Source organism: Orcinus orca, chromosome 7, assembly GCF_937001465.1.
Source record: "Orcinus orca chromosome 7, mOrcOrc1.1, whole genome shotgun sequence".
NCBI lineage: Eukaryota > Metazoa > Chordata > Mammalia > Artiodactyla > Delphinidae > Orcinus > Orcinus orca.
The window spans coordinates 27,779,108-27,923,286 of NC_064565.1; the positions used below are offsets into that span (position 1 = coordinate 27,779,108).

General features: G+C 43.1%; 1 long non-coding RNA gene across 1 annotated transcript; it reads left to right on the forward strand.

Moving 5' to 3' along the window:
• Positions 1-14,321: 14,321 nt before the first annotated feature.
• Positions 14,322-112,553, forward strand: LOC117199756 (uncharacterized). The gene is made up of 4 exons (XR_004481077.1): positions 14,322-14,357; positions 79,854-79,950; positions 97,821-97,909; positions 112,464-112,553. It is a non-coding gene; the product is annotated as an uncharacterized LOC117199756 (long non-coding RNA).
• Positions 112,554-144,179: the final 31,626 nt, after the last annotated feature.

The window sequence follows — 144,179 nt, forward strand, 5'->3', positions numbered from 1 at the left end:
TAAGGCCCCAGTTGGCCCTTAACAGAATGTGTAGAACCGGGAGAGACCAGCAGCCCTGCCCGGTGCCTCGCTCTGACATCTGACCCTCTCCCTTTATTTAGGGCCTGAGCCGAGGACCACCTGGGTCAAGTCGCATGGGAAGACTCAGGCCAGGTGAGAGGGCTGAGGTCTGTAGTGAGCCTTGGGTGCCCAGAGGCAGGGAGGTGGCAGAGGGGGACCAACAGGTTGGCAAGAAGCTTCTACTGTAGACCGTGGCCATAGTGGAGATGTGAGTGGGAAATCTGGACTTGGATTGCCTTCAAATTATTGATGGTTGTGGTTACCCTGGGGAGGTTTCTAGTCCCTCCGGGGTGGACGTTCCCCCCCGCCCCCCCCACGCATGGAGCCTGCTGGGCTAGCCAACTAGCTTTGCTGGAGTCTGGGTTGAGGATGAAGTGGGGGAAAGGGGGATAGGAATAGAGGGGGACCAGTGAATGTCCCTGCTGGTCCTGGGTGCCCCAGGCTGTGGTCTCCTGACTCAGCTCTGAATGACTCAGGGAAGCCCTAGGATCCCACCCTCCACTAAGGAAAAGCTTTTGACTCTTCTACTTTCTTGGGAAACTGTCAACATTTTTTAACCATTTTTTTTTCCAGTTCTGTTGAGATATAATTGACACACAGCACTGTTTCAATTTAAGGTATGATTTGAGTTACATATCTTGTGAAATGATTGCAACAATAAGTTTAGGTAACACCCATCATCTTACATACATACAAAAAAAAAAGAAAAAAAAATTTTTTTTTCCCTGTGCTGAGAACTCTTAGGATTGTCTATAACAGCTTTTACATGTCACATTCAGCAGTGTTAACTACAGTCATCATGTGGTATATTACATCCTTAATACTTATTTACCTATAACTAGAAGTTTGTAACTTTTGACCACCTTCATCTGATTCCCCCTTCCCCCAATCCCTCACCTCTGGTAACCACAAATCTGATCTCTTTTTCTAGAAGTTCATGGTTTTGTTTTTTAAAAAATAAGATGCCACATATAAGTGAGATCATACAGTATTTGTCTTTCTCTTATTTATTTTACTTAGCATTATGCCCTCAAGGTCCATGTTGTCACAAATGGCAAGATTTCCTTCCTTTATGGCTGAGTAATTTTATATATATATATATATATATATATATATATATATATATATACACATATATAATAACTTCTGTTGTGAATAATGTTGCTATGAACATGGGGGTACAGATATGTCTCTTTGACATAGTGGTTTCATTTCCTTTGGTTATATTTTCAGAACTGGAAAGCTACCTCATATGGCAGTTCTATTTTTAGTTTTTTGAGGAACCTCCATATTATTTTCCATAGTGGTTGCACCAATTTACATTCTCACCAACAGTGCACAAAGGTTCCCTTTTCTCCACACCCTCTCTGACACTTGTTATCTGTCATCTTTTGGATGACAGTCATTCTGACAGGTGTGAAGCGATCTGTCATTATGGTTTTGATTTGCATTTCCCTGATGATTAATGATATTGGGTACCTTTTCATGAACCCGTTGGCCATTTGTGTGTCTGGAAGAGTGTTCATGTCCTTTGCCCACTTTTAATTGGAGTATTTGTTTTTGCTTTTTGTTTTTTTTTGCTGTTGAGTTGTGTGTTTTTTTATATTTTGGATATTAACCCCTTATCAGACATATGGTTTGCAGATCTTTTTTTCCCATTCCATAGGTTGTCTTTTCATTTTATTGATTGTTTCTTCTGCTGTGCAGAAGCTTTTCAGTTCAATGTAGTCCCACTTATTTATTTTTCATTTTGTTGCTTATGCTTTAGGTGTCATATCTAAAAACATCATTGCTAAGACTCATGTCAAGGGCTATAGTCTATGTGTTCTTCTAGGAGTATCATGGTTTCAGATCTTCTGTGTCTTTAATCAAACCATTAACCTTTAATCAAGACTCGGCCAAGGCCATGGGGACAGAGTGGTTTTCACAGAATGCATATTGAGGAACCTCTTGAGTTTCTTCCTTCTGTGAGGGAGACTTTCTAATACATTTGGGGAACTTCTGGCGTGCAATGATCTATTCTGAACCTCCCTGAACCAGTTCTTCAATGAATCTCTTGGTTTCTTAGACTAGGTAAAAGCCAGCCGTCTGTTCCTCTCTCTCAGATCTGCAGTGACACACAGAGCAAAAGGAGGAACTCTTCTGATGTGCCCCTTCTCCCCTTCCCCTCCATTCCTGTCACTTTCCAGTTTGGGTCAAGGAGAGGTCCCAAACCGGTATAATTTGAACAGTTTGCTCCGTTTGAACAGTACACTCATGATTCAATTAAATTTTTTTCCTCATCTGTAGAAATCAGTAGATTTTACTTTTCATCCCCAAATTCCAATTTCAGGTTTTTCTTAAAAAAATCAAAATACAAACAGCATTGTCACATGGCAGTGATTGGTTTGTGCTAAGTAATGCTGTCCTTTTTAGGTGGTAGCATGAGATTTCAGGTTTGCCATAGTCCCTAGCTGACCCTTGACACTTCCTGCCTGTTTCCTGTAGAAATTTGGATTTGTGATCTCTAGATGAAGGTTTATTGTGGTAGTTTGCTCATTTTGCCAATAAATATTAATTGAATACCTATGACGGCTATCCAGACTCACAAAATCCCTGACTGCACGGAGCTTACATTCTAGTGTGGGAAGACAGACCATAAGCAAATAAGTAAATTATAGAAATATGTTGGAAGGTGATTGTTCTATGAAGAAAATACAACGGGAAAGTGGATAGCAAGTGTGGATGGGTGCAATTTTAAAATAGAATGGGCAGGGCAGGGCTCACCAAGACATTTAAATCAAGACTTGAAGGAGGTGAAGGAATACTCCATGCAAATACGGTTTGGGAAGAGCATTCCAGGCAGAGGGAACAGTAAGTGCAAAGGCCCTGAGGCAGTGGGATGTTGTAGAAAGAGCCATGGCTGGGGACGTGGACACTGCTCTGTGCTCTAGGTGATCACTAGCCCCCTCTGAGCATCACTTCTTCATATGAAAATGAAGGTTTGAGTGAGGAGATTTCCAGGGGCGCAATCAGCTCTAACATTTGATGATTTTACAACAAAGCCCTTCCCTTAGGAAAAACAGGAGGCCGTTTGCCAATGCGGATGCGCTTATGGAAATAAACAGTCTTTTATTGATTCTCTGAGGGGAATGGAGTTTGAGAAAGGTGGCTTTCACCCTGGACTTCTCTCACAGGGGAAAGAAAGGTCATGCCGGGGTTTGATGGCTGAAACATGCACCTTCTTGCTCTCTGAGGGCTGAATTTCCAGCATACATGGGGCGCAGATGGGTTGGAAATGAATGGAATTGGCAGAGTTGATCACTATCGTTTTTATTACTGTTCAGTGTTTGACTTCTGCTGTAGCCCAGGCAGACGACAACAGATTGCTGAGCATGACCAAAAGTAGATTATTTCTTATCTGATCATTGTTTGTGTGTATTTGGGGTGACCAAAGGTTTTTAACATTGGAAAGTCAAACAGCATGGACCGTTTCAGCCACCATCAGCTGAGCCTATTATTTAAAGTCCTATTCCCTTAACTGTCCAGTTCTTAAAAAAGAAAAAAAAAAAAAATCAGCCATCAGCAGCTCAGTTTGATAATGTTGGAGGATGAAGGCTGGAGAGAAATACACATCCTTCACAGCTCTTGGGTCCCTTCTGGGAAACTTTGGGTTTAACACACAGTTGCTTTCTTGTGACTTACGTGGTTGAATCCCACAGGAAATGTCCATCATTATGGTTAACTATTCTTTAACCGTATACCGAGGGTTTGGCCACAGCAGGGAGCTAAGTGCCTGGAGGGATTATTTCTGCAACTAGAAAGTTCTTAAAAATACACGGAGAATTATTCTGAGGTTTCTATGATTTGGTTAAAAGTGTTAAAATATTTATATTTTCTGGGGGACGATTGGAAGCTGAGGACCCCATGTTTACATTTGGGAGGTAGGTTAGGGAAGGTAGGTGGGGAGGTGATGAAGAGGAAAGGAAAGTTAAGAAGGGTCTGGGATTTTACTCTACTTGCAAGCCACTCAGTTAGCCCACCACAGTGTTGTGGACGCTGATGGACTCCTGGTTCAGAGACAAAGAACCTTATTACTTCCTACAGTAGCAGTAGCCACAGTATCAGCATTTGGGGCAGTGCCCTGACCCCATTCTCACAGGGTGATATGAAGCAAGTCAGGTGACACCTAGACATGTAGCGGGTTGTGTTACAGGAGGGGCGCCCTGAGCTTAGGGAACTGGAATCTTTTATAATGGGCAGTAAGCATGCCTGCTCTTAGCTCCAGAGGAAGACGTCGCTATTATATGGGCAGACTGGCCCTTTGCTCTGGAGAGAGATAGTGTCTCTACCTTCCAAGATTGTTCTCTATACATCATCCTGAAGCAGATAGGCTGGAATGAAAGCAGTCAGTACCTCTGCTTTCAGTGTGTGCAGAGATGCATGGAGCATTGTCTTCCAGAGATACATTTCTGCTCCAAAGTTGCAATTTCCCCCCTTGCTCCCCAGCTGCCTCAGGTGAGTTCACTCCTGGTTTTGCGTCCTCGTAGTTTTCGCTTTCTAATTTCTAAGGAAATTCAGGCAGATGGATTTCTGCCTGAGCTTAAGGCACAATTCAAGCCTCTTCCTGGGGGTAAAGGCTGAGAAGAATTTTAAAAGTCTTATTCACGTTATGACCAGTGTCTCTCTTTTGCTTTGGTGTTCTTGGCAGGGCTGTTGGACACTCCAACTAGTGGAAAAGTTAATTTCTCATCATCTTTGAACTAGATGGGACTGTGGGTTGTTATCTAGGCCAGTCTTCCTTGACTGAGGCAGGCTTTACATTTGAGGCAACTAAACTCCTAAAGAATCAACTCTCTTGTTCAAAGTCACTCAGCAAAGATGTGTGGGAATCAGGATTCCAAGACCGATCTATGGAAATGAAGTTTCCTGTAGTTTTCCTCATAACCAGAGTTTAGACTAGGGGATCTTTTCAGACAGGCTTGACCAAGGAAGAAAGATGAATGGGGGTCCTCAGCAGCTTCAGCAATTCTCAAGAAAGCAGGATGGGACTTCCCTGGTGGTCCAGTGGTTACGACTCTGCACTTCCACTGCACGGGGCACAGTTTCCATCCCTGGTTGGGGAACTAAGATCCCACATGCCGTGCAGCACAGTGCCCCTGAAAAAAAATTAAATTAAAAAAAAATTTTTTTTAACAACAAAAAAAAGAAAGCAGGGTGTGAAAGAGATTACTACTTGACTACTCACTATCCATCCTCTCCTTTTTAAGGATAGAGTTCTATAAATTTGAGAGTGGCAATTTGCCCAATTAAAAAAACACAAACCATTTGGTAACTTTCCTTGAGGTTGGGGCAGTCAATGAGGTGTGGGTAGAAGTTACTTCCAGCAGTTCTTTCAAGGGGACTCACTCAGCTGGCAGGAGGCTCTTACCTTTTCCCTGTACCTCCTTCCTGCCCGGAACATGGCTGGGATGACTAGAGCCACAGTGATCGTCTATTAAGGAAACCTTGTAGATGGAAGCATGAGTTAAAGATGGTGGAGAAGAAACAGAGAAGCCTGGTCCAACGTGAACATCATGGAGCCACCATACTAGCCCTGGAGTACCTACCTCTGCACTTCGGTGTGAAAGAAAAAGAATTCCCCCACCTTTTCTCGTCATTGTATTTCCGCATAGCAGAGGCATGTAACTCTTTGCAGATTTTAGGTGCTTGTTGATACCTAATTTTGATCCTTGAATGTTCGTTGTTGAACCCACTGGTTGGGTTTTTTTTAATTGCAAACAACAGAAGCATTGGCTAACTTTAGAATAAAGGGACTAAGTATCCTTTGAGAACTTTATGGGGTTGTTCATAAGCTTCAAGTGAGGGCTGAAGACCTAGGCCTGGAGCAGATGGGCACCAGGTTGCCCTGGAAGGTCCTGGTAAGCAGGCTTTGCTCATTGATCTTATCAGTGGACCCAAATTTCTTGCCACCTTCCTTGTGTCCTTCTGTCAAGATTCAACATCTAAGAGAAGCAAGGATTTGATTGGCTGAGCCAAGGTCACGTGACTGCTCTAAGCTAACATGGCCAACCTGTACCAAGTTGGTAGGAGGAAGGACAGAGCAGAAGGAGCTTCCTGGGAACACTCCAGCTCCCTCTCTGGGAGGGCAGGCACCTGGATTTATTGTACTATAAGGATGGCATCCCAGTGGGGGTCAAAGGCAAGTTCCCACAAGGAAAGCAGAGTGCTGTGCGGAAGGGATACTGCACTGAGTGCCCTACCTCAAAACAAACAAGACAAAACAAAACTGTTCAGGATAGCAGAGGATTTAGACCTTTCTTTGATGAAGTGAATTGGTCAAGATAAAAGGCAGAGATTGTTAGGCCACGAAGGCTTCAGGGATGAGCAGTTCCTGACAAGTCCACCCACCTTGGGAACAAAGGCTTATAAAAATGGCATCATGTAAAAGAGCTCTTTTAATCTTCTGAGTTTATGTAGATGTAAGTGAGATCTCATGGTAAAAATACTAACACTTCTATTTCTTTGGCTGGCTCTTCTTCCCTTAACGGGTTGCAGTTTCTAATTCCCACTCATTTGCCCACCGTAGCAATTATGGGTCTTGCCTGAGTGCGGGCAAGTCATCTCGTCCCTCACAGTGAAAAGTCAGAACTCCAGAAAAATCAAATACTATTCCTCAGACGTTCGAAGTGCGCACATATTATTAGTGAAACATGGCTAGAGACTTGGACCTTCAGGGTTCTCACCAGCCTTTGGTTTCTTGTTGCGACCATATTGAATATACATCACTGAAGAAGACTTTCAGTAGGAAGGCAAAAGCTCAAGTCTCTCCCTTTCTGGTAACTCTTTAGTGGCATCCCGGGGTCAGGAGAATACAATCCAGCCTCCTCATTCCAGCCAATGAGATCTTTTATGATCTGACCTTGCCTTCCTGCGCGCTCTCCTCTTTTCCTCTGACTCCACATGTTGCTTCAGCCACTTTGGCCTTCTTTCAGTTTCTGGAGGCTGGTTCCTGCCCATTTGCATTTGCTGCCTGGGAATGCTCGTCCCAGAACTATGCTTGCCTGACTTCTCCTCTGGTCTCAGCTCAGATGTTGCCAGCCCTTAGTGGGGTCTCCAGAGCCCAACTGCCTGGCTTCAGGTCTTGGTTCTATCACGTGCTGGCTGTGTAATATTCAGCAAGCTCTGTGCCTCATTTTGCTCAGCTGTAAGTGGGGATTATGCTATCCTTATATCATAAGGTTGTTTGTGCAGTTGATAGAATTTAGTGTAAGTAAAGCCCTTAGGACAGTGCCTGGGCGCAGTCAGTGCCACATAAGTTATAGCAGCCCCCCACTCCAAGTCACGAACCCTGCTCTGTTTGCTTTACAGCAGTAATCACTGTTTGAAGTTACTTTATTTGCTTCTTTACTCTCTGTCTTCCAGGCTATATGCAGGTTGAGTAACTGGAACTACACAGAACTCAAAGTTTCTTCCTTAGATAGGGGAGGATGGAGCAAAACTTCCTCAATAGCATCCTCATGTGTCCCATCCCCCCTCTCCCTCCCCACCCCCCAACCCCGACCCAGAGCCCTGGTTTCCTACCCTGTGTGGTGAAGGGCTGGGACCACATCTGTGGTTCTGTTGTGTATCCAAATCCCCAGGGAGCCTGTGAAAACTAGAGGTGCCCTGTAGAAATCCCATATGATCCCCAAATCTCACTTCTAGGTTTGTATCAAAAAGAATTGAAAGCAGGGTCTTGAAAAGATACTCGCACACTCATGTCAACAGCAGCATTATTCATAATAGCCAAAAGGCAGAAGCAACCTAAATGTCCAGGGACAGATGAATGGATAAACAAAATGTAGTCTACCCATACAATGGAATGTGAGTCAGTCTTAAAAGGGAAGAAAATCCTGTCAAATGCTACAACGTGGATGAGCCTTGAGGACATTATGCTAAATGAAATAAGCCGGTCATGATAGGAAAAATACTACATTGATTCCATTTATGTGAGGTATCTAAAGTTTACTTCACAGGAACAGAAAGAATAGTGATTACCAGGGGCTGGTTGGGGAGAATGAGGAATTGTTGTTTAGAGTACAGTTTTAGTTTCACAAGATAAAAAAGTTCTGGAGATCTGTTTCATAACAGTGTGGACATATTTAAGACTACAGAACTGTATACTTAAATATGGTTAAAGTGGAAATTTTATGTTATATTTTTTGACCACAATAAAAATAAATAAACCATGCCGGACCTAGATTCCAAGTAAATAGGTCGGAGCGGGCAGGGCATTTACATTTTAAAACTCTCCCTGGGAGATTCTGACACTCACCAAACTTTAAGAAACACTAGACCGGTTTTTAAGGATGCATCTGTGGTTTGCACTTAGAGCATTTAAACCTTGCACCATCCCTCATATAAAGGCTTAATTAAATGGAGGAAAAAATGATCCCTAAACCCTCCTCATGGGTTCTCTTTCATTTTGACACGTTAATCTGCTTCTCATCTGTATTTCCATCTCTCTGCCCTCTCTGTCCCAGTGGAGAGGGATACCCCGGGAGCCCGCCCACCAGGGTGTTTTCCTAGAAGTGTCCACAAGGTGGCAGGCCAGGCACTTGGATTTGGGCCGCCGAGGGTGCGCGCAGCCCACAGCCCGGAGCGCCCAGCAGTTCGCCGAAGGGGTGAGGGACCCCAGGACTCTGCACGGTTTGGGGGTGCCTGGAGGAGGTTGTGGGGTTCCCGCTGATGCCCAGCCTAGAACTGAAGCCGGCAGGTCAGTTTCCCGGGAGCAGGCGTGGGTTCGCTGTCAGGGGAAGGCGAGCACTTCCTGTGCCCTCCCCGCAATGAGCGCCGCGCCGCAGCGGGGTGGTGGGGGGTGGTGTCGGAGCGTCTCTGCCGGGGAGGCGGGCGTTCGAGTGGGTGCACGTGCGGAGAAGGAATAATGTTCACAAGCTGCTCTGCTTCTTCGGAGGGAGAGCAATGTTTTTGTGATATTTTCTTTACAATAATTAAAAGGCCGGAGGCGGAATAGATGCTCTGTGTTGTTTGAAAACTCTTATGTGATGGGGGAGGGTGACGCCCGTTAACGCGCGCCAGCTGTTGGATATTTAATAGGCATCCTAAAAATATTGATTTGCTGACCCACTTCAGGCCTTGACCCAGCAAGGGGTCACAGGCCACAGCAGAAATAACTCGGTGAGTGATTTGGTGACACGTTGAGCCGAAAAGTGGAGGACTTTTGACATGATTTTAACGTGCTGTTTGTCTCTCAAGCCAAGACTGTGGCTTTCAGTAGGTACAGAATGTTGGCACGCGAGGAGAAAAATGACATGGAGAAAGCGGTGGGTGCAGCCCAAAGAGCACAGGTTTGGGTTTGGGCAGATGTGGTGGGAACTGGGGTTCTGGGCAAGTTCTTTGTCCCGTCTAAGGCTCAGTTTCCTCATCTGTGTGACGGGGATAAGAACACCAGCATCATGGGCTGGTAATGAGGAGTAACTGAAATGTGGATTCATTCATTCATCCACTCATGCAACAAACATACATACATTCAAGACCTATATGCCAGGCACGGGCTGGGCACTGAGGGTGCCCAGACAATGAGCCCTGGTCCCTTGCAGTCAGGTGGGGAGACCAACATGTCCATGGAAGTTTTCCATGCAGTAGGAGAAGCACCCCTACCAGAAGTTCACTTGGGGTGCCCTGGGGACCAGGGGACTGGCTAAGGGGTATTTGGGGAAGGAGTAGAGAGAGATTGACATACAAACAGAGGCAGCAGATTTCAATCCAGAGGGGTCCAGCCCAAACACACCTGTAGTTTGGAATGTACAGGGTTAGCCACCATGTTTTTTCTAAAAATGGAATTCTTTACCATCATTTAAAAATGGAGAGATTGCACTCACTTGGAATTCTAGGTTTCCAGCTCCTCTGACAAAAATAGATTTGGCTACATGAAGCCAATATTTCTGCAGGAAACTGTGGTCTGACACTAAGTCGTGGCTGCCTTGAAACAGAGTGTGCACCCCAGTCCCCACCATGCCCAAGTGCTCGCCCAAGTCAACTTGCTTCCCGTGTTCTGACCCTATGGACATTGGAGGTGCAACCTCCACTGTAAGTGTCTAGAACAGTGGCACTCAACGGGTTCTTCATACCTGCTATTTCCTTTCCCTTTTGAGGGCTGAGAGGGCCTCAGAGGCTGCTTCCCCAACAATGACAGACATCTATGAAGAGCTTAACTAAAGAAGAATGAAGGAAAGAAAACACTCTTTAGTCCGCTGGGTTTTCTGTTTCATTTTGGGGGTCCTCTCACATTCTGGCCATAGCCAGGGGTCTGGTGAATGTCTGGAGGCTGGCTGGAGTTATGGTTGTGTGGAGGCCTTTGATTGTCAGCCAGGCTTGGCTCATTTTAGAGAACCACATGCAAATCCTTCTCCAAAGTACCATTCCCCCACAAATAATAGTGAACTATTGTAGGGAGGGTGGTGAGCCTAGGGTTCTATAATAACAGCATTTTTATGAAAGAAAAATCACATGCCCACCGTGAGCACAGCTGAGAACATGAAACCTACTATTGAGACATTCTGGTTAAAAGAGAGCATTATCCCATCAGATGGGCCTGTCCGTGGGGGTCTGTGGGAAGCCACGTGAGAGGGCTTTGCAGGTCCTGCTGGAAATGAGTGGGTAAAAAGCATCCATCCACCCAAGGATGATTAATCTCAGTCATGGGGCTGTTAGGAAGCCCTGGCCTTCCCTTCCCGGCAGGAGGTGAAAGTGGATAATTCACTGTCACAAAAGGAGCCCAGGGAGTGTGGGATGGGGGGTGGCTAAGTGGAAGAGGGAGGGGGGCAGGAGGCTGCATCATGAGGTCCAGACTCCACACTCAGGTTTCTTCCTTTTGGGGCTTGAGGGTGGAGCCATCTAGAGGTGTCAGTGGGTTCCTGTGGTGGCACCATGCTCTGCATGTTCCCACCCTGCTTCAAGAACCAAGAGGTGGGAAGTCAGCTGCAGGTGGAAGGGGGCTGGGATTAAAGAACAGAGAGGGGGCTTCCCTGGTGGCGCAGTGGTTGAGAGTCCGCCTGCCGATGCAGGGGACGCGGGTTCGTGCCCCGGTCCGGAGCCTGTGCTCCGCAACAGGAGAGGCCACAACAGTGAGAGGCCCGCGTACCGCAAAAAAAAAAAAAAAAAAAAGAACAGAGAGAGGGACCAGCAAGTCCTCTATCCTCAGATAAGGGGGAGCAGGCCTGCCTCTTGCCCTTCCTCATATGCTTAACTACCTTTTGTTCTCATTGCATTATCAAACTAAACAAACAAACCAACCTACCAAAAACCAAAAAAACCACTTTTGCTCTGCAAATAATCACACATACACAGAAGTATAGAGAATAGCATAAACCAAATGGTTCCTGCACATTAGAATCGCTTGGGGATCTTTGAAAAATCCCAATGCTGAGGTAACCTCCCAGACCATTTAACTCACCATCTCTGGGGTTGGAACAGAGGCATCAGTATTTTTGAAGCTCTCTGGCTGGTTTCCATGTACAGACATGTCTGTGACCTCGTCATCCAGCTTCTACAATTATCAGTAAGTGGCCAGTCTTGCTCATCTTGTAGCTCTTGTATCCTAGGACCCGAATTTTCCATTGCCCCCCAGATTATTTGAAAGTGAACAGCAGACTTATATCCTCCTTAAATGCTTCAGAATACATTGAGAACCTGAAAACAAAACATAAGCACAATAACATTGTCACTCCAAAAAAATTGTGATTCCCTAGTACCATCTAATATCCTATCTTTGGTACACACTTTAGCTTTTGAGACATTCCTGTGTCTCCTTTATCTTTGATTTTAATTTGATTCCAAAGGGATGAATAATGTCCCCTTCTCTCCATTTTGGAAGTAGTAGAGTTGGTGAAAAGGGCATGAAGTTGACTCACCCCTGGTTACTTGCCCCTTTTCCTCAGTGTGACTCTGTGTTCTCATTCTCTTTGGAGCCAGCCCTGCCCACGTCTGTGGGCAAGAGGACAGCCAGAGGGGCAGAGTGCTCATATGTTCAATGACTGTTGATGACTGTTGATCGGGAGCTCCTGTCTGTCCAGGCACCGTGTTAGGTGCTGGATCACTGGGCCTGTCTTTGTCACCATAATATTCTGTGTAGCACAGAGTCTGGCATATGGTGGGGACTCAAGAAATGTTTAGTTCAGTGATGAAAGTGTGTGTTTTTGTTACCAGGACAGTCAGATGCCCATTGCTGATGGGTTGGGTCCGATTATGCAATATCCCTTTATAAATCACATAGGTGCGAAACTTACACATCGTCCTTCTTTACTTGAGGATCTGAGAACTTTGTTTTCTTTTAAGTAATTTTCATGAGAACATAATATGGATTCTCCAAATGAGATGAAACAGCTTGGCAGAGTGAAATCTTAGTAGCAGGGAGCAAGGGCAGCCTGAACAGTGGAAATGCAAACCCGCTGGCTAAGCCTCATTTCAGCTGTGAGGTTTCAGCCTTCTCTTTCCAGCGAAGCCTTTTAAAGGGACGCAAACATGCCACAGAAATTGACTGATTTGAAGTTGACCTTCTTTTATTTTCTTTGCCCAACCTCTAAGTGAAATGCTTAGGAACAGAACGATAAAACGTTCAGAAGGCAGCTAGTGTCGCCAAGGAAGGTAGTGAGATCTCACTGACCCACACATTTTTTAAAGAAGATTTTTCTGCTTATCACACTTTCATTGTAGAAAATTTGAAAAATATAGGATAAAAGTATGAAGAAATGAAAATCACCTGTATCTTACCATCTGGAAATAACTACCATTATCTACTGGAGATAACTGACCATTTTGGTGTATTTCCTTCTTGTCTTTATTTTTTTTTTCTATGCCTAAATATAGACTATTTTCTTATTTAATTAGAGTTATTGTTAATTTCTTTAATTTACATGTACATAGGACTTTATGCTTTTATAAGCCATAAAAAATCTGTTTCCTCCTTTGTTGCTCATTATAATTCAATAAAGGATGTGGGAAGGATCTTATTCTCATATTACAAGTGAGAAATCAAGGTCCAAAAGGTTAAGTGATTTTTCTCGAGGTCACACAAGTGGTCCAGGTCATTTGTCATCAAGGGGTCTTTCTGTCCTCTCCCAGTCCTCACTGTGTATAGAGGCCTGTCCCATCAGTGGGATAGCCCTGGGATTATTTATGGCTGTGAGACTGACTGTTATTTCTTTCCCCGTCTCCAGAAGGTTTGATTCAGAGGGTAAGGACCCACACACCTCTTGGTACAGTCTAATTATGGATGCTGAGAGGGACGGTGTAGAAGATAAAGTACCATCATTTATGGGGTAATCCAACCTGCATTCCAGATGACGTACTGTGTTAAGCACCTGTGGACTCTACCTGTCTTTCGACCTCTGACCTCCAAATCCTTACCCACCCATCCCCTCTTCCAAGGGAAGCTGTCCAGCCATTGCCTCTGCTGCCTCACCTGCCAGGCTTAGTGCCAAGGTGCCTGGGCCTTAGCCTCATCGGTGTCCCAGGGCTGGATTATGATTACAGTCTGGTATAAAAAGATGTTCGAGGGCAATCAGATGTTCTTCCTCAGGAACTACTAAACATGGGGAAGATTTACCAGTGATTTACTGAGGCAGAGGGTCAGGACAGAGTCACGGCCAAAGCCAAGTGTAAAATGAGATTATGATGGAGCAGGAGATTTGAATATGTTGGCAGAGAGAAAAGAACTGTGTGAATCACAGAGAGAATCAGAACCATGGAGGGAGGGATCAAGAGACCAACCCCACGTTGCTTGTTCCTGGGGTTCCCATGTTCATGTCCAGCCCCTGTGTATCTGACAAGAACTATCTTCACCCACCACCTCCCTGGAGGTAACTTGCTTGTCTTTGCAACCAAGCAAGGCAGCCTGCCTGAATGGTCACGAATCCGCAGCCCTATAGACTGGAAGAGACCTTCCAGAAGGCCTTGCTTGCCCTCCCAGTTTTGCAGATGAGAGAGCTTAGGCTGCAGAGGGGAGAGGACTTGCCCACGGTCAGCAGGTCTCCTAAGTCTAATCCAGGTTCCCTACTGTCTCCAGGCCACGTGCTTTCTTGATTTCTTGCATCTCAGCCTCGGCTTCCTGCCATGTCGTTAAACTTGACGGTTGGGCTCATGCTTTCGACATCCATTTCTTCCACTTCCTTTTGCTGTGTATATTGCTAAACACTGAGTAGGTGCTCAATAAGTACTTGTTAACTTGGAGGGGAAGATGCTTTTGGTCAGAGGCAGTGATGGAGGTGGCCATTGATGAAAAGCTCCCTTGACTGATGGCCAGGCTGGCATTTTGGGTGAGTGTGAGACAGGACCCCTTGGCTCCTGTACAGTCACTAGTCTTTGAGGTTGGAGGTGACTCTTCATACTGTGGATTTGCCACAGCACAACTGAACAAAGAGGATGGTTTTTGCTGTGTCTGACAAGGCAGAATCTATCACCAGCAGTGTATAGCCAAGAGAAAGGAGGTTCAGAAAATGTGTGCACATCTGATTAGACTGTATATCTCCTGGGCAAAATTGAATATGGTGCATTATATTTATTGCTTGTTCGGATTCTCCAAATCTTTTTTTAAACAATATAACCAGAATTTAGCTTGACCAGAGTAAGAGGGAGGGAAAATGTAGTTCAGAAATGGTATTTTAGACTGATGTCATCTAAGTCTTCATTCTTTCTCTTTTTTCTAACAAATATTTATTGAGTGCCAATTCTACGCCAGGCATCATTTTAGACACTGGGAATACAGCAGTGATCCAGGCTTTGAAAAATTCGTGGCTCCCTGGAGCTTACATTCTATTGGGGTTGCAAAGGTAATTAAAGGAAATGTGACATGTGCTAGTTTGCTAGGGCTGCAAAAATAAAGTATCACAGGATGGCTTAAACAACAGAAATTTATTGTCTCAAAGTCCTGTAGGCTAGAAGTCTGAGACTGTTGGCAGATTTGGTTCCTTCTGGGGCCTCTCTCCTTGGCTTGTGGATGGCCATCTTCTCCCTGTGTCTTAACATTGTCTCCCCTCTGTCTGTGTCTGTGTCCAACTTTCCTCTTCTTAGAAGGACACTAATTATGTTGGATTAGGGCCTACCCCACTTTTAACTTAATTAGCTCTTAAAGACCCTATCAGTGGTTAGGACTCTGCATTTCCATTGCAGGGGGGCCTGGGTTCGATCCCTGGTCGGGGAACTAAGATCCCGCAAGCTGTGTGGCGTGGCCAAAAAAAAGACCCTATCTCCAAATGCAGTCACATTCTGAGGTACTGGGCATTAGGGCTTCAACGTATGAATTATAGGAAGGATACAATTCAGCCCATAGTATGGCATAAATAAAAAAGTGATATTGATGCATGATGACTCAGCAATTTAAAGCATAAAGGTTTTGATGCTTTTCCAAACTGGAGAAGGATCGCCTGTCCACCCATGATGCCTATGGTCAGTGCTGGCTTAGAGCGAAGGCTGACCTCTGGCAGCAAAGTGATCTGGAGTGATGCATTGAGTTATCCTCAGTGAAACTAAGCAGGCCATGTGAGAATTAAACTACTGATCTGGACTTAATTAATATGAAAGTCTAAACAACTGAGAAAGAGGCCCAGACCCCCTATCCCCACACACATATATTTAACATATCTTGCTGGAAATAAGTAAATTTCTTTTCATAAACAATGACTCAGGGAGAAACTGCAGCCATTCCCCATGGAAGCATTAAAGCTGTTTATTTTTTCCCTTTAATTGCCTCCTGTTTTCTTAATGGGATTGGTGTGTGTGGTTCCTGTTGCTTTATGTACTTTGTTGCCGTGTGGCTCATCGGTTTCTCTTTTCTTTTATGCTTTTGTGGTTTTACTAAACAAATGACCTTCTGTGTCACAGTGAGCTCCTGGATCTCCACATGCCGATGAGCATAAATCCACCCAATCTGGAGCTCTTTGCTATGGAAGATTCAGTTTGGCTTTTGAAATAAGATAAAAGTGCTGAAATCGTGGGTCAAACACATAGGAGAAGGGCTCGTGGTTCTCCCGGGGCTTCGATGCAACAGATGCCTGCTTGAGCAGTGGAGTGTGGGTTTGGTCAGTCTGTCAAATTGGAAAACCCATCCATCTGCTAGTCTGAGAACGGAGACTTCTCTCATGGGCACACTGGGACTAATTTGTTAGTAAAGAGCTCTGCAGGCCACTGAGTCCCAGGGAGAGTTGGTGAAGCAATAAGAAGGGCGCAAAAGCTGTGTTAATTTTTTCCCAGAGGGACCAGTTGAAAAAGGAAGGATTCAGATAAACAGGGGAAACAGTTGGGTTGACCTGAGGCCTGATTAGGAAGAGAGGGTTTTCTTTGTGATTTCTTTGCTCTTCTTTTTTATTGCCTTAAGAAATCTTGGTAGGAACTTCTATGTCCATCGACTGATTCCCTTGTTTCTGTATTTGTTAATTTACTGAATACCCACTAGGTAACAGGGCCTGGGATAACATATGATACTTTCCTTCAAAAAGCCTGTGGTAGGGAGGTGGCAAGATGGCAGAATAGAAGACCCCAGCCAACATCCCTCAAAAAGATCAATAATTAGGCAGCTATCCAAGAACAGAAACAGCTTGGGAGAGCTCTGGAGTCCACGTAAGAAACTCCAGCAATATAGTAGAGCAAAAAACCCAGAGAATAACCACAGAAAAAGTGAAGGAACAATAGTTTCATTTTGCCTGCATCATCCCATCCCCCAGGCTGGCCCTGCTCCCCTTTTAGAAAGAGTTCCCCTTGCCAGGAAAGGGAGAGTGGGATGAGTGACCAGATGTCAGGATACTACACAAAGGACGGACCTCGATTTCACTCCACCCAGAAACTGGCAAAGCTGAGATGTATAAAGATGGCTCGGGGCAAGGAAGAAGAACCGTGGCTGCCAACATCGACCACACAGCAGGAGTGACTGTGGTTCCCAGTGACTCGCTCTGCGGAGGACCCCGACGGCTTTCACCACTGAAGAAGCCAGCACGCCCCCTGCAGATGTCCTGGTTTTCACCCCACAGGTATTGGCATTCACTAGCCTGAGTCCCTCGCTGTTCATTACCTCTCCCCCATCCCCTGGTCGCCTCTGGTGCCTGGGACCTGCACTGGCAGCTAGTCCCAGCCTCTGTGTTGCACACATGCGAGACAGCAGCCTGGGTCCCCGTGGCTGGCCTAGGTCCCCGTGGCTGACCTCACTGACGTGTGTGTGCTCGGTGCTGGCTTCTCCAATGTGCGCTTGCACACCACTGGCCTGACTCCCATTGCTGGCCTCCACTGCTGTGTGCATCTGTGGCGAGACCCTGCAGCCATGAAAGTGCACATTGACAGCCAAGGCTCCCACAGCTGCTGTGGGCCCAGATCCAGCCCTGTCTCCTGTCACTAGCCTGCACCACAGGGTTCACCCGCCGCTAGCCCCTTCAGCTGTGCACGTGTACCCTGCTGGCCTGACTCTCATTACCAGCCTCCACTGCTGTGCTCGTGCCTGTGGTGAGACCCTGCAGCCACAGGAGTGCACACTGACAGTCAGGGCCCCTGCAGCTGCTAGTGCACACGCAGCTGGCCCTGATCCTTGCTGCTGGCCAAGGCCCTTGCCGCTGTGTGTGTGTGCATCAGCTCCTGACATTACACTGGCACCTGCAGCTGGGTCCTGCAGCTGAGGGTATGCACACCACCTGCTCTAGCCACTACTGCTGCCGGCCCTGGTCCCCAACTGCTGGACCTGGAGGTGCTGCTGAGGACCCCAACAGCCCTTGCAGCCACTGTGGACCACCACAGAGCTCACCAGACACCACACAGTTGTAAATGTTGTGGACCTCAGTGGCTGAGCCACTGAGACATCATGCCCTTCTGTATCTGAAGATGCCACGCGGCCCACCACTTGATGCCCTGCACCACTTGACCTAGGATCACAGCACACTCCAGTGTGTCCCCATCTGCAGAGGAAGTGCTTTCCTTACTGAAGTCAGTCCATAAAGGCTGGAATTTTTCTGGATTACTTCAGATGTGCAGACAGCTACACCAGACTGTGAAGAATCAGGGAGACACATCTCCACCAAAGGAATATGGTAAACCTCCAGTCATTGGCCTCAAAGAATGGAGATCCAGGAATTGCCCAACAAAGTTATCAAAATAATTGTTCCAAAGATGCTCTTTGAGAACACAGGTGAACAATTTAAGGAAATCAGGAAAACAATGCAAGGACAAAATGAGACGTTCGACAAAGAGATAGAAAACAAAAAAGAACCAAACAGAAATCTGGAGCTGAAGAATACAATGATAGTTCAATAGAATTGAACTATCTATTGAAGAATTCAGTCGAAATCTTTAACAGAAGACTGGACCAAGCAGAGGAAAAACATCAGTGAACTTGAAGACAGAGCATTTGAAATTATCCAGTCAGAGGAGCTAAAAGAAACAAGAGTGAAAAAAAGAAGGCTACAGAATTTATGAGACGCCATTAAAAGAAACAATCTAAGCATCTTTGGAGTCCCAAAGGGGAGGAGAGTGAGAAAGGGGCAAAAAGCTTACTTAAAGAAATAATGGCTGAGAACATAGCAAACTTGGGAAGAGAAATGTACATCCAAGTTCATAAAGCTAATATGTTATCCCAGAATTTCAATCCAAAATGATCTTTCTCTAAGACACATTGTAGTAAAACTGTCTAAAATCAAAGACAAAGAGGGAATTTTAAAATCAGCAATAGAAAAAATATTCCTCTCATACAAAGGAAACCCCATAAAGATATCAGTGAATTTCCCAGCAGAAACCTTGCAGACTAGGAGAGAGTGGGATGATATATTCAAAGTACTGAAATAAGAAAACTGCCAACTGAAATACTTTATCCAGCAAAGTTGCCCATCAGAAATGAAGGCAAGATGAAGACTTTGCCAAACAACAAAAACTGAGGGAGTACATCACCATTATATAATATCTACCTCACAAGAAATGCTGAAAAGAGTTCTTCAAACTGAAACAAAAACATGCCAATTAGTAACATAAAAACTTATGAAAATATACAACATACTGGTAAATATAAGATCAGATTTAAAGTACTCTAAAGTGATAAATATATAGTCAGATTTAAAATACTCTAATACTGTCATAAGATGGTGTGTTACCACTTAACTCTTGTATAAGCTTAAAGGACAAAATTATTAAAAATAGCTATAGCTATGAAATTGTTCATGGATACACAATATAAAAAGATGTAAATTGTGACAACAAAAATATAAAAAAAAATAAAAATTATTAAAAATAGCTATAGCTACGAAATTGTTCATGGATACACAATATAAAAAGATGTAAATTGTGACAACAAAAATATAAAATAAATTGTGACCCCCAAAATAATGTTGGGGGTTAGTGAAAGGGTAAGGTTTTATTTTTATTATAATTGAAGTTAAGTTTTATCAGCTTAAAATAGACTGTAATATCTATAAAATGTTTCAAATAAGCCTCAGGGTAACCACAAAAGAAAAACCTGTAGTAGATACACACAAAATAAAGACAAGGGAATCAAAGTATGCCACTATGGAAAATCATCAATTCATAAAGAAAGAAAGCAAGAGAGGAAGAAAGGAAGAAAGGAGCTATAAAACAACCAGAGCATAATTAACAAGATGGCAATAGTAAGTACTTACCTATCAATAATTACTTTAAAAGTAAATGGATTAAATTCTCTAATAAAAAGAAATAGAGTGGCTGAATGGATAAAAATCAGGACACAACTATATGCTGCTTACAGGACACTCACTTTAGCTTCAAGGACACACATAGGCTGAAAGGGAAGGGATGGAAAAAGATATTCCATGCAAATAGAAACCAAAAAGGAGAAGAGGTGGCTATACTTATATGAGACAAAATAGACTTTAGATCAAAAGCTGTAACAAGAAAAGAAGATGGTAATTATAGATAAAAATAAAGGAAGGGGTCAATTCATCAAGAGGCTCGAGCCTCAGCGAGCCACAGCTCCTAGTCAGCCATGCGATCACAAGGGTAAACAACTGTTATACTTACAACCATTCTGTACCCATACAATCATTCTGTTTTTCATTGTCAGTACAGTATTCAATAAAGTACATGAGATATTCAATAGTGTATTATAAATTAGGCTTTATGTTAGATGATTTTGCTCAACTGTAGGCTAATGTAAGTGTTCTGAGTGTGTTTAATATAGGCTAGACTAAGCTATGATGTTTGGTAGGGCAGGTGTTTTAAATGCATTTTAGACTTATGATATTTTCAGTTTATGATGGGTTTATCAAGATGTAACCCCATCATAACTTGAGGAATATCTGTATCTTATAAGGGGTCAATATAATATATATAAAGAAACTCTTGCAACTCAATAGCAAAAAACCAAATAACCGAGTAAAAAATGGGCAGGGGACCTGAACAGACATTTTTCCAGAGAAGGCATCCAAATGGCCAAGAGCTACATGAAAAGATGCTCAACATCACTAATTATCAGGGATACACAAATCAAAACCACAATGCGAAATCACCTCACACCTGTTAGAATGGCTATTATCAAAAAGATAGGAGATAAATGCTGGCAAGTATTTTTGAGAAAAGAACCCTGGTGCACTGTTGGTGAGAATATAAATTGGTGGAACCACTATGGAAAACAGTATGGAGGGTCCTCAAAAAATTAAAACTAGAACTGCCACAGGATCCATTGATCCCACTTCTGGGTATTTATCCAAAGGAAATGAAATTAATATCTTGAAGAGATATCTGCTTTCTCAGGTTCATTGCATTATTCACAATAGCGAACACATGGAAATCACCCATGTGTGTATTGACACATGAATGGATAAAGAAAAAGAAAACATATGTGTATATAACTTGCCTGCATGGTTATAGTAGCTTCATAACTGGTTTTTCCACCTCTAATACCTTGCCTCTTAAGTTGGCCTCCACAACCAGGCTTATCTTTCCCAACTATAGGTAAGACCATACTTCTACCCTCTTAGAGTCTTATCAGTGGCTCCCCATTGGCTAGAGTTTGGATTCCTCAGCTTGGCAATTCTGTTATTCCCCCAGCTGGCCCTGCCCCGTCTTCCATCAGACTCTGCTGTCGTCAGCTAGAGCATGTGTACCCTTTCACATCTCTATGCCTTGGCTCGTATGATTTCTTCATCTTGAAAATCTTTTCCCTGCCTCATCTGTCTCTTGAAATATTTTTTTATCCTTTAAGCCTCAGTTCAAGTTCCACCATCTTTATGAAATCTTTGTTGATATCTAGTCAGAATTAACTGTTCTTCCTTACTGTAATTTATAGCTCTGCTTTAGGTTCTGCTGTAGAGTTGGTGCTTATATTCTAACTCTCTCCAGATTGCAAGCTTTTGAGTTCAGCAGGTATCGTATCTTATTTTTCTCTGTATGTAGCCTAGTGATTAGCATGGATTAGTATGTAATTCTACACACAAATTAAGTGTTCAGTAAGGGCTTACTGGGTGAACAACTGTCATCAGGCTATTGGATTGTTCCCCTGGGAGGTCCCTTCATCAACCTTAACCTCCTCATGTCCAAATCTGAGATCGTGAGTTCTAGCCACCCCCAAATTGGCTCTCCTTCGCAGCTTTCCTAGTTCTGTCAGTTGCCACTTAGTATCTGGGGCCCCAAAACTCAGCCATCCTTGATATTTCTCTCCATTCTCCCATAATACCTGTTAATCTCTAGGCCTTGCAGACTTTACACAAGATATGATAAATATGTGTGCTTTTCTCTCTGATAAACCTGGCCCTTCTCACTTCATGCTCAGTTTATCTTAGTAGAATTTTAGCTGGTCTCTCTTGGGGTCCATCTTCATAGAAGTGGTTGAGCGTAGCTGTGTGCTGAGCCAGCCATAGAACAAAAAACATAGGCAAAGCGCTTTAAGGACCATGAAACATGTCTACATTTCAGTGATCACAGTCAGGGCTTCACTATCAAAAAGTAGTTTTTATAAAGTTTTTGTCTTCTCACAAAAGCAATACAAAAGCACTGTAGAAAAAATTTTAAATATCAACAGGAAAAAAGGAAGAAAAGAATGATATAAAATACTACCATTGTACATTTTTTTTTTTTTTTTTTTTTTTTTTGCGGTACATGGGCCTCTCACTGTCGTGGCCTCTCCCGTTGCGGAGCACAGGCTCCGGACGCGCAGGCCCAGCGGCCATGGCTCACAGGCCCAGCCGCTCCGCGGCATGTGGGATCTTCCCAGACCGGGGCACGAACCCGCGTCCCCTGCATCGGCAGGCGGACTCTCAACCACTGCGCCACCAGGGAAGCCCTACCATTGTACATTTTGATGTATCTCCCACTGTTTGTTTTTGGCGTGCATGTATGTGTTGTGGGTACATGTGTGCCTGTGTATGTGCGTGTCCTTCAGGTTAGGGTTACATTTGGCTTTAAGTGACAGAAAACCCAACTGAAAATGTCTTAAACAAATAGACATTTATTTGTCTCTCGCAAGAGATCTGTAGAGAGCAGGTATTTGGCAGGTTCTGGGGCTCGTGACGTAGTGCTGGATTCTCTGCAATTCCCTTGGCCGTTTGCTCACGAATTGAAGCCGGTGGCTGCAGTTGTAGCCGCGTCAGCTGCATTTACTGCAGGAGTGAAGCAGAAGGGGAAAGGCAGCACTTGCAGACATTTGGATGTGTTTCATGGGTCAGAACTCTGTCACGTGACCGTTCCAAGCTCCAGGTCAGGCTGTGAAAATGAACACTTGGCTTTTTTACCTTCCCTGTACAGCAGGCAAGAGTGAGAGGCCTAACGTTGGTGTTGGGTGGATTGAACTGCGGTATCTACCACATAGACAATGAAATTTATGGCTCCAAAGGTATATCACCTAAAGAAAGCTTTGTAGAATTAAAGCTTTGTTGCTCTGTCGATAGCAGCAATGATACACGGCTTTTATTACATGGAACAAACCTGACTTTGGGATATAATCCAATGTAGCTTCATTTTGACCTCTCATTGCCCCTTTAAGTTTTATTGGGTGGACTGAGGGATGAATTTCCCTTGCCTGTGATAAAAATTTGGGCAGGTCCATGGCTCTTCTGTTCTCTCTTAGGCAGCAGACCATCCGATGGTTATGTTAGTTGCAAACAAATTTCAGAAATTAGAATATCCAGACCCCAGCAATAATCAAATCTCTGAATTTAATTGATGTGATTGTGGGCTTCCTGCATCTGGGCCCTCACTGTGGCTGACCCCTTGGTAGAGCAGATGCATATCCTTCTGTCTGCCCCTATAACTGCTGTTACTAACCACTGGGTGGAGGGGGTGGGGGGAAGGAGGGACAGGAGAGCTCTTCCTTGAACTGCCATTTGCTCCACACATCCCAGGCCTGGCAGATATTTTTAGCTGACTCTTTCTTTGATGCGCTGGTGGGCTGCTTGGAAACGCCTCTGCCTGGGAATCCCCCTGCAGCTCTCTAGGTGCAGACTGTGCAATTCCCCCCTTCCTTGCTGCTCTCATCCTGATTTTCTGATGTTGTCCACACACTGTCTCACTGTTGGAGGCCTCATGCCCCACCCCCAGGAGGACTTTTGGCAGGTTTTATAATGGACCCAGGCTGGCTTTCTTTCATGGTCTGCATCTCATTCCTGTAAACCCTGAGGGTTCAGGCCCGTCCCAGCTGTACGCCCTTCTCCTACTGCCATGTGCTGACTAGATTTCTCTACAGTGTACAATGTCCCTTAAGTATGGGGACCATCTCCATAATCCTTCAATGGCCCAATGGCAGCCCCCTCCCTAGGCTTGAGGTGACAGAAAGCACATCCTTCCCCTTACATGGCAGTGTAGGGTGGGACTCACAGCATCTCAAAAATTCTCTTCAAAGCAGTCGATTCACAAATTCCCCCTTCATCCACTCTCTTAAAATTTTATATTCCCAAAGCAGATAAAGGCCTCTGGGTGAGGGACTCAAGAGTTAGGAAACTAGTTCCTAACCATTTCCTATAAAGTCTGCATTGGAGGTTTGTCTTAGTCTGGGCTGCTATCACAGAATGCCATTGTTTGGGGGGCATGTAAACAACACAGATTTATATCTCACACTTAGATGGATGGGAAGTCCCACAATCAAGGTGCTGACAGATTTAGTGTCTGGTGAGGACCTGCCTTCTGGTTTACAGATGGTTGTTCTCTCTGTGTCCTCACATGGCAGAGGGAGATGGGAACTCTCTGGGGTCTCTTTTACGAGGGCACTAATCCCATTTGTGAGGTCTGTGCCTTCATGACCTAATCACCTCCCAAAGACCCCACCTTCAAACACCATCATGTTGTGGGTTAGGATTTCAACATACATGAATTTGAGGGGACTTAAACATTCAGTCCTTAGCAAGCCTGTTCTGTGCTCACACTGCTGTCTGGTATCTGTGGTATTGGCATCTCAGTTGGAGCGGACAGAATTGCAGGCTTGCCTCTTCTTCCAGGTGAATGCAAGAGCTGTATATCTGGTGAACCTCCCCTCAAGGCTTCTCTAAAGTCTAGACAAAGACGATTCCTGCTCTCTCTGGAGCTGAAAAAATAAAAAGCCAGCAATTGTCCTAGTAGAAATAAGTATGTATAATGATTTATGTAATCCTCATGGCTGTGAGAGCTGAAAATTGGCTTGTATAAGAGGTTAGGCAAATTCTTGCTAAGGAGTCTAGTGCTGTGAACTGTCGCCATCTATTTAAACTTCACAGGGACAGGGAGTGCCTTGTGGAGGGGCAGCTGGACTTGCTCTGTTTTTCAGAGAACAGAGCCTGATGGCTTCTCACACTTAGGGCTGTCCAAAAGCAAATGCAGGGGCTGCTCGTGATAGCCAGGTGTCGGACGATGTGCTGAAAGCCCAGTAGCTGGTCTCTGCATCCCGAAGAAAGATGTGATCTGGTTACAAGATCAGTGGCCCTGCCTTATGGCAACTCCTGCAAAGTTGCTACTGTTGAGTTTGGGGAACGTCCTCCACACTGGACAAAATGCTGCCTCTAGGACCTGGCGGCTGGCTTCCTGCCAGGGACACGGCGGGTGGGGAAAGACAACCTTTGTGGTGGAGGGCTGAAATTGTCTGTGTGTATGTTAGCTCATATCCTGTTCACTTTCCAGAAATCCTGCCTTATTCTCCCTCCATCCATGCAGCTTAACCATCTTCGGAGCCTTAGCTCAAATGCACCTCTTCCACGAAGCCTGGAAACCATCTCTCCTTGAGGTTGTGCAGCAGTGCTGCTATCTCCATGCTTGCAATCCTGCTGTGGTTCCTGTGTGGTGACATCTCTGCTGTTACCTTATACGCCTTTTGGGAAGGGCTGATGATGCCCACATGAAAGAGAAGAGCCCCAGAGAATTCTAATGAGAGACAAGCCATAAGAAGCTACATGGGGCCAAGACTCTCCGCTGTAGAATTCATCTTTGTTGAATAATTGAGCCCTGTCCATCTGAGATTACTGGTTATTCCTTTCATTTCTTTACTTTCAACACAGGTTAACTGAGCACTGACAGTGTGTCAGGCCCATGCCTAGGCCCCAGGGCACTTTAGGAAGGGCTATGGTCCTTGTCTCTCCAAGAACCCAGTCTCGGGGGAAGCCTGGCCCGTGTGTGCATGTAATAAGGTGGAGAATGCCATTCATTCAGGTCTAGGGGGAGGCTTCTGGCAAGATGAGCACTCAGAAGCTCAAGATGGGCAGCCCTTCCCCAGGGGATGGGTGTGGCAAGGAGGCTCTCCCATCATAAGCAAGGGTGCTGGAGCAGAGGAGGCTGGCGTGCAGGGGAATGGATAATACAGCAGGGAGGGCAGTGAGAGGAGAGATTTTTGGCAACTGCTGTGAGTGGGAAGCTTTGAGGAGAGGGACAGATGTCTAAACAGGATGTTTTTCTGTGGATTGTGTCATGTAATCCTCACCTCCCACCAGCAGTGTCCTTTAAGGAAAATATGGCAGATTTGGGGAATGACAAGTACTCTTCACAGTGGCGAAGGGAGGTGAGGTTGACCAGATGGCCTGGCAGCTCACCTATGTTTTGACGTCCATACCACAACCCCTATTTCTCCTTTTACCCTTTGGTTAGAATACGCTTTTAGCAAAATTTATGCATTCTAAATAATTTTTATTTAACTATTTAATCTGTTTAGTATGTTCCATTAGCTAATATTACTTACTTTTGTCTTTTTAAAAAATAATATTTATTGTATTATCTGTTTTTTATGATGTAATCTTACTGTTTATTTTATTTTGGCCACCTTTTCTAGTTCTAATGTTTTACGTGTGCACTGTTCAACTTATCGCATTTATATTCCAGCGTGTTTTGATTTTGCTGGTATTTACTCCAGCATGTTTTAAGCTAACGTTTACTTACGGTTTTTACTTTTCCAAAACTGTTTCAGATAAATAAGCTAAAAGCTTCTTTTACCTTATTACTATCACGGGTAGCAGTGCTGATGTCTGGCCTCCTGTTCTACCTGCCTTTTCTCCCTCCCACAGTCCCTGGCAGAGTGGGTGGCCTTAAATCTTTACCAGGAAAATGATTGAATGCATGATTCACTCATGTCAGGTCAATCACTGGGTCCTGGCCATACTACTTCCTGAACATTTAAAATCCATCCCTTCATCCCCTCTGCTACTCTCTTGTACAGGCCACCACCATCTTTCAGCTGGGTCCCCACACAACCTCCTCCTGTCTTTTCTTTTCTTCTCTCCAATTTACTCTCCATCCTGCAGCACTGTGATATTTTTAAAATGGAGAAAAAGAGTATAGAAACGTGCTCCCACTTATTTTTGGCTAATGAGTTAGGATATATAGCCTTTTTTTAAATTGCAAGAATCAAATATACATGCTTCCGATGTTTAAAAATAATTCATGTTAGTTTTAAAAAGGTATTTCTACCATGGAAAATTTCAAACCCAGATGAAAGTAGAGTGAATAGTATAATGAACCTCCATGTACCCATCACCTGCCTTCAAGAGTTATTAACACTTTCCATTACCAACAGTTCACCGTTTTCTCACCAATCCCTCTTTTTGTTTTTATTTGTTTTTTTTTTTTTTTTTTGCGGTACGCGGGCCTCTCACTGTTGTGGCCTCTCCTGTTGCGGAGCACAGGCTCCGGATGCGCAGGCTCAGCGGCCATGGCTCACAGGCCCAGCCGCTCCGCGACATGTGGGATCTTCCTGGACGGGGGCACGAACCTGCGTCGCCTGCATCGGCAGGCGGACTCTCAACCACTGCGCCACCAGGGAAGCCCTCTTCGTATATTTTAGATCTGGTTTCAAGGTCCCAAACTCTGGTCCTGACTCCCCTTCTTTGGCTCCTCTTCCTACTGCCTTTCCCACCTATAACACACCATACTCTCTTGCCATAGAATTAATTACATTCTTTTGTAATTGCCTTGTTTACATATTTATTTTCCTCCTAGACTCTGAGTTCCTTGCAGATAGGATATTTATGCCCCCCCTTTACTTTTAATTATGGCAAATATAGAATGAATAGGTAGTTGACCTCATCCTCGGGGACATTCTGGCTGCCGGGAATTGGGATGCTTCTGACACCCCTCTCTCACCCATTCTTTGTGCATGTCACCATTCATTGTCCTTCACATGTCACCATTTACTGCACTCAGCCTGGGACACCTTTGGTGAGAAGTGAGGGCAAGCCAGAGCATCCATGGATCTACCCTCCCTGCTTTTCTGTCGAGCTGGGGACTTTCTGAGGCATGAGAAGCCTGTGGGGTCCCCACGGCGTGGGCTGCTCTGTGCCAGTGCCCCATCCTTGTCCTGGGACCTGGGGACTGGGGAGCACAGGCTGGGTCTGCAGGTGGAGAAGGTGACAGGCAGAGTTACGGGCTGGCTCCTCACATGAATGTCCAAGGCTGCCCTCTGGAAGTTGGTCAGCAAGTCTGACAAACAGCTCATCAGTCTCCATGGAACGGCTTTTTGTTAGAGGCATAAACGTACTGTTTGCCACATTGGCCTTTGTGTAAGAACAGAGCGTGTTCTTCAGTAGGGCTGTATCTTATTCATTTGCCTTGCACACATTCATATGGGGATGGATTAGCCCAGTAAATGGTCTCTCTGCTTCTCCAAGGTAGGGCAGACATTTTCCACCTGCACGTAATCTCTTTTCTGAGAATATTGTCCAAAAACTAGGTCATCTATTGTAAAGGAAATTAGGCAGTAATTAAATTTAACTGGAAGTTACAGTATTGGTGTTTCATTTTAGAGGGAGTGTGCCTCCCTAATGACTTTATTGCTACAGTTATGTGGGCTATTTATTTATTTATTTTTTTTGACAAGGTGTAGTGGAAAAGGTTGTATTTAATAAGTTAGATGATAGTTTCTGGACTTGAATTTTTTAAAAAAATTTTTATTGAAGTATAGTTGATCTACAATGTTGTGTTAATTTTCTGTACAGCAAAGTGATTCAGTTATACATATATATATACATTCTTTTTTATATTATTTTCCATTATGGTTTATCACAGGATATTGAATATAGTTCTGTGTGCTCTACAGAAGGACCTTGTTGTTTATCCATTTTATACACAATAGTTTACATCTGCTGATCCCAAACTCCCAGTCCTTCCCTCCCCAACACACCCCACCGCCAGCAACCACAAGTCTGTCCTCTATGTCTCTGAGTCTGTTTCTGTTTCGTAGATACGTTGATTTGTGTCATAGTTGAGATTCCACTTATAGGTGATATCGTATGGTATTTGTCTTTCTCTTTCTGGACTTGAATTTTTAATGGGCAGAGTCTCACCTTCAAAGGTGAGTTCTGTTTCTTTGTCCCCTTTTCAGGTCAACCTGACAGAAGCCAACTCAGTTCCCCTGCACGGTCATTTGGTTCAGCTGCTTCAGGATGGGATATCTTTTGGCAAATGAGCCATGTAGACAGATGAGACCAGGCTTAGAAAAAACAGCTGTTTTGGGTGGGTTCTTTTCACGTATGCAGTCAATTGTCACAGCTGGCTGGGGTAGTAGTGACCTCCTACTATCTCCCCTCATTATTTTCCGATTGGAAAGGGCTCAGAGAGGTGAGTCCTGCAGAAGGCCAGCCTGCTAGGTGGGTGGCAGAGCTGGTGGGAGGACCCAGCTTCTGCTACTCTATGTTCAAGCACTTGCCACCTTCCCATGGTGGGGCCTGAGGTCAGGGCAGCCGGGGAGGGTTGGGCACCATCATGCCCGTAGGAAATGCTGCGTGAGTGCTTGCTGAGTGAAAGGACCACCTTGGAACAGCCTGGCTGCATCCTCCACATGTGGATTATGTGGCCTCCTCACACTTCCTTTAGACCTAAGGTCCACTTAGATCACCCATAATGACCATCCGTTAGCTCGTCCATTAGGTCATCCGTTACATCGCCTGGGCAGCAGTCCCAAAGTGCTCGGGGCTCACAACTTGCTTTCCACCCTGTCCTTCCTCCAGAATTCTTTGATCCCAGGCCTCCTCTTCTAGCTTCCTCTGCTCAAACACTCTAGACAAATCAACCACATAAAGACCACTGGGTACCCAAAGGTACCCAATCCCATTTTCCTGCGGTTTCTTCACTGGAGGCCATTATCATTAGTGTTTGTGAGGAAAAACTATCATTAAAAACTTGCTATGCTCCTTAAAAAAGTAATTTATTTTTTCGGAAGGCGCGCAAACATGGTGCAATGCCCCTTTCCTAATAAATACTTTTCTTGCTGACTACCGCTTCTTCAACTAGACAGTGGAGGGGACTGGGCAGCCCACCCAGTGAGTTGTTCTGTGTCTTTGTGTGGAAGTTGCCAGCTTCATATGGGGACCTCACCAAGGAGGATGACACAGGGATTGTGTCTCAAAGCCCCATCTTGCTCTGTACACGTGAGGTTCTGGTAGAGCTGGACAGTTTTCATAAACAAGGGGAAAACCATAAGTAGCAAAGTAATACCTCAGCTCCAGAGATTCCTTAAAGAGCAAAGAAGTGGTTAATAAGGAAGCCAAGTACAATGGATCCGTATATAACCTGCTCCCACATTCTGTCAATATATAATGACCACACATTTTCCAATCTGCCCCTGGGAGACATGCTAGGTAAAATAGATTGAGAAGAAAATAAAGATGCTTGCTGTACAATATATTAGGTTGATACCTGTTAATGCTTGAGCAGACTCCTTGCAGGATGATTGGAAGGCCCCGGATGCTCTCAGTACAGACAAAGCAAAGTGACTGTTTAAGCTCTTTGTTCTTTTAAATACATACAGGCCTGTGCAGTGTGCAGACCATGTGAAACTATTAAGACTCCCTGTCTTAGGGGTTGGAGGTCTTGCTAGACTTGACCAAGGGAAGCCCTAGTTATGTGGAAAAATGGTTTGTCTCCATCTGCCCCCAATGCCAGGGGCAGCAATTGACCATTTTTCTCCCATGTTGAGTTTGGCGGGGGCCTTGGGAGGGGCCCTGTGGTGCTGGAATTAGTGTCATGCAGGTTACACCAGCCTAAACTGTCTCCAAATTCTGTTTTCCCCTCTTTCTTCTTCCTTACTGGGAAAGAAAAAGAATATTTGGAAAATGGAAATAGAATACAAATATAGTCACCTAGAATCCCACTATTATACTTTTTTTCTTCTTTTCACTTTTTGCATATTATGTTTTAGCTTTGTTCTCATAAAAAATAATATACATATGTTTTTATAGTTACAATTAGTGTCCATATACTTTTTGGAATTCTGATCTTTTTTTCCCCACATAATCACATTTCCCCCATGTTTTACCCAGATTTCACACTAGTCATCATAAAGTTAGGCTGCCTGTCATTTCATCATGATGGTATATCAGAATTTAAGTAAGCACGGATATGTCTATGAGGTGCCCAGCACAGTGACTCTTGTTTATGTATTAATTAATTTGTTTGTTAATTCATTCATTGAACAACACTTATCAAAAATCTATTGCATGCCAGCATTGGAGAGAAGGAGATAAATAAGACATAGTCATTGCCTTTAAGGAATTCCCGGCAGGTGACATGGAAACTAAGGATGACCATTAAAAGAAAAACAGTGTTTTCTACTCATAATACTTCCAACACCAAATATATGGGAGGTTTTCCTACACCAACCAATTTCCAACTCTTCAGACACCAACTGGGTTTCCTACAACTCAATTTTGACACTACCTGGAGTTAGCACAGACCCCACAAGTTCAGGGCTCAGTCCCGCAAGATTCCTCCCACTTTGGATGCAGATCACAAGAACAGGCCTCCCACACTTCTCACTGACCTACTATAAACTGGGGGTTCTCATAACCCCCTCCTCAGGCTTGATAGTTTGCTATAATGGCTCACAGAACTCAGGGAAACACTTATGATTATGAGTTGATTATAAACAATACAACACAGGAATGTTACCGAACTCAGGTTTGGCACCTTGCTGCTCAGAAGCCAATATTTGAGAGGCAAATGTTGGTAGAAAGGAAAGTTGCTTTAATCAGAAAAGCTGGTAATCTGGGGAGAAGGTGGACTCATGTCCTGAGACCCACTCTGAAGATTCTGCTCAGCCATGACGATTTTTAAAGGGAAAAAGGGGAAAGAATCTCAGTGAATCATCAAGGCAGGAGGTCACACTCTTTGTCATTCTCCATTGCTTGCAGGCTGGCTGTTTCCTCATGGTCTCTCTTCAGATGTTATCTTGTCTCTTTGTGGTCTGCCTGCAGGATTGCTAAGGGGGCTGCTGGGGGTAGAGAGCTAGCCATTCTTTAACTACTTCATTCTTGCTTCTTTTAATCTAGGAAAAGGATCAAGGTATGGTGTGCATTCAGGAGAGAATAAATCAGGAGTTAGGTTAAATTGCCTAGTGACCTCATTCCCATAATTACGTTCTTTTAAGGTTGGAGGGGAACAGAAATGAGCAAACAGGGAAAGGGCAAAAGGGCTGCTTCCGGGAACAGCCAGGTGGAAGAGATGCGTAGGGCAAGGTATGTGGGAAGGACCCAGGAGCTTCTATGCCCTCGCCGGGCCATCACCTTCCCAGCACCTCGAGGCATTCACCAACCAGGAAGCTCTTGGAACCTTGTGGTTTAAAGTTTTTATGGAGTTCCATTACATAGGCAGGATCGATTAAATCATTGGCCACTGGCTCAATTCCTGGCCTTTCTCCCCTCCCTAGGGGTTGGTGGTGGGGCTGACAGTTCTAACCCTCTAATCCCATGCATGGTTGGTTCCTCTGGCAACCAGCCTCCATCCTCCAAGAGTCACCTCATTAGCAGAAACTCAGGTGGGGTTGAAAGGGGCTTAGTATAAATAGCAAAAGACACTCCTCTCACTGCTATCACTAAGGAAATTTCAAGGGTTTTAGGAGTTTAGTGCCAGGAACTCGGGACAGCGACCAAATATACTGCTCCTTATTATATCACGATATCAAAGCCACCCAGGCAGATACACTTGAGGACACCACTATGTGCTGCCTGTGACTGTGGGTCCATGGTTTAAAGGGTGGAGGAATTCTCTCACCTGGAGTCATCGGAGAAGGCCTAGGGGGTGCTTGAGCTGGGCCTTGGCAGACAAGTGGCGGTTCAGCACATGCAAGTGGGAGCAGCATGTGAGGAGTGGGCACAGCTCACTCTGACTTGGATGACTACATACTTTGTTGCCAAACTGGGACATGCATGAGAGTGAAGGAAGACTTCACTCTGTTAAGATTTACAAGGGATGCCGCGTAATTGGTCATTCTCAGTGGAATCCTCTTATCAGAACCACAGGGGCGTTAGAGCTTGGGGTAGGGTGGGGGGTGCTTGTTAAAGTACAGCTCCAAGGCCACTGCCTTCCTGCCAACGGGTCAAAGAAGGCTTGGGATCTGCATTTTAACAAGCACCAGGCAATTCTGATGAAGAGAGTTCACAGACTGTATTTTTAAAAATTAGAAGCCCATTTAAATTTAGTTTTAAAACTTTTTACTATGGAAATCTTCGAAAATACATAAAAAAGAGCAGAATAAAGCATCCTACATATAGTCATTCAGTTCCAACAATTAGCAACATGTTTCCCTAATGTTGTTTTATCTGCCTATCCCTCTTTTTTTTTTTTAGGCTGGAGTATTTTAAAGCAATTTTGAGACATTATTTCACCCACCTGTAACATGGACTTTTTAAAAATGTAACCACGATACCATTATCACACCTAAAAATATTAATGGTAATCTTTAACATCCTCTAATACTCCATCATTGTTCAAATTTCCCTAATTGTCTCAAAAATGTCTCTTTAGAGTTCTTTTTTTTAGGAGCCAGAAAAGACTCGCATAGTGTTTTTGGTTGTTTTATTTCTTAAATCTGAGATCTTTTTTTAAAAAAAAACCTGTCTATATATTTATTGCAGAAACAGGTCATATGTCCTGCACGATTTCATGGATCACATCTTGAATAACACTGATCTAGTCTTTCTTATTGAAGTTATTAACCATCTTTCTTTCTAGAGATTTCTACTCTGGACTTGGTTAGCCCCAGGACAGACTCACAGCCATCAGTTTTCCCATACTCGGGTTCGGCTGATCACTGCTTAAAAGCCAATACTCAAGAGACAGGTGTTGGTTGTAAAGGAAAGGTTGCTTTATTCAGGAGGCTGGCAACCTGGGGAGAAGGCAGACTCATGTCCAAAAGCCAACTTGCAACTGCCAATCAGGGGACAACAGCTTTTAAAGGGCGGTTTCAGGGGTGTATAGGCGGAAGGAGGGTGCTACGTGCAGAACAGCACTGTCAGCTCCCACAGTCATCTTGAAGTTAGTCATGTGGTGGTCTGGTCTGCATCATCTTGATTGTTTTAAGTACAGTTAATCTTCAGTCCCAGGGTTGGTTTGTTCCCATTTCCTTGAGGCCAGTTCTCGGAATTGTGTAAGATGGAGAAGCTTATGTCATAGCTACAATCTGTTCATCATGTGGTTAACTTCTTCCACCTTATGGGGGTTTTGGTATCTACAGAACAGCTCAAAGGATATGGCTCAGAATATCGTCTATAGGCTTTGAGGAGGAACTAAAAGTCCTCAACTTTAATGACTAAACTTATTATTTTGTCCTGTTTGACCACTTTTCTTTGCTTCTGCATCTTTTTCATGTCTCTGATTAACTTTATTCTTTGGCTAAAGTTTTTCTACAAACAAGAGGCAGGCTGAGGACATGGGGGGTTTTGTCCTGAGAAGGCCCCATGGGGTCCTGCTCGTTATATCACAGGTGAGGATATTGGCCATGTGGTGAACAAAATTCCTAGGGAGACTTTGTTCACTCACATTCATTCCATCGTTTATTCATTTTTTCCCAATAGACTGGCATTAATATGTGGCAGTCACCATCAGACTCAATGATGTGAAAGAAAGTTCCTGTCTTCAAGGAGTGTAAACATGACATCTAACCGGGCCAGTGGGAGTGCAGTGAATTCTGGGTGCTGGGTCCACATAGCTGTGGAGGGAGGAGTATGTGGAATTAGATATCATTTTCCCCATCTTTATATGTTTGTTACGTTTGGACTTTATCATGACTGTTAAGACCATGATAAATCATTATGGTAAGTAAAACAATACAGAGATGAATAATAATAAAGGGTCGACAATTTCCCTCCTACCTCCTTATAACGTCAACTTTGGAAATCGTCAATATCAATAATTTGGCGTGTGCTCTCCATGTCCTTGAGCCAAATCCTCTGAGCTGAGAGGCCTTCTCTGGGAGCCTGAGGCGGACGGGAGAGGTTTCTTGCTGCACGGGACTCCCCCGGTCCTGGTGCTGTGGGAGCCCTGCCAGACTTGGAGCTGGACAGCGGCATACTCACTCACTGTGCTGGGACTTGTGTGGCCACGGTGTGGCCCAGGGGAGATGAGGGGTACCTGAGCTAGGCCACTAGCTGTGGGACTGGAGAGAGGGACGCATGTGACAAAGGGGGTGAGGAGTGTCCTTTTCTCACTGGGGGAGTCTTGTCCCCACTACTAGAAAAGTGGCGCTTGCTGGCCATCCCCCCCTTGCCATATTGTACTAACCAAGGGCTGCCACTTGGTATGCTCACGCTATCCTCGGGTAGGCTGGCAGCAGCTGCTCTCAGGCATCCTTTCAGCATGGTTCTGTGTCAGAGTCCAGGCCCAGGAGGACCCACGATCATTAATTAGTGGCAAGTGGGCCTGGGAGGGGAGTGGCAGCGTGCTTGCATTTCCTGGTTCAGCTGCCTTGGAGGGTGGTGGCAGTGAGCTTCCAGGCAGCTTCTGATACCGCAAGAGCCGAGGCAGCAGCGTCAGAGATAAAAGCATAAGCTTTGGAGTTGGGAATATCCGGGTTCAAACTCTGGCTTTACCACCTGTGTGATCTTGGACCAGTGACGAAACTGTTCTGACCCTGGTTTCTGCATGTGTGAAGTGGGATGGATGATACCTGCCTTATCCACCCCCTGGGCTAATGAAATATACCCAGAGCACCTAGCACAGTGCCTGGCACGTGGTCAGGTGGTTCTTGTTACATCATGACATCATCTCATGGGTCCATCCCAAGGCTGTGAAGCAGGATGGTTTTGAGACCCGACGGCCCTTGGGGAGAAGGCTGCTGAATTGTTGCAGGCTTGACAGCCAGCGGGCAGCTGGGAATGGTTCCTGGCTAATGTCAAGTCCCCTCCTGTCCTCCTCTCTTATCTCCCAGGCTGGCTATTGCTCTGTATTTTACTCTTCACCCCTGCCGTGGGATCTTTGATGTGCGTTTTAATGAGATCTCACCCAGGGTACGGCCTGGCTTCGAGGCTTGCATTTCATATTTATCTGCCTGTCAATCCATCAGGCTTGACAGTGATGGGCACCCACCATGTGCCCGTGTAGCCCTTGGCTTGTTATGGTCCATGCTGTGGTGCCCAAAGGGACACCGTATTTATAGCATCATGTCTGTTTGTCTCCTGCTTTAACCTTGAAAGGGTGGCTTTATTTTGTTAACCTTGCCTGGGGAACAGCCAGCTGATTCTTTGCCTCCTTTTCCAACCGTGTTCCATTTCTCTGCAAATGATACCTCTTCCTCCAGGGCAGGACTCTACCGTCTCCACTCGCTCACACCCTGATTGGAATGCAGGGGTGGCAGGCTATCTGGGAGTAGAATATGCCCGGGGTTCTTGGTCTCTTTTACCTGAGCAATTATTTGTGCGTGGAATTGGGGACAGGAGGAACTACTAAATAGCCATCTTTTTCCTTGGGAAGGAGAGATGTCGGCCTTGTTAATATTAAACCATTTGCTGCAGCTTCTTGCTCAGTGTTTTCTGGAGTTCGCCAGCTCTTTCTGGTTCCTGAATTCTGGGTTATTATTGATAAATCAGGCTTGCTGTTAGACTTGCCCACTTATATGCTAGGGACAATGTGTCGTGGCCCAGATGTAGCTGAGGGGGGAGGTGGACAGCACATTCTCTAGTTGCCTCTTTCCTATAATTGTTTACTTATTTTTTTTCAGTACGCGGGCCTCTCACTGTTGTGGCCTCTCCCGTTGCGGAGCACAGGCTCCGGATGCGCAGGCTCAGCGGCCATGGCTCACGGGCCCAGCCGCTCCGCGGCATGTGGGATCCTCCCGGACCGGGGCACGAACCCACGTCCCCTGCATCGGCAGGCGGACTCTCAACCACTGCGCCACCAGGGAAGCCCCCATAATTGTTTTTAAGATAGTGTGTTGGCATGATGGTGGTTAAGACTATGTTGGAAACGCCTTTGGGAAGCAGTGTGAAATAAGCAATTGAAACATCAATGGGTAGATGGTCAGATGAGGGAAAAGGTAGCCCATGAGGGACACCATTTTTCTGTGCTTGTTCATCCCACCAACAAAGGGTGCAGGCGCAACTCACCCCTGGCTCACGCTCTCCACACCTTTGCAGGAACCTGGGTTTCATGGTCGTTCTTTATCCATCTGTTTTTCTAAGCTTTGAGACACAGTAAGGCTTTTTTTTTTTTCTTTTCTTTAACAGCAACTTGACTTACACCTAATGTTTTGTGTAATCCACACATTGGAGAGTATAAATTCAATAGAGAAGGAGAGGAAGGGCATGGGAGCTGGGAGAGGACAGAGAGCCAGCTTTGACTGTTGACAGTATGGGGTGGTGTTCTGTGCATGTGGGCCACTAAGTTTTGGGATAGTTTGTTACGCAGCAGCAGATAACTATTACAATGTCTGTTGAGTAAGAAGAGTGTTTTCAGACTCAGCCACACGCTGTGCTCAGAAACAGCACCCATTAGCACCCACCCTAGCCCAAGTCAACGATTCAAATTCCCTCCTCCTTCAAGGTGACCCCCCTTGGCAGTGAGATGGGTGGTAGTTGTATTTGCTCAGTCAGGATAGGGTAGGTTATGCTGTGGTAACAACTCCTAAATTTCAGTGGCGTAAAAGAAAAAAGGTTAATTTCTGTTCTTGTTCATGCTGCATGACCTTTGTGGGTCACAAAGGTGGCTCTGCTTTAATTGTAAGTACTCAGTGCCCCAAGCTGACTGAGCAGCCACCATCTACAAAGTTGCTGGTCACTATGTCAGAGGGAAAGAGGTCTAGAGGGTCTTGCACTGTTAATTAAATGCTTCAGCTTAGAAGTGAAGGGGATAGGGATATGCCACCCCGAATTTGCTACTTTGGCATAAGGAGTATTTTGAGCTGAAGGGAATTGAGAAACAGCAAACAGAGGAGGAACTCTCTGCCCTTCCCTCTTTCTGCCTAAAAGCAGGGCATATGCTTCCCTTTGTGAAGGTATTCCCCTCCCCCTTCTCTTGTACCATGAAGAGAATGACTTTTAAGCACTGGAGATGACTCTTATCACTAGAGGCAGCACTGACTTGAGTTTTCATAACCACTTTACTAAAAAACCTTATCTACATCAGTTTCTTGCATATATTTACCTTTCCATGACTTCTCACCCCTAGAAGACCAGATGCCTTTTCCGTTGTCTGGTCACATCTCCATGATTTATCAGCCTTTGTTAAAATGGTATATAAGCTCTCAAGCTAACTGCTTGTGTTTGCACTTCTTTTCCGTGAAGCTCCCATGAGCATGCAAAATAAACTTTTTCTTTTGTTAATCTGTCTTTTGTCAGTTTAATTTGCAGGCCCTGGGAACTAAACATAAGAGGACAGGGGAAAAGTATTTTTCCTCCCCTACAGAAGTTATACACATTATGTCACTGACTAGAGCTAGTCACAAGGCCACACCTTGTGCCCAGAAGTTTTACCAAGTGTTTACTATGTCAAGCACTGTGACAACTGCTTGATTTAAATTGTCTCCTTTGTCTTTACAACAGCCTTATGAGGTAGATACTATTGCTGTCTCTTCCATTTTACAGAGGGAAATTGAGGTACATAGAGGTTAAATAACTTGCTGAAGGTGAGACAATAAGTGGTGGAGCCTATATTCAAACTTCAGATTCTTATCTTCAGAGCCCAAGCTCCCACTACTGCAGCATGTTGCCTCTCTGATATGAGTTGGAGCCATGAGAACAACCAAAGATGGTCTAAAAACACTGAATCTCAAGAGAAACGTGGGTCAGCATCTCTCCCAGGAAGCTTCTTGGTTGCTATGCAAATTTGCTGGATTTCTACCCAGAGGCCTTGAAGCTTCACATATCAAATAGTAAGGGAAGTGTGGTGGGTGCTGGGTGCTGGAATGGCTATTATCAAATCCAAAGAATATTTTATGTTTCAGAAATGAGACAACAATAGCATATTACATTTATCACAGGCTTACTATGGACCAGGCTCATTTTATTTTCACATCTTTATTGGAATATAAATGCTTTACAATGTTGTGTTAGTTTCTACTCTACAACAGAGTGAATCAGCTATATGTATACATATATCCCCATATCCCCTCCCTCTTGAGCCTCCTTCCCACCTTCGCTATCCCACCCCTCTAGGTGGTCACAAAGCATTGAGTTGATCTCCCTGTGCTATGCAGCAGCTTCCGACAAGCCATCCATTTTACATTTGGTAGTGTATATATGTCAGTGCTACTCTCTCACTCCATCCCAGCTTCCACTTACCCGCAGTGTCCTCAAGTTGGTTCTCTACATCTGCGACTTTATTCCTGCCCTGCCACTAGGTTCATCAGTACCGCTTTTGTAAATTCCACATATATGCATTGGCATACGGTATTTGTTTTTCCTCTTTCTGACTTACTTCACTCTGTATGACAGATTCTAGGTCCATTCCTCCTCACTACAAATAACTCAGTTTTGTTCCTTTTTATGGCTGAGTAGTACTCCATTGTATATATGGGCCACATCTTCTTTATCCATTCATCTGTTGCTGGACATTTAGGTTGCTTCCATGTCCTGGCTACTGTAAATAGTGCTGCAGTGAACATTGTGGTACATGTATCTTTTTGAATTATGGTTTTCTCAGGGTATATGCCCAGTAGTGGGATTGCTGGGTCACATTGTAGTTCTATTTTTAATTTTTAAAGGAACCTCCATACTGTTCTCCATAGTGGCTGTATCAATTTATATTCCCACCAGCAGTGCAGGAGGTTCCCTTTTCTCCACACCCTCTCCAGCATTTATTGTTTGTAGATTTTTTGATGATGGCCATTCTGACTGGTGTGAGGTGGACCTCATTGTGGTTTTGATTTGCATCTCTCTAATGATTAGTGATGCTGAGCATCTTTTCATGTATTTGTTGGCAATCTGTATGTCTTCTTTGGAGAAATGTCTATTTAGGTCTTCTGCCCATTTTTGGATTGGGTTGTTTGTTTTTGTGATATTGAGCTGCATGAACTGCTTGTATATTTTGGAGCTTAATCCTCTGTCAGTTGCTTCATTTGCAAATACACAGAGTGTTCTGCCTACGTTTTCCTCTAATAGTTTTATAGTGTCTGGCCTTACATTTAGGTCTTTAATCCATTTTGAGTTTATTTTTGTGTATGGTGTTAGGATGTGTTCTAATTTCATTCTTTTACACACAGCTGTCCATTTTTCCCAGCACCACTTATTGAACAGGCTGTCTTTTCTCCATTGTATATTCTTGCCTCCTTTGCCAAAGATAAGGTGATCATAGGTGCGTGGGTTTATCTCTGGGCTTTCTATCCTGTTCCATTGATCTATATTTCTGTTTTTGTGCCAGTACCATACTGTCTGGACTACTGTAGCTTTGTAGTATAGTCTGAAGTCAGGAAGCCTGATTCCTCCAGCTCCGTTTCTCTTTCTTAAGATTGCTTTGGCTATTCAGGGTCTTTTGTGTTTTCATACAAATTGTAAAATTTCTTGTTCTAGTTCTGTGAAAAATGCCATTGGTAATTTGATAGGGATTGCATTGAAACTGTAGATTGCTTTGGGTAGTATAGTCATTTTCATAATATTGATTCTTCCAATCCAGGAGCATGGTATATGTCTCCATCTGTTTATGTTATCCTTGATTTCTTTCATCAGTGTTTTATAGTTATCTGAGTACAGGTCTCGCCTCCTTAGGTAGGTTTATTCCTAGGTATTTTATTCTTCTTGTTGTGCTAGTAAATGGGATTGTTTCCTTAATTTCTCTTTCTGATCTTTCATTGTTAGCATATAGGAATGCTAGAGGTTTCTATGCATTAATTTTGTATCCTGCAACCTTACCAAATTCATTGATTAGTTCTAGTAGTTTTCTGGTGGCGTCTTTAGGATTTTCTATGTATAGTATCAGGCCATCTGCAAACAGTGACAGTTTTACTTCTTCTTTTCCAATTTGTATTGCTGTTATTTCTTTTTCTTCTCTGATTGCTGTGGCTGGGACTTCCAAAACTATGTTGAATAATAGTGGCGAGAGTGGACATCCTTGTCTTGTTCCTGATATTAGAGGAAATGCTTTCAGTTTTTCACCATTGAGAATGATGTTTGCTGTGGGTTTGTTGTATACAGCTTTTTTTTTTTTTTTTTTCAGTACATGGCCACTCACTGTTGTGGCCTCTCCCGTTGCAGAGCACAGGCTCCGGATGCGCAGGCTCAGCGGCCACGGCTCATGGGCCCAGCCGCTCGGTGGCATGTGGGATCTTTCCGGACCAGGGCACGAACCCGTGTCCCCTGCATTGGCAGGCGGACTCTCAACCACTGCGCCACTGGGGAAGCCCTGTGGGAAGATTGTTAATTACAGTTTCAGTTTCATTACCTGTGATTGGTCTGTTTATATTTTCTAATTCTTCCTCTTCAGTCTTGGAAGCTTGTACTTTTCCAAGAATTTGTCCATTTCTTCCAGGTTTTCCATTTTATTGGTATATAATTGCTTGTAGTAGTCTCTTATGATCTTTTGTATTCTGTGATGTCTGTTGTAATCTCTTCTTTTTCATTTCTAATTTTATTGTTTTGAGTCCTGTCCCTTTTTTCTTTTTCTTTCTTTTTTTTTTTTTTTTTGGGGTATGCGGGCCTCTCCCTGTTGTGGCCTCTCCCTTTGCGGAGCACAGGCTCCGGACGTGCAGGCTCAGCGGCCATGGCTCATGGGCCCAGCTGCTCCGCAGCATGTGGGACCTTCCCAGACTGGGGCATGAACCTGTGTCCCCTGCATCAGCAGGCGGACTCTCAACCACTGCGCCACCAGGGAAGCCCCCTTTTTTTCTTGATGTGTCTGGCTAAAGGTTTATCAATATTATTTATCTTCTCAAAGAACCAGCTTTTAGTTTTATTGATCTTTGCTATTGTTTTCTTTGTTTCTATTTCATTTATTTCTGCTGTGATCTTTATGATTTCTTTCCTTCTACTAACTTTGGGTTTTCTTTGTTCTTATTTTTCTAGTTGCTTTAGGTGTAAGGTTAGATTATTTGAGATTTTTCTTGTTTCTTGAGGTGAGCTTGAATTGCTATGAACTTTCCTCTTAGAACTGCTTTTGCTGTGTCCCATAGGTTTTGGATCATCGTGTTTTCGTTGTCATTTGTTTCTAGGCTTTTTAAAAATTTTCTCTTTGATTTCTTCAGTGATCTCTTGATTAGTTAGCAGCGCACTGTTTAGCCTCCATGTAGTTGTGTTTTTTACTGCGTTTTTCCTGTAATCGATTTCTAATCTCATAGCATTGTGGTTGGAAAAGATGCTAGATACCATTTCAATTTTCTTAAATTTTCCAAGGCTTGATTTGTGACCCAAGGTGTGATCTATTCTGGAGAATGTTCCATGTGCACTTGAGAAGTAAGTGCACATGGTGGAATGTCCTATAAATATTTTTATTTATAATATAAATAATAATTTATAGGACATTCCACCTATGCTTTTAATAATTTATAGGACATTCCACCTATGCTTTTAGGTGGAATGTCCTATAAATATCAATTAAGTCTATCTGGTCTATTGTGTCATTTAAAGCTTATGTTTCCTTATTTATTTTCTGTCTGGATGATCTGTCTGTTGGTGTAAGTTGGGTGTTAAAGTCCCCCACTATTATTGTGTTACTGTTGATTTCTCCTTTTATGGCTATTAGCATCTGCATTATGTATTGAGGTGCTCTTATGTTGGGTGCATAAATATTTATAATTGTTATGTTTTCTTCTTGGATTGATCCCTTGATCATTATGTAGTGTCCTTCCTTATCTCTTATAACTGTTTTAATTTTAAAGTCTATTTTATCTGACATGAGTACTGCTACTCCAGCTTTCTTGTGATTTTCATTTGCATGGAATATCTTTTTCCGTCCCTTCACTTTCAGTCTGTATGTGTCCCTAGGCCTAGGGTGGGTTTCTTGTAGATAGCATATATAAGGGTCTTGCTTTTGTATCCATTCAGCCAGTCTGTGTCTTTAGGTTGGAGCATTGAATCCATTTACATTCAATGTGATTATTGATATGTATGTTCCTATTACCATTTTCTTAATTGATTTGGGTTTGCTTTTGTGGGTCTTTTTCTTCTCTTGTATTTCCTGCCTAGAGAACTTCCTTTAGCATGTGTTTATTTATTTATTTTTTTTTTACTGTACTTGGGCCTCTCACTGTTGTGGCCTCTCCCGTTGCGGGGCACAAGCTCCGGACGCGCAGGCTCAGCGGCCATGGCTCACAGGCCCAGCCGCTCCACGGCATGTGGGATCTTCCCGGACCGGGGCACGAACCTGTGTCCCCTGCATCGGCAGGCGGACTCTCAACCACTGCACCACCAGGGAAGCCCCTAGCATGTGTTTTAAAGCTGGTTTGGTGCTGCTGAATTCTCATAGCTTTTGCTTGTCTGTAAAGCTTTTGATTTCTCCATTGAATCTGAATGAGATCCTTGCTGGGTAGAGTAATCTTGCTTGTAGGTTTTTCCCTTTCATCATTTTAAATATGTCCTGCTACTCCCTTCTGGCTTGCAGAGTTTCTGCTGAAAGATCAGCTGTTAACCTTATGGGGATTCCCTTGTATGTTATTTGTTGCTTTTCCCTTGCTGTTTTTAATATTGTTTCTTTGTATTTAGTTTTTGATAGTTTAATTAGTATGTGTCTCGGCATGTTTCTCTTTGTGTTTATCCTGTATGGGACTCTCTGTGCTTCCTGGACTTGATTGGCTATTTCCTTCTCCATGTTAGGGAAGTTTTTGACTATAATCTCTTCAAATATTTTCTCAGTCCCTTTCTTTTTCTCTTCTTCTTCTGGGACCCCTATAATTCGAATGTTGGTGCATTTAATGTTGTCCCAGAGGTCTCTGAGACTGGCCTCAATTCTTTTCATTCTTTTTTCTTTATTCTGCTCTGTGATGGTTATCACTATTTTATCTTTCAGGTCATTTTTCCATTCTTCTGCCTCCGTTCTTCTGTTATTGATTCCTTCTAGAGTATTTTTAATTTCAGTTATTGTGTTGTCCATCACCGTTTGTTTATTCTTTAGTTCTTCTAGATCCTTGTTAAATGTTTCTTGTATTTTCTCTATTCTGTTTCCGAGATTTTGGATCATCTTTACTATCATCACTCTGAATTCTTTTTCAGGTAGGTTGCCTATTTCATCTTCATTTATTTGGTCTTTTAGGTTTTTACCTTGCTCCTTCATCTGTAACATCTTTTTTTATCGTTTCATTTTTTTTTTTTTGATGGGTGGGGCTGTATTCGTTTCTTACTGGTTGTTTCACCTGAGGCATCCAGCACTGGAGTTTGCAGGCAGTTGGATAGAGCTGGGTCTTGGTACCGAGATGAGGACCTCTGGGAGGCTGTACCCTGATTAATATTCCCAGGGGTCTGAGGTTCTCTTTTAGTCCAGCGGTTTGGACTCAGAGCTCCCACCACAGGAGTTCAGGCCTGACCTCCAGCCTGGGAACCAAGATCCTGCAAGCCATATGGTGAGGCCAAGAAAAAAAAAAGGAGAAGTACAATAACAAAGAATAAAAAGGAAAAGAAAATTAGAAAGATTAAAAATATATTAGTAAAAATAAAACTATAATTGAAACAACTGCAGTAAGGTAAAACAAAACCACAGCAGAAAAATGGAAAAAAAAAAGTTGGGGGGGTGTGGAACAAGCCAAAAGGAGCAGAACAATAACAAAGTATAAAGAATAAAATAAAATTAGAAAAATAAAAGATTTATTAGAAAAAATAAAAATATAAATGTATCAACAACAAGGTAAAAAAAGAACCCCAATCAATCTAAAAGGGGAAAAAAGAAAAAAAAAAACAAACCTTGGCTGTGGGGGGCGGAGTTTAGGCAGAGGTGGAACTTATGCAGGGGCGAGATTTAGGGTGGATTAGGGTTAGGGGCGGGACATAAGCAGGGGGTGTGACATTTGAGCGTGGTGCGGAGCCTAGGCTCAGGACCCGGAAAAGGCGTTGGGGGAAGGGCCTCTGCTTAGGACCCGACAGGGAGCGGAGAAGCAGCACGTCCAAGGGGCTGCCTGCAGAGTGTGGGGCTCTGGAGTTTGGTGGTAAGGTCCTGGGTGAGGGTGTGTGGGTGGGGTTTAGGCCCAGCGCAGTTGGAGGGGGTCTCAGAGGGGGTCTCCAGAGTGTACAGGTGGGGCCCTGGGTGGGGGTCTAGGGGTGGGGCTTGGGCTCTGCATGGCAGGAGGGATACTCTGAGTGCAGAAGATTAGGCCTGGGAGCCCAAGCAGCTCCCAGGTGCCTAAGTGGATAGGGAAAGCGCTGGCCGTGTTCTCTTCCATTCCTCCATGTCCGCCATGTCTCCCCCTGGGTCTCCCCCATTCCCGCTGGACCCCTAACCGTGGGTGGGTCCCACTGGGTGTAGGAACTCCTCCCTCCTCCAGCCACCCCTCAGGGGTGCCAGTCGTATAGGTCCGGCCTTTATTTTTGCTCCCCCTTCCCTCCCTCCCAGTCCCTCAGGATCCGCTTGGCTGGAGGGCGCCTAGGTGAGCAGAGGATCAGGCCTGGGATCTCAGCAGGCTCCCGGGGGCCCAAGAGGGCAGGGGAAACCTGGTCACTCTCCCTTTTGATCCTCTGCCCTCCCAATGGTCGTCCAATTTCCCCCTTCAGACATGGGATCCCTTCCCCTCCCCCAGCCACCCCTCAGTGGCGACAGTCCCGTCCTGCCTCCACTTCTCCTCCCCTCCTCACTCCTCCCCACGCCCCATATCCTACCTGGTCGATGGGGGTTCCTTCCATCCCCTTAGGTGTCCGTGGTCCCCCACCAGTGCCTGGTAGGTGCCCTAGTTGTGCGGAGACGCGAATTCCTCATCCTCCTAGTCCGCCATCTTGACTCCTCTCCGCCAGGCTCATTCTAAGTCCATTACATTTATTTAGTCCTTATAGCACTCTTATAAGGTATGGGTATTATTATTATCCTTATTTTATAAATGAGGAAATGGAGGCACAGAGAGGTTAGGCAAGTTGCCTAGCATCACGTGACTGGCCTGTGGAGGAGCCAGCAAACGTTTTGGAGAGGTATGGTATTGAAGATTGGATTTTATTTTCTTGCCCAACTCTGTAACATAGTATCAGATGATTTTAGGAAAGGTACCAGCTCTTTCATTCAATGTATTTCCTAATCTTTGAATTTAGAGCTCAAAGCAACAGTAAAATGGAAAAGGGAAAATTTGGTGATAACGGAGGGAAATGGCCGCAGAAAACTCAAAGATGTCTTAAAGGACATCTATTTTAGTGTTTAGAGATGGAGTGTTTTGCATATCAGTTGCCAGCGAATGTTTTTAAGAACTTGAAAACATTTGGTTCTCCTAGGTGTCCCCGATGGCCCCTTTCTTGTCCTGTTTATTTTATATTTCACTACCCATTAAGAAAGTGTATGTTGGGCACTGTTCCACCACAGCTGCCTCACTGCCCAGTTATCTTAAATTCTGATCTAGTGGTTTTGGAATCAATGAAGTTGTTTGTTTATTGAAACGTTTCAAAATTAAAGAAAACTTGTAAGAACTTTACAAAGTACTTTTCTTCTCCTGGACCATTGAGGGGAAGTCCCATTGCCCCTGAATACTTTTTTTTTTTCTATAAACAAGGATATTCTCCTCATCAGCGGCTCTCAATGTGGAGTCTCTAAATTAGTAGCATCAGCCACTCCTAATAACTGGTTAGTGATGCAAATTCTTGAGCCCCACCCCAGACCTCCTGAATCAGAAACTCTGAGGTGGAGTCCAGATATCTGGATCTTAACAAGTCTTTAAGATGGTTCTGATGAACACTCAAGATTACATGTCAGGTATTCTGTAGAGTATCCTATATTACCTCACCACAACCATACAAATCAGGTACAGGAAATTAATACTGATACATTACTACCATTTACTCCTCACAATCCATTTACATTCTGCCAATTTCCCTAATTTTCACATTCGTTACAGCAAAAGAATGACACCCCGATGCTCCCATTGCATTTATTTGTCATGTTTCTCTAAAATATCCTTCAGTCCTTAATATTTCTTGGATTTTCATAACCTTGGCACCTTTGGAGATGACAGGCCAGTTATTTTGTAGACTGTTCCTCAATTTGCATTTGTCTGATGTTTCTTCGTGATTTGATTCAGGTTGTGGACCCTTGTCAGAAATATCACAGATGTGATGCTGAGTTTTTCTCATTGCATCCCGTTGGGTGGTACACAATATCAATTTGTTCTCTATCTGATGATGTTTACTTTAGTTACTTGGTTAAGGTGATGTCCATTAGACATTTCCACTGTAAAGTTACATTTTTCTTTATAATTAATAAGTACTTAGTTGAGAGAAACTTTGAGAGTATATAAATCCGTTGTTTCTTATCAAACTTTTCATTTATTTATTTGTTTTTTCATCCATCCATTCATCCATCCATTTGTATGGGTATGGGTCTCATGGATTCCTATTTTATTAATGGGTTATATTCATGACTATCATTATGATGCTCATATTGTCTCAGAGTGGGCCAGTGGAAGCCCTTTCAAGGTTGCTTGTGTGTTCTTTTGACACGACCTCGTCATCTGTCGAGCTCTTCCATGTTTCCTGGTACAGCAAGATGTTCCAGGCTCATCTTATATTTTCTTTGCCTTGGCTCTGGAATCAGCTATTTCTCTAAGGAGCTCTAGTTTCCTTTCTTTTCTTTTTTAGTAGTAAATGGTATTTAAAAATCAAGATCTGGGTACTAGGTGTGCTCATTGCTCCTGGGGTGTAGCTGCTTCCAGGCCCACTCAGTCAACAGAGCTAGGGACCATATGTGTGTGTGTGTGTGTCTATACACATTCAAATCTATATTTGTTTCAACATTTAGCTATACATATTGAAAACCGTGAGTTCACCCTGATATCTCCAATTCCAGTCTAGTACCACAGAGTTTATTCTAGTTTTTTCCCTTTTTGTATTTGTAGCTCCTTGCTTTAACAGTGTGGAATCTGATTCCTACTCTCTTATGTATTCCTACTATGTTATGTATTTGATCAACTTCTCTGTCTATGGGACCAGTTTCCCGTCACCACTGCTGTCCCACTCCCTTTGTGGACACCCTCCCCATCCCATTTGGTCTCTGACACCCATGCTGGCACCTGCCACTGCTCTGGTCTGCACAGATGCCTCTCACTCCACTAGGTTCAGATACCCCATGAAGCCCACTTTCCTACACAGATGACCTCCTTACCCTGCTCAGACTTTGACGCTTTGTGCTGGGCTGCCTCTCTCACACACCCATGGATGATGTCCTCACCCAGCTATGGCTCTGATACTCTGCATCACTGCCCTCCTTGCCCCACTCAGGCTCCAAAATCACACGCTGGGCTGGGCCACCAACCCTTCTTCTCTTGTGAATGCCTTACTCACTGCAGTTGGGCTCCAACCAACCATCTTGGACTGTTCCCCTTCATCCCCAATTCCATCCCACCCACCCCCAACATGGGCATGCTTCCCTCACCTTGCTAAGACTCCAACACCCCACTCTGGGCCACTTAAAATTCCTCCACCATCCAGACCTTTGGATTGAATTGTTCAGGAAAGAATAGGAAGAAGAAGAGGAAGAAAATACACTGAGTTTTTAGTGTACTTTAAAAATCAACGTATTTATTCACAGGACCAGTAGATTTACTTTTAGCAGTTGTTTAGGAAGGATACAAAGCCATTTCCATTTTTGTCATAAAGCTTATGAACCATATAACCTAAAATAATGTCTTTATTATATATATCAGGTTCCTAGAGGCATTCCAAATGTTTTTTTCTGCTCAGGGGAAACTTGACTAGTATGGTAGGATTGAAGCATTTTTTCTTGGTTCTCTGAGAACCCTTGATATCCACACAATATCATTACCTTGTTACTTTTGTTGTTCATGTCATAGTTGGATTATATCTGGCCTTTCCTGCGTGTTTTTCATCCTCACTAGATGCACTAATGTCTCTGATTCATATCCTGAGGGCTTTTCCCTTTAGTGCTCAGATCTATGGGGCTTGGGTCACTGCTTCAGAGACAGCATCTAAGAGCCTAAGATGCAAAGAAAGAAGCTGCTTGTAAAAGTGTTAGATGAAAGAGTCAGATGCAAGATTTGGAAGTGAGCTTGCTGAATGAATTTTCCTGTTTCTATAAACTACATATGACTGAAATGGGGGAGGAGGGGGAGGAATTTGAAGGATTGAAGAAAGAGGAAAGAGTGGGAAACCCTCAGGCCTGGGTTGGAGGAAGGGTGATGACATGACATTTTGTGGGGAGCACCAGGGAACCCTGAGTAGGTTGGACTCAGCTGTCGCTCTTGTTGCTGTCACCAACAGCCAGTGGTTGGCCTGTCAGCCATGAGTGTCTGGGTCAAAATGACACTCGTCTGAGCCATGGAGATTCTGCCCAGTCTTTTTTCCTGTTCCAATCATAACTCACTGCTGGTCATGGGATGGTGTAAGCGTTTGCGAACAGAGACTAAGGAAATTGTAACCCTCGTGGGGTTGTGTCAAGAGAGAACTTTGCCCCTTGATCATGATGCAGCCAAGTTGGTCTGGACAGAACCAGTAGGAAATTGCCCCTTGGGACAGGACAGTGGTGAACTCACATTCCCTGTTATGTTATTGTTATTGTAGTAGATGTACATGGAAACTAAAATATTAGTACAGAATGCTACAGCATGAATAGTAAAATTCTCCCCCACCCAGTTCCACTAGTGTTATAAAATCATAATTCTAAATGATAAGCTAATACCTTAACTCACTGATTTATCAACTTTAAATTGTATTTATTGATGCTTTAGTAAAATATATGAGGATGAAATTCATTTCAGTTACCCTTTTAATCTGATCCCATGAGATTTTTTTTATTGAGGTATAGTTGATTTACAATATTATATGTTTCAGATGTACAGCATAGTGATTCACAATTTTTAAAGATTATACTCCATTTATAGTTATTATAAAATATTGCCAATATTCTCTGTGCTATCAAATATATCCTTGTAGCTTATTTATTTATACATAGTAGTTTGTACCTCTTAATCCCTTACCCCTACCTTGCCCCTCCTCCCTTCCCTCTCCCCACTGGTAACCACTAGTTTGTTTTCTATATCTGTGGGTCTGTTTCTTTTTTATTATATTTACTACTTTGTTTTTATTTTTTAGTTACCACATATAAGTGATATCATATAGTATTTGTGTTTCTCTGTTGACTTATTTCACTAATAATATCCTCCAGGTCCATCTATGTTGTTGCAAATGGCAAATTTTCATTTTTTATGGCTAAGTAGTATTCCACTGTGTGTATGTGTGTGTGTGTCCACATCTTCTTTATCCATTCATCTGTTGATGGGCACTTAGGTTGCTTCCATATCTTGGCTATTGTAAATAATACTGTTATGAACACTGGGGTGCACATTTTTGAATTCGTGTTTTTGTTTTCTTCAGATATATACCCATGAGTGGAATTGCTGGATCATGTATTAGTTCTATTTTTAGTTTTTTTGAGGAACCTCCATACTGTTCTTCACAGTGGCTGCATCAATTTACATTCCCAACAGTGAATGAGGATTCCCTTTTCTCCACATCCTCACCAGCATTTGTTATTTGTGGTCTTTTTGATGAGAGCTATTCTGATAGCTGTGTAGTGATATCTCATTGTGGTTTTGATTTGCATTTCTCTGATGATTCACCACATTCAGTATCTTTTCATGTGCCTGTTGGCCATCTGTATGTCTTCTTTGGAAAAATATCTATTAAGGTTTTCTGCCCATTTTAAAAATTAGTTTTTTCTTTGTTTGTTTTGATATTGAGTTGTATGAGCTGCTTATATATTTTGGATACTAACCCCTGATGGGTCATATCATTTGCAAGTATTCTCTGCAATTCAGTAGGTTGTCTTTTTGTTTTGTTCATGGTTTCCTTTGCTGTGCAAGAGCTTTAAAGTTTAATCAGGTCCCAATTTGTTTACTTTTGCTTTTGTTGCCTTTTACTTAGGAGACAGATCCAAAAAAATATTGCTACAATTTATGTCAAAGAGTGTTCTGCCTGTGTTTCCTTCTAGTAGTTTTATGGTTTCTAGTCTTACATTTATGTCTGTAATACATTTTGAGTCTATTTTTGTATATGGTGTGAGAAAATGTTCTAATTTCATTCTTTTATGTATAGCTGTCCAGTTTTCCCAGAACATCTTATTGAAGAGACTGTCTTTTCTCCATTGTACATTCTTGCCTTCTTTATTGTAGAATAATTGACCATAAGTGCATGGGTTTACGTTTGGGCTCTCTATGCTGTTCCATTGATCTATGTGTCTGTTTTTGTGCCAGTACCATGGTATTTTGATTACTGTAGCTTTGTAATATATTCTGAAGTCAGGGAGCATGATACCTTCAGCTCTGTTCTTTCTCCAGATTGTTTTTGCTCTTTGGGCGTCTTTGTGTTTCCATACAAATTTTAAAATTATTTTTTCTACTTCTGTGGATAATTGGTGTTTTGCTAGGGATTGCACTGAATCTGTAGATTGCCTTGGAGTATGGTCATTTTAACAGTATTAATTTTTCCAGTCCATGAACATGATATAGCTTTCTATCTGTTTGTGTCATCTTCATTTTCGTTCATCAGTGTCTTACAGTTTTCTGAGTACAGGTATTTTTTTTTATCTCCTTAGGTAAGTTTATTCTTAGGTATTTTGATGGGGATTACATTGAAACTGTAGGTCGTTTGGGCAATATGGGTATTTTTACAATATTAACTCTTCTATTCCAAGAATTTAGGATGCCTTTCCATTTATTTATGTCTTCTTTAATTTCTTTCTCGTGTCTTACAGTTTTTAGTGTGCAGACCTTTTACCTGCTTGGTTAAATTTGTTCCTAATTATTTTATATTTTTTGATGCTATTGTAAATGGGATTAGTTTCTTAATTTCCTTTTCAGATAGTTTGCTGTTAGTGTATAGAAATGCAACTGCTTTCTGTGTGTTTATTTTGTATCCTGCAACTGTACTGAATTTGTTTATTAGTTCTAAAGTTTCTTGGTAGAGTTTTTAGGGTTTCTTATCTATAGATTATGTTATCTGCAGAGACAATTTCACTTCTTTACAATTTGGATGCCTGTTATTTCTTTTACAATTTTACTTCTTTACAATTTGGATTCCTGTTATTTCTTTTTCCTGCCTAATTGCCTTGGCTAGGACTTCCAATACTATGTTGAGTAAAAGTGGTGAGAATGCACATCCTTCTCTTGTTCCTGATCTTAGAGGAAAAGCTTTCAACATTTTGTCATTGAGTATGCTGTTAGCTGTGGGTTTGTCATATATTATGTTGAGGTATGCTCCTTCTAAACCCAATCTGTTTTTTAATCATGAAAGGGTGTTGAATTTTGTCTAATTTTTTTGTATCGATTGGATGATCATATGATTTTTATCCTTCATCTTGTTAATGTAGTATATCACATCTTTGATTTTCATATGTCGAACCACCCTTGCATCCCACTTCGTCAGGGTATATGATCCTTTTAATATTGTAGTGAATTCAATTTGCTAGTATTTTGTTGAGGATATTTCATTTACATTTATCAGAGATATTGGCCTGTAATTTTCTTTTCTTGCAGTGTCCTTGTCTGGCTTTAGTATTAGAGTAATACTGGCCTCATAAAACATGATTGAAAGCTTTCCCTCCTCTTCAATTTTCTGTAAGAGTTTGGGAAGGATTAGCATTCATTTTTCTTTAATTTTTTGGTAGAATTCACCCATGAAGCCATCTGGTTGTTCGCTTTTTGTTGTTGTTTGGGAGGTTTTTGGTTACTGATTCAATCTCCTTACTCATTATTAGTCTGTTCAGATTTCTATTTTATCATGATTCAGTCTTGGTAGGTTGTATGTTTCTTGAAATTTATCCATTTCTTCTAAGTTGTCCAATTTATTGGTTCACAGTAGTCTCTTATGATTGTTTTGTATTTCTGTGGTATCAGTTGTAATGTCTCCTCTTTCATTTATACGTTCATTTATTTGAGTTGTCTTTTTTTTTTCTTGGTAAGTTTAGCTAAAAGTTTGTCAATTTTGTTCATCTTTTTAAAAAAGCCAGCACTTAGTTTCATTGATTTTTTTCTGTTGTCTTTCTAGTGTCTATTTCACTTATTTCTACCATTATGGTTATTATCTCTTTCCTTCTGCTAACTTTGGGCTTAGTTTGTTCTTTTTCTAGTTTCTTGAGGTGTAAAGTTATGTTGTTTATTTGAGTTTTTTTTTTTTTTTTTTTTTTTTTTGGTACATGGGCCTCTCACTGTTGTGGTATCTCCCGTTGCAGAGCACAGGCTCCAGACATGCAGGCTCAGCGGCCATGGCTCACGGGCCTAGCTGCTCCGCAGCATGTGGGATCTTCCTGGACTGGGGCACGAACCTGCGTCCTCTGCATCGGCAGGTGGACTCTCAACTGCTGCACCACCAGGGAAGCCCTATTTCTTTTTTCTTAATGTAGACATTTATTGCTGTATACTTCCCTCTTAGAATTGCTTTTGCATTATCCCATAAATTTTGGTGTGTTGTATTTCTATTTTCATTTATCTCAAGATACTTTATGATTTCCCTTTTGATTTCTTATTTGACCCATTAGGTTTTCAGGAATGTATTGTTTAATTTCAAATATGTATTTGTGAATTTTCCTTCTATTATTGATTTCTAATTTCATAGCATTGTGGTTGGAAAAGGTACTTGATAATGATTTCAATCTTCTTAAATTTGTTAAGACTTGCTTTGTGGCCCAACATATGAGCTATATTGTAGAATGTTCTATGTGCACTTGAGAGGAATATGTATTCTGCTGCTGTTGCAGTTGTTTTATATATGTCTGCTAGATCCATTAGTATTATTCAGGGCCACTCTTTCCTTTTTGATTTATGTCTAGTTGTTCTATCCAATTTGAAAATAGAGTTTTGAAATCCCCTACTATTATTGCATTGCTGTCTATTTCTCCCTTCAGTTCTGCTAGTATTTGCTTTAAATATTTATGTGCTCCAAAGTTGGGGGCATGTATAATTTATAATTGTTATATTTTCTTTGTGAATTAATCCTTTTATCAGCATATAGTGACTTTTGACTCTTGTGACTGATTTTGAAAGTCTATTTAAGTATAGCCACCTCTACTCTCTTTTGGTTATCATTTCCATGGAATATCTTTTTCCAACCCTTTACTTTCAGCCTATATGTGTCCTCAAAGCTAAAGTGAATCTCTTGTAGGCAGTGTATTGTTGGAGCTTGTTTTTTATCCATTCAGCCACTCTGTGTGTTTTGATTGGAGTATTTAATTCATTTATGTTCAAAGTAATTGTTGATAGGTAAGAACTTACTGTTGCCATTTTCTTGATTTTTTTCTGACTCTCTTACTGTCTTCCTTTGTGACTTATTTTTTTGTCATGGTGTCTTTAAATTCCTTTCTCTTTGTCTGGTGTATATCTATTAGAAGTTTTTTCTTTTTGGTTACCATGAGGCTTACATAAAATGTCTTATAGATGTACCAGCCTATTTTAAGCTGATAACACTTTACCTTCAATCACACCCAAGAGCTGTACAGTTTACTTTTATTTCTCCTCCTTCCACATTTTATGCTATTGATGTCACACTTTACATCTTTTTATGTGCATCCAATACAAGTTATTGTAGCTATGGTTAGTTTTAATACTATTGCTTTTAACTTTTATACTAGAGACAAATGTAACTTATATACCACCATTACAGTATTAGAGTATCCTAATTTTGACTATATATTTAGCTTTAACAGTGAGTTTTATACTTCCAAATGTTTTCACGTTATTACTTATACCATTCTTTAATTTCAACTTCAATAACTCTGTTTAGCATTTCTTGTAGGGCATATCTGGTGGTGATGAAATCCCTTAGCTTTTGTTTGTCTGGGAATGTCTTTATCTTTGTGTCCTGTAGTTCTGAAGGACAGTTTTGCTGGGTATAGTATTCTTGGTTAGCAGTTTTTTCTTTCAGCACTTTGAATGTATCATCTCACTCCCTTCTGGCCTGCAAATTTTCTGCTGAGAAACTCACTGAGAGCTTTTTTGGGGGTCCCTTGTATATGATGATTCATCTTTCTCTTGATGATTTACAAATTTCTCTTTGTCTTTTACTTTTAACATTTTGATGGTAATGTGTCTTGGGGATAATCTTTGGGTTTATCCTACTTGAGGTCCTTTGACCTTCCTGTATCTGGATATCCATATCTCTCTTCTCCCTAAATTTTGGATATTTTCAGCTCTTATTTCTTTATTTCTGTGAGCAGTTGGAACCAAGTCACAGGCCTGTTTTGGGATCTGCTGTTAGACCAAGATTGTTTGGTCTGCCTCTGGAGGGCCTGATGGAGGCTTGTTTCCCAGTGGGTCACTGTGCTGGCAGGACTCCTTGCTTACTGTGTCTGATAGGGGCTGGATCTGGATCACAGGCACATAAGGGTCTGCTTCTGGGACCAAGAAGTGGTGGGTGTATTTGACTCCCCCCAGGTCCCTTGGTGTATGGGGCTGGTGGCGGGACCAAGCCAAATGGGACTGTAGCCAAGTCCTCAGGGGTACAGAACTGTTTTCAGTTCTGTAGCTGGGACTAAAGTCAATGGGTCAGACACCTGGGCACAGACAGTCTTCTAAAAATGACCCACTTGTTCTTGTACTCCACTGGGTTTCACAATCTCCTCCCTGGGTCCCAAAGCTCCCAAGAAGGTACTTTTGTTCATGGATGGCTACAAATTTATTGTTGCTGAGGGGGATATGAGAGGACCTCCTATTCTGTTGTCTTGCTGATGTCACTCTTCTCTCTCCTGTTTTCTAAGCTTTGACTTTTCACTCTCCAGTCTAGTTTATTTTCAGTTCTTTCTTCCAGCCATTCTATTGAATATTTTATTTCAGCAATCATATTTCTTAATTCCATTACTTCTGTTTTTGGTTTATTCCTCGTTCAGAAGTGTGATCTTACTGTCTGCAAACAACACTTCTCTAAAGACAGTAATTATACATTTTTAATGCTTTAAATTTTTTTTCCTTGAATTCAGTAGACCCTTCAGGTTATATTCTATTAGTTTATCTTTGTCTTTCTTATGGTGTTTCTGGTTTTCTTCAAATGTTTGTTAATCCCATTTTGTACATTTATTTTTACAAAGTAAAGGCTGTGTTGATTCATGAGTAGGTAGGTGCATTTCCTCTGTCAGTGCAGAGCTGGATGAAGGCTGAGAGTACACCTACCTCTGTGGGCAGGGCTTTTACATAGAAGACTTCACTTTAGGTTGTGCAAATAGGAACCATGTCACCTCTGATGGTCTTACTTTTAGGGTGTCAAGCCCTGTGAGAGCCCTGGACTGCACCCATCAGATTACGCCTTTTCTTCAGAGAGTATTTATGTGGCTGCAGCCTTGGGGAAAATGCCATTACTGCACAGTTCTCAACCAAGGACCTTGATTTCTGTCCTTGATCTGGCCTATGTTCTGGGTTCCTGCTGATTTCAAGGAGTTCTTCCATTAAGAAAAGATCCCACCTTTACTACAGCATTCTTTGGTGCATGCTCTAAGCAGTGCATTTCTGCTGTAGTTCATCCTGTTTGCTTTCTACCTTTAGGAAATTTATTAGAAACATTGGCCTACTGATATCCCTCCCTACAAGTCTCAGCACTTTGAGGAATGTGCCACTACAATCTGTTTTAAGATTAGGAAGAGAAACATGTGCATTCAGCCTGACATTTTGAACTAGAAGAGATTTATTCACTTAATTTTATAGTTGGTGGCATATCTCTTTAAATTTTTCAACAGTATGTGGAGGTTATATTTTATAAATCCCTACGTACCTCAGTGTATCTTTCTGTTGTTTCCACATAAGCAAGGATTCTTAGCTGGGTATAAAATTCACGACATGTTGCTTCATATCCTATTTCAGAAGAGAATTTGAGGCCAGCCTACATGTTTTTCTTATAGATGGTGCCCATCTACCATGTGTTTCTGCTTAACAATACATGTGAGATTTTTAACCTCTTTTAATTGTTCAAAAATTTTAGCATGTTGACACTAGGTGTGGATCTCTTTTTAAATTATTTTTCCTGGAATGCAATTATGTTCACCTCTGTAAACTTGGCACATAGTAGGCACCCATTAATAGCCAGTAAATAAATGAATGAATAAACCATTCCAACTTGAAGTCTCAGTTTCTACTCAGTTTAGGTTTAGTTTCTACTCAGTTCTTTTTTATCATATGATATCACTCAAATGTGGAATCCAAAAATGCTACAAATGAACATATCCACAAAACAGAAACAGACCCACAGTCACAGAAAACAAACCCACGGACACCAAAGGGGATGAGGGGGGAGAGATAAATCAGGAGCCAGGAACTAATATATACCCACTACCATATACAAAATAGATAAACAACTAAGTCCTACTGTATAGCACAGGGAACTATACTTAACATCCTGCAACAATCCATAATGGAAGAGTCTGAAAAATAATATATAATATATATATTTAACTGAATCACTCTGCTGCACATCTAAAACCAACACAACACTGCAAACCAACCACATTCCAACAAAAAAAAAATTAGTAACTTTCCAATAACCCTTTGAGGAGCAAGTGAGTAACTTGAGAGGACTGGAAAAAAAAGACTGGAAATTTTTGTTAAAAGAGAGAAAAAGAGAGCAAGAGGAAGGTTTTAATACTTTCTTTTCTTTCCTAGCTGACTGGTTGCTCCAAATTTTTAAGTATTTACCTCCTCACTTCAATCCTGTTCCATAACCTCAATCAGAGGGTAAAAAAAGACTACCAAGGTACGTGATGGAAAATTGGAAAAGTTCATTTGGAGCTAATGTAATAAAAGGAGATAAAGATCATTCCAGATGTAAGAGTGGGCATAATGTATTCTCAACTCATTCAATCATAAAAATAAAATTTTACTTTGTTTCAGGACTAAACTGGATAAAAGGGCAGACTTGTTGCTATGAAACATACTTCCAGGTTTTCAAGCTTCACAAAAACTCTTCTTTAGGAACACAAAGTTGTGTTTCCCAGTTGGCTCCTCAGATTTCAGAACTATTTGTTTTCCCTTCCATCTTAACAAAACACCTGGTGCTAGCTCTGACACTTTGTTCATTAAATAATACTTACCCACATTTACCAGGTCCTACTACCTGTCTGGCATTTCCCAAGGCATGGTCATAATAGCCCTTCCCTCAGCTTTCTATCTCCCTCTGACTGTAGATAATCAAAGGGTCTCTAGAAAGTTTGTTGTTAAATTCTTCCTAACTGTCGGTTCACAAACTGGCCGCCATACACAGACGGCAAGGAGAGACCAGAGAAAGAGGCAGCCACTCCATATTGGTAGATGGCAGGTTTAATAACAAAGGAACTTCCTTAGAGGCTTGTCTTGGGTGCTGCAAGACGAGTAGATCTCCACACCCACCTGCCAGGATCTTAAAAGTTTATAAAGAGACTCTATCAGAGTTCAGTTATGTATTCAGTCCAAATGGTCTCAACAACACCTACTCTCTCAAGGCTGCGTCCTTGAAACTATGGGAATGGTGGGCAGACAAGGGAGGGGGTGAGGAGCCTCCAATTCCCTGGTTCCAGGTCAGGGGTCAACCAGTGGTCACGTCCTCTTGATGACCTCCTCCGACCCTCTTTAGACCTCTTTTCCTCTATATTGGTTTTCCAAGCCTCTCCACTCAGACTTATGTGACACATCTGAAGCAAGGTCCTGGAGCGATACTCCACTGTATGTGGCTGACGGCGGGCAGGACATGGTAGCAGTCTTCCTCTTTTGTTTTTGATATTCCTTCTTTTTCAGCTATTCTGGTTTCTTTCTCATTATCTGTTACAATTCTTGTCTTTTCTTTTTGTCTTTGATTTGATTTTATAAATGCATTTCTGTTATTTACTGTCTCTGTTGTGGGTTTAAATTCTCCTATTACATTCTAGCATCCTTGACATCTTTCCTCAAGTTCTCATTTTCATCTCACTCTGCTATTCTTACATCTTGATCTTTCTTCTTGTGGTTTTCTGTCCTGTTCCACAAAGGCTATGTCTCTAGACCTTCTAATGAGGATGCCCACTGCAATCATTTTCGTCTGGTTTTAGTAGTAAATCATTTTCAGAAGTACCTATTTTCCCCTCAAGTCTTTAGTATGATTTTCTCTTGTTGTGTAGTGATTTTTCATAAATCTCATTTTTTACCCTTCTGTTTTCTCATCCTCAAACACAGAGGATCTAAGTAGAGTCAGGATTTGTCTACAAAGAGGTCGGAACTTGACCCCACAGTCTGTCCACTTTGGTGGTGATCACAGCTTCTTCTCAGGGGTCATTGTATGCACACTGCCCTAACCCCAGATCTGGTATTATTAGGGTTTCCTCTATAGCACTTCTCCTGGGCTGGGTTGAGATGCTCTTCTTCCTTCTCCGCCTGACCCTAGTCACCTGGTGTACTTACATTGAGTTTCTACCTTTTTCTATCATCTCCTTGATATTTCAGTTGAGGTACTTTCGTCTCTCAAAATTTAATATACTAATGCTATGTTCTTCACTCCAAATTCCTCTGTCTTCTCCGTAGCTGATATTTAGGAGTTACAGCCTTCAATTGTGTGTATAAAATGACCAGTAACTTAATTTGTACACCCATGTACATGGCAGCATTATTCACGTAATAGCTTAGAGTTGGAAGCCAAGTGTTCATTGATGGTTGAGTGGATAAACAACATGTAGTATTTCCATACAATGAAATGTGATAGAGCTTTAAAAAGGAAGGAAATTCTGACAAAAGCTACAATATGATTAAGCCTTGTAGACATCATGCTAAGTGAAATAATCCAGTTACTAAAGAACCAATACTGTACGATTCACTTATATGAGGCACCTAGAGTAGTCACATTCATAGACAGAAAGTAGAATGGTGGTTGCCAGGGGCTGGGGGAGAGGAGATAGGAGTGTTGTTTTCTAATGGGTACAGAATTTTAGTTTGGAAAGATAAAAAAAGTTCTGGAGATGGATGGTGGTGATGGTTGCACAACTATGTAAATGTACTTAACGCCACTGAACTGGACACCTAAAAATGGCTAACATTGTAAATTTCATGTTAGGTACATTTTACCACAATTTTTAATAAATGATCACTAATTTTTAAATGTGCAATGGCAAACTCAGAAAGTGGTACCCACGTTTCAAAGATCTGGTTGGCACAGACCTTGTGTTGGTATCTAGGGAGCAGACAGTGCAGGAGGAGGAAAACGATCTTCCAGCTTTCTCAACTCCTCCTCTATCTGGTATCAGTGGGCTGCGTTGGGTCTTCGCTGCCGCATGCAGGCTTTCTCTAGGTGTGGCGAGCAGGGGGCCGCTCACTGCGGTGGCCTCTCCCGCTGCAGAGCGCAGGCCCCAGGCGCACGGGCCCCAGCAGCCGAGGCACGCGGGCCCAGCAGCTGCAGCGCCCGGGCCCAGCCACTCTGCGGCACGGTGGGATCCTCCCGGACCAGGCCCGAACCTGTGTCCCCTGCACCAGCAGGCGGACTCCCAACCACTGTGCCACCAGGGAAGTCCTGGGTCATTCATTTTTATGGCAATATCTTCACTGTTAGTTTGGGTTTTAGTGGAGAGACTCTTATCATTTCTTGGAGTGTGTCTTCAGAGTTATTTCCATGAAAATACGGGGGAGGCCATTTTCACTAGAAGCTCCTTTTTAAAATAATTTTGATGATTCATGGTGCCGCACTGTAATATTTGACATTGGAATAATTTCTGGAAAAATGTAGGCCACAGGGCTATGAAATATTTTAGGACTTTCTCTTCCCTAAATAAAACACCTATGAATCAATACTCAGCCTCTACTTGCCAGTTAGATTGAGGAAACCCAACATAGCTATTATTGACTCAGACTATTGTTTCTGTGATGAACCGTGGAGAGATGTAGGGAATAGAAGGCAAACTCCTTGTACTGGACAATCTTCTATGTTCTTGGGAAAATGTGTTCAGAAGAAATCAGACCTAGGTGTGGGGCTTTAGGCTTTTCCTCAAATTTGCATTTTCTCATCTGTAAAATGTGTATGGTGTGATACGCATAGGGTCTGAAGAATAGCAATACCTTCTTTGGAGAATTGCAGAAAAGATTAACTAAGTGTAATATAGTTAAAGGATTTATGTTTTGCCCATAGCAGGTGTTCAACTGGTGCTATTTTTCTTTCCTTTAAAAAGTGAGATTAAAAAATGAGAAGCTAAAAACAAACAAGCAAACAAAAAAAACCCTGAGAAGTTAGAACTCAAGCGAAGCATTCACTTCTTCCAGCGTGATGAGGTAGTACCATCCTTTCTTCTAAAAGGTGAATGTTCTGAAATGAAGAAGGCATAACTGAAATCATTTGAGTGAATTTTACTGTGGATTCTTGCCTGTGTGGGCAGATTACTGATTATCTTTAAATCTGTGAGGAGACTAATATATTACACATGTGTGGGTTGTAATTCTCATTCAGTTAGTTCTTTGTCAACCCATGTTTCAAAAGTACAGTAAAGTACCTATCATCTAAGGCTACATTCACCACGTATGCCTGTGAGTACACATACACACACGACACACCCCATAGTTTTCATGCTTTGATGATTCAAAGCCTCATATAAATTTTTGCTACTGTCTGTATCCTCCAGCCTTAAAAATATTATTTTTGTGTTTTGACGAGGCATAAACTATTGTGACATCTCTGGGCAAGAATTATAAACTTCCTAGGAAGGGAATTTGAATAATGATTCTGATTCTTACTGCTCTTTGAATTCCCTTCCCTTGGGCTGAAAGCCCTTCCATATCATTCTGTGTATACCTCTATTATTTCACCTCCAATTGTATTTATTTATGTGTCTGTTTCTCCACACAGATTAGGAACTCCTTAAGAGCACGGACTGTCTGATGGATTTCCATGTCTGTACTGTCCTGCACAGTACCTGATCACAGCAGGTACTCAGCATTTGTTGAGTTAAATTGAGCCCTGGCCATTACATTGACTTAGTGTTCTCGGCCTTCTCCCCTTTTGCCTGATGATAAAGAGGATTATCACTCTTCTCTACAAAGCTAAAACCTTGAGTATGAATCAAATGCTTCAGGCAATCTTGGGGGTGCTGGAATGTTGGGAGTGCTCCTTAGAATGTTTCAAAAATCACTCAGGTTGATGACATCATTTTCTTTTTGGTCTCAGATGCTCCAGAAGAGCTGCTGAGTACATGGGTTCATCTTGTCTCCAAAAGATCACATTTCGGATCTTCAGCATCATGATGTTGGCACTGTCTGTCTGCATTATGACTTTTCAGTAGTGAAACCCCACAGGATCAAGTGCAGGCCAGAAGCACCTAATCCTCAGTTCTGCCCTCTTGTTAACCGTTTTATGGTGAGCTTCTCGAGTCTTAACACTGAGGGAGATTCAAGATGGTTTGATTCCCTTTTTTTCTAGTTGCTCTCCTCGCAGAATAGAAGGGGATTTTGACAAGGATGAGTATGAACTCATGTTTGGTGACAGAATTCTGAGGAGTGATTTCTAAGTGACTGGACTGAGATGGGCTGAGATTAGATCTGTTGTTTTTAGCCAAGGGGCTAAGACTGTAAAAAAGTCATCGATAATAAGGCAGTTTTTCCACTGCTTTCTTTCAACATGAAGCACATATTAAATCCACTAAGTAGAGCAAAAACAATCGAATAAAAAAACAAAACCAGAAAACCTCCAGCGATCCATGTTTTGAATGCACAAAAGTACAACACGATAGAACTCAGTGTCAGCTAAGAAATAATTTGTTTTGTCAACACCTGAAGTAAGAAGGGCTAGCAAAATAGAATCCAACTTTGTAGTGTCTAGTAAATGTGTTAGAGGACGTTACCACTAAATTGTAGGTAGGAACTCCTGTAAATCCAGCCTCCCAGCCTTTTTGACCCCATATTGACTAAATAGACTCAACTCAGAGAAGTGAGTCAGTTGCTTCTGAGAATACAATTTAGGGAGGGAGCCAGTACAATCCTAGAGACAAGGATTATGTATTGCATGCCATTGTACATGCAATTAAATCACCATTGATCAAGGAGTTGGTGCAGGGGCGGGGAATTCTATCAACAATTTAAATAAAGATGCAGGAAAGGGTAAAGGTCAGACAGCAAGAGGAAATAATCCTTCGCTCCCAGAGAACACTGGGATTTAATAAATGACAAAATGAAAACTCCAGACCATTGTCATGTAGATGGCATAGGGTGAACAGTGAGGTATCCCCAGAGTTCTGTGACACAAGCTAGAAAAATGAGTCCTGTGTGGTGAGATCAGATATCTGCAAAGGTGTCTTCTAAACCAGACCCCAAACCATGGCTATAGACAGAAAGATTGATAAACAGGGCCAAGGAAAGACTGCTCTTCAGAGAAGGGACTGTTGTCATGGGCTTAAAGGAAAAGGGATCCAAGGATTCAGAATTTGGTCGGTTTACCCATGCTGGACAGGGGATAAAGCTGGAGCATTTGTGAGCCTTTCGCTGTTCATCCTCCTTGGAAAAGTCTGCTCTCTCAGAGGAAAGGCCACAGCATGACCTGGTGGGTGTTTCAAGGAAATGGTGTGTCCTGTGATGGCTGGCCACCGGAGACATCCATGTGTGAGACCTCATTCCTTACCCTGTCAGTCATCCAACCAGGATTTACTAGTCATTTCCCATGCATCATTAGCTAGGATTATAACATCCCTCCCTGAATCCTGACTGTAGTTTTCAATGTAAGCTTTAAGACATTAGGCACATTTAAAAATTGTTCCGGTTTCTTCAGTGCAGCTTCTTGTAAGAGCTCTCCAAGAAGTTCTCCCCCATGAACATTAGTTACCTTTGCCAAAAAATAATAATACGTGATTCACTTGCTTATTCTTTCATCAGACATATATTGAGCTGCTATTGTGTATCCAGGCTGTGTTGGAGAATAGGATTACAGAAGTAAAAGACAGGGGAGCTCATGATCCAGTGTGGGAGATAGACAATGATAGTAGAGTTTGAGAAATATTCTGATGGAAGACAGTAGACGATACAGAGAGGAGGGGAGTTCAACTCTCACGGGAGTTCTGAGATTCTCAGAAGAGGTGTTCTTGGAGCTGGATTTGAGAGACAATAGGAGTTAGGTGAAGATGGGAGAGAAGGGTGTGCAGAGAGAGCAACTCACATTAATTGAACCAGAGATCACTGAGCATCTGGTACATACAAGCCATTGTTCCAAGCTCTGGAGATACAGTAGCTGCCTTCATGAAGCTTATGTTCTAGTTGAGAGGTGGGGTCAGAGAAGCAGCCAGCAAATATTTAAATCAATAGCTGATATGATTTTAGAGAAAGGTACTACGGAGAGAATAAAAATGGGACAGGATAGAGAATGACTAGGTGTGGTCACAGCGGATGGGTGCTGGTGCTTTAGGTAGAAAGGCTGGGAAAGGTTTCTCTGAGATGACCTCGATGATGAAAAGATGGCCCATAGGAAGAGTATTCTGTGTAAGCAGGCAGCAGTGGCATATTTGGAGGGGGTGGGAGAAAGCCAGTGGGCTGGACTACAGTGGACTGCGGAGCGGGGTGTGGATATAAAGAGACGAGGTCAAAAACAGGGTCTGCCTAGGACAGGCCTTGGGGACCATGGTCAGACATAGGATTTTATCCTAAAGTCAATGGGAAGCTTTGGAAGGTTTAGTCAGAGGGTGATTGATGCTTTTTGAAGATCGCTCTGGTTGTCACATGGAGAAACAGGTGTTGGGAGTGACCAACTAGAAGGCCACACTGGGATGTGATGGTGGCTTGATCTGAACTGGAACAGTGGGGGAAGAGGAGAATAAGCCAGGTTCGTGATGTATTTTGGAGGCAGTGCCAGCAAGACCTGGTGACTGAGTGGGGAGTAAATAAAGGCAGGAACTGGAAATGATCCTTGAGTTTTGGCAAAAGTACAAAGACAGGCAAAAGCGGGGGGCATTAGGGACCAGTGAGTAGTCAGTTTAGGGTATTAAATAAGATATTAACTTTGGAATCAGAAAAACCTATTTGAATCCTGACTTTGCTGCTTCCCAGCTGTGTGATCTTGGACAAGGGTTCAAAGAACCCTCACCGGCTAAATTGCTATGGAAGGCTTGTGTACACAAGTACGTGTAATTCAGAGCAGCTGCGGGGCGGAAGGGAGCTACTTTACTGTCTGGAACTGTGTATTTTGATTTCACTTTCTTTTTTTTATTGTAGTAAAATATATAGGACATGAAACTTGTGATTTTAACCATTAGTAAGTGTACAGTTCAGTGACATTAATGACATTTATAATGTGTACAACCATCACCCCAAACTGAAACTCAATAACCATTAAGCCGTAACTCCCCATCTCCCCTCCCCTCAGCCTTTGGTAATCTCTAATCTACTTTCTGTCTTAGTGAATTTCCTATTCTAGACATTTCATGTAAAGGCAGTGTTACAGTATTTGTTCTTTACCCCTCCTCCTCTTTTATTTGCAACCTGGAAATACAAGAAGGTGCTCAGACATCTTCTGCTGTAGCGTGGCTTCAGGCTTTATCCAAGTCAAGCTGAGTTGTACTGTCTTGTTACTGTTCATAAAGTAAAATCACTTATAAGAAGTTCAGCTCCACTTCCTCTAGCAGAGTTACGGCTGTGCATATCTGGTATCTCTTTTAGACTGTAAGCCCTCGGCAGGTGGATGCTTCCCTTTCACATGTCTGGACAAGTCTGTGTGCTCATGCGTGTTTGCTGTATAGAAACTTAAGTCAACACAGGAAACAAAAGAGGCGGACACAGCTCTACTTTTTGTTAAGGTTTAATGGTGGGGACCCAGAGGGGCTGGTACTCAGACCAAAGGTATTTAATAGTCTTGGGTGATAAAGCAGAGAAAGCACACAGCAAAATATGCAGAGCTCAGAACGACACTAAACTCATCTAAACAATGAAATAACAAAGCAATAAGAAGAGCCCTTAGTGATATCTTACAAGGCAGGACATTGACAGGAGGGGTGGGTGAAGACAATTGTTAATAATGTTACTGATTAGAATAATAGCTGCCCTTCCATGAGATCTGCTATTGGCTGGAAGGTTCCATACTGTATCTCTTTTTGTTGTGGCAGCCTTGTGATACGTGCTATTTATCTGTCTTTGAAGTGATCAAGTTGGATCTTAGGGAGAATGAGTCGCCCGCTCTAACTCATCATCCCAGAAAGTGTCTGGGCCGGGATTTGAGTCAAAGCATATCTAGCTCTAAAGCCCAGTTTTTTCCACTCTGAGAAAAGCTGTTGGTCTTATTTGGAGTATGGAATGGGGGCAGAGATAGATTAAATGATAGCCCAAGAATGGAATTAATAAAACAGCATAGACACATTTCCTGACAAAATTGGTGTAAGGTGCTCCAGAAGGGCCAAAGAAATATTGGATACCATAGTAAAGGGTATTAGGAAAAATAAAACAAAAAAGAAAATATCACTCTGCCCACAGTGAGGCTTGAAGAGGAATGATTATGAGCACAGTGCTAGTATAAACACTCACGGGGTGAGGACTTGTAACAGCACCCGCGCCTGTGTGTTCCTTGTCATCATGTAGTACAGAGGCAACAGGGATTATTCAGAATTGTTCTGAAGCCCCTGGAGGTTCAGATACTTCTTTTCCTTTTGGGCCACTCAGACTAACACAATAGCAAAAGAAAACTTGTCAGTTTGTTACAAAATGCACAACAGGCATTTCCCCGGGGATGTTTTTAAAAAAACAGAGGTATCTGTACTTAGAGGCTATTGGTTGCTATAGAGTAACATCTGTGAGGGTTGCTTTTTCCATCAAGGGAATCAAATTTCTTATTGTGCTATCAACCTCCTGCCACATCATTTTTAAAGGCGAGCCATAAAATGTTTCTTTCTACTGTGGCAGCAAAGAGGAAAACTTCATTGGGAGAAAAGTAATGCAGTTTGAAAGAGTCCTATAAACCAAAATCTGTTTAGGGAACTTAATTCTGGGTTTTACAAGGCGACCACGTCTTTCCTTGCAAATAAACACAGAGCTCTCCAATTCACGTGCCTGGCAGAAACAGCGTTCATGTGGTTGGGCTGTACTGGTTTCAGAGCGCGGTTGAAAATTTGGGGAAGGAAGGGTGGTGGTAAAGTCCACCTCCTTCCTGCTATGACCCATAAAGGTACAGGACTGAGAACTGGGAACATGGGTGAGATGCATCTGATAAGGATGTTCATTTGCTGCTCACCATGTGTGGCTGGAGCAGACATTGAAGCTGAGTGCATCTGAGTATAAGCATGTCTTAATACCTCTTTCTTGCCTATCCCCTATCCTCGTTTTAAATTAGTAACAATTAACCTGGTGATTTCCAACTGATTAGTGATTTTGACTTGTTCTTTTCCTCACCCCCAAAAACAACCACAAAAATTCCCCAAAGCATGATAAAAGTAATACACATACATTCATCATAGAAAACTTGGGAAATACAGAAAAGCAGAGGAAAGGTGAAGACAATTTCCATCTTAGAAAAAGTAACCGTGTTGGTTTTCTTTGTGTGTTTAGGGGTGCATATTTAAAAAAAAAATTATGACCATATTATATATAGAAAAATGTATGTACTGATGTAAACATCTATTTTTGTGGGTATGAAAGTGATATATATGCTTTGCAGAAAACTTGAAGAATATGAAAGTATAAGGAAAAAATAATTACACAGAATTTCACCATCCAGAGATAAATGCTAATATTCCATTTTATTGTGTTTCAAAATGTATTCATTTCAAAGTTTAAAATATAGTTGATGCAGGGACATTTGTAACTATTAGGTGGAAGATGATAAAAGAGGAATTGAAGAAGATAATATCTGCTATAAACTAGTTTTTTATTTAATTTTTACCCATTGGAAAAACAAAAATCTCTGAGACTTAGGTCATTTGATATGAGTTTTAAAGTTGCAGGATATAATTACTTGAGTTCTTTGGCAATGGAAATGGTTATTATGTTGCTCTATGCAGCTGTGCAGTTCAGGGAAGAGGGAAGAAGAAATACTTTAATGATTCTCTCTGCATAACATCTTAACCATGTAAATATCTGTTATTGGAGCAAGTGCTGGAACAGAATAATATAGGTTATTTTAAGTGGTAATCAAACATGGCAAAAGCTTTTATCGGAACTCTGGTATAAAGAACAGGACTCAGTAAACATGCTTTCTGGCATTGGTAAGATAGAGAAAGCAGCCAAGGGTAGCACTGCAGGGTCAACCTATATCCTGAGATGTGGAATCCATATTGGAACAAAAAATCCCACAGATATTCTTGTTTGAGGCTTAGACTGAGTAAGGCAAGGCTGGTAAATCATTTTATACAACTGACACACATCTTAAATGTGATTCTTCTCTTGGTGACTTGTTTTTCCACGGAAGATTATGTGGTAGCATATTTTACATGTAAGAGATAACTTGGCTGGGTACAAAATTCTCAGCTATCCCCCCTAAAAAATACTAATCATAAAATAATTTAAAAATTAGAATTCTAACATTTAGTTCAGAGTAAACCCACTAAGTTTAATATTTCTTTACTCTTCTTTGCTTTTAGAATATACACCCTAAGGAGGTACAGTCATAGTTTTGTATTCAAAGAAATTGTGAATACTGCTTTTCTCTGTGTGATTACCAATTTTATAGGCAGTTGAATTCACTTTGTTTCTGTATATGATTTTAAGGCTTATTTTTTATTTAATTTAATTTTTAAATATGTAGAATATTTACATACTTCAAAAATCAAAATTATATACAAGAGTATATTTAGAGAAGTTCCTATCTCCTTCTTCTCCACCCTATTATCACCACCCTTTATAGACATTAGCTAACTTTTATGTTTCTTTGAAAAATAAGCAAATTATCTGTGTATATTCATTTCTTTCTCACATAAAATATGTCAAACTATATAATATTTTGTGCTTTGCTCTTTTAACTGAGCAATATTTTCTAGAAGTCACTTCATATTAATTCAGAGAGATCTTGACTTTGCTACATGGTTCTCCACTGTGTATTATGGGCTATTCACACAGCTCCCTACTGAGGGGCATTTGGGTTTCCAGTCTTGCTATTGGAAATGTCTCAGCCATGAATACCCTTGTGCGTAGGTTGTTTCATATTTGTGGAGGTTTGTCTTAAGGGTCTTTGACATCGTATTTTTGTTCAGTTGGTCTCTGTCCTGGGGAGAAGTTCATGGTTAGGTTTTCTCAGTTCAGTTTTATTTGTTAAAGTACAAGTAAATTCCTTCTGGATACTGGTATTAGGTTGATATCAGTTTACACTTTAATATTTTTGCCTCTTTCTTTTGGTCCTAAGTACAGGCAGTTCTCTCCTTTCACATTTAATGCATTCTTGAAAATTTGTACAAGAGTTGCGTGTGGGAAAGCCGGACAATAGACTTATTTGATATAAAGGAGGTAGGAGTTCCATTCCCAGAGAGCTAAAAAAAAATAAGATCCCTAATTACACCTGTTTTTTTTTTGCGATACACGGGCCTCCCACTGTTGTGGCCTCTCCCGTTGCGGAGCACAGGCTCTGGACGCGCAGGCTCAGTGGCCATGGCTCACGGGCCTAGCCGCTCCGCGGCATGTGGGATCTTCCCGGATCGGGGCACGAACCCGTGTCCCCTGCATTGGCAGGCGGACTCTCAACCACTGCGCCACCAGGGAAGTCCCTACACCTCAGTTTTTTAAACACAATTATTTATGATTTATTGCCAACATTTGGTACATGTTCTTTAACTGTGTTCATTTCCTTTTTAATTAATTGAACACACAATTGACCTGCCTAAGTCCAATGAGAATCAGATTAAGGTGAAAGATTCTCTGTCTTCTGGCTGCTTAATGATTTTCATCTTTGTCTCGAAGTATTGTTTACATGAACTATACTTCTTATCACTTGTATCAGCACTTTCCTTTTTCTGTTTTCTATTCATGTTTATAAAATAATAGGACAAAATATAATAAACATCCAAGTAATGGCACAAACATCTCTGGACTGAAACAGAACAGTTCACTCTTGGGTAACACCAGCATGTGATAGCTTGAATTGATCATTCCTTAACTATTGAATGAAAGTGTTGAATGAAAGCGTGGGAAAAGAGGTTTGGTGTGACAATATATGATGTGTGAATGTACAGACTGTTTGGAAGTTGAGCCATCTCTGTGTTTCGTGAGAAGTAGGGAGAGGCTGCACGGGAAGCTGCTAGGTCAATGCCATTTAACAGTGAATGATAAAAATGCAGAGAAGAATGTGTGGGCAATCTTCAGATTATGATCTAAGGTGTATGCTAATTGCAGTACCAAGTTGGTCTTCCATGTCCTACTCATAGAGTTTTTATAAGGCACGTGATTTTGCCTCTGCATCTTGGGTGTTAATCATGGCCTATGAGTGGCATTGAAATATACAGATATATCTCTGGATGGTACTTGAAGGGATAATTCTACTGGCTTCAGAAAGCCTAGATGGGATGGTAAGAAACATCTGTTGACTTTGTGGGGAAGTACTGTGTGGTCTGGACCAGGTGACTCGGAACTAGCAGGAGAGCTTCAGAGGTGCCCAAAATGAAAGCACGAGCCGGCATCAAGATCAGGAATCTGAGACTGAAAAACATGAAATGAGATCAAAAGGAAAGTTCTGGAACAGACCAAAGGTGAACGCTGGGAGTAGAGATAGAATGAAAACTGGAGGCTGAGGAAGAAAGGAAGACACCTGACCGCACGTTTAAAACAGGGGATGGAAGCCAGAATGAACTGTCTTTATCAGGAGAATGTTCCAGAGGCTGTGGCTCAGAGACCGGGAGCCAACCATGAAACCCACATGCCTATTTTTCTTTTTTTTCTTTTTGTGGTACGCGGGCCTCTCACTGTTGTGGCCTCTCCCGTTGCGGAGCACAGGCTCCGGATGCGCAGGCTCAGTGGCCATGGCTCACGGGCTCAGCTGCTCTGCGGCATGTGGGATCTTCCCGGACCGGGGCACGACCCCACATCCCCTGCATCTCAACCACTGTGCCACCAGGGAAGCCCCCACATGCCTATTTTTGTACATCTTTTCCAAAGGACACTCATGTAATGCAAGGGTTGGTTAAATAAGAAAAGAAAGGAGAGAAAAGTAGATATACGGGTTGGGATACAGGTCCAGGGAATGAAAGCATTAGAATCCTGACTATGATGGAGGATTTAGAAGAAGCGTTTCCAACCCTGTTCTGTAGAGCTGCATGGTGCTCCCTGGCCATTGAGAGTGTACCTTCAGTGTCCCAGGTCCCTGGGAGAGTAGGAAGGGAGAGGGTGGAGGGGAGAGATGGCCTGTGATGGAAGGCTGGTGCTTCCCACCTGTGCTCGACAGCAGCTGTCCTATGACCTGTTTTACGTGGTGCTGGGGGTGCTGTGTAAGATGTCATTTGAAGGAAGGTTCTGCCCTGTGTTTGTTTGCTGTGGCTCCTGTAACAAATCGCCACACTTGGTGACTTAAGAAGAGACAGAAGTGTGTTCTCTTATAGCTCTGGAGGCCGGAAGTCTGAAATCAAGGTGTCGCAGGACCACACTCCCTTTCGAGGATCTAGGAGAGAGTCATTCCTTACCTTCTCTAGTTTCTGGTGGCTGTTGGCATTCCTCGGCTTGTGGCTGCATCTCTCTGCTCCATCTTCCTATCACCTTCTCTTCTATAGATATGTCTGATCTCACTCTGACACTCTTTTATAAGGATACTCGTGATGGCATTTAGGGTTTACAGGAATAATCCTGGATAATCTCTTCATCCCAAAACACTTAATCTAATTACGTCTGCAAGGAATTTTTAAAAAATAAGGTCCCATTCACAGGTTCTGGGGATTAGGACATGAGAGCTATCTTTTTGGGGGGCTGACATTCAGCCCACTACCTGCCGCTAAAAAAGTTCGAAAACTTCTGATTTAAAATGATAAACATCTGTGAATTGGTTTGAAAAAAAGAAAAAGAAAATATAAAGAGCCCCGATCTTTTCAATGCAGGGAAAGGAAGGCAGAGAAAGACGATTATGTTGCAACTTAACGTTTAAATGTTAGGCAGCTACAAGGTAGGAAGCTGATTTAAGCAGCAAAAAGAGGTAGCAGGCATATTCATTTAGGGACCAGAAGTGACCATAGCTCCCTTGGGGCCATTGGCTTTGTGAGAGCTCCCTCACCTCACTCAACTTCACTCATGGCCTCTTTCATTGTCTTTCAGCCCTGAACACTGATGATTTTGAAGAATGGTCAGAGGGGGATCATCTGGCTTGTGGCATGGTTCTCTAACAAAACCTAGTCTTGATGAAAAGAGTAAAGAAAGCAGTTAAAAATGGCCTTACACCCATGTACATGTCACTAGCACATTGATGTAAGCATAGCATATATAACAAAGGTGTATGTGATACAGTCACTGGATTTCTGACCTTATTCTCCATACCATTCCTACTACGGAATAAGTGACAATCTTTGAGCGTGTCTAAGAGGATGGTCTTTATTTTGTTCCATTCTCTCTACTGTGTAGGTACTATTTTCTCTTTATAATTAACAAGTAAATTGTGGGGAGATACTCTGAGACCATAGAAATACCGCATTCCTCATCAAACTTTCCTTTCTAGATTTTTTCCTAGACGTAGCATCACTGGTGATTTTTTTGCCTCAGTTTTTTCTATGATGGTTTCACGAATTCTAGACTTATGAGTCAACATTTCATTAAAAGGAGTAGCTTTCCCTTTTTCATGTTTATATAAGTTCTTTATTATCTGGATAGACTCATGGATTCTTATTTTATTCAGTTGGTTATAAGACACTAATGTTTTTCTTTGTTTTGGTATTCAAGTTGTCCCAAATTTTGCCAGTGGGAACTCCCTCAAGCTGCCTCCTATGTTCTTCTAACATGTTCTTGTCATTCTTTGAGCACTTCCTCACTTTTTGGTATTAGATGTTCCATGATCTTGTATTTTCCCTGCCCCAGCCCTAGAATCAGCCTTTTCCTCCAAGGAGCATAGTTCCTTTTAGTAGGCAATGGTATTTATAAACCATGACCTGGAGGTGATTTGGTTTTTGTTTTGCAATACATGGATACTATCTAGGAACTGAAAAAAAAATCTGTCATCGGTATTGCCTTAGTTCAGTCAGGCTGCTATAATAAAATACCGTAGACAGGGGCTTATAAACAGTCAAAATTTATTGCTTACAGTTCTAGAGGCTGGAAGTCTAAGATCAGAGTGCCAGCAAGGTCAGGTTCTGGTGAGGGTCCTCTTCCAGGTTGTAGACCGGTGACTTCTCATTGTATCCTTGTATGGTGGAAGGGGCTAGGGAGCCCTGTGGGAGTCTCTTTTTTAAGGGCACTAAAGCCCATTCCTGAGGGCTCTACCCTCATGACCTAATCACCTCCCAAAGGTCTCACTTCTTCATAGTATCACCTCGAAAGTTAGAGTTTCAGTATAGGAGTTTTGGGGGAACACAAACATTCGGGTCATAACAGGTGGTCTGAATTTCGGTCCCCCAGAAGCTGACCTTGAGCCAGGAGTTCAAGGGCAAGCTGCTGATTGGGCAGGGCAGTGTAAGGTAAGGGTGAGGCAAGACAGGAAGGGTGCCCTCGGGCTGGGTACTACAGTGGGTCACTTTGGTAGAAAACACACACCTCAAAACAACCTTGGCCAAGGGGTAAGAAAGCTGGAGTGTTTCACCCCCCACCTACGGGGCACTGCCCGGGGCTGCTGTGGGGATGGGCGGGGCCGGGGGGGATTCACATTCCCAGGCCCCTGTAGCCTGGAAAGATGGCTGGAAGCCAGGCTGGCTCGCACAGGCATGGGAGCCAGACAGACATGGGGATTGGAAACTGGGGGCGTCCACAATGTTGGCCACGAGTTCAGGCACCACCAGACAAGGGGAGTAAAGCTGACAGAAATAGAGTAACCCTGGGCCCTCTGAGGGAAGGCACTCTGAGAGGCCTGGAGGCTTCTTCCCTTGGCTGGAGCCTTTTAGATAAGGGGCCTCAGAACTTTTCTCAGAAAGACCACCCTGGCTTGGCTGTTACCGCTCCTGTTCTCGCCTCACAAACTCCCAGGCCACTTGCTTGGCTACATCCACTCTTGGCTACATAGGTCTATATCTAGTTGTACTGCCGGGCAAATGACTTTGAAGAGGGTGGTGTTGGGAGTGTCAGGGTTGGAAGCAGGACGAGTTTCTAATTTGGGCTGGAAAATAGGAGGAAGGGGGAATAGGATGCCTTGCTGTCTTTATCACCTTCTATTCAACTCCCCAGCAATATTAATATCCCAAATCTGGCCGCGTCTAGCTATCCCCGTTGCTCCCTGCCGGTCCTGGTGGCCATCGCCTCTCACGTGGATCCCTGTGATGGCCTGTAACCTCTCTGCCACCTCCACCCTTGCCCTCTATTCCCCACACAGCAGGCTGAGCGTGGGGTCCGGACATGTGACAGTCCTGCTCAGAAACTGACAGTGCCTTTGAGTTATACCCAGGAGGAAATCCGGAGTCCTTCCCGTGGCCGACAGGCCCCCTGCAGCCTGGCCTCTCCTACGTCTCAGCTCTCCTCCCATAGCACTCTCCCCCACCTTTCTTCTGCTCACTGATTCTAGAACACACCAGCTTGTTTTCTTGCGGTTCCCTCTGTTCGGGGGGATGCTTTTCCATGAGTCCCATGGCTCCTTCCATCCCTCCTCCTCTCTTCTCACCCCCCCAGTGTCACCTCGTTCTCAACCTCCCCATCCATTCATCCCTTTACTCTCTTTTGCTCCAAAGCCCGACCTGATGAGAGCAAGCCAAGGCTGCTTATTCAGAGTTTGCTCCAGCAAGGGAGTCCGCCACCATCCCTTGTATGTGGCAGAGACTCAGAGGCAGGCAGAGGAGTAGCTAAGCTTCACGGTGGAAAAGGGGAGGCTTCAGGTGCGCCCTGATTGGAGGCTGTCGTCCTGGGGAGGCTGTAGGTGGGCTAACTAGAAGGGGCCTCCTCTGTGAATGGTCAGGGGTGCATATTTGCTACTCTGGTTGGTCCTAAGTTGGAAGCAAGGGCAAAAGTTAGGCAAGCTACCAGTTATTAATCAAGTCCTGGCCATTTGGAGCCAGCTGTTACCGGGGCTATTGTCTGGCTTCCTCAACTATCACTGGGGATAGTGTTCTGACGTCCTGCCAGTCTGATTATAACAGGCTGGCTTCCTGGGTTGGTTTCCTGGGCAGGTTGCTGCAGGTTGTGGGTGAGAATTCTATTCATATATATATTCTGTCATCCGTTTGTATATTCAGTCTCTCAGCACTCACCATCTATCCAATGTGATGCATATTTGTTTTTCTAGTTATTGCCTGTCTCAGAAGAAAAAGAAAGCTTCGTGAAGGCAGGGATCTTGTTGCTACTGCGACTGCAGCTCCTCAAACTGTACCAGGCACAAGGTGGTTGCTCAATAAATGTATTGAATGAGGGAGTGACGGTACCTGTTCCTTCCTCTATGTAAATTTCTAGAAATAGAACCTTCTGCTCTATCTTTTTCTCTCTTTATGGGCCAGCAGTTTGGACAAGGCCAACCACCCACTGAGGAAACTTGGAGAAGAGGTCCATATGGAGAACCCTGGGATTTGGATTTAGGGGACCAAACTCATATGTCTATAGGAGCGAGGCAGCTGAAAGAACGAACCAGCCTGGTGGGTGGGGTTGACAGAACATGGAGTCTCTGTAGAAAGATGGCCGTCTTGACTCGGCACTTTCCAATTTTTTTTTTTTTTTTTTTTGTGGTACTCGGACCTCTCACTGTTGTGGCCTCTCCTGTTGCGGGGCACAGGCTCCGGATGCGCAGGCTCAGCGGCCATGGCTCACGGGCCCAGCCGCTCCGCGGCATGTGGGATCTTCCCGGACCCGTGTCCCCTGCATCCGCAGGCGGACTCCCAACCACTGCGCCACCAGGGAAGCCCGGCCCTTTCCAATTTTTAACATGTCAGAATGTGGGCCTCCTGTTTACAGAACATATGAGTCATCAAAAGAATCTGACACCCTGGAGTTTTATGTAAAAAATACTTACAATATTTAAATATTAGCCACTCTTTGGACTTCCCTGGGGGTCCAGTGGGTAAGACTCCACATTTCCACTGTGGAGGGCATGGGTTCAACCCCTGGTGGGGAAAGTTCTGAATGTGGTGTGGCAAAAATATATATTAGCCACTAATAAAATATGATGTATTGGGGTAGGGAGGAGAAAGGTGGGAAAAACAAAATGTTTTTGTGGGCTGCTTTCAGGCCTGAGGCAGCAGGCTTGGCCTCTTGTCGAGGTTGTCTCCTGAGGTCCTCTCTGGAAGTCTCTGGGTCTCCTCTCCCTGTTTTGTCTGACCTTCCCTATGATGGAGGCTGGAGGTTAAGGGGAAGGCAGTTGGTGTGAACCCCCAAGCTCCAGCCATTGGATACCACAAACCGGGTCTCAGCGTATCAGTCGCCTTCGAATGATTTTCTTCATTAGGAGTCCTCTGTAGACGTGAGGAGGGTGACTGCATGAGGCCTGTTTTGGCTTTGAGCTGATTGTAAGTGTAGCCGCAGGAGCCATCTTTCTGATTAGAACTGAGGTTCTGAAGCCAGATGAGTTAATAATGCGGTGATGTGATGGGGAGAAGCAGGGACTCCGGTCTTGTTTATGTTCAGAGAAGTTTTAGGTGTTTTCACTAAAAAAAAAAAAAAAAAAAGTGATTTCTCAAAACTTTACATCATTGATTGGTACCTGGAGTAATTAAGCTCATTTTCCCAGAGTATAACCCTTTAGGAAATCCTTTTCCTAACTACCATTCATTACAGTTTGCAAAGGATTTAAAGGGAAGGATTCTGGGCAATGCTGATGATAAAACGGGAGTGGAAAGGGAACACGGAAGAGTTATTGGTTGTTATTTTCACAGCTGCCGCTTAAGAGCCCAACAAAAATTATACTCAAAGTGGATTTTTTTTCCCCTCCAATTCCACAAAAACGTCAAAATGCAAACCAGCTAGGTTGATGTTATTTAAGAAGCTATTATCCTTAGTGAAATCTAAGCACACAAGAAACGCTATCCAGCTTCTCTGGGAATGGGAGATAAATGGTATTTGGGTAAGGATAACATTTTGCCAAATTTTGTGGTGGTAGCAGACCCCACAGTTATTTGAAGTTGCTTAAAACTTTATTCTCCCTAGCTCTGATTGAGCTAATTAGAACCCACAGGGAATAATATGGGTAATGGTGGGAACGGGGAAGTAGAAATATGCAATGCAATTAGCTCCTTTTTTTCTGTGTGATGCAACCTGGGACCTCGTGAGCTTGCAAAGACTTGGAACAATAGGATCCATTGATACTGAAGCTGCTAGCGAGTCCATAATTATGATATAATATCTTGCCAGCCTCTTACAGGCACGGAGGTAGAATGGAATATGAGTAAATAAAATCCAGCAATTTGCTCTATCCATAATTCTTTATATCAATAGCATATTTTCTTTTTTTTTTTTTTTTTTTTTTTTGTGGTATGCGGGCCTCTCACTGTTGTGGTCTCTCCCGTTGTGGAGCAACAGGCTCCGGACGCGCAGGCTCAGCGGCCATGGCTCACGGGCCCAGCCGCTCTGCAGCATGTGGGATCTTCCTGGACCGGGGCACGAACCCGTGTCCCCTGCATTGGCAGGCGGACTGTCAACCACTGCGCCACCAGGGAAGCCTGTGTTCTTTTTTTTTTCCCCAAAGAAGATAGAAACTTAGTTGATAGAAACTTAGTTGAACATTTTGTGTCCCATCGGAGGACTTCATCTCCATGGGAATAAATTTGGTTTGCAATCAGTTAAATGAGAGGTTTCCTTGGTGTTATTACAAGTTGAAGAAAGCTGTTCCACAACACCCTCTTCCTACCATCAGCAGATGTCCTTGACTTTGCTTGCTACTGTAGTGTAAACTCATGCCAGGAGAAAACTTGAATTTAGTCATTTATACCTTAATTTGTTTGGACTGTACTCAGGCTGGGCCGACCTCGTGGGCAGGGACCTGTGAAGTCTCTTATAGTTGCATTTAAAGCTAGCACGATGCAATATAAAGATGAACAAGGTTTTTGCTAATAATTTAAATTTAGGTTTTTCTTTATTTAGAATGACATTAAATAGCAAATAAAAGAAACCGTGACAGGTTAAGAGAGAGAGCACAGAACAAAGGAAAAAATTTTATATTTTAGTACCTTTAACATCACGTTTTTTCCTGCTTTTTGAACAAGGGGGGTTAATTTGCATTTTGCGCTGCGCCGCATAAATTATGTAACTGGTGCTGTACCCAGGCACAGATAAATGTAATTCAGAGATTCAGTCACTCATTCAGCAATTGTTTTCTGAACATGAACTTGGTACACCACAGTGCCAGGTATAGGAGATGTAAAAACAAAACAAAACAAACAAACAGAAAACCCCAAACCAAAATGAAGAGCTGGTTTCTGCCACCTGGGCCTTAGTACCTGCTTTTGAGAGAAATACCTGCAGCCAAGGCTTGTAGATAATTATGGAATCTTGAGGCCCAGATCTGGGGCCAGGAGTGAATTCTGAGATTCTCCTGGTGATGGGAGGAGTCTGGAAAGAATTTGTAGAGGTGTTATTTCAGATTGTATCTGAGTGTTCAAACTTGTAAGATATTTTAGAAACACTCTTTTTTGTTAAGACAAGACCAAATAATTAGAACTAGCGACACAGAGATTGGAGGCTTTCTCATCTTCTACTCCAAGGTCATAAATTATGAGAGAGGCCCTGCAGTTATCTTTAATCAGATCTGAGAGAGTGACTGTATTCTGCTAGTGACTGTCTAAAAGCAGGACTGAAACCTAGGTCACCTGATTTCAAATTATTTTCCACTTCATTCCAATTATCTACTCCATTGTAATCCTTAATTTGACAGCTGTTCTTACTTTCCTGTTACTAATATTAAGAAATTAGGAAGTGATATAGCATTTTTCAGAAGAGTTGATTTTATTTTTTCTTCCTATCAAAACTTATGTAAGGGGTCTTCTAAACCGAAAATATTTCCGATGCACTTAAATTATAATCTGTTTTATAAAAACCAAATTCTCCCTAACCACTGTCACCCCGAGGGAGGAAGGTCCATGTTCTGGAGCCAGCCTTCTGGTGTGGAAGAGCACAGGCTTTGCAGTCAGGAGTGGGAGGAATCTGAGTCTGCCTTTGAAGAGCCATATGCCCTTGGAACTGTGATCAGCCTGCTTGAGCCTCCACTTCCTCATCTGGAGAATGGGCACAGTAATAACTGCTTGGTAGTGATGTTGGAGGGTTTAATGAAATGAGGTGGTAGAGTACCGTACAGACACTGGGTGCTTGGTGAATATTGCTTCCTTCTCTTGAAAGACAAAACATTTCCCCTTCTCCCCAGCTCTTTTAAGGCTTCTGCCTTGTGAAATGCTCATTTTATATCAATGGCCTATTTTATCTGTGTTTGAACTTGAGAAATTTCTATGACTTTTAACTTTCTCTTAATATATTGGTAAAGAGAGAAAAATGTGACTCTTCAATTTCAATGTTTTCCTTCTGTGTTCACTTTCTATCCCAATGGTGAAATCCCAGAATACTAAGAATTTTAGGGGAGGTCTCAGAGTCATGGAGTTGAATAATTTAAAAATGATAAGGCACTTTGGGGATAATCATAATATATAGCTGTCATTTAAGAAGGCTTCTGGGCTAGGTTGTATTCTGTGCACTTCACAGGTATTAATTTGGTTAAATCTCACAAAGAGTCTCTGAGGAAGTGTGTTTTTGTTTCCATCTCACAGATAAGGAAACAGAAGCAACGAGTTAAGTAACTCATCCAAGGTCACTTGGGCTGGCCCAGGACCCTTACCCTAACCATTATGCTAAACTACCTTAATTATGAGGCATTCCAGACCCCTGATTTTACAGGTGGTTGAGATCTGCAAAGAATAACTGACTTGCCCAATGTCATCCAGCTGCTTGAATGCAGGGGCAGGCCTGGAACCCCGGGATACTGACCCCCCCTACCCCGCCCCACCCAGTGCAAGGTTCTCTCCACTCCCCCCCAGAATTACTGGCAGGACGGGCTCACAAGAGGCTCAAACTGGGAACCAGCAAAGCTAGATAATAATATTTCTATTCCTGTGCCTTTCATTAAGGATGCATGATTTTTGTAATTCTTTCCTTTAACAGTAATTGCTCTGTTTTTGTCTTTCAGGAACCTGGGCAGGAGGAGATAAGCCAATATATCTGCCTGTTGAGCCTACAGTTAAAAATAATTATAGAGAACATGGTGGTGCTTCAGAAACTGTCAGGTGATGTGACATTTTTCAAATCATACTTTTTTACATTATTCAGTTCTAGTCTGGAGGAATTACCTTCGGGTAGAAAGAAGAAAAGAGTGGGAAAAGAAAAGTCAAACATTCACTTGTTTCTTTTGTGGAAAATACCTGACCATTATTATAAGAAGGTAGATGCAGATAAAATTGGATATACAGGTTACTTATTACTTACAAGTAACTTATTACAATAAGTCAAAATTACTTACTGAGTATACGTACCCTTTTCCAAAAAGAATTTGGTGTGTACAACAAGATTAGTAAGCCGTTTCTGTGATTCAGCTCTAAGATGAAGGGAAAACAAAGAGGCCAGCTGTAAGGATCAGCGCTGTCCCTGTGGTTGAACAAAACCTTGTGTTTTGGTGGATCAAGGCCGCCATTCTTGTTCTCCAGAAAGGAAGGAACATAGCAATGGTGTCTACAGGAGCCAAAGTTTGTTTGTTTGTTTATTTATCGGAGTATAGTTGCCTTATACTCTTGTGTTAGTTTCTGCTGTGCAGCAAAGCGAATCAGCCACACGTATACATATATCCCCTCTTCCTTGGATTTGCTTCCCATTTAGGTCACCACAGAGCATTGAGTAGAGTTCCATGTGCTATACAGTAGGTTCTCATTGGTTATCTGTTTTATACATAGTAGTGTATATATGTCAATCCCAGTCTCCCAATTCATCCCACCCGCCTCTTCTCCTCTTGGTATCCATACATTTGTTCTCTACATCTGTGTCTCTATTTCTGTTTTGCAAATAAGTTCATCTGTACCGTTTTTCTAGATTCCACATATATGTGATATTATACGATATTTGTTTTTTTCTTTCTGACTTACTTCACTCTGTATGACAGTCTCTAAGTCCATCCATGTCTGTGCAAATGGCACAGTTTCGTTCCTTTTTATGGCTGAGTAATATTCCATTGTATATATGTGCCACATCTTCTTTATCCATTCATCTACTGATGGACACTTAGGTTGCTTCCATGTCCTGGCTATTGTAAATAGAGCTGCAATGAACATTGTGGTACATGACTCTTTTTGAATTATGGTTTTCTCAGGGTATATGCCCAGTAGTGGGATTGCTGGATCATATGGTAATTCTATTTGTAGTTTTTTAAGGAACCTCCATACTGTTCTCCATAGTGGCTATACCAATTTACATTCCCACCAACAGTGTAGGAGTGTTCCCTTTTCTCCACACCCTCAAGCAAAGTTTATTTTAATGAAATTCAAAGAGCAGTTTCTCCTGAAGAGTGTGGTATAGGACATATTAACCGGTAACAGAACAGCCACTGTATTAGTAGTCAGGGTTCTCCAGAGAAAGAGAACCAGTAGGAGATCTCTCTGTCTCTGTCTCTGTTTCTATCAAGAAATTTATTGTAAAGAATTGGCTCATGTAATTCTGGAGGCTGACAAATCCCAAGACCTGCAGTCAGCAAGCTGGAGGCCGAGGAGAGCCGGTGATATAGTTCCAGTCTGAGTCTGAAGGCCTGACAACCAGGAGAGCTGATGGTGTAAGTTCTAGTCTAAGCCCCAAATCAGGAGAAGACCTACGTCCCAGCTCAGTGTCAGGCAGAGAGGGAATTCTCCATTACTCAGTCTTTTTGTTCTATTCAGGCCTCCAGTCGATTGGGTGAGGCTCTCCCACACTGGGGAGGGTGGTCTGCCTTACTCAGTTTCCTGATGTAAATGTCAGCCTCATCTGGGGACACCCTCACAGACACACCCAGAAGAATGTTTCACCAAATATCTGGCCACCTTGTGGCCCAGTCAAGTTGACCCCTAAAATCAACCATCACAATCCTCCCCTTTTTCACACATAATCTTCTGCAGTTCTCTAATGCATGACACAGGTGAGAATCAGGATTTTGTACTAGCATAAATCTATATTACATCAAGAGTTCAAGTTTACAACTGACTTATAATAAACAGTCAATGAGGGAAAATGAGACTGTTTTGGTGAACACAAAAATAGGCAATCAGGGGTTATGGATGGCAGTTGCAACCTTACATCGGCCTCAGTTCCAAATGTCTGCATTGCGATTTGATTGCATAATATTGAGACAAATTCACAGATAATTAGCTATACTATATGACATTCATTTTTTTTGTAGCTTGCCTTGATATAATACATTTCCATTAAACTCATTTGGAAGCTGGAAAGAGGAACAGTAGGCAATATTTGTTTTAATGTTAAAGCGGTGATGACATTGGCCCATGTTTGACTTAGAAGAGTCAGAGAAGAGCACTAAGGACTGAGAACAAGCTGTAGAGACTCTACATTATTACTGGTTATGATGCAGCTCTTATGGTTGGGTCTGAATCTGAAGAGCTGAGCCTGGCCGGCCTGGTATTGCAGTGGCCTACATGTGGACTGCTGTCGTCCTGTAGTTCCTCTTTTGTGATTTTATATCCACAGGTCTGGGTTTTTTTAGAGTGCAGTGTCAAACTACACACTTTGTGATGTATAACCTGTTTACTGCTATTAGTAACTAATAGTTAAGTACTACCACTTCCGTGTGCTGGGTACATTTTTGAGTGGTGGTGCCTTCCCCCCGCCCCACACACACATTGGGTGGTTTAAACAACAGAAATTTGTCTTCTCACAGTTTTGGAGGCTAGAAGTCTGAGACCACGGTGTTCCTTCTGAGGGCTGTGTGAGGGGACATGTTCCAGGCCTCCCTCTGTGGCTTGTAGATGGCCACTTTCTCCCTTTGTCTTCATGTTGTCTTTCTTCTGTATATGCCTGTGTTCCAATTTCCTCTTCTTATAAGGACACCAGTCATACTGGATTAGGGTCCCACCCCAATAATTCCATTTTAACTGATTGCCTCTGTAAAGACCCTATCTCTAAACAAGGTCACATTCTGAGGTACTGGGGGTTAGGACTTCAACATATGAATTTTGGGGGGAAAAATTCAACCCATACTATACCTGTATATAACTATATACCAAATAGATATAACTATACCTGTGTATATCTGTATATACCTGTATGTACAGGTATAGTTATATATGTGTGTGTGTATACTATTTTTTCAGCTGTTCGAAGTTTGTATATTTTCCGTACTGCAGAGTTTACACAAAATTGAAGAAGAATGTTAATATTCAAGTTTTATTATCCTGTGTAGAAGTTGTTGTGTTTTGCAGATATTGGTATTAACAGACCAAATATTCCCAACAATAAATATTCCCAATAACAATATTCCCAACGATAACAACAACAAAAAATATATATATACACACATACATACACACAGGTATAGTTACATGCATGTATATATGTATAGTATATACACAATATGTATATATATGTGTTAGTGCATGTGTGTATATATATATATATATATAAAGGCATACCTCAGAGATATTGTGGGTTTGGTTCCAGACCACCACAATAAAGCAAATATTGCAATAAAGTGAGTCACACCAATTTTTTGATTGTCCAGGGCATGTAAGTTATGTTCAACACTATACTGTAGTCTAAGTGTACAATAGCATTATATCTAAAAAAACTAGGTACACACCATAATTAAACAATACGTTATTGCTAAAAAATGCTAACCATCATCTGAGCCTTCAGTGAGTCATAATCTTTTTGCAATAGTAACATCAAAGATCACTGATCACAGATCATAACAGAAATAATAATCATGAAAAAGTTTGAAATATTGCAAGAATTACCGAAACATGACACAGGGATGCAAAGTGAGGAAATGCTGTTAGAAAAGTGGTGCTGATAGACTTCCTTGAGGCAGGGTTGCCATAAATCTTCAATCTGTAAAAAATTCAGTACCTGTGAAGTCCAATAAATCGAGGTCTGCCTGTATACACATATATATGTGTAATACATATACGTACACACACGCTCATTTAATCCTTACAGGTAGGTACTGTGATTATTACCCTTTTAAATATGAGGAAACTGAGGCACAAAGCTCAGTGCCCCACAACTACCAAGTTCAGGAGCTGAGATTTGAACTCAGCCCCTGGCCCCTGAGACTGTGTGCAGATCACACAACAGGGAGTTTTCCTGGCAGTACAAGGTAACATGTTGATGGACTGCAAAGGGTTAACATTAGGGATTTAGGCTCTTAAGTTTTTAAAAACTAGTTTACTGAATTGTGAAAAGATGTAGAAATGATACCTGAAAGGCAATTCTGCAGCCCTCCAGAAGCGGCATTTTGTTTGGAAAACCTCGTGTACTTGAGATGCTTATTTGAAGTCGGTGAAGATTTATCCCAACCAGTAAGTAAGCGTCCTGAGGCATCTGGGCTGGGCTTCTGCTTCCCTCCCCTGGTCTGCCAGTGGCCTGTGTGCTCAGGTTCAGATGGCTGTCTTGCACATGCACAGCCCTAAGTACTCCTGACAGTCAGAGCCAGTATGCAGTTATGACTGACCCAAAGTGTGAACATCCCACATGGAGGGACATGGTGAGCGGGGTTATGGGGTGAGATCACCAGCCCCAGGTGTGGGATCATGAACTGAGGCTCGCTCATGGGCTTCCCTCTCCACCTCTTCCATCAGAGGTGGGTGGCTTGTCCCTCAAAAGGCCATCAGGGTGGCATGGCAGAAAGAGCAAAGCACTAAGGGATCTGACACTTTGGGCCATCATCTGCTTCCCCGTTGTCTCTCTGACCTAGGACAAACTATGTAACCTCTCTTTTCTTCGTTTTCCTCATGTGCAAAGTGATCCTTGTTGACTAAATCATCTTTCTGTTGATGGGTCTTTGTGGAGGGCCTTCCATGTGGTAGACACCATGGGGCACAGAAGTCTGAAACACAAGGGGTCTGGTGGTTAAGAGCTTGGTCTCTGACAGCTCTCATGAATTCAGATCTCAGCACAGCAGCTGATGAGCTGCTACCTTGGCAAGTTAGTCTGTCTCTCTCTCTCTGTGCCTCAGTTTCCTCATCTGTAAAATGGGAATCATAAAAGTAATGACCATTTACCAAGTCAATGTGTGTAAAGATTTAGAGCTAAGATTGGCACATACACACTAAGTGTTTATTAAATAATAAGCCCTCTCTGGCTTTTTCTTTCCCCCTGTTTTGTATGTTTATCTTTTTTTTTAAAGCCACCTCCGGCTGTCAAGAATTTACCCTGCTGCTGTGTGGTTGGATAAATGTATACCGATAAAATGAGACATAATTGCTAAATCAACACCATCATGCTCTAGGAGAGGGTATGAGTTGGGAGTCTGGAAGAGTCAGGGGGACTAAGAGATTCAGGGGAAAGAGGGAAAGAGGCACTGGGGCTCACTGTATGCCAGGCACTGTACTAAGGACTTCACATGCATTTCCTCTTAATCTTCAAAATAATCCTGGGCAGTAAATATTGTCTTCCCCGTTGTACAGCTGAGAAAACTGTGGCTTTGGACAGGTCAAGTCTTGTACTAAAATTTGTAAGTGACAAAGCGAGGATTCTTTGGGGGCTGGGAGTCCAGGAGGAGGCCAGGTGGGCCAGATGGAGATGCCCATGTGGTCAGAATAGTGACAGGACTGCAGTGGCCTGGACATGCTCTGGCATTTGAAAGGATCCTGAGCCGGCTGTTCACGCCACCCCTTTCAGAGGCCTCCTTGGACTCAGGGGGCCCTTGACAGGTGTCTTGCTGTGGTGCTCCTTTGGATTTTGCTCATTACTGCAGCAATGCTCCAGTGTCAATATTTTACAGTGTGATTGGATTATACTTTGTTCCCAAGGCTTTAAAAGAAGAGCATATTTTTAAAAGATGAATAAATAAATGGTTTAGCTCTCTGTGTTGTTAACCACACTTGCTGCTGTTAGAGTTTTCCTTGAAGAGCAGGAATGATGCTCTATGTTCATGGATTTCTGAAATCAATTATGCTTTTGTTAATTGGATTTTGTTCCCATTCTTTTGGCTTTCCCCTAACACAGAAAATAAAATCTGGGGGTTAGTCTCCTTCTGATGGATGGCACCCAAGGGCAATACAGGCATTTTTCACTAGTCTACTTTGTTTTTCTGGAATTCTCCGAGTGACCGTTAACACAAGTCTGAGGGACCCAGGGTCAACTTCTGTTTATGTGACAGATTCCTCATGTTGGTTTATTCCACCTCAAAATCAACCCCGTGGAAATGTTTCAGGATGTTGACCTTTAAACACTATGGATAAAATCCTGCTTCTTTCCCATGCTTAACAACAAAAACCACCACTGTGATTGATTATAACAATAGCTGCTATTCACTGAATGTTTAATACATTCCAAGGCACCCTGTTAAGGGCCTTTCATGCATAATCTCATTTACTTCTCTCAGTAACCCTGTGAGCTCTGTGGGATTTTTATCCTATTTTACAGATGAGGAGACCAAGGCTTAGGGAAGGTAAAGAGTGTGCTTAGGGTCACTTGCCTAGCTAGATATCAGTGACGAGTGAATTCCAACTCCTGCACTGAGTCAGATTCCTCAGTGTTCTTTAATGCAGTTAAATTCAGTTCTAGCAATGAATGGTCTTACCTTCTCCAACAGTTCTTGGAACACACTATCGTGTGAAGTTTGAGGTTCACAAAGCAAAGCAGGCAGACCCATCTCAGCTCAGAAACTTTGGAACATTGATTCCCAGAACAAGCAAACCAGGGTGCAATGACACACCACACAACCTGACCCGCTAAAGGGCCAGTGAGGCTTGAGGCCTTAAGTTTTACAGCTGGAGGAATCTCCTGAAACTACGAATTCTGACACACACACACACGCACACACGCACACACACACACACACACACACACACACACACACACACACACACACACACACACACACAGTGCCTTCCTGCTCAATCACCTTTCCCAGGTGCCTTGTGCCTCCAAGCAGGGCGATGGTCCACAGGTCCTTGTTTGCCTGACTTTCCCCATTTTAGCGCCAAATGTCTATCATCCTGGGAAACCCCTCAATCTTGGGCAAAATGGGACTGATGCTTATCTCCCCTCTAAAGGAGAGTTCAAGATCATCAGCCTGGCTTTTGACCTCTCACTGTCAGTCCCATCCGTCTACTGCTCTGCTATGTAGGGGGCTCTGTCAGTGCCCGGCCCGCTGGCTAGAAGCTGCCCTCCAACAGACTCTCTCCTTGGACTAAACTCCAGCCAGGTTTCCCTGAGTCCTCTTCATGAGGCCTCAACCTTGGCCTATAAAGACTTGAACAAACACTACCATGGTTCCTAACAGCTCAATGTCTCTTGCTTCTTTGTGTATCTCAGGCGTCAAGAAGGCTTGCACAACTGGCAGCCCAAAGTGGGTGTTGTCAATGACGTCTTAGAATAGGCAACTGTCCAGTCCTTGCATTACCTACCTTCCCTTAGAAAACAATGGCCATACTTTTGAATAACTCTCAGTCCACTGGAAGCTATATAGTATAAATTATTCCTTGGATGGACAGGATAATGAAGTAGCGAAAGAGCACAGCCTTTGGAGTCCCATTGGCCTAGAATTCCTTGCTCTTAACTTTGAAAAAAATCATGGGCAGGTTTATATCACTTCTCTGGGCCTCCTTTCATAAACTATAAAACAAGCATATCACGTTCTTCAGTGGGTGATTGTGGTCGTGAGCATTACATGTCATAACAGTCCCTGCCACAGAGTAAGTACCAGTAAATGGAATCAGTGAAAAACATACACCAACCACACAAAACATAACCATGGATAGAAAGAGTTAAACAAGTGTGGGGTTAGAGGGGAAGAAAGGAAAGGGATGAACTAGAAAATGGAACAAATGGGGTGCCTGGAGCTTTGAGTCAGGGGGTCTGGAAGGACTTCTTGGGTGGCAAAAGGAGAAGGAAAAATGTCTTTTACTTATTGATCTTCTATCTTGTGCACTAGATATTTTGTATGCTGCATTTCATTGACTTCTCAGAACAATGCTGTAAGACATATGTTTATCCCATAATTTACAGGTATTGACGCTTTGCTGTGGTCACAGAGTTTTTAAGAGGCAAAGCTGAGATGGACCTGAGACTGTCTCACTCCAGATCCATGTTTTCCCCACATTGCCAACCTCCCTGCCTTATGCAGTTACAAGCGTGTGTGCGTGCACTGTATGGGTTCATTAAAGACCTTGGACTTTCTCGGCAGCTGCCAACAGTTGTTCTCTCTACTCTGATTAAAAATGCGTGAGATGGGTTAAGACACTGGCTTCACCTGGAAAGTCCCTCTAACCTGCTTTGAATATATTGGCTTGTGTAAATACAGGATACCTTGGACTGCAAGGAATAGAAATCCCACTTAAAGTATTTTAAACGATGAGGAAATGTACTATTTCTTGTAACGGAGGACAGAAAGTAGGGCAGGCTCCAGGCACAGTACCTGAATCTTTGGGACTGTGGCTCTATCCCCTGCTTACCCTTATCCATGTATAGGCTCTGTCCTCAGAGTTTCAAGAGGGCTGCCATTAACAGCTGAGACAAGTGACTTCTTTGTGAATGAGAGAAAACTCATTCCCTCAATTATGGACTAAGTATTCCTTCTCTTCAGTCTGATTGGGTGGTTTAGATTGCGGACCCAACCCTGGCCCAATAGCAGTCAACAGTGGGAATACCCTGTACTGACTGCCTAAAGTCAGGGTACCTGAACCAATCACTGGCAAGAAGGATAGGATGACTGTGATTGGCTGATACTAATCAGGACTCATTTCTATAGTCACGACTGGTTCTTAGACTATCTGGGGAGAGAACTGAAATTCTTAATGTTACATCCAGCACAATTTGGACACCACCAATCAGGATGGATGCTCTCTATACACAGCAGTAAGTCTGTCTGTTTTGGACTAGCTGATTATCAATCCTAGATACCTGACCACAATGTGGGTTTTCCTAAGGAGGAGGAAAGGAGAATGGATCCTGGGTAGGCAGCCCACAGTGACTGCTTGGTCTGTTATGTGTCTCCCTGAGTGTTAGGCTTAATGGACAGTGAAGGTAACCCCCCACCCCAGTTTTCTAATCTGACAGCTCAATATCGGTGGCCTCAGCGATTAGGCAATCTTACTTTTAACTCGCTCTGTTAAAATTAGTCTCATTTCAGATGTGAGCATAAATGTGACATGTGACCTGACCTAGCCAAGTCCAACTCCCTCCTGTGAGGGGACCGGATAGCAAGTCAACCCAAGCCGCATCTCTGTTTAGGGCCAGGGCAAAACATAACTCAGCTTACCACACAGACCGAGTGAGTAAACCTAGGCCTTGCCGAAAGGGATCTCCTACCCCCCAAGGAAAAGCTTTGAAAGTCCTGGGGCTTCACTGGCGGTCCAGGGGTTAAGACTCTGCGCTTCCAAGGCAGGGGGTGTGGGTTCAAACCCTGATCAGGGAACTAAGATCCCACATGCTGCACAGCGTGGCTAAAAAATTAAAAAAAGAAAGAAACAACTTAAAAGTCCGTAACAAGGCTTTTCTTCCGTTTACTCAGTCCTTACAAATCCTGACTAATTGGGAGATAGGCAGCTTAAATCAGCTTATAGGTCTGATTACAGAAGATTTTAAGAGATGTGCAGTTATGTCACTTTCAAGTACGGGCAGTAACTCAATTTAGATTATAGAGAGATGTCTTATAAAGCCCCTAATACATATATATATATAGATAGATAAGGATGACTTGTAACGAGCTTATCAATTATTTGTATTTAATTCCTTGCTTTGAACGTGCTTCTGGTGGCTTAACACCTGTGTGTTCTGCCACTTACTTTCACATTTTCCCCCAGAAATCTCGTTTGCACTATTGATTTGGACTATCAAGGCAGAGTCTGAAATAATAAGGTTTTGGCCTATTCCTGATTTTACAAGGAAGATTGAAATTGTACATGTTCATCAGGTCGATTTTTTATTGGACACACAAAAGGGTGTTTGGTCTTTGGATGCTAGTTATTTGCAAAGTCAGCTGGAAAGAAGGTTTTTTTTTTTTTTTGCTATTGTTATTGGTTTTTTAAGGGAAAATGTGGAAACTTGATCCCTAGAAAATGTTAAATGGAAGTGCAGAGGGGCAGTTTGCCCACCCTCGATGTAAATAGTTGAATCAATCCAGAGAAATGAGCCATCCCTAGGCTGGCAGTGTGGCCATGAGAAAACCTGTGTTCCTTGCTTTGTACTAGCTGGCTGTGTGACCTTGGACAAGTCACTTAACTTCTCTGAGCCTCAGTTCATCAAGGTTTCACTAGGCCAGCAGTGGCAAACACTCCTGGCCCCAGGGGTAAGACAGAAAATACATCTGGATAAAGAGGACTGGGAAGAAAACAAAACAATGAAACAGAAAGCCAACAGAACACCAACTTTATTGTGAGGCTGGGGGGCAATCGGGGATGGTGGGGACTGAGGCAGAGCACAGCCCAATCTAAATGGGATGGCCCACTAGTCAGCTTCAAGCTGAATGCAGACCTCATGTGACCAGATCTTCTAATTTCTTTTTAAAGAGAAGGTGAAAAATCCAGAGGTTTATATGAAATCATTTACTTTTCAAATATATGGCATGTAACAATAAACCTGTGTGAACCAACAACACTCTGAACAAAATGAAGTTTTCCCCTGGACTGAATTCAACTTGGGGGTGCTAATTTGCAGCCTCTAGACATGATGAACTCAGAAATCCGTTGCAGGTGTGGAATGCTGTGGCCCTGTGAGTTTCATGTGCGTAGCCCCTCAGGGTCACACCAATGTCGAGGTGGAAGAGGTCTTAGCGGGTTCCTGGTTTGCCTCTCGTGCACCATCCCTGGAAGTTATTACCCAACCTTTGTTTAGCCCTTCCACAAGCCTGACTGTCCCGAAAGGGACAAACTCTGTTTGGAGTTCTTTCTTGTATTGAGGAGAAACCCTTCATTCACCTACTTCTTGGTTCTAATTCTGTCACCTGCAGTGATACAGAACACATCCTTGGTCTCCTGGGTCTTTAGACCTGGCTGAGCCTGCTTCTATCCCCCCACCCACATCAGACAGCTGCTTCCTGGGCAGTCAGGGCTTTGAAAGGTCTTCTTAGAGCACAAAACCCTGGGTAAGTTAGAGACATTTCCCTGGAAGAGAATTCAGCTGGAACCCCTTTCACCATGACTTGTGCATGGTTGAGGCGAGTTTCCCTCCTTTGGGGGAGAGAGGAGGGGGCTGGGAGGTATAGAAAGCCACTGCTAGCCTATTGGGAGACCTGAGGGAGGCAGGGTGCAACCTGTGTCCTTCAAAGGGTCACCACTGGGGGCTCTTTGTTCTGTAGAATGGGTCGAAGTGGGAGTGTCGTTTTGTCCCAGAAGGGTAGTCCTGTGACCCCTTCTCACCTCACTGTAACCTTTGGGTGCTTTCTGCCCACACAGGGATAACCTGGAATCACTTTCTCCTACAGCTGCTTGCTAGGCTCTGTGATAGAGCAGCAGACGGCGGGGCGGGGTGGGCACATGGCAGTGTGCTTTGGCCCCGCTGGAGAGAGGTGGGCAAGTGACTGCTGTTTGCGTCGACAGGCGTGCAGCTCAGGGGCCACTTGGGAGCCTGTGCCTGGATATGGGACAGAGCCTTGAAGAGACGTAGGACCCAGCTGCTGTTCAGAGCTATTCCGTGCGGGGTGAAATGCTTCCTTCAAAACGTGACTCTGCATTATAGTAGAGTCTCCGTGACGTATTGTGGGGACAGTCTTTCACATGCTCTGTGATTCGACCCATGAGTCTAGAACAGGGACATGAACTAGGTGTAATAAATAATATGCAATCTGGTGACTATTTAGCATCTGGTAATGATGATAAGTCAGGTTTGAAATGTTCCTTGAGGAGACTGTGAGATTCTGAGAAATGAAGCCAGGAAGACTGATTAGAGCCTATTGCTGTTCAGAAAATCTACTGCAAAAAATACAGGGAGGTATTGCTAGGCTAATAGGAGAGGCAAATACAGTCCACCTTGGCCTCTGAAAACCAAATGGGTGTAATCAGCAAATGTCATTGCTCTTAGGGGTGAATGCACAGGAGAGCAAGAGACACCCTGCCACACGGCGGTAGAGAGCGTTGTTGATTTGATCAGTGACAGCAGAGAAAGAACACATTAGCTTTTCTCTATGGTCCTTACTTCCTTTGAAGCCTTACTGATTTATTCATTTATTTGTTTGCTTCTTTGGTTATTTATCTCTCCAGTTTTAAGGAAAGACCCCTATTGAAGAAATAAAAGTTATGTTTTTAAGGGTTTGTGCCACCAAAATTTGTTCTTCTTAGGGGGGTCACACACTTGTTTTTCAGCTCTTTTTTTTTTTAACATCTTAATTGGGGTATAATTGCTTTACAATGGTGTGTTAGTTTCTGCTTTATAACAAAGTGAATCAGTTATACATATACTTATGTTCCCATACCTCTTCCCTCTTGCGTCTCCCTCCCTCCCACCCTCCCTATCCCACCCCTCCAGGCGGTCGCAAAGCACCGAGCTGATCTCCCTGTGCTATGCGGCTGTTTTTCAGCTCTTGACGTAAAGATTCATATCCTACATTGTGTACAGCTGTACCGGGTGGTGTTTACATTGCATATTTTGAGGATGAATCGCCCTATTCTCCCAAAATCTGGCCGCACTTGTTGGATGAATTTAGCAGTAACATAGAATAACCCTTTTGGAAGTTATCTGGGGAGAGAGTAACCCTAATCCTGTAGTAGTAGAAAGAAGAAAAACCCAGATAAAGTGGTGACTGTTTGTGAATGGAGGGAACAAAGACATGGGGAAGAACAGTAGCTAATAGTCAGCAGACCAGGGATAATTTGTGATGTAGCAGGAAGAAGATGGGCTTGGGTTCATTATTGGCTGTGTGACCTTGGGCAAGTTACTTAACTCCTCTGAGCGTCAGTTTCTCCATGGGTTAAATAGGGGAGAACAAATTTGTATCTTGTCAGAATTGAAGGGGAAAATGTGTGTCAGTGCCCAGCGCTGAGTGTGGCACAGGGTCACTCCCTTCTCCCCACTGGGTGATCTTCTGTCTTCACATATTTGTCATTCAGTGCCCTACACATAATGAGCACTTGATATTTTTTGGTTAATGTACAGAGGCAGGGAGTCAGAGCGCATTGTCCAAAACCCAGGAGGCAGACAGCCTGCCTCAGTGCTGCTCTCTGATCTCTCATTTGGAACCTCGGGTAAATAGGGGAGCCTGGGGAAGGTGCAGGGAAGGTATCTGGTGCAAGACAGAATCCTTCCTTTTCTCCCAGGCACGTGCACACACAGGCAGCACATGCCAGGCAGACCTCGGTCAGTGCATGTTCCAGTACCTTCCCTTTCTTCTGCCCTCACTTCCCAGAGTGAAGAGAGGTGATGGTTCCAAATGAAAGACTAGCAATTTAAGAAGTTTTTCTTAAGAGGGAGGAGAACAAGTTTATATCTCTTGAGAATTAAAGGAGAGAATGTGTGACAGTGCCTTGCTTTCCTTCTTCTTAATGTGAAGTATGAATAGAAATGTTGATTCTGTGTAGATAAATTATTTGATTAAACAGGACATCAGTGTGCTCAGTGGTTAGATTTGCCAAGAGATCCGAGGCAAGCTGTGAATGGTTTTCCTCATTTACTCGAGGATAAATAATGCAGGAAGCTCATCAGATTCGTCTGAATCTGACAGATTTGAAAGAATCTGATCCCCCAAGCTAAGGAAGTGGTGAAGGAGGAAAAAGATTGCCACGAAGCTGGTTTTACTGCTCGAGAAATCTAGAGCTTCAGAAAGCCATGTTGAAATCAAATTACACATCTGTCTTCAGCCAGAGTAGGAAATTGAAAGTTAAAGAGAAGCTTCCCGGGCTTCCCTGGTGGCGCAGTGGTTGAGAGTCCGCCTGCCGATGCAGGGGACACGGGTTCGTGCCCCGGTCCGGGAGGATCCCACATGCCGCGGAGCGGCTGGGCCCGTGAGCCATGGCCGCTGAGCCTGCGCGTCCGGAGCCTGTGCTCCGCAACGGGAGAGGCCTCAACGGTGAGAGGCCTGCGTACCGCAAAAAAAAAAAAAAAAAAAGAGAAGCTTCCTTCTCAGGCTTGACTCTGTTATTAATCAGCTTTCATACTGGGTGGTCTCTTTAGAGACTGGCCCGTTATGGCTATCGTGCATCAGCAAGGCCCTTCCCCAGTGGGCCATCCGCTGTTTGACAGGAAGTGGATTATCACGAGCAGAAGTCTCAGGGTGAACAGTGGTGTGTCACTGCTGGGCTTTCTAAACATATGCGTGCTGTCTTCAATTGGCTGCACACTGTGGCTGATGGAGGACACCAGGGCTATCTTATGACAGATAAATATGCAGTTAAGTTAAGATGTCCCTGCTGTCCCCGAAAGGGGATGGACAACTGCCTTCGGAATATGAATCCCCATACCATATTCAGCCCTGGAATATTTCTCCTAACTACTTCTTTGGGGTGTGAAAGGAGGAAACTATAATCATCCGTTAATATTGGATTAATTTCACTGATTAGTCTAGCTTTCCCCCCACCCCACCCCCTTCTTCCCTCCCTCTCTTTCCTTCCTTCCCTCCTTCCTTCCTACAAATACCTGTCAGGCTCAGGAGAGATATCATTAAACACTACAGGAAAATTCCCTGCCCTTATGTTATGGTGCTTGCATTCCTCTGTGTGTGTTTGTGTGTAGGAAGAGGAAGATACTAAGGCAAATAAATGTATATATGTGTTTATATACACATAATTGTACCTGTCCGTCTTTTTGCCATTTAAAAGCTGATGCTGTGACCAATTAGATACTAGAAAACTTAGTAGAGGCATTTAAGACCCCAAAGGTTTTTCCAGAAGCTCCCCACTACCTCAGAGAGTGGTAAAAGGAGACAGACTGTATACAAAGTATCTGCTGTTTGATTCCATAAGTAGAGTCTTGGGCCACCTCTGGGTGGGAGAGTCGGATGGCAGCCTGGGGGCAGGTGACAGTCCTTACTCAAACTCCAAAGTGCTTCTGAGGAACTGAAGGGTCCCCCCAGGGGACAAGCAGGTCTTTCATGTCAAGAAGACCGTAGGTCTGTGTCTTTATTCCTGTCTTACCCCTAGGTTCTTCTTTGTTATAAAGCAGAAACTAACACACCATTGTAAAAAAATAAATAAATATTTTTTTTTTCAGATTCTTAAAAAAAAAAAAAAAGAAGGAGACCATAGGGTTTGGTTTGAGGCAGGTTTTTACTGCCCTCTACTTGAGGCTCAGCCCCACCTTGGTTTGGTCTGTGGTTCTCAAGGTACAGTCCAGGGTAGGGCCCACCACTCTGCATCAGAACCACTCAGTATACTGGTTATCTATTGCTGGATAGAAAATTTTTTTCCCATGAGGAAGTTATTTTTATTTCCATTTCATAGATGAAGCAACTGAGATCTGAAGAAGTTACCCAAGTTTATACCAGTAAATGGCAGAGTCGGGTGCTTTTGACATCAAGTTATTTCCTTGTTCTATTCCATTATACGTGAGAATGAGATTTTGATACTTTCTCCGTGGCAAGAGCCAGCAGAATTCACCTGGTGTTTAGTCAGCTCGGGCTTCTATAGCAAAATACCATAGACTGGGTGGCTTAAACAATAAACATTTATTTCTCACAGTCCTGGAGACTGGAAGTATAAGATCAGGGTGCCAGCAGGGTTCTGTCTTAGATCCTTCTGGGTTGTAGACTGATGACGTCTCATTGTATCCTCATATGGCTGAAAGAAGGCCAGTTATGTTTCTGCCCTCTTTTTGTAAGGCACTAATCCCATTCATGAGGGTTCTGCCCTCAGGACCTAATCACTTCCCAAAGACCCACTTCCAAATACCATCACACTGGGGATTTGATCTCAACTGATGAATAATGCAAGGACCCAAACATTCAGTTCCTAACACGTGATGTATTCATTTTCTATTGTGTAACAAAGCACCACAAATTTTGGAGCTTAAAACGACCTGTATTTGTTATCTCCTGTGGGTCAGGAGGCCGGGCAGGGCTCAGCTGTATCTTCTTCTTGGTTTCTGACTTACTTCACTTAGTATAATAATCTCTAGTTGCATCCATGTTGCTGCAAATGGCATTATTTCATTCTTTTTTATGGCCGAGTAGTACTCCATGATCTATCTATCTATCTATCTATCTATCTATCTATCTATCTATCTATATATATACACACACATACACACACACCACATCTTCTTTATCCATTCGTCTGTTGATGGACATTTAGGTTGTTTCCATGTCTTGGCTATTGTGAATAATACTACTGTGCACATTGGGGTGTATCATTTTGAATTGTAGTTTTGTCCAGGCATGTGCCCAGGAGTGGGATTGCTAGGTCATGTGGCAGCTCTATTTTTAGTTTTTTGAGGAACCTCCATACTGTTTTTCACGGTGTCTGCAGCACTCTGCCTGTTTTCTCATGAGGCTGCAATCAAGATGTTGACTGCTGGGCTGTGGGAGAATCCACCTCCAAGCTCACTCAGGTAGGTGTGGTTGTCAGGCTGAGGGTCATGACTTCTTGGTGATGGAGGCTGGAGGCTGCCGCAGCTCCTAGAGGCCACTGGCGGTTTTTTGGCCCACGTGGCCACTTACTTCATCGAGCCAGCATGGAGTGTCTCTAGAGCACGTCTCCTAGCCAGATGGAGTCTTTTATAACATAACCTAATCACCTGTGTCATATTCTATTGGCTGAGAATCGAGTCGCAGGTCCCACCCACACTGAAGTGGAGATTACACAAAAGTGTGAACACCAGGAAGCGGGAGGAGCCAAGGGAGGCGCACCTGGTTTGCTTGATATAAGTGCAGATTGCTGGGCTCACCTTGAAGTGACCCAATCAGAATTTCTGGGGTTGGGCCCAGGAATCTGCATTGCGGCCACTGCCCAGGCACTTCCTGGTTGGAGAAGCCACACTGAGCAGCAGGGGACGCCTGGCGTTCTTTCCTGCCAGCGCTGCTGAGGCTCCTCCAATCCATTCCTCATGCTGACCAGGGGCCACATGGTGATGGGCCTTGAAGCTCCGGGACTCAGCAGCTAGCCCTGTGTCTAAGGAGTGGAAATGCTTTACCTCCACAGCCTGCCCGTGCACAGTGAGCCCAACACTCGGTGGCCATTTACCAGTGGGGTCTGTCCCAGAATGTAGACTCTAAATTTTATGTCCCTCAGCATTGGAAAAACCGGAAACGAATGTTCATAGCAGCTTCACTCATAATAGACCCAAATGGGAAACAGCCCAAATGCCCTTCAACAGGTAAAGGGTTCAACTACGGTGCATCCATGCCATAGAATACTACTCAGAAATGAAAAGAATAAACTGTTGATACACACACAACTTGGACAGATAGTCAGGGCATTATGTTGAGCAAAAAAAGCCAATCCCAAGAAGCCAGTATCGTGGATTCCATTTATATAACAATCAGACCATGATAATAGTTAGAAATGGAAGACAGATTTAGTGGTCGTTAGGTGTTAGGGGAGATGGTTGTGGTCATAAAAGGGCAGGATGAGGGATCCTTTGCTGTTGGAGCTGCGCATTTTCTTTCCTGTTGAGATGAATACATGAATCTACACAGGTGATGAAATTGTATAGAACTTTATAGACACACACAAAAATGAGTACAAGTAGAACTGGGAAATTGGAATAAGTCTGGTGGATTATATGACTGTCAATATCCTGTTTGTGATAGTAGAGTGTGATTTTGCAAGATGTTGCCTTTGGGGGAAGCTGGGAAAAGCATACAGGGGATTTTCTCTGTAGTATTTCTTACAATGCATGTAAATCTACAAGTACTGCAATAAAAATTTTAATTAATAAAATAGGGCCTGGACTTGAGCTTTCTCATCGCATCTTTGCTGTCCTGCACCCATCCGCAATAGATCTTTGTTAAGAGTCACCTTTCTTCTTTCTTCCTCCACAGTCCTCCTGGGGAGGAGGTCTTAGCTTCGGTTAAGTCGCTCTCTTCTTTTTACAGGAATCATTCTCCTCAGGTGACTGCCCTTCTTGGGCAAGAGCTTTGACCACAGAAAACCCAGAAAGCTGAGACATGGAGTTTCTTGCAGGGTAAGTAGAATCCAGCCTCTTCTTATTCCAGGGCCACACCTGCAGCTGCAAAAAATCAGGAGCAAACATCAAGACTCCAAAGGCATGACCCTGCATAGCTTTCCCTCATGGCCCACTGAACAGTTAGAATGCTGCATCCACAGCACGAGAGACTCACTTCTCCTGCAGCATCGTCCTACCGTGAGGCTCTGAGGTTAGTGGCATAGCTTTCGATATCGCTGGTTAGATCAGGAAATCGTGGACCAGCAATCTGTCCTGTTCATCGCTGTACCTCCTAGCATAGGGCTGTCCATTAAATGTTGAGTGAATGAATGAATGAATGAATGCTGAGCCTGACTTTATTACTGTCCAGTTTCATTTGGAAGAGGCAAGGAGGAAGACACAGTGGTTCTCTAAGAAAATGCTACGTGGCTCTTGTCAGGATTCATTCCTCAAGGCTGGAATCAGGGCTTCCCTGGTGGCTCAGTGGTTAAGAATCCACTTGCCAATGCAGGGGACGTGGGTTCGAGCCCTGGTCCGGGAAGATCCCACATGCCATGGAGCAACTAAGCCCATGAGCCACAGCTACTGAGCCTGTGCTCCACAGCCCGTGAGCCACAGCTACTGAAGCCCACGTGCTACAGCTACTGAAGCCTGCACGCCTAGAGCCCATGCTCCACAACAAGAGAAGCTACCGCAAAGAGAAGCCCACGCACCGCTATGAAGAGTAGCCCCCACTCAACACAACTAGAGAAAAGCCTGCGCACAGCAACGAAGACCCAATGCAGCCAAAAATAAATAAATAAAATAAATAAATTTATTTTAAAAAGGAATAAAATATTTTTAAAAATAGGCTGGAATCAGTGACAACATGATACTTTATTTCTCCCCATCCCCCCGATTTGCATTTTAGGCGTATGTTCTGGTTGAGCAGTTCTAAAAACATGTTAAGAGGAATATCAGGCAAGGCTTGATGAAAAGAGTAGACTTAGCCCTTTGGATCATGGCAAGTTGTTCCCTCTGGTTTTTGAATATTGGGAAAAGTGCTCTATAACAGAATTGGAGCTGGAGTCCCTGTTTAGCTGCCATCCTCAGCATTCTACTCAGGTCCACTCGGCCTCCCCAGCCCTTTTCGTAGCTGTCTTTCATCTAAGATGTTTTGCAGATTCTTTCTGATCGATGGATAGAAGCTGGTCCTCATCTCAGCATCTCTGTAAAGCCAGCTCTGCTTGCAACAAGTCGCTTCACGATTTCCAAAGTTTCACTTCATGACATCTGGAATAAAATACCTTTGAGTGAAGAATGTCAGCAGAAATATCAAATGGCCTGTTATACAGAGGAAGGAGGCTTGAGTCTGGGGCCCCTATGAATGTGTGCTGCAGACATCAGAGTTTAGGTCAATGGCCAGATTAGCCTCCTATCTTGTCTGTGAGCAATCAGCCTAACCAGGCAATTGTACCGTGTGTGCTTCTGGCCTCAGCAGGAGAGTAGGCCATTGGTCCCCCTTGGCAACCATCAGTCTGTCCTCCTTACCTTGATGGCCACTAGGACTGATGCTGCTGTGGGCTATCTAGTTGGTCTTGGGGAACCAACTTCTAGCTTAAAAGGTGCCCTTCTCTGGGGGACCATACTTGTTTGCCTTCTAGATTTATGGAGTGTAGTCTTAATATTATCGCAGGATGGTGATGGCAGTAGAGCCTATGGTTGAAGTGTTCGGAACCAAAGTACCAGAGACCCATATAGGGAGTTGCTGGACTGTGGACCCCAGTGGGGGAAGAAAAGAGGGCTGCCTCGAGCTGTAGATCTGTAAGAAAACATTGTTGACTGAATCAACACCATATTTGACACATACGTATGTAAGTCATGTAATTGGAATAGGAATGTGAGCCTTCTGCATTCTCTTTTGAAAATATCAAAGGGTGGAGAGGGGAGAAAATCTGGCCAGAAAATCTTTTTAAATTTTTTTAATTTTAATTTTTGAAAATTTTATTGCCATATAGTTGATTTACAATGTTACGTTAATTTCTGCCGTACAGCAAAGTGATTCAGTTATACACATATATGCATTCTTTTTTATATTCTTTTCCATTATGGTTTATCACAGGATATTGAATAGAGTTCCTTGTGCTACACAGTAGGACCTTGTTGTTTGTCCATCCTCTATATACTAGTTTGCATCTTCTAATCCCAAACTCCCAATCCCTTCCTCCCCCACCCTCCCTCCCCCTTGGCAACCATCAGTCTGTCCTCTATGTCTGTGAGTCTGTTTCTGTTTTGTAGATAAGTTCATTTGTGTCATATGTTAGATTCCACATATACATATGGTATTTATCTTTCTCTTTCTGATTTACTGTGCTTAGTATAATAATCTCTAGGTCCATCCGCGTTGTTGCACATTGTCCAGAAAATCTTGTTCTTTGCTCTCTGTAAGGTCCCACAGACTTTTTGTGACGCTCAGCCTGAAGAAATTTTCCTTCCACCAGTCCCACCAGTGATCAGCTCTTCAGAGGGCATGGTTTGGGATGTAAGACAGAGGTGGAAAGATTGCATCTTGAATAATTTAAAATTATGTTTTATCCTTAGGACACATGCTTTGCTATAGTTCAGGGGTGTGTAGACTACTGCTATGATTAATATACTAGAAATCTGTTTAGTGGGTCACTGAATTTAGAAGCTTTTCATCATCTACATCTTCCTAATCAATAGGTATTAAAAGGCAAGTGCTATCAAGTAGGTGGTCTAGGAAATTTTCAGTTAAAATGGAGTTTTTGTTTTCAAAAGAGGAGGAGACATCTATAGGTTGAACTCTCCTACTTTTATTTATTTATTTTTTAGATAACAGTCTCAAGTGTGTTTCAGTGCTTTAAAAAATGTTTTAACCGTAGTTTTTTCTGATTTAGTTTAATCAATACCAGGGTAAGTTATTTCACTCTGTGGTATACTTGTGACATGAAATGATTGATTAACTGGAAAAATCTCTGATGGAATAGTGGCTCTAGGCAGTGATTATCAATGGCTACACAAACACTAGGTGAAAGTTCATGGGGAGGCTTTTTAGTGGGTGAATCAGATTGACATCACCTGAACTCATTGATTATCACAAAAAGTGCAACAACCAGACATTCTGTGCCTCCTGATGTGATGCAATAGGACACCACAGCATGGTCCATAACATCTTGTTGCTAAAAATATTGAACCTAGATGGAATCAAATCTCTAGATCCAACTACCAGTTTATAGAAAATACAGAGGAAAGGGGAACATGTTGGATGACACCACAAGGATGCATTCAACCACTGGACAAATGACCAATTTGTCATTTGTCCATAAATGGCATGGAGAAGAAAGGGAGAGAAAACGGTTTTGGACTGAAAGAGACTTAAAAGACTAATCAAACAAATGCTATTTGCAAACTTTGGAGGCTGATTTCAACAAATTGACTATAAAAATACATTTTTGAGACAATCAGGGAAAAATAAGGGTGGTTATGAGGTGATAATTAGAAATTCTTGTTAAGTGTGTTGAATGAGATAATGGCATTATGGTGAAGTTAAAAAGAGAAAAAAATCCCAATCATTCAGAAATACATGCTGAAGTATTTATGGGTGAAATGGTAGGAGATCTGGGTTTTGAAATCCAATATGAAAAAAGGTGGAAGGCAGAGATGAAATAAAAATGGCAGAATTGTTGATAATTACTGAATCTGGGAATAAGTACTTGGGGTTCATAGTCTAGTCTTTCTACTTTATATGCTTGAAATTTTCCATAATATATGGTTAAAGTAAAGTTGAAACATGTTCTAGTTTTTGTCTGAAGGCCTCAGAGAAATGAAGCAGAAGACATAAAGAATGGAATAAGCTATGCCTCTAAATGATGCTTCCGTTTTTCTTTTTTTATTAAGGATATATTTTGTGCCACAGGCTCGAGCTGTCTTAGTTGAGGGCAACAGGAATCCAGAGAAGGAGGTGATAATTGCTCATCAGACGGAGGAAATTTAGAAGGGACAGTGCTAAGTTTAACTGTCTGGAGGTTGTTGGATGCTATGGTCTCTGAATGTTTGTTTCCCCTCAAAATTCACGTTTTGAATTCTAATGCACAATGCGATGGTGATAGAAGTTGGGGCCTTTGGGAAGTGATTAGGTGATGAGGGTGAGGCTTCATGAATGGGATTAATGCTCTCATAAAGATCCCATAGAGCTCCCTAGCCCCTTCTGCCATGTGAAGATACAACAAGAAGTCTGTGACCCAGAAGAAAGCCCTCATCGGACCATGGCACCCTGATCTCAGACTTCTAGCCTCCTGAACTGTGTTTATCCTTTATAAGCTACCCAGTCTGTGGTATTCTGTTATAGCAGCTGGAAGGGACAAATACATTGGGCTATTTTTAATTCGGATATGTTTCCGTTTTCTGCCAAGACCTATCCGCAGTGCCTGCTAGAATGTCTGGGAAAAGATCGGGCACTTAATAAATGTTGACTTGATGAATGATTAAACTTCAATTAATTGGCACCCCCCCTTTTGTATGAGTGGCCTAGATAAGGCTTTAACAAACAACCAATGCAATGAGTAATCGATCTAAACAAATCCTTAGTGTTGGAGAGAAAATGACCACTATTAGGTGTCAGGAATATTATGCCAAATAAGTACAAAGCATCTTCGTTACAGTTAGGCACTGGGCTGTTTTAGAGATGGAGTCACTGTACCTGTTTTGCAGCCTCATGAATTCTCATTATCATCTCCCTGGTTATAACAAACAAGAATAATGCTAAAAATACTAATTTCTTAGGGACAGTATTACCGGTGTGGAGACACAAGATTATCAGCAAACGAGGAAACAAAAGGGGCTTCAATAAAATTACTTCCTATCAAGTGTAATAAACATGTACAATAAGTTATTATTAAGGACCTTTGAGGCAGACCACATTAATGAGATATGGAGACACCTAAACTAGATTTCAAGTAAAAAAAAAAAAAAAAAAAAGCAAGAATAAAGGCGAATGTAAGAGAGAAGAGGAAAATGAAGAAAAAAAAAAGGAGTAGGTATGATGAAAATTGCCCTGCCGTTCTGTGGCAAGAGTGAAAGCAAACCTAATGACTTTCTCTGCTTTCAGTTTTAAAAATAAGACATTTCTCAGATATGAAATGTGGTCCATTATCTGTCAATGGTGTTCCGAGTTGTCTTCAGGCAGCAAATGTATGCCATAAAATAAAGTTCAAATTCCCCACACCCTGCTTTTAAGGGGCGGCACAAATCTAGCCTGTTTGGAAAATTGGTTCTTGATGACAGTTTTTCTACCCTTGCTTAGAGGAATTCACGGACGCGTATGATGTGCGTGTGTGCGTGCGCGCGCATGTGCGCCTGTGTGTATACTGTGGTTCATAGATTTTAAGATGAACCCTTTTTTCACATTTCAACATCTCTGAAACCAAGGTGTGTGTCAGGGTTGAATTGGCAGCATTTTTTTCTGTCTTGATGGCTCACAGAATAATGTTGCGTCTTATCATCGGCCACATCTTACGTTGTAAATTTGATTTATTTAGAGGCAGGGTAGGGTGGGGAAAGAGGAAGAGGACAGAAGTGGGAGAAAATGTGATGATGCTTTGTATAATGGCATAATTTAGAAAAAATGCTTTTTAATTTCAATTCCCAATATTCGTTTGGGTGACTGGGAATAAAAGTAGCACTTGCTTATATTCTTTGGATGGATCCGTGGACATGGTTAAACTCTTCCCTCTGAATTCTCCTTCACTTGTTTGTTCCAGCCTTTTCTGTTTCTCATACATGTGCAATTTTAGCTTGGTTCGAGCTCCACATTTACAACTTTCCAAAATGCACCCATGACTTAGATCAACTGTTAGTTTGAGAAAAATCAACCATGAAAAGATCTGAGAAGAGCGTCAGAGCTGTACTCTAAGGTGGGACAAAAATGCCCCTTAATATCTTAGAGAGTTCTACCTCCTCTGAGTCCAAACATATTAATGTGTGCCCAAGCTGTGCTTCTGCTTCTATTTGTCATTTCTGGTTTTCTGGGCACAAGCTCATGCTAGATGCCAAGCAAACTGCAGGCTTCAGCTCAGCAACTATGAAATAAAGGGGCCTTGGTTCTCTCCTCCAGGAGGGAATTGCTTTTAACCCTTCAAAGCAGTTCCTTTGGTTCCTTTTTGTAGCTGTAAGTCTTAGGGATTCCTACTTAGAGGTGAGGGCATTAACTCTCCTGGGCTCAGATGGCATGCCATCCATCACACAGAGGGAGAGGAAGTGCAGCTGGAAAACCAGTGCCTCCTCAGATCAGGAGCCTTGAATATTGAATTCTCATGCAGGATCTGGCATCTCTTATACTGGTTTTGATTTTGTGATACAACTGAGCTCAGATGAACAGGTGATAGACTGTGGCTCTGGTTGGATCAGCAAGATGGTGCTGCTCGAGGTTATGGGGCAGATAGCAAAGGCATCTGAATATTGGTCGCTGAAAATCAAGTGATGAGTTTGGATAATAGGTGATAGAGAGAAAGCAGTAGCATACAGTCTCTGGCTCTATCTCTAACCCAAACACCAGGCAGAAATTCAGTGAAAAATACTCATCAAATCAATTGAGCCATATTAGCGTAGGCAGGGTTTAAGAGTTCTGGGCATACACTCATTGCAGACAGTAGAAATGGGGTGATGTTTGCTTGCCTCCTATGCAAATGTTTTTTTATGCGTCCGTGTAGTTACCAGTTTCATTAGACCCAGTCTTTCCTTGCCAGAACCCAAGCAAAATGTCACCTCCCTTTTGGAGAGATTTCATCATTGACAGAAACATAATTTCACTTACCCAGCGAGAGAAATGTTGACACTGACAAGAAGATAGTACCTTTTACCTTCAAAACTGTTTTATAGGAAACAATTTAAGCTAAAAGAGCTTTTTCTTCCATTTTCTCCGTTTTATCAGCAGTGATTACTCCCTTTGCTCTTCTGCCATGTCAACCTACGTCCAAAGTACCTGAGTTTGATCTGATCAGTGTCTGGTTTAAAATGAAGATTAAATATTCCCAGCCCAGGTTTTGGAGTCGGGGCACCTATGGGGATTTGGAGCAACGTTTAGGGTGCTGGTAATGTTAACCTTGTAGCTGTGAGGGGGTGGAGGGGATGTGAAATCTCAACACCGTGAGAGTTGCCTCTCTGAGCATCATCACCATGTTGGACAAGGTCAGTGCAGGGAGGAGAGCCATCCCAGGTCCTGAGCAAGGACGTCTGTGGGGATGAGGGAGAGCAGTAAGTTAGGCAGGAAAGGGCCAAGGAGAGTAATAAGGGAATGAGCTACCCGTCTCTGTCGCCAGCTAGAGGCAGATGCCTTTGTGGTGAGTGTGCCTGGGGAATCACACTGCCTACATTGATTGATTGGATTGCCGGGCCATGGAGCATGCAGGATCTTAGTTCCCCAGCCAGGGATTGAGCCTGTGCCCCCTGCATTGGGAGCGTGGAGTCTGAACCACTGGACCGCCAGGGAAGTCCCAATCCTCCCCCTTACTTAGCTCTGTGACCTTTGTGAGCTACGACCTCAGTAACGACTCCATCATCCATCTAATTTCTCCGGCAGAAACCCAGTAGTCACCTCTGTCTTCACTTCCCCTACGTGTGAGCACGTCCTTTTGGTTCAGCCTCCAGAGGATCTCAGAGCCAGCCACTTCCCTCCACCTCTATTGCCACCACTCTAATCCAGACCCTCTTGGTCTCTTTTCTAGAATACTCCAGCAGCCTCCTTAACAGTTCTCCCTGTCCCTACCGTTGACCTCTGAGAGTCTGTTTTCCACGTGCAGCTGGAGAAATCTTTTAGAAACATAATTGGATCACATTCCTTCTCCGGTCATAATCCTTCACGGCTTCCTTTGCACACAGCACAAAACCCAGAGTCCCCAAAGAGCACACAGAGCCCTGCAGGATGGGGCCCCGCCTGTTCTCAAGCACCTTGCACACGCCTGCTTCCTGTACTCACCATTGTCCAGTCAGTTGAGCTTTCTTTAAGCTTGTTTCATGCTCCAGATCTTTTCATGGGTTATTTCTGCTGCTTGGAATCCCTTTCTCCCAGCACCATGCCTGAGCCTCTCATTCGACAGAGCTTGTCTTGAATGTCACTTCCGATGTGGGCCACCCTTCCCCTATTTCCCTTTGACCCAGCCTCCTGTTTATTTCCTTCATAGTACATTCCAAATTTGCAATTTGTAATTCTTTTATTTAATTGTCTTGTGTCCCTTTTCCCCACCAGGGCACAGGGATCACAGCTGGTCATTCACTGTGCTATCCCCAAAGCATAGCACCTGACACATTAGTCGGACTCTGTAAATACCTGGTGAATGAATGAATCCAACGAAGTGCTAAATAGACAGGTATTGAATGAATGAGCAAAGCTAGTGACGTCTAAAAGTGTGTGATTCTTTTTAGGGGTATTGCCATTGTTCCCAGCAGGTAAAGTGTTAAGCCCGATGGACACAACATGGTGCAGGGGAAAGACTGGGGACATTGGTACAGAAAGACAGAGCTCGAGTTGTGGCTCTGCCTCTTATTAGGTGTGTGATATAGGAAGTGTTTCTTAACCACTCCCAGCTTTAATCTTCTCATCTGTGAAATGGGGGTTAGACATCTTTACCTCAGAGGGTACCATGAGGAGTAAAGGAGTTAACGTATGTAAATCCCCTGGCATAGAGCTAGCATGGGATCGGCATTCAACACCCGGTCACTCATTTCTTCCCTTCCACCAACAAAACTGGAACTACAGGCATCCGTGAGCTGATGAGAAAGGTGGTTTTGGAGGAGAGAGAACTTCCAGGTGCCAGCTCCCTCCCCCACTCTCACCCCCCAGTCACATTTCGTTAGGAATCTCAGACCATTGCAGGAAGACACTTTTTCTAGCAGTAGAGGTTGCCAGTCGTTGTGGGACATACGAGCCAGGTCATTGCCTTTGCTTATTCTTCCTTGAAGTTGCACATTTCAAACTGAAGATTCTCAGATTCTTCTGTTCAGAATATGACCGTATTTGGGGGTGAAACCCAGTGTCTTTTTTTCAACTGTGTTTCCTAATACCCTCCTGACTGCCACCTCCATTACTCTGCTTGAATTAATACCGGAGACCTCTAAGAGCTCCTAACCCTATTTCATTAAGTGGCATTATCCCATTTGTCTGAAAATCTGCTCTCTGCTCTTCGTTCATCAGCAGAGGGACTGAGCTTTTCCTGGGGTCCTAACTGTTCCCTCTCACTTGGTTTCTGGACTCTGTCCCTTTTCCGTCTCCTTCCTGTCCATGTTCCTACCATCTTTCTTTCTCTTTTTTCCTCCATCCGTCCTTATCCTCACTGTCTCCCCACTGAATGTTCCTTTCGTCATCTCTCTGCTCGGTGGTCCTCTTTGAGTAGCACAACTGGTAGAGCAGATACTTGGGTGCCCCTTATCACATCCCTGGGTCTACTTGGGATTTCAGCCATGGCTATAGAGGACAGCTTCAGGTCCTCCTTGCTTCTGTGCCTCAGGGCCTTCTCCAGTGCCAAGGCAGCCTGGAAGTGTCGGGGAGTTATGGCCTCAGAGGCCACTCTCAACCAAGTGGGAGGGACCCTGGGTCTTGGTGACTAATTGGATTTGGCACTTGAAGGATAAGGAGGGGTGTCGGATGACTGCCAGGTTGTTGAGTTTGGGGAGACTGGGAGAGTCCCGGGGACGGCAAGATAGAGAAAGGACAAAGGCAAAATATCAAGTGAGGGCAAGCGACCTCAGGGCAGGAATCACTTTATTTACCTTTGTATTCCCAACATGTAGCACAGCACTAGCATCTAAGTGTTCATGAAATGTTCACCGAAATAGCAAACCCATTTCTTCCTGTGCCAGTGCCTTCAGGGAAAGCTGTTCGGTTGGTATGGCCTTCTTCAGAAAGTACCAGCTACCCAGGCACCATAATCTTATCCTGGAGATATCAATAGATTTTTCTCTTTTAATATTTGTTCCATCGTAGTACAGAACATCAGTATGAGAGTCATAAAACTGCTATTTCCTTGTCATTTATCAAGCCACTGTGGAAGTCGTTTGCTTTTAGGGGGGATTCATCTTCTAGAAGATCAGTATTGCACAGTATTTCGGCATGCATCCTAAGTGGTTAGGCAAATGTAAATTGTTTAGCATTTATATATCACTTATATTCTCCAGGAGTGCAACATTAGTTAATTCTCACGATACCTAGAGATAAGAGTCAATTTCAAGGCGTGATTTGTATATGTTTCAAGTTTAGAAGTGTTCTCTGTCTTTTTTGGCAGTAGCTATTTCACTTTCTATCACAAGACTTCTATTTAATTTTGTTTATCATATTCTTCTTGTACTGGTAATACATGATGACTTTTATTTGCTGTGCAACTGCTATTTGAATAGCTTGGGACTCAGAGCTGATCTCAAAGGTCCTGCATCCTGCCTGGAGTTCCAGGTTGTTCTTGGAGTTGATTGTAGTTGATTGTATTCTCCCACCCTTGGAAGAATATCTACTAGGATTTACAAAGACACCAGCCCCTTGAGTGGAGAAAGTGTGAACGTCAGTCCAGGAATGAGTGCCAGTGTGCTGCCCTGGGAGATAGATGCATGACTGAGACACCAAGGTGCATGCCCTGGAGGTCCTGTGCCCCTGGATGCAACCAGGTCTGTCTGGCCCCAGATCTATCTGACCTCAGGGCTATCTGACCCCAGGTCTATCTGACCCCAGGTCCATCTGACCTCAGATCTATCTGACCCCAGGTCTATCTGACCCCAGGTCTGTCTGACCACAGGTCTATCTGACCTCAGGTCTCTCTAACCCTAGGTCTCTCTGACCCCAGGTCTCTCCGACCCCAGGTCTATCTGACTCCAGGTCTATCTGACCCCAGGGCTATCTGACCCCAGGTCTATCTGACCTCAGGTCTATCTGACCCCAGGTCTGTCTGAGCCCAGGTCTATCTGACCACAGGTCTATCTGACCTCAGGGCTATCTGACCTCAGGTCTATCTGACCCCAGGTCCATCTGACCTCAGGTCTATCTGACCCCAGGTCTATCTGACCCCAGGTCTCTCTGACCCCAGGTCTATCTGACCTCAGGTCTATCTGACCTCAGGGCTGTCTGACCCCAGGTCTGTCTGACCCCAGATCTATCTGACCTCAGGGCTATCTGACCCCAGGTCTGTCTGACCCCAGATCTATCTGACCTCAGGGCTATCTGACCCCAGGTCTATCTGACCCCAGGTCTATCTGACCCCAGGTCCATCTGACCCCAGGTCTATCTGACCCCAGGTCTGTCTGACCACAGGTCTATCTGACCTCAGGTCTCTCTAACCCTAGGTCTCTGACCCCAGGTCTCTCTGACCCCAGGTCTATCTGACTCCAGGTCTATCTGACCCCAGGGCTATCTGACCCCAGGTCTATCTGACTTCAGGTCTATCTGACCCCAGGTCTGTCTGAGCCCAGGTCTATCTGACCACAGGTCTATCTGACCTCAGGGCTATCTGACCTCAGGTCTATCTGACCCCAGGTCTATCTGACCCCAGTTCTGTCTGACCTCCAGTCTGTCTGAGCCCAGGTCTATCTGACCCCAGGTCTGTCTGACCTCAGGGCTGTCTGACCCCAGGTCTGTCTGACCCCAGATCTATCTGACCTCAGGGCTATCTGACCCCAGGTCCATCTGACCTCAGGTCTATCTGACCTCAGGGCTATCTGACCTCAGGTCTATCTGACCCCAGGTCCATCTGACCCCAGGGCTCTCTGACCTCAGGTCTGTCTGACCCCAGGTCTGATTTTTGCTCTTATCCTTTACCCCAAGGGGTTACTAGTGCTTCCTAAACTTTCCCACCGAAGTGTTCTTAAGAGGCACAGGACTGGGGTGCATAGCCCTCCCATGGTGGGGTGTGGGTGCGGGATGCTGAGGACTGGTTAGGAGTTTAATCAGCAATTGTAGGCAACATGCAATTTCTTTGTCTCTTTTTTTTTTCAAAAATTATATTTGCTATGAAGAACTCATTCATTTTGTATTCTGCTACATATCTACTTTCAAAATGTTTAAAATTATGTAACATTTAGAAAAATGAGTTTTCATAGATGAGCCATGTTTATCCTCTGCCTCCAAGTATAACTCTGGGCCAGCCTTGGTGAACCCTCCAGGGTACATACATCCTAATTTGAGAACCAGTGGGCGGTCTCAGACAGGTACAAGGTGGGGAGACAAAACGTGGATTCATGCAATAAAAGACGGCTAAAGCAAAATAGAAAACATTTGGACCACGGTATGAGAAAACAAAAAAACGGGGAGAGAGAGAGAGAGAGTGTGTATTTGTGTGTGTTTGTGAGAGACAGACAGACAGAGGCAGAGAGACAGAGACAAAGACCAAGACCTAGATAGACAGAAGAGACAGACCAAGATAGAGGATACAGATTGTTGGTTGATTGGCCCAGAAGGTTAGAGCAGGGCGTCAGTGGAGGCTCTTGGCTTTGTGCCCATGTGTGACTGATTAACTTTGTAGGTGAGAGCAGGAGGTGACTGGACCTGAAGTTGTTAGCTGGGTCATCATGTGGGTCGTCCACAGCCACAGACCCTCTCCTGGCCGCGTCTGGGAAGGGAGTTGATCTCTGGATGGGCTTGGTGACAGTTACTGTCCTGAAGACATGTGGAGCTAGAGATAGAATTCACTGGCGCAGTGGACTCTGAATCTGCCTGCAGATGTATTCTGGTCTCTAGAAATACTGTCTTGCTGCTCGTCTCTGTCTCTGGGGATATGTTTTTATTCGTCAAGTAACTGGATTCCTAGTTTGTTTTCCAGAAGGGAGTATCCTAGTTTCTCAGACATGAATATTCCCATTGTTGGAAAGATTATACTTCTTTACTGTAAGTTGATACATTAGCATCCTGGTGTAACAACCCATCTCCCGTGAATTTTCTTAGCAAACATGTGTTCCCAGAGTGAGAACACACTTGGGTGAATAGAAGAAGTCAGGTTTTGCATTTGCAAAGCTGAGGTGCAGCCCCTTGAACCCATGATAGAACCTGCGAGTGTGAAGAAGGAATCTCTCTCTGAGGCCGGGTCTGAGCAGCCAGCCAACGGGTTTTACTCACCCCTTTCAATGACATCTTCCTGTAGGGGGATTAACCTTGCACTTGGCTACGGATACACTTATAAAAATGTTCAGTCTCTGTAGTAAGCAGAGGACTGCAGATAGAAAACTGGCATGGCATTTTTTTTTCTTAGCAAATTGGCAAAGTAATGATAATATATAGTGTTGGGAAGGGTGTGTAGAAAACTGCCTTTTCATACTGCTGGTGAGAATGTAAAGTGGTTTAGCCTCCGCCTCCCCCCCTTTTTTCTTATACAGTAAAAGATTTAAAAATTCCTCTGCCCTTTGATTCACCAAGTCTACATCCAGGAATTAATTCCAAGGAAACCAATGATAATAACGGTATGGCTTATAGCAGTGAAAAAGCATCCAACCCCACCATACATGCCCTGCAGTAGAGAGTGGCTAAGTCAGTTAGCCACTGAATGAAATGATCGTGCGGCAGTCAATTCACTGACATCGAAAGATGTCCCTGATCCAGTTGAGTGAAAAAATATTGGATAATATGTTCAATACGTGTAGCCTAATCCTGTTTTGAATATCTGAGAATATGTATGTGTGTATATGTATATACGTGTATGTTTGTATATATGTGCATATGCCCATTAACAATGGCTTCTCGGAGAAGTGGGATGGTGACTGCTTCCAACAGAAATCCATCTGGTCCCTCACCCTTGTTGAGACATCAGAAGACCCCTTGGTGTTAGTGCATTTAGGCTTCCTAACTCCGCCCGCCATCCCTGGGTTAGTGGTCTCTTGTTCGGGATTTTTTAGACCCGGCCAGGCTGGCTTCTGGCTCCTACTCTAAACTTCTGCCTGCTCCGTGTTTCTGATTATTCCACTTCTGCCCCGTATCCCCCTTCCCCATCAGTCCCAAGCTGCTCACACCACTGGAGTTTGATTCGTCACTGGTCCATGAACGTCTCCTTTAGTTTCCTGGCTGCGGTTGTTCTTCACCAAGCTGGTGCCTTTGGGACTTGACTTTGTTTGCCCTCTCCTGGTCCTTTCAGCCATGCATATGCCCGTTTAGCCAGCTTGCTGCTGTGGTTTCCTTGCCACCTACAGTGAGGCCATGCCATCTGTCTGGCTTTTGCTCGTCTCCGATGTTTCTTCCATCTCCTGTACTATTCCCACCGCCCCCATGCCTTCAGCTGCCCACATGGCAGGACCTGTCACTCGTTCCTGGAGAACGTCCAGGAGGTGTGGGGTTGAGCGGCAGTGAGCTCGCCTTCCATGTGGGAGGCCTGGCTGAGCTCCACGCGGCTTTGCGGATGACCCTGGCCTGCCATTCTCTATTAAGCATGGCTTGTGTCTGGGATGGATGACATTGTCTTTCCACGGAGAAGTGGGCTTAACTTGTGCAAGGAAAATGGCTTCACTGACGGGTAGGAGGACAATGGGACTGAAGGGGAAAAAAAATGTTCCAGAAGCCAGGAATGATTTAGTGCTGTACTTTGAAGGCATTATTCTTTCTCTCTTTTTCATTTAGGATCTCTGCTCTTTGTCCAAGAAGAGCTAAGATATCAGTGGAGAGAAGGTGGCAGAACCACAGACATCCTTATGCAGATGAAGCTGGGTGTGAGTACCATCTGCGGCAAGTTGCTTATCCTATTTGATTTTTAGTTTCCTCACTTGATAAAAAGAAACTTAGTAATAATAGTTACTTACTGTATATTTACTATAAGCCAGCCACTCTGCTAAACCCTGAATCCTCCTAACAAAAATATAGTAGATTCCATTAGTTTTCCCTTTTATAGGTTGGGAAAAGGAAATTTTAAAGAGCTTAGATGTCCAAGTTCAGACAGCTTGTAAGGCATGAGCCAATATTTGAACCCAGTCAGCCAACTACGAGCCCACACTCCAAGTCTACACTGTTTGCCTCTTCTGTGGACCAGTGTAGGTGAAGTGGCTCATTCAATGCCAGTACATACTAAGTGCTCAAAAATTGTCCCTCCGAGGGCCATCCTGAGTTGACATGAGGTCAGACTTTAGGGTCAGAGATTCTCCTCTTCATGGATATCCCTGGACAACAAAAACCCAGGAGGGGCTGGCTGCCTCTGTCCACCTCGTATCAACGTCGGTAGGCTGCAGGCTGTGTCTTTCATTCCCTGTGTGACAGTGAGCAATGAACTTCCAATTTATGGTCTCCCACTTTCTTTATGGAGCCCCTGTTCCTATACCCCATCAATCATTGTCACTTTGAATTTTCGCAGTGTTTTACAAAATCAACCTGTGCTGATCTTTCTGTTGGTTTAAAGCTCGTGCAATGAAGATCTATGCATATGTTGTCTCCCTGAAGTGGGCATTGTACTGCATAGAATCTTCAACAACAAACCCTCAACAATTACATCAGCTACTACAATTAATGTTACGCCACCACATAGGCACCCACGGTTTGGTGCACTAAGTGCTGAGTTCAGGGGTCTCAAACTCAAATTCCTGTCAGGCCAGCAGCTTAAAGGAGGAAGCAGGCCAGGTGGATAGCAATGAACCTAGAGCCCGTGGCCTCAGCAAAGGGGTGACTGCTCTGAGCACTGGCCGGGTGTTGCCAGGCTGGACCGCAGGCTCGCCTTTGTCAGAAGTTCGCCTTTCTCAAGAGAGATTGTAAATATGGATTTTTATGTGCGATTTCTCAATGTAAAATGTTGGCAAATAATTCACATTTTTAAAAAATAAGTCCTCATCTGTTAGCTATATACCATTTGTTTTTTACATTCTCTGACCTAGAGCCCTTTTAGGTCACTGAATGAACAGTACACCATAATAAGAGTATAAACTGTGATCCTAGGAAAGTGGATATAATCAAAGGTTTAAGTATCAGAGGTCTCTAAAGAACCATTGTCAGGCCATTGCCACTTAGAGCGGCAGCATGGGACCCCAAAAGCCTCACTAGTGGGCCAACGCTAATTGCTGTGGCCTCCATGCTCCTTCCAGGCTCTCGTCCTAGGTTCCTTATTCTTGTTTTTGCAGCTTCAACATTCCTTGTGTTCTCTTCCGGCCTGATCTGCCAACTGAGCCCAGCTGTGTGCATTGGCTCACTGCAGCTCTGCAGAGCCAAGGCTTTTGAAACCCAGGTGGGCTCCATGAGCCCCCAGAGCCTCAACCTGATGCCTGTGTGCTCCTGCCCCAGGGTCAGCTTCACCATCTCCTCACCAGGAGTCTTTGAGGTAGAAACCACGGGTGGATACTAGCCATGTCACACAGACACTAGGTGTCCACACTGGCCAAAGGGCACACAGGGACCCTGAGCCAGGATCTCTCCTGGCACTTCTGGGGCCCAGCGGGGTGTTCCTAGTCATCACTAGCTGCAGCCCGACCTCATGGCTGCAGTGAACTCTGCGGAGTTCTGAACAGCTGGTTCAGATGGGATTGGGCGTGGATGATTCCTTCTCTGTCTGGCTCCGCCCCTGGGACTGGGATGAATGTTGACATGAGAGCCCATGGCAGTGGGTTTTCCAAGAGGAAAGGCAAGGTTATGTTCTGATGGGAGAGAGGTCTTTCCAGAAGCCTGGGGGATCTGGTCATTTGGGTTCCGGTTCACTGAAGGGTTGGAATAGGTGCTTTAGGATCAAAGCTGTGAATAATCAGAGGGTATTCGAGGCCCATTTTTATGTCGGTGTCTAGGGCCTGTGCCAAGCCATCTTTAAAATTCTCTGGTCTATTAGAGTCGATTGCATCATTTTGGTTCATTTTCTGTCCGACGAAGCCTGTGTATTGAAGTTTTCTGTTGGATGAACACTTACAGCTTCTCCACATCTCTGTTGTTTCCGGACCACTTGCAAATATTGACCAGCACTGCAGTTAGCAAAGCAAAACCATGGTAGTGGATACCCAAGGAACTCACACTTTCCGGGAAAAGACAAAACCACTGATACCTATTGTTTTTTAAATCTGAGGGCTTCCAACCAATGAAGCCCCTTCTTCTCCCCGGTAAAGCTGTTGGAGTCATTTGAAGCTGCTGGCCCAAGGCCATTTGGCACAAGGAACAGACCGGGGCTTCTTGCCCTCGCCAGGCTGGGCAGCCCCAGTGTCCTGTGATCATGCACTGTTGGTCTGGCTGGGTGGCTTCCCCCTTGATCATGTCTTAGCCCCCAGAGTCCACAGAACTGGAAGGGACAGCATCTGGGCCTTGCAGAGCCTTCAGGTCCAGGTTTGCATTTACTACAGCCAACAGTTTTCATTTTTGACAAGTGAAACAATCTTCTTGGTGTCTTGGTGTTTCACCGTGAAGCATCAGCACAAGTTGTGTGGAACAGAAAATTCACGACATGGATTTGTTGAAATGAGGTAAGAGAGGTGCCGGGTCCTCAGACGAGTGGGCGTCTGAGTGCTGAGTTCAGGGGTCAGTGGATGGTCACCAATCATCACAATTGCTGATCCTGGGCTCAGGAGGGGAAGGGTATCAAACTATGATGAGTGGGACCTGGGCTTTCATTTTTTTTCCCAACGGCAATCAGTGATAGGTGAATCTGGGCCAGCACACTCTTTGACTTGGACCTCTATCATTCATTCCTCAAACATTTATTGAGCACCTACTCTGTACCGGGGACTATGCTAGGTGCTGGGGAATAGACTAATGGATAAGAAACATCATTACTGTCCTTATGGATCTTTTGTTCTAGTTATGAAGGGCAATCAACACGTAAGCAGATGTCACGTAATGCTATCTGCTTAAAGAACGTTCAATCGGCTAATGGGATAGAGAAAAGCGGGGAAGGGGCTGCTTTTTGAGAGTTGGGCAGTGAAGGGCACTCCAAGGGGGATGACGTTTAAGACCAGCACGGGCACAGGCTCTGAAAAGCCACCATGCTTGCTGTGTGCAGGGGAAGAAAGGGGACCCATGCAACCGGGGAGCAAAGGAGAGGGTAGGGGAGACAAGCTCAGGAGAATCTACGTTCAGGTGGGGCCTGATGGGCATGGTCAGGAATGTAGATTTCGTTCTAATCGCCCCTTTCAACCACGAGGAAGGAAGGTGCTGGGTTTAGAAAAGCGGCGTTAGTCACGGGCTCATGGATGGGACTGGACAACTGTCCTTGTTAGTTACACGTCCCAGGTTTACACCAGAGAGTGGCCAGATTCATGCCCAGACCTAGGTCTGTGTACCCCAAATCGTGTGTCTTTCTGACCCCGCTCTGCCTCCCTTTCTACCTGACACTGAAGACAGAGGTCGTGTGTTATAGAGGATGTGGTTATGGGTCACACCAACGCCCACTATGGTCACATAAGGCTGAGCCTCAGGGTCCCCATCACACAAAGGGGCCTCAGGTGAGCACAAAGTCTTCAGCTGGGCATTACCTGTGAGGGAAGTTTTCACAGTCCAGGGGTAACAGGGCTGAGAGAGGAATTCGTGACAGCGTCAAGATAACTGAAGTAAGGAAGAATGTTATGAGGGATAGAGTTACCTGTTTTCACTGAAGACAGAAGACAACACATTTCTTTTAAGTAGAAATTCTTAACTGGTGTCCTTAGACCTTGAAGGGATCCGTGAGAGCAGTTGTGGCATCCACAAGCTGTCTTCCATATTTCAAGAATCTCTAATGTCTAATGGAACCACTTTGGCAGAGTCTACTGTGTAGCAGAATCTATCTACCAAAGCTGAATGCTGAATACACACACACCCTAGGGCCCAGCAATTCTTCTGCCAGGGTATTGGGTACCAGATACGGGAATGCTCGTGTATATTCCCACAAAAGACAGGTACCAGAATGTTCAGAGCAGTACTATTGGAAATAGCCAACACCTGGAAATTACCCAAATGCCCATCCATAATAGAACTGATAAGTAATTTGTAGGATTTTTTTTTTTTTGCGGTACACGGGCCTCTCACTGCCGTGGCCTCTCCCGTCGCGGAGCACAGGCTCCGGACGCGCAGGCTCTGCGGCCATGGCTCACGGGCCCAACCGCTCCACGGCATGTGGGATCTTCCTGGACCAGGGCACGAACCCACGTCCCCTGCATCGGCAGGCGGACTCTCAACCACTCCGCCACCAGGGAAGCCCGATATGTGTGCTTTTAAATTTTAATTCAATTAAAAATTTTAAAAATGCTTAATGGAAAGTTTGTGATAGTCATTTCTGGTTTTTATTGCATGCCCAGTGAAATACGACTTTTCATAGTCTAAGAGGAGAGAGGAAATTAATTGTTGCTGGAAAAACTGTTTGGAAGGCAATACTTTTTAAAACGTGGGCCCAGCCCAGGGCAAAATTTATGGACGATTTTCTCCGGGGATCCCTCATGAAAGTTTTGGAGCCAGTGAGCCAAACTTGCAAAACAGGCTGTCTCACTGATGGCATGCTTGTTTGAGTCCGTGGCAAGTTTGTGGTATTTTCATGAACATTTTAAGAGAATATTGTCGTTCTAAGATGACATAGATTCAGACCTTGCAAGAGGCAGGGAGATGGGTTAATGATCTTTTCCTGCCGGCATGTTTTAGACTGGCTTGTTATGAGTTTACTGTTCAGTGAGAGTGAGGTGTGGGTCCCAGTTCCTCCGGGTTCCTCCTCTTCCCTCCATCTGGAGAACTGCAGGCGGCCATCTGTGTTGTCCAACACTTGGCTGCCACCTCCTGGTCAGTCGTTAACAAGGAGGACCTTAGGCGAGGGGAGGAATCGTAGCTGATTGAAAGTGAGTTTGTCACTTGGATCAGTGAGACAAAGGGCTTATGTTCTGCTTGGACCCTGGCTTATTGCTCCTCTTGGCACCTGGGCAACCTTCTACCATCTGCCAGCCACCCCTGGCCACCATCTGCCAGCCAACCAGCCAATCCAGCTTCCTGCCTGCTGTGTGACTCAGTGCGGGGGAGTCAGGCAGTCCATGGAACTGATCCAATTCATCCTGGTTTTGCAAAGACAGTGCCAGCACGGGGGTTACTGCAGGTGGTGGTCGGGAAGCGAGAAGCCTCCACCACTGTCCTCTTGCTCTGTTCAGTTAGTTCCAGAACCATGGTGATAACTTCACTCCGCATGCCTGGAGGAGCAGAGGCACAGCTGTCTCATCTAGAAGGACACGAAAACCCAAATGCGGGGAAGGAGGTGGAAAGGGTCAACAGCCGTCTTCTGCAGCAATCATGTGACAGTGAGAAGAGTTGGAGAGCCACCAGCCTAGGCTTTGGACCCTAAGACTCAGCCAGTGATGCAGGCTGGTGTGATCCTACTAACCAGCAGCCAATCTTGTCTTTTTTTTTTTTTTTTTTTTTTTGCGATACGCGGGCCTCTCACTGTTGTGGCCTCTCCCATTGCGGAGCACAGGCTCCGGACGCGCAGGCTCAGCGGCCATGGCTCACGGGCGCAGCCGCTCCACGGCACGCGGGATCCTCCCGGACCGGGGCATGAACCCGTGTCCCCTGCATCGGCAGGCGGACTCTCAACCACTGCGCCACCAGGGAAGCCCAATCTCGTCTTTTATCTGACCTCCCCCCCACCGATTCAGGGGGTAAATCCAGATTATTTCTCAGCCAAATTTAGGAGTCCATGTCTTCTTGCTAATGATTGGTTTAAGGAAGAGAATTTATCCCAAACCTAGTCAAAGAGAAGAGAGAGGAGATATATTAAAGGATAGCTGGTAAATGTTCCCTCATAGGAAAGAGTGGCCTCACTGTCTTGTCTTGATGTAATTCCTAAAATGGCTGCAGCCATGTTGTGACCATGAGGACTGCAGGTCTGGAGGTAAACTGACACATTTAGGCTGCTGGGGGAAAGATGAAAAGAACCTGGATCCCTCAGGATACCACAGAGCCCTTAAAATAAACAAGCCTGAACTGTCCCACCTCTGGACTTCCCATTATGGGAGCTCATCTGTTTCCTTATTGTTTAAGCCTACTGAGTTTGAGGTTTTTGGTCACTTGCAGCCCAAAGCTCCCTAATTAATCTGAAGCTTCAGTCCAACTTTTCCCCAGCTGCATGCAAATATTGTCAGTTTTCAGCTAGAAAATTTTACCTGGATATATCCTGTGAACCATTATTTTTCAGGTCCAAAATATCTAAAACTTACCTACTTGTCTTTTCCTCATATCTACACCTCAAATTTATATTAAACTTAGTAATTTTTGACTTCTTCTCCTACTTCCAATCTGATAATACACCACACACATATACACATAATCACACATTTTATTTTAATAATCATATGCAATACAATTTTCTATTATTTATGAAATGCTTACTGTGTGGCAGGGTGTGTACTAGGAAGTTTATGTACATGTATATAAATTATTATAAATCCTTAAAATAGCACTGAGGATAGACCATTTTATCTATTATACACCCATTGTATATCTTAGAAAAATAAAGCACAGAGCTGTTAGGTAACTTTCCCTAAGTCACACAGCCTATCTCGGGCAAATGGGGATTTGAACACAGGAAAGGCTTCCCCCTATGGATGCTCCTCTTATCTCATCACCTCTTCCTTTGGACGTGTCTTGCATCTCTCTTTTCATTTCCTCTCCCACTGTCACTCTTCAGGTTTAGGCCCAGTGTCTCATGGCTGGACTACTGCAATGGAAAAGGCTTATAGACTCCCTTGCCTCAAATCTTAGCTGCACGTCCCTGCTGTACTGATTTCCCTACAATTGTAGTCATTCCACTTCTCCACTTGAAAATCATCAGTGATTTATCATCATCTGTGTCAGCAGCCACCGTGGATGGCAGGTAATATAAACGTGTAAAGTTTGTTGAATGTGAGACACTAGGCTCTAACCTGCTTGCATTGGGACCAAATGCCTTTGCGAAAGCTGGGCGGTTCAAGTAAAAAGCCATCGGTTGGCTACCAGTTTGTAACCAACGGCCTTGAAGGCAAAATCCGCACTTTTTAATCTTGGCATTTAGGTCATCTAAAATTGAATCCTCAGCTAACTTCCTCCTGTCATTTCCTACTTACCACCCTTCCGAAGTCTCTTACTCAGACACGCGTGTCTCCTTCTCCCCAAATGGTCTTGACACCTACGCTCTTTCTTTTCTTTTTTTTTTTTTTTTAAATTGTTTTGGCTGCACCACACAGCTTATGGGATCTTAGTTCCCCAACCAGGGAGCAAACCGGCGTCCACAACAGTGAAAGCCCGAGTCTTAACCATTGGACCACTAGGGAATTCCCTTGACCCCTACACTCTTTCTCATCACTTTGTCCCAGGACTTTTGTCCATTCCTTCTTACCTTTTGCTTGATGGCCATGACCCAGCTCTAGTCTCTCTTCCTTGACAAGGCACTTTGGGGATCACATGAGAGACTCTCTGGGCTGAGAGTTCAGGTCAGGCTCCAAGATCGTCCTCACCGGACATGTGCCACTCCTTAGTTTGAACTCTGCCGGTGACAAAGAGCTCAGGACTTGTTAAGACGGCGCAAGCCACCATCGAGCAGCCTCGCCTGCTCCACGTCCTGCCATAGGTTGAGCCACATCTAATCAGCCCAACATCTCCCTTTTGAGATCAGACAGGACAAGCCTGCTTTTTCCATTTGAATATTGGAAGGATAGCAGCCATGTTCTCCGTCTTCTCAGAATCCTCCATGTTCAAAACTCTCTCAGTCCGTCTCAAATCTTGCCTGTATTCTCCAAGAGAGCAGATGCAGTGTTTGATGGTCCGAGCAAGTTCTGAAGCCCTATAAGGAAGCATTTGGCTTTTAACAATGAACAGGTGGTCAAACCCAAGGGGGACAAAGTGGAGAGAAATACGAAGGGGGCACAATTCACAGAGCGGGAGCCATTCCATTGGAAAGCCTTCCCCACAGAGTAATAATGTGTGTGTGTGTGTGTGTGTGTGTGTGTGGAAGGGGAGGTCCTTATGTGAGGTGGAGTTGGAGAGTTGTGAGTGTGTGTGTGTGTGTCTGGGAGGGATGGGTACTGGTGCTGGGGGTGCAAGTTTTTCTTTTCCTTTATGCTTTTTTTTCTGGAACGATACTTGATTTACAATGTTGTGTTAATTTATGCTGTACAGCAAAGTAATTCAGTTATATAGATATATAGATAGATATATAGATATTCTTTTTTATATTCTTTTCCATTATGGTTTATCACAGGATATTGAAAATAGTTCCCTGCACTATACAGTCGGACCTTGCTGTTTATCCATCCTATATATAATAGTTTGCATCTACTAATCCCAAACTCCCAGTCCATCCCCCCCTCCCGCTTGGCAACCACAAGTCTGTTCTCTATGTCTGAGTCTGTTTCTGTTTCATAGGTATGTTCATTTTTCGCATATTTTAGATTCCACATATAAGTGATACATGGTATTTGTCTTTCTCTGTCTGACTTACTTCACTTACTATGATAATCTGTAGGTCCATCCATGTTGCTACAAATGGTATTAATTCATTCTTTTTTTCTGACTGAGTGGTAGGGTGGAGGTTTTTCCGAAACATCTGCCTGAGGGAACCTGAAAAGTCTGTTTTGCTGATAGTGTATTTAACCTAAATCTGTAGATTAGGCAGCAGCCACAGTGGATTTTGGTATATTTAGCCATCTCCTTGCATTGATTATCTGTGGCGCTTTCTTGGCAACTAACCTCATCCTTCCTTGTGATACTTGAGCTGTTGTGTCATTGTTGGCCATGTTATTGAACTTCCCATGGGTGTCTCTTGTTTGCCCGTGTAGAGGGTAAACCCCTCAGAAGGAGGGACACTGGCCCTGAGTCTGGTGGCCCTCGTAACTCCTAGCAGGGTAGGGGAGCGGAGCACAGGTGCTCACAAGCATTTGTTTCAGACTCTCAGGGAATAGAAAGAACCTTAAATACAATGGAACAATTGCCCGATGGGCTCTTCAGGTTGAATCAGACTGTATCTCAAGGTTAAGGGTCTTTAAAAGCTATCTGTCTGAAAAGTCTTCCATTTAACTGAGAAATGTTTCCCTGTGGCTTTTACCAGTTAGTGTACACAGAACAAGGATTTCTGTTCCTTCAAGGGGCCCTTAGAATAGACAGCTATTATGTCTCTTCTCCTGTATGTAGTGTGTGTGTAGTGTGTGTGTGTGTGTGTGTGTGTGTGTGTGTGTGTGTGTGTGTGTGGTGGGAACATTATCTTTCCTGTTGCAAATCATTGTAATAATGGGCCATGCCAATGAAGGGGTCTATAAGTACTGAAAATTTGTACATTACATAAGCAAATTTAATATAGAATTTGTATATTCAAAAGAAGAATGTAAAAAAGAAGATATGATTTTGTCTTCAGTCATGGTAGGGTTTAGCTGTCATTTTTATTTGCATTTCTTCTTTTCCATATCTACAGGTATAAATTTAAATTAGGGATCTTTAAATTAAAAAAACTTTTTTTTAATCTCAAAAAGAACTTCTCGAACCTAGGGGCAGGACAGGAATAAAGATGTAGACGTAGAGAATGGACTTGAGGACACGGGGAGGGGGAAGGGTAAGCTGGGACAAAGTGAGAGAGTGGCATGGACATATATACAGTACCGAATGTAAAATAGATAGCTAGTGGGAAGCAGCCCCATAGCACAGGGAGATCAGCTCGGTGCTTTGTGACCACCTAGAGGGGTGGGATAGGGAGGCTGGGAGGGAGACGCAAGAGGGAGGAGATATGGGGATATATGTATAGCTGATTCACTTTGTTATAAAGCAGAAACTAACACACCATTGTAAAGCAATTATACTCCAATAAAGATGTTAAAAAAAAAAAAAAACTTCTCTGTTGCCCTGAGTTGATGACAAGTACATGGAGTCCTGGCAGAGAGAGCTTCCATTCTTTGGAGACCTCATCCCAGGAAAGACTAAGTCGGGCAGTAATTTCCACCTCCTGTCTTGTTGTTCTCACCTCCTGGAGGCTCCCGGTATAATCCAGTGCTTTGTCTGAACACTGAGCTCCATAAGGCCTATTTATCGCCTATTTATCGCTAGCTCCTGCGGAGCTAGAAAGGTTATTCAGAATCCAGGCCGCCAAAAGATGGGCAGAGTCTGTGCATTTAAGCCTTGGTTTCTGCTTCAGTCATGAGCCAGGGCAAGAGAGGATGTAAATTAAAAAGGACCAGTCATGTGCTCATCAGTGCATTCCCTGGGCATTGGCCAGGAATTGAAAAGAGTAACTTTGTTTTATTTTCTTCTGAATACTTTTCTATGCTTTCTAATTTTTCTTTACTGAGCATATATTCATTCATTCACCTCTTTACTAAACAGCTTTGAAGTCCTTACAGTGTGCTAGGCATGTGCTGGGTATTGAGTAAACAATAAGTAAAAAGAAGTTCCTGTCCTGAAGGAGCTTATCATTGGTAGAGCAGTTGTTTTTTGTTTTTTTTTAAGAGCAGTTCATTTTAGTGAGCAATTACTACATGACAGGCAGGCATGGCACCAAACATTTTACTTACATGATAATATATATCCTCACAAGAATTCCACGGTGTAGAAATAATAATCCTCGTTGAAAGATGAAGACGCCAAAGCTTAGAAAATATAAGCAACTTTGCCAGAAGCTGTTAAGTAGCTGGGCCAGGGTTGGAACTTGTGCTAGATTGTTTTTCTGGTCACTCATATTCGGTGTCCCTTCCCCCATCCTCTTGACTTCGAGCAAGGCCATGTGACAGACTTTGACCAGTGAGAGGAGAGTGGATGTCCTTTCTGAGCACCTTTAAGATCATCGTGCAGTTTGATTGTTCTCTGCCATGACGACAGTTCCAGGTAGAGGCTGCTATGTGAGTCTGGGTTCCAGAGTGAAGGTGACAGAGAGCATGGCTACCGCCCATCCATAATGGGCATGTAGAGTGAGTTTATTGCTGTTGGAAGCAAATCCTGGGGTCATTTGCTCTGCAGCATGACCTTCTGACTGGCACAGAACCTTTAAACCATTACAGCAGAATATCTTCTTTTATATCATTTCTATAATTAGAAATCAAAACAGTAGAATTTGGAGAAGGCATTATCCGGGCAGGATTTTTCAGTATAAAATATTTATATGAATGTCAAATATTTTTTGTGTGTGTGCCTTATCTGCTACCACTCCTCCACTGTTAAAATCTTCCATAATCAGTGATGTTGACTAATCATCTCCGGGACTCATCCTGCATCTTGCTATCTTGGTGCCCTTGCCGATGCCTCTTCCTGGAATGTCTTATAGTTGAATTCAATCCTACAAGCATTTATTGAGCATCTTTGAAATGTCCGTTATCCTGGTCCTCTGAAGTCCCAAACTCCTACCTCCTTCCTGAAGCCATCCCTGATGACCCCCAGGCCCATGTGATCTCTCTCGCTCTCCCCCAGACTCTAATACCATTGTTTACTGTACATGATATGTTGCTCAGAACTGTTTACTATCATTTTTAATTGGAATAAAATTCACAGAAAATCTACCATTTTAACCTCCTTAGGTGGACAATTCAGTGATTTCTAGTGTATTCACAATGTTGTGCAACCATCACCACTGTCTGCTTCCAGAACACTTCCATTAACCCCAAATAAACCTCGAACCCGTTAAGTAATCACTCCCTGTTCCTCCCTCCCCGCAGCCCTTAGCAACTGCTAATTTACTTTTCTTTTCTTCATGGATTTACCTATACTGGGTATTTCATATAAATGGAATAACATTTTTGTGGCCTTTTGGGTCTAGCTTCTTTTTCTAAATTGAAGTATAGTTGATTTATAGTGTTGTGTTAGTTTCTGGTATACAGCAAAGTGATTCAGCAAAGTACAGCAAAAAGAATATATATATTCTTTTTCAGATTCTTTTCCATTATAGTTTATTACAAGATATTGAATATATTTCCCTGTGCTATACAGTAGGACCTTGTTGTTTATCTATTTTATATATAGTAGTTTTATCTGCTAATTCCAAAACTCCTCATTTATCCCTCCTGCCCCCTTTCCCTTTGGTTTGTTTTCTATGTCTGTGAGTCTGTTTCTGTTTTTTAAATAAGTTCATTTGTTTAGATTCCACATATAAGCAAAATCATATGATAACTTGTCTTTTTCTGTCTGACTTACTTCACTTAGTATGATAATCTCTAAGTCCATCCATGTTGCTGCAAATGGCATTATTTCATTCTTTTTTATGGCTGAGTAATGTACCACATCTTCTTTATCCATTCATCTCTTGATGGACATTTCGGTTGCTTCCATATCTTGGCTATTGTAAAGAGTGCTGCTATGAACGTTGGGGTGTATGTATCTTTTTTAATTAGAGTTTTCTCCAGCTATCTGCCCAGGAGTAGGATTCCTCGATCATATGGCAGCTCTATTTTTAGTTTTTAAGGAACCTCCATACTGTTCTCCACAGTGGCTGTACCAATTTACATTTCCACCAACAGTGTAAGAGGGTACCCTTTTCTCCACACTCTCTCCAGGATTTATTGTTTGTAGATTTTTTGATGATGGCCATTCTGACCGGTGTGAGGTGATACCTCATTGTAGTTTTGATTAGCATTTCTCTAATAAGTATCTAGCTTCTTTTTTAGCATAATGTTTTCAAGATTCTTCTATGTTGCAGCATTTATAAGTCCTTTACTTCTTATATGGCTGAATAATATTTCATTATATAGTCATACCACATTTTGTTTAACCATTCATCTGTTGATAGACATTTGGGTTGTTTCCACCTTTTGGCTATTGCACATGGTGTTGCTGCTGTAAACGCTGGTATACAAGTTTTTGTGTGGATATATGTTTTTATGTATCTTTTTAATATATACCTAGGAGTGGAAATGACTGAGTCATCTGGTAACTCTAGCTTTTTAAGTCTCTGCTTTTATTTTCTCTAATAGATTATGATTATTCCCGGGATCATTTGATTATTAGATTATTATTATAGATTATTAGATATTATTATTAGATTATTAGATTATTCCTGGGAGCAGAAGTCTTCTAACTCTCTTTATCTGTGCTGCTGCAAACATTCATTCCTTTTGCAAATGTGTGTCGTGTTGAATGCCTACTTTGTGCCTGGTACTTCCCTAGGCGTTTGCAGGTTGATTATCACAGCATCCAAGCCTATAATCTGAGAGGTCGAATGGTCTGGCTTTCCATCCAGTAGAAGAATCGTATATCTGGATTATCTAGTCTTTGTATAAACATTTATACAGCTCCTTAAAAAATAATTTCTATTGTATTTTGTGATTACAGAAACAGTATATGTTTACTGTAGAGAGCTTGAAAGTACAAGAACATATTTTTTTAAAAAACACAAAAATAACCCATAATTCTGTAGCTCAGAGATACACGCTGCTAGCATATTATTAAAATGCCTTCCAGACTTTTTTTTCAGTCTGAGGCCTGCAGTTTATGTTATTAGAATGATCCTATATTTATCACTACTTCTTCTTTTTTTTTTTTTTTTTTGCGGTACGCGGGCCTCTCACCGTTGTGGCCTCTCCCGTTGCGGAGCACAGGCTCCGGACGCGCAGGCTCAGCGGCCATGGCTCACGGGCCCAGCCGCTCCGCTGCATGTGGGATCTTCCCGGACCGGGACACGAACCCGCGTCCCCTGCATCGGCAGGTGGACTTTCAACCACTGCGCCACCAGAGAAGCCCGATATTTCATCTTTATTTTCTCTCCGCCTTCTTCGCTGTTCAATCCTCCTACTCCTCCATTCTTGCTTCCTGGGGTCCTATTCCCGAATAAACCACCCACAGGTCAAACTTTGTTGTAGATGTTACTTTTGGGGGATTACAGGCTAAGGCATTAGATGTGCAGTTTCAAACACAGAGTTTATTTAAACATTATGCCATGAGTTTAAGATGGCTATATATATGTAATTTATATTTATGTTAATTATAATGTATATGTATATGTGCATATGTATTAATATATATATACATACATATAAGTTTTATATTTATATATATATTCCTTCATCCCTGCTGTCTTCTAAGATCTCCTTGTATCAGAGGGGCATGTCCCAGAATCCTTCGCCAGCCAGGTTCTGATTTAGACTCTCTCAATGAGAGGACGCATACATGACTGGAAAACAGGGAGAAGCAGAAGAAAGTATTGCTTCTCTAGCACTGATGAGCAAGGGTGTGTAGGTGAATGTGAAGTTCTGCACCGTATGGTTATTGTAAAGTTGTAGCAGTAGAGTATTGTAGCAGCTTCTGTAGAGTCACATTCAACTGCAAGAAATAGTACAGAGAAATCTTGTGTATAGTTTACCGTTTCCCCCAATGGTAATGTTTTGTAAGATGGTAGTATAATATCACAACTACGATATTGACATTGATACAACTCACCGATACTATTCAGCATTCCCTAGTTCTGCTTGCACTAATTTGTGAGTGTGTTTAGTTCTATGCAATTTATTAACATTTATACAGTTCAATGGTTTTTAGTATATTCACGGAGCTTTGCAACCTTTACTACTATCTAATTCTAGAACATTTTCATCAATCCCAAAAGAAACTCTGTACCTATTAGCTGTCACTCCCCATCCCTCCCTCCAGCTATACTTTCTCTATGGAATTGTCTATTCTGGACATTTTATATAAATGGAATAATACAACATGTGATCTTTTGTGACTGCCTTATTTCATGTAGCATGAATAACATTTTTAAGATTCATTCATGTTGCAGTAGGTATCAGTACTTTGTTCCTTTTGATTGCAGAATAATATTCCATTGTATAGGTATAGCACATTATTTTATCCATTCATCAGATGATAACATTTGGGTTGTCTCCACTTTTGGATTACTGTCATTAATGCTGCTATGAACATTGATGTGCAAGTTTTAGTGTGGACTTAACATTTTCATTTCTCTTTGGTGTATACCTTTGAGTCGCAATTGCTGAGTCATGTACTAACTCTATGTTTAACATTTCCAATAACTTCCCAACTGTTTTTCAAAGTGGCTGTACCATTTTACATTCCTACCAGCAATGTCTGAGGGTTTGAGTTTTCTCACATGCTGGCCAAAACCCGTTACTGTCTGTCTTTTTGATAGTTCTGTACAATCTTATCACATACGGTAGGTTTGTGTATCCACCACCTTGGTAAAGATCCTGAACAGTAGCATCACCGCAAAGATCCCTCATGTTGCCTTTTAAAAGATTATCCACCTCCTTTTTGTGCTCCACCCTCTTCATCCCACCAACACCTGGCAATCACTAATTTGTTCTCAATCTCTAAGATTTTGTCATTTCAAAAATGTTGTATACAATGGAATCACACACTAATTAACCTTTTGGGACTGACTTTTTTCACTCAGTGTAATTCCCTGGAAATTCATCCAAGTAGTTGCATGTACCAATCCTTGGTTTCTTTTTATCCCTGACTAGTGTTCTGTGGTCTGAAGGCAGCCTGGTTTAAGTAGTCACTCATTGAAGGACATCTGGGTTGTTTCCAGTGTTTGGCTATTATGAATAGTGCTTCTATAAACATACATGTACAGGATTTTGTGTGAACATAAGTCTTCATTTCTCTGGGATAAAGGTCCAAGAGTGCCATTTCTGGGTTGTATGGTCAACAAATGTTTAGATTTATTAAAAATTGCTGAATTGGGGCTTCCCTGGTGGCGCAGTGGTTGAGAGTCCGCCTGCCGATGCAGGGGACACGGGTTCGTGCCCCGGTCCGGGAAGATCCCACATGCCACGGAGCAGCTGGGCCCGTGAGCCATGGCCGCTGAGCCTGCGCATCCGGAGCCTGTGCTCCGCAACAGGAGAGGCCACAGCAGTGAGAGGCCCGTGTACCGCAAAAAAAAAAAAAAAAAAAAAAAAAATTGCTGAATTGTTTTCCAAAGCGGCTGTGCCAGTTTACATTCTCACCAACCATGTATGAGTAATCTGGTTTCTCTGCCTCTTCAGTAGCATTTTGTACTGTCACTCTGTTGTTTATTGTATCTTCACCAACCATGTATGAGTAATCCAGTTTCTCTGCCTCTTCAGTAGCATTTTGTACTGTCACTCTGTTGTTTATTGTATCTTTACCTAACCTTTGTTTCTTGTACTTTTCTCTATGTGAAATTTCAAAAATTTACCTTGTTAAAAAAAGACCTCTTTTCATTCAATGGCAGTGATCTTATGTTATGGTTAGGAAAGTCTTTTAAACTCTGATAGTATGAAAATGATTTCTTCTGATATTTTTATAGAGAGGCAAGTAGGCTAGAGGAGTTGAGAATGGTTGGAAGGCTCTCTGCAGTGAGATTTGCTCTATTCCTGTCCTGGCTCCACCACTTGCTGTAGCACCCACTTTTGTTGACATGCTCCTCCAAACTTTTCTCTTTTCTTGAATGATAGCTCCTGTCCTTCAACTGTTACTTAGGTGATGTTTTTTCATTCTGTTTGCATCCTGGTCAATCTCTGCTAGAGGTTCTCCAGTTTGGCAATGTCTATCTCAAGATGACATACCCAGACCTGAGCACTCCACTCCAGATACATTTTGACAGTGCAGAGAAAATGGGTCTTAACCTGAGCTGTTCTGCACACCATCAATGTTAGCCAAATTTCCAGTGACTTTTGGAGGCAACTGTGTTAACCGCTTGGCCATTGTTAAACTTATAAAAGCAAAACCTCATCATTTTCACGTGAACTGCTGTTAACCTGAACTCTTCCATCCTACATTTCTGCATATAATTTAATGATCATTATCTGTTCCTGGGGTAGTTCCTTTGATTAATGTATAGGGATCCTATTTATTCATATTAATGCTTTTCATCTTAGATTCTATTTTGCCTTATAAAAATATTGCTGTATTAGAAGTTTTCTGTGAAGATTTTTCCTGCATTTCTTTTGCTTTTACATTATTGTTGGATTTCCCAGTACTATTTGGGGATTACTCTTGTATATAGTGCATTGCTGTTTTTTTAAAAATACTATTTGATACTCTGAATTTTAACAGGTAAGCTTATTCATTTATATTTGCTGAAAAACTGGTATAGATTCATTTATGTCAACTATTTTGGGATTTTGTCATTCCTTCTTTTCTCCTTTCTTATTTTCTGCTTGATTTTAAAAGTTCCCATTCTTTTGTCTTCCTGTTTGCAAATTACAGATTATATTTCCAGTTTCTAAGTGCTTATCCTTAACAGTGTTAACATTTCTTCCTAATATTTTAAAGCCTAAATTTATTTAATATCTTTATGCTATTCCCATTCTACATTTCTTCTGTTCTTTCTTTAAACTCAGGGCAGAGCTTTATATTTTTCTAATTAAAAATAATCTTATTAGTTTCGATTCATTCTGCTAGGCTGCTGAGTGATTGTGAGGTCCTGATCCTGTCCTCTAAGTCCTCTTTCTGTTTTGTGTGGCCTTCAATTTTAATATGCATGAGTTTATTGAAGTCAATAATAAAAAAAAACCTTAAACAGTCAGAGCTGGATTCAGGGCCCTTTGTTTCCCATTTAGGAACTCCATGCCTTGCAGATGGACGAGTGGGGAGTCACACATGAAAATCCACTCTCCTGAATCCTATGAGCTGTGTCTGACTGTGACCAGCTTTCTGTCCCTGGACTAGTACAAGACGATTTCATCACTTTCCCCCACAAAGTTCTTATCACAGACGCTCCATCGTTCAAGGCTGACTGTTGATTAAAATTAATTGAGGGAAAGCTGTGCCTCCAGTTTCTCCCTTGGTCTTCTGAGTGATGAACCTGTCAATGATGCAAGGCAGCGATCCATCAGAATCTCAGCCTTTAGTTGAATGAGACAGCTGGCCGATGTCTGGATGAGTCATGTAGCTGTGGTGGGGTGGGGGTGGGGGACTATGTGAGCACAGAAAAGACACAGGTGCCTTCCAGCATGGTGTGGGCGAATCGTGACAAACGGGAGGCAGGAAACCTGGGTTCTAGTCTTGGCTTCTGCTGATGGTATAAAATATCAGGGGTGGAAAATTCTGTACACTTACACACATACGGAGGCTAGATGTGATTTCGTTACCTTGGAGATTTCCCCCACTTTTTAACCCCTTGCAGTCTCTTTTGTTGTCACTCTTCTGTTGAACCTGTCTTCTCCTCCTTGACCAAAACCCCAGAGATGTTTTGGTTTTTTTTCCCCCTAATTCTAGAAGTTCTTTTTTGTGTTTAGCAGCAGGGACCCTCTGCTTTCTTCCTGAAATTCCTTTCTTTTTTGTTTCTCTGTCACTGCTTTGTCCTGACGTCCCCTGCCCCTTTCCTCTGCTGCTGCCTTCTATTCCTTCTCCTGTTACTTAAATGTGGGCTTCCCCCTGGCACAGCCGCAACTGCCTGCTGGGTGTCTTCCTTCTGCTCTTTAGAAGTCAACATCTGTACCACTTTTTTAGATTCCACATATAAGCAATATCATATCATATTTGTCTTTCTCTGTCTGACTTACTTCACTCAGAATGACAATCTCTTGGTCCATCCATGTTGCTGCAAATGGCATTATTTCATTCTTTTTTATGGCTGAGTAATATTCCATGGTATACATGTACTACATCTTTATCCATTCCTCTGTTGATGGACATTTTGGTTGCTTCCATGTCCTGGCTCTTGTAAATAGTGCTGCTATGAACATTGGGGTGCAATAAGGACCTACTGTATAGCACGGGGAACTCTTCTCAATACTCTGTGATGACGTATATGGGAAAAGAATCTAAAAAACAGTGGATATATGTATATGTGTAACTGATTCACTTTGCTATACAGCAGAAACTCGCACAACATTGTAAATCAACTATACTCCAATAAAAATTAAAAATAATAAAGGTGTGACTGTGGACAAGATCCCTTAAAAAAAAAAAAAAAAAAGAGTCAACATGCCCCACATGGAATTCTTCACATTATACCCAAAAGGAGTTTATCCTTGATTTCTCTGTTTTTCTTGAGAGCTCCATCATTTCCTCAGTGATGCTGACTCAAGATCCCAAGTCCTAGAGTTGGATGCTGACCTGTCTCCAGGCTTCCTAAGTTAAATAAATAGGTACTGAGTGCTGGGCTGTAGGCTTTCCCACTGAAAAGCTCAGGGTCTGGAGGATTGGTGTGAGAACCATGGCTGCAGTGAGTAGGTTCATGTGTTCTGGTAGCCCAGAGACAGGAGAGAGGGGAAGATGGCTCATATCCATGGGGGGTCCCCTAGGTGCCATTTCCTGAGCCAGGCTCTTCATATAGAGCATCTCAGTTGAAGCTTATGACCCTCTGAGGTAGATATCACAGCCAAGGAAATGTAAGTTCAGTGGGGTCAGGGTTATATAACTAATAAGTACTGGAACCAGGATTCAAAATTAGATCTGTTATTTTTTCAGGACAACATTGTTCTCTGGGCTGTCACAGAGGAGGTGACAAAATGAACTTTTAATCATTTACAGATGAACTCTTCTTAGTAGTTCATATGTGGAAAAGAATTCCTATCATAAGGGAAAAGAATAGATTCACAGGTGTGAAAGAGTGTGCCTGAGAGTTCTAAGTAGAAATAAGAAACATAAGTGGGGGAGGAAATTAGCAACATGGATGGACATAGAGATTACCATACTAAGTGAAGTAAGTCAGACAGAGAAATATCATATCACTTATATGTGGAATCTAAAAAAATGATACAAATGAACTGATTTACAAAACAGAAACAGACTCACAGACTTAGAAAACAAACTTATGATTACCAAAGGGGAAAGGGGGGGGGATAAATTAGGAGGTTGGGATTAACATATATACACTACTATATATAAAATAGATAATCAACAAGGACCTAGTGTATAGCATAGGGAACTCTACTCAGTATTCTGTAACAAACTATATGGGAAAAGAATCTGAAAAAGAATAGATATAAATATGTATATGTAAAAATAAAATAATAAAAATTTTAAAAAAATAAGTGGGGGAGGAAGTTTAGGGAGAGAGAGGACATGTCAGCTTTTGGACATGTTGAGTTTGGGGTGTTTATAGGTCAGCGAATAGTAGAAAAGATGAGTCTGGAGTTTAAGAAAGAGATAGGGAATTAGAAATTTAAATTTATGTCATCAGGGGTTAGAGCCATGGAGGCTGTAAAATTATCTAGGTGGGATGGGTAAGGCCAAAACAGAAAATATACGGGCAAGGAACTACGGAGAACAGGAAGATTGAGAGGGAACTGTCAGAGAGGCAGGGGAGCTGCAGGAAACAGCAAATGATGAAAACCAGAGAAGAGTGTCAAGAACGTCAAGGCCAGCAGGGTTCTCACAGGGATAAATGGGATCAAGACTAAAAATGACAATTGAATCTGGCGATTTAGGAGGTCAGTGGAGAAACTGGCGAGAACAGTTTTAATTTGGAGATGGGAGGCGGAATGTAAGTTTCAGGGGGTTGGGACATGAGCAGGGGGTAAAGAGCAGAAAAAATATGGCGGGGGGCTACTCTTTTAGGGTGAGAATGTCCATGTTCTTCTCTCTGTGGTGTCTCCTGCGGTCTTCAAGGCCCAGCTCAAAAGCAATCTCATCTATGAAATTTGCCCCAACACCGCTTTCCCTCTCTGTGTTTCCAGGTCCTTCTTGCCATCATGGTAACTATAACCACAGTCCGGTCTGTGTTTGTTATCTGAGTCCAGCTTCCAGGACTAGACTGTAAGCTCCTTGAGATGTGAGACCCTCTTCTTGGTGCCACCCATAACATCCAGTCCTGAACACAGTGGGTGCTCACTGAGTGCTTTGTACACAGTAGGTACTCATGAAATGTGTGCTGAATTGAGTTATTTAGAGACCAGCACATCACAGAAAGCATTGGAAATTCTCGTAATAATTCTGGTGAGGTTTATATACGTGTGTGTGTGTGTGTATATATATATATATATATATATATATATATATATATATATATATTTGTTTTTTTGAGAGCAGGGAATATATGCTGAGTAAATGAAATGGAGCTAGGTTTTCTGATTGGTTTATCTTGACTTAGATAGCGGGATCAACGATTGTTTCAGTACTTTAAATATTTGGTCTACACGGAAGCACACAATTAGCATGAAATTTTGTTCGATTGTTGTTTTGTTCAGTTTGCTGAAGTTTGTCAACTGATTTATCTAGGAATTTTGCCTTTGTTGAGACATGAGTTTTCAAGGGTTCCCACCAACCTCAGTGCTCTGGATAGATCTTAGAGGTTAGAGGTTATATAGAGGTTATAAAATGGAGAAGGGATACTAACTGAAAAGAGGTGAGTGTTGGTACACAGTGTTCTAGAAGACGCTGGACTTAGACTCAGGATATTTGATGTCTGGTCCCAGCCCTGCTCACGATTAGCCGTGCCGCCTTACTCAGCTGCTTCTCTGGGCCTCGGTTCCACATATGTAACGCAAGGTAGTTTAGACAAGATGTGTCTAAGATCGCCTTTCCTATTTTAACACTGTATGAATCTGTGAAAAACATTTCTACGGTCATATTCTACAAAATCTTTCCACCTCATGCTTGCTACTTTCCAATATCCATGTGGCAGTGAACATGGAACTATTGAGGGAGTAAAGCTCAAAATTGGTTCCTTGCCTCCCTCCCCACCATCTTAGTCCTGTCTTGCTGTCATTCTAAAGAACTAAATGCAACTTGATCGCCCCAGCTTGGTTGTTGAACTGAAAGCTCTGCAGGGAAAAGGACTATGTCTAATCTCCTCCGCGTATCACCCCAGCACCGGTTCTGGATCCCACACGCACTGTTCAGCCTGTTTGCTTAACGGACTGTTTGATTTGCTTGACTGTGTCGAATCTGTGTGGGAACCTCTTGAAGGTGAATCTCTCAGCTTGGCAGGTAATTCATGATTCCTATTTGTTGCTATTGATTTTAATTATGTACTGTATTTCTCTAAATATTCTACATAGACTCAGAAACTTCCAAAAGCACAAGCGATAGATATAGACATAGATACTTAAGATTGAAAATAAAAACCAGAAGAACAGAAGAAAATCCCCAGCAGTGACTCTCTCTTGTATTTTTGCAATCACAATTTGGGTGACAGCTCCTGCTGCTTCTGGCTTCCTGAGTTCTGAGCAATTTCTCAGTTGGGTTCTGGGAGTTAAGTAGGGGTGAGTGGATGGTAAGAGCCTTCTTATCTGATGTGACAGAACTGGTAGTTGTTTTAATGTAAGGACCGGTTAAAAATGGGCATCTGAGGGCTTCCCTGGTGGCGCAGTGGTTGAGAGTCTGCCTGCCGATGCAGGGTACACGGGTTCGTGCCCCGGTCCGGGAGGATCCCACATGCCGCGGAGCGGCTGGGCCCGTGAGCCATGGCCGCTGAGCCTGTGCATCCGGAGCCTGAGCTCCGCAACAGGAGAGGCCACAACAGTGAGAGGCCCGCGTACCGCAAAAAAAATAAAAATAAAAAATGGGCATCTGAAAAAAATGATGCACGCACAGCTCAAACATTTTATTTCAGTCTAAAAACCTGTGAATGGGAGACTTCCCTGATGGTGCAGTGGTTAAGAATCCGCCTGCCAGTGTAGGGGACACAGGTTCGCGCCCTGGTTGGGAAGATCCCACATGCCACGGAGCAACTAAGCCCGTGTGCCGCAAATACTGAGCCTGCGCTCTAGAGCCCACGAGCCACAACTACTGAGCCCACGTGCCTAGACCCATGCTCTGCAACAAGAGAAGCCACTGCAGTGAGAAGCCCATGCACCACAACGAAGAGTAGCCCCCACTCACCACAACTAGAGAAAGCCCGCGCGCAGCAATGAAGACCCAATGCAGCCAAAAAAACCAAAAAAAAACAAAAAAAAACTTGTGAATGCATATTTCTTTCTCAATCTTTTGACTGAGGGTCAAGGCCTTACTCTTCCATACACATGCTTTCTCAAGGGGGAGGGGAAACCTAGATCGTTGCAAAGCAGTCTGAGCACAGAATCCTGGATATTTATAGTAATTTCACTAGGCTTTTTTTTTTTTTTTTGCTTTACAATGGTATGTTAGTTTCTGCTTTATAACAAAGTGAATCAGCTATACATATACATATATCCCCATATCCCCTCCCTCTTGCATCTCCCTCCCTCCCACCCTCCCTATCCCATCACTCCAGGTGGACACAAAGCACTGAGCTGATCTCCTTGTGCTATGTGGCTGCTTCCCGCTGCTTCCCACTAGTTATCTATTTTACATTTGGTAGTATATATAAGTCCACGCCACTCTATCACTTCGTCCCAGCTTACCCTTCCCCCCGCCGTGTCCTTAAGTCCATTCTCTAGTAGTTCTGTGTCTGTGTTCAACTTCATCTAATTAAACACAGCTTGAGAGTCTTTCTATAGTTTTCAACCTAATTTTCATAGAATTAACTCTCTTTTGTAACTCATATTTCATCAATGTTTATATTTAGTTATATAATTCCCATAGCATTTAAAACTGTTAACAGCAAAGCAATCTACAGATTCATTGCAATCCCTATCAAAGTACCAGTGGCATTTTTCACAGAACTAGAACAAAAAACTTCACAATTTGTACGGAAACACAAAAGACTCCGAAGCCAAAGCAATCTTGAGAAAGAAAAACAGAGCTGGATGAATCAGGCTCCCTGACTTCAGACTATACTACAAAGCTACAGTAATCAATACAGTATGGTACTGGCACAAAAACAGAAATATAGATCAATGGAACAGGATAGAAAGCCCAGAGATAAACCCATGGACATATAGTCACCTTATCTTCGCTAAAGGAGGCAAGAATATACAGTGGAAAAAAGACAGCCTCTTCAATAAGTGGTGCTGGAGGGGGGAATCGGGAAGATGGCAGAAGAGTAAGATGCGGAGATCACCTTCCTCCCCACAGATACATCAGAAATACATCTACACGTGGAACACCTCCTACAGAACACCTACTGAACGTTGGCAGAAGACCTCAGACCTCCCAAAATGCAAGAAACTCCCCACGTACCTGGGTAGGGCAAAAGAAAAGAGAATAAACAGAGACAATAGGGATGAGACCTGCACCAGTGGGATGGAGCTGTGAACGAGGAAAGGTTTCCACACACTAGGAAGCCCCGTCGTGGGTGGAGACTGCGGGTGGTGGAGGGGGAAGCTTCGGAGCCGCGGAGGAGAGCGCAGCAACGGGTGCAGGGGGCAAGGAGGGGAGATCCCCACACAGAGGATCAGGGCCGACCGGCACTCACCAGCCCGAGAGCCTTGTCTGCTCACCCACCGGGGCGGGCGGGGCTGGGAGTTGAGGCTCGGGCTTTGGTCGGAGCGCAGGGAGAGGACTGGGGTTGGTGGCATGAACACAGCCTGCAGGGGGTTAGTGTGCCACGGCTAGCCGGGAGGGAATCCAGGGAAAAGTCTGGACCTGCTGAAGAGGCAAGAGACTTTTTCTTCCCTCTTTGTTTCCTGGTGCGTGAGGAGAGGGGATTAAGAGCGCTGCTTAAACAAGCTCCAGAGACGGGTGTGAGCCGCGGCTAAAAGTACAGACCCCAGAGACGGGCATGAGACGCTAAGGCTGCTGCTGCCGCCACCAAGAAGCTTGTGTGTGAACACAGGTCACTATCCACACCTCCCAGCCAGGGAGCCTGTGCAGCCCGCCACTGCCAGGGTCCCGGGGTCCAGGGACAACTTCCCCGGGAGAACGCATGGCGCGCCTCAGGCTGGTGCAACGTCACGCCGGCCTCTGTCACCGCAGGCTCGCCCCGCATCCGTACCCCTCCCTCCCCCCGGCCTGAGTGAGCCAGATCCCCCAAATCAATGGCTCCTTTAACCCCGTCCTGTCTGAGCGAAGAACAGATGCCCTCCGGCAACCTACACGCAGAGGTGGGGCCAAATCCAAAGCTGAGCCCCAGGAGCTGTGAGAACAAAGAAGAGAAAGGGAAATCTCTCCCAGCAGCCTCAGGAGCAGCGGATGAAAGCTCCACAATCAACTTGATGTGCCCTGCATCTGTGGAATATATGAATAGACAACGAATCATCCCAAATTGAGGAGGTGGACTTTGAGAGCAAGATTTATTATTTTTTCCCCTTTTCCTCTTTTTGTGAGTGTGTATGTGTATGCTTCTGTGTGAGATTTTGTCTGTATAGCCTTGCTATCACCATTTGTCCTAGGGTTCTATCTGTCCGCTTTTTTTTCCTTTTAAAAAATTTTTTTCTTAATGATTATTTTTTATTTTAATAACTTTATTTTATTTTATCTTACTTTATTTTATCTTACTTTATTTTATTTTATCCTCTTTCCTCTTTCTTTCTTTCTTTCCTTTCTTTATCTCCCTCCCTCCCTCCCTCCCTCCCTCCCTCCCTCTCTCTCTCTCTCTCTCTCTCTCTCTCTCTCTCTCTCTCTCTGTCTCTCTCTCCCTCTCTCCTTTTTCTCCCTTTTATTCTGAGCCGTGTGGATGAAAGGCTCTTGGTACTCCAGCTAGGCATCAGGGCTGTGCCTCTGAGGTGGGAGAGCCAACTTCAGGACACTGGCCCACAAGAGACCTCCCAGCTCCACATAATATCAAACGGCGAAAATCTCCCAGAGATCTCCATCTCAACACCAGCACCCAGCTTCACTCAATGACCAGCAAGCTACAGTGCTGGACACCCTATGCCAAACAACTAGCAAAACAGGAACACAACCCCACCCATTAGAAGAGAGGCTGCCTAAAATCATAATAAGTCCATGGACACCTCAGAACATACAACCAGTCATGGACCTGCCCACCAGAAAGACAAGATGCAGCCTCATCCACCAGAACACAGGCACTAGTCCCCTCCACCAGAAAGCCTACACAACCCACTAAAACAACTTTAGCCACTGGGGACAGACACCAAAAACAACGAGAACTTCGAACCTGCAGCCTGCAAAAAGGAGACCCCAAACACAGTAAGATAAGCAAAATGAGAAGACAGAAAAACACACAGCAGATGAAGGAGCAAGATAAAAACGCACCAGACCTAACAAATGAAGAGGAAATAGGCAGTCTACCTGAAAAAGAATTCAGAATAATGATAGTAAACATGATCCAAAATCTTGGAAACAGAATAGACAAAATGCAAGAAACATTTAACAAGGACCTAGAAGAACTAAAGATGAAAGAAGCAATGATGAACAACACAATAAATGAAATTAAAAATACTCTAGATGGGATCAATCGCAGAATAACTGAGGCAGAAGAACGGATAAGTGACCTGGAAGATAAAATAGTGGAAATAATTACTGCAGAGCAGAATAAAGAAAAAGGAATGAAAAGAACTGAGGACAGTCTCAGAGGCCTGTGGGACAACATTAAATGCACCAACATTCGAATTATAGGGGTTCCAGAAGAAGAAGAGAAAAAGAAAGGGACTGAGAAAATATTTGAAGAGATTATAGTTGAAAACTTCCCTAATATGGGAAAGGAAATAGTTAATCTAGTCCAGGAAGCACAGAGAGTCCAATACAGGATAAATCCAAGGAGAAACACACCAAGACACATATTAATCAAACTGTCAAAAATTAAATACAAAGAAAACACATTAAAAGCAGCAAGGGAAAAACAACAAATAACACACAAGAGAATCCCTGTAAGGTTAACAGCTGATCTTTCAGCAGAAACTCTGCAAGCAAGAAGGGACTGGCAGGACGTATTTAAAGTGTTGAAGGAGAAAAACCTACAACCAAGATTACCCAGCAAGGATCTCATTCTGATTTGATGGAGAAATTAAAACCTTTACAGACAAGCAAAAGCTGAGAGAGTTCAGCACCACCAAACCAGCTTTACAACAAATGCTAAAGGACCTTCTCTAGGCAAGAAACACAAGAGAAGGAAAAGACCTACAGTAACAAACCCAAAACAATTAAGAAAATGGGAATAGGAACATACATATCATTAATTACCTTAAATGTAAATGGATTAAATGCTCCCACCAAAAGACACAGACTGGCTGAATGGATACGAAAACAAGACCCATATATATGCTGTCTACAAGAGACCCACTTCAGACCTAGAGACACATACAGACTGAAAGTGAGGGGTTGGAAAAAGATATTCCATGCAAATGGAAACCAAAAGAAAGCTGGAGTAGAATTCTCATATCAGACAAAATAGACTCTAAAGTAAACTACTAGAAGAGACAAAGAAGGACTCTACATAATGATCAAGGGATCAATCCAAGAAGAAGATATAACAATTGTAAATATTTATGCACCCAACATAGGAGCACCTCAATACATAAGGCAAACAAAATTGATAAACCATTAGCCAGACTCATCAAGAAAAAAAGGGAGAAGACTCAAATCAATAGAATTAGAAATGAAAAAGGAGAAGTAACAACTGACACTGCAGAAATACAAAAGATCATGAGAGATTACTACAAGCAACTCTATGCCAGTAAAATGGACAACCTGGAAGAAGTGGACAAATTCTTAGAAAAGCACAACCTACAGAGACTGAACAAGGAAGAAATAGAAAATATAAACAGACCAATCACAAGCACTAAAATTGAAACTGTGATTAAAAATCTTCCAACAAACAGAAGCCCAGGACCAGATGGCTTCACAGGCAAATTCTATCAAACATTTAGAGAAGAGCTAACACCTATCCTTCTCAAACTCTTCCAAAATATAGCAGAGGGAGGAACACTCCCAAACTCATCCTACGAGGCCACCATCACCCTGATACCAAAACCAGACAAGGATGTCACAAAGAAAGAAAACTACAGGCCAATATCACTGATGAACATAGATGCAAAAATCCTCAACAAAATACTAGCAAACAGAATCCAACAGCACATTAAAAGGATCATACACCATGATCAAGTGGGGTTTATTCCAGGAATGCAAGGATTCTTCAATATACGCAAATCAATCAACGTGATACACCATATTAACAAATTGAAGGAGAAAAATCATATGATCATCTCAATAGGTGCAGAGAAAGCTTTCGACAAAATTCAACACCGATTTATGATAAAAACCCTGCAGAAAGTAGGCATAGAGGGAACTTTCCTCAACATAATAAAGGCCATATATGACAAACCCACAGCCAACATCGTCCTCAATGGTGAAAAACTGAAACCATTTCCACTAAGATCAGGAACAAGGCAAGGTTGCCCACTCTCACTACTCTTATTCAACATAGTTTTGGAAGTGTTAGTCACAGCAATCATAAAAGAAAAGGAAATAAAAGGAATCCAAATCAGAAAAGAAGAAGTAAAACTGTCACTGTTTGCAGGTGACATGATACTGTACATAGAGAATCCTAAAGATGCTACCAGAAAACTACTAGAGCTAATCAATGAATTTGATAAAGTAGCAGGATACAAAATTAATGCACAGAAATCTCTGGCATTCCTATACACTAATGATGAAAAATCTGAAAGTGAAATCAAGAAAACACTCCCATTTACCATTGCAACAAAAAGAATAAAATACCTAGGAATAAACCTACCTAAGGAGACAAAAGACCTGTATGCAGAAAATTATAAGACACTGATGAAAGAAATTAAAGATGATACAAATAGATGGAGAGATATACCATGTTCTTGGATTGGAAGAATCAACATTGTGAAAATGACTCTACTACCCAAAGCAATCTACACATTCAATGCAATCCCTATCAAACTACCACTGGCATTTTTCACAGAACTGGAACAAAAAATTTCACAATTTGTATGGAAACACAAAAAACCCCGAATAGCCAAAGCAATCTTGAGAACGAAAAACGGAGTTGGAGGAGTCAGCCTCCCTGACTTCAGATTATACTACGAAGATACAGTAATCAAGACAGTACGGTACTGGCACAAAAACAGAAATATAGATCAATGGAACAGGATAGAAAGCCCAGAGATAAACCCACGCACATATGGTCACCTTATCTTTGATAAAGGAGGCAGGAATGTACAGTGGAGAAAGGACAGCCTCTTCAATAAGTGGTGCTGGGAAAATTGGACAGGTACATGTAAAAGTATGAGATTAGATTACTCCCTAACACCATACACAAAAATAAGCTCAAAATGGATTAAAGACCTAAATGTAAGGCCAGAAACTATCAAACTCTTAGAGGAAAACATAGGCAGAACACTCTATGACATAAATCACAGCAAGATCGTTTTTGACCCACCATCCAGAAAAATGGAAATAAAAAACAAAAATAAACAATTGGGAGCTAATGAAACTTCAAAGCTTTTGCACAACAAAGGAAACCATAAACAAGATGAAAAGATAACCCTCAGAATGGGAGAAAATATTTGCAAATGAAGCAACTGACAAAGGATTAATCTCCAAAATTTACAAGCAGCTCATGCAGCTCAATAACAAAAAAACAACCCAATCGAAAAATGGGCAGAAGACCTAAATAGACATTTCTCCAAAGACGATATACAGACTGCCAACAAACACATGAAAGAATGCTCAACATCATTATTCATTAGAGAAATGCAACTCAAAACTATAATGAGATACCATCTCACACCAGTCAGAATGGCCATCATCAAAAAATCTAGAAACAATAAATGCTGGAGAGGGTGTGGAGAAAAGAGAACACTCTTGCACTGCTGGTGGGAATGTGAATTGGTACATCCAGTATGGAGAACAGTATGGAGATTCCTTAAAAAACTAAAAATAGAACTACCATATGACCCAGAAATCCCACTACTGGGCATATACCCTGAGAAAACCATAATTCAAAAAGAGTCATGTACCAAAATGTTCACTGCAGCTCTATTTACAATAGCCAGGAGATGTAAACAACCTAAGTGTCCACCATCGGATGAATGGATAAAGAAGATGTGGCACATATATACAATGGAATATTACTCAGCTATAAAAAGAAACGAAATTGAGCTATTTGTAATGAGGTGGGTGGACCTAGAGTGTGTCAAACAGAGTGAAGTAAGTCAGAAGGAGAAAGGCAAATACCGTATGCTGACACATATGTATGGAATTTAAGAAAAAATAATGTCATGAAGAACCTAGGGGTAAGACAGGAATAAAGACACAGACCTACTAGAGAATGGACTTGAGGATATGGGGAGGGGGAAGGGTAAGCTGCGACAAAGCGAGAGAGAGGCATGGACGTATACACACTACCAAACGTAAGGTAGATAGCTAGTGGGAAGCAGCCGCATAGCACAGGGAGATCAGCTCGGTGCTTTGTGACCACCTAGAGGCGTGGGATAGGGAGGGTGGGAGTGAGGCAGACGCGAGAGGGAAGACATGTAGGGACATATGTATACGTATAACTGATTCTATTTGTTATAAAGCAGAAACTAACACACCATTGTAAAGCAATTATACTCCAATAAAGATGTTACAAAAATAAATAAATAAAACTGTTAACAGGCTAAGGAATGAATTCAACATGCTCTTGGTCGGCACAGGATACAACAGGTAGGCCCAAAGGCATGAGGGCTTCTACAAGTGGCCTCTTAGCCACATGCCTGGATTGTGCCACGGGCATCAGCCACCGTGTTTTGGAGAGCGATTGGACTGTGTTTGTTCATCTGGTGATTTGTTTAATGGAGATCCCTTACAAGAGCATGGGCTGTTCCTTTGAAGTATCACTTCAGCCAAAAACCCAGAGATATTCTTGATCTTGTTGCAGGTCCTGCTCCAAATAGACAAAGCTGATATTTGTCTGATGCTTACCCTATTGATTGAGCACACTCAGGGGTTGATCTTCTTCCTCTCATTTGTGTAGTCTGCTCATGGGCAGGTACAGCTGTCTCAGTGCTTCTTAGGCACCGAGATTATTAAGATCGTCTTGGACAAATCTTTATCATTGTCACTCCGGTGATAAATATTTCACTGTACTTACAAATGGGAGGTATTGTGTAAGATGCTGAGAATGCAGAACATGAATTGTGGTCCCTGCTCTTAAGAAGCATGAAATCTAGTTGGAGAGGAAGTGTGCTTATGTGTACGTATATACACACATAGGGAAAGAAAATAGTATGGCTAATATATGCAAGTTACCAAATGAGTTGGATAGATAGTAAAGGCTACAGGAATTCAGATGGACTGAATGTTACAGTCCTAATCATGTTTACAAAAAGGGCATAAATCACTCTTGTCATATTGTGACCTATTTGGACATAGGTAAGAGCACTGGACTTGGACCGGGACATTCCAAGTGGGGAAGCGACAAGGGAATGGACACATCACTGGGTGGGAGCAGATGCAAAGTGAGATCCACATCATGTGCTGGGAAAAGCCCAACCCAGAAGGTAGAAGTCAGTGTTCTGAGCATCTGTGTGCAGGCCGGAGGTGCTCAGGCCAGAGGCGCTAACAGACACGCTGTCCTGTCATGGGGCTTCTGGGGGCCGATGTACGATGTTGAGGCAGGCAGGTGAGATTGTCTGAGGAGACAGGGATCAAGCCACAGTGCAGGGTTCATGGGGGCTGCGGCCTACATGTAACTTAGTCCCACATATTGAACAAATTGAGCACTCTTGACATTAGACATTTCACCAAGGAAGGGAGGCTGAATTGTTTTGAATCTAGAAAGTGGCA